Source organism: Cynocephalus volans, chromosome 15, assembly GCF_027409185.1.
Source record: "Cynocephalus volans isolate mCynVol1 chromosome 15, mCynVol1.pri, whole genome shotgun sequence".
In the NCBI taxonomy this organism is placed as follows: domain Eukaryota; kingdom Metazoa; phylum Chordata; class Mammalia; order Dermoptera; family Cynocephalidae; genus Cynocephalus; species Cynocephalus volans.
Window position 1 is genome coordinate 12,480,341 of NC_084474.1, and position 117,283 is coordinate 12,597,623.

General features: G+C 40.0%; 1 protein-coding gene and 1 non-coding gene across 3 annotated transcripts; one reads left to right on the forward strand and one right to left on the reverse strand.

The window, feature by feature from the left end:
* Nucleotides 1–1,816: 1,816 nt before the first annotated feature.
* Nucleotides 1,817–1,890, reverse strand: TRNAR-UCU (transfer RNA arginine (anticodon UCU)). The gene has a single exon. It is a non-coding gene; the product is annotated as a tRNA-Arg (tRNA).
* Nucleotides 1,891–6,132: 4,242 nt separating this feature from the next.
* RGS20 (regulator of G protein signaling 20) lies at nt 6,133–105,412 on the forward strand. Of its 2 annotated transcripts, XM_063079995.1 has the most exons (7): nt 6,133–6,297; nt 27,776–27,783; nt 28,610–28,946; nt 89,319–89,467; nt 94,582–94,668; nt 101,138–101,372; nt 105,224–105,412. In XM_063079995.1, the coding sequence occupies exons 1-7, from the start codon at nt 6,133–6,135 to the stop codon at nt 105,410–105,412; spliced, it is 1,170 nt and encodes a 389-aa protein (XP_062936065.1). The 2 variants fall into 2 exon arrangements, with proteins under 2 accessions (XP_062936065.1, XP_062936066.1); XM_063079996.1 differs by lacking the exons at nt 27,776–27,783; nt 28,610–28,946.
* The last annotated feature ends 11,871 nt before the right edge of the window (nt 105,413–117,283 follow it).

Sequence of the window (117,283 nt, forward strand, 5' to 3'; positions counted from 1 at the left end):
TGAACTTATAGGTCACAAAACTGTTCTCTTTAACGATATTTTAAACTTGATACATGTTTCAGAGATTCTGGGAGTGGGGAAGATACCCCTCAGTGGTCTTTGAAACTGTGTGGGACTTTTGGGGTTATTGCAATAACTAAGGAGAGAGTGATGCTGTGTTTGGTGCCCAGAGACCAGCACGATAAATGGTAGAGTTATCAACACAGTACCTCACATAAGGCATTTTCTGGCCTAAAATATCAGTAGTGCTCCTTTGGATAAAGCAGGTGAATGACTGTCTTCTCACTAATCTGCCATTCCAAATATGAAGGCTGTGTTGGGGACCTGACCTTACTATTAAAATGACCTCCTTATAAAGCATCTGAATGCAAAGCTCAGAATAACATAATTATCTACCCAAATGTTAAATGTGCACACTCCATAACCCAACAATCAAACTTCCAGGAACCTCTCCTATAGAACTATTAGCATGAATGTGCAAAGATTAATGCACAAGGGTTTTCAGTGCAATCTTTTTTATAACAGTAAAACAAAAAACGATCTTTTTTTGTCAGCTGGGTCTGTGTATTAGTCAGTTTCTGTTGCTTATAACAAAATAACTGGAACTGGGTAATTTATAAGAAAACAAAACTGCTTACAGTTTCAGAGGCTGGGAAGTCCAAAGTCCAGGGAACACATCTGGTGGTGGCAACAATGATCCAGGGGTCTCACATGGAAGAAATGGCAGAGCATAGAGAAAGATAGTTCCTCGTGCACTCCTTTTAAAAACCTCGAAACCACGCCCCTGATCACCATCCTTAATCCATTCACTACAGCATGGTCCTTTTTCCTACAATCTAATCACCTCTTCCAGGCCCCACCTTTCAATTACTATAATAGGACTTCCCACCCTCAACAGTTACAGTGGGGATTAAGTTTTGGGGGCACATACAACCCAAGGCAGCCTACCATAACAAAATATCATAAACTGGGTGGCTTAAACAACAGAAATTTATTTCTCACTGTTCTGGAGGCTGGCAAGTCCAAGATCAAGGTATCAGCTGATTTGATTCCTGGTGAGAGCCCTCTTCCTGGATTGCACATGGCCACCCTCTTGCTGTGTTCTATGTGCTAGAAGGCTGTGCTGTAACCAACTGAGCTAACTGGCCAGCTAAAGAACCAACTTTTTTTTTTTTTCTTTTTGGCAGCTGGCCAGTACAGGGATCTGAACCCTTGACCTTGGTGTTACAATGTTCAGAGAGAGAGCGCAATCGCCCTCCTGTCTTAATAGGACATTAATCCTATAGGATCAAGATCCAATCTTAAAACCTCACTTAACCTTAATTACCTCCACAGAGTCCCTATCTCCAAATACATTCACACTGGGGGTTGGGGCGAAAACATGAATTTGGGAAGGACACAAACATTTAGTTTATAGCACAATCCAAATTTAGTCCACCAATAGAGGAATGGAGAAACAATATAATATCATACATTGAAGTATTATGCAGCCATTAAAAAGAACTTAGATAAAGTGTTGAGTTCTGACGCAGAAAGACATTCACACTATGTTAAGTGAGAAAAACAAGCTCAGGTCATATGTAAAGAATAACACCATTTTTGTTGTTTAATTGAATGTTTAAATGTATGTTTGTATATGCATATTATAAAACTCTAATCACATGCATCAAAATATTTTTTAAAATGGGTACTCGGGAGTGAGATGTGATATATTGATTTTTGCTTTTTACTCTAAACAAATTTGTATAATTCCATGTGGGTTTTTTTTTTTTTTTTTTTCTTCTTCTTCTTCTTTTTTGTTTTGTTTTTAAGTGGCTGGCCAGTACAGGGATCAAACACTGGACCTTGGTGTTAGAAGCACCATGCTCTAACCAACTGAGCTAACTGGCCAGGCCCAAATTCTGTGTGTTTTAATTAGCAATGTATGACTTTTAATTGTTAGAAATTGAATTTACCAGCAAAGCTATCTGGGCCTTAAGCTTTCTTTAATAGATATAAGGCTATTTAGGTAACCTGTTTCTTCTTAAGTGAACTTTGGTAGTTTGCATCTTCCAAGGAATTTGTCTATTTCATCTAAGTTGTCTAATTTATTAGTATAAAGTTGTTCATAATATTCCCTGTTTTTCATTTGATATCTATAGAATTAGTACTGAAATTACTTCTCTCATTCCTGATATTAGAAATTGGTAGTTCCGGGCTGGCCCTGTGGCTCACTCTGGAGAGTGCGGCGCTGGTAGCGCCGAGGCCGCGGGTTTGGATCCTACATAGATAGCAATGGCTGGTGCGCTCACTGGCTGAGCACAGTGCAAACCGCACCGTGCCAAGGGTTGCAATCCCCTTACTGGTCAGAAAAAAAAATTGGTAGTTCTTTCCCTTTTTTTTCTGATCCATCTGACTAAATAAAGGTTTATCAATTTTATTGATCTCAAAGAACCAACTGTTGGTTTCTTTGATTTTTTTCACCCTTTGATTTCTGTTTTCTATTTTATTGATTTCTACTCTGATTTTCATTATTTCCTTTGTAACATATTTCAGAAACCCCAGAGTGCATTATTATTTTTGCTTGAAACAATCTTTTAATAAAAATTAAATAATTTTTTAAAGTCTTTATATCTACTAGTAATCCCATCAAGTGAATTTTTCATCTCTAGAAGTTTGATTTGAGTCATTTTTCTATCTTCCATGTTTCTACTTAATAGTTTTCAGAACTGTGAGGAAATAAATGTCTATTGATTAAGTCACCTGGTCTATGGTATTTTAAAAGCCAGAGCAAAAATAAACAAATAAATAAAATGTAAAAGCCAGAGCAGACTAATTACACAATACTAAAGGAAGCCTCTTAATCACACCACCAGAACAAAGTAGGAATAAACATCATTTAGAATAAAGACTAAATCTCCTTTTGCCTGTAAACAGGTACAAAATGCAGGAGCGAGTATGTTTAATCCCTCTCTTTTTCATTCAACTGGAGACATGTTTATTGTCTCCAGATCTGCTGGGCACTCCAATTTTCTTTGGGATTTCTTTGGAGTTGCTCAGAGTCAAGTTGAGAAGAACAGATATAGTCAGATAATTCCAATTGGTGCAGTAACAGAGGTGCATCTAAAACTAGTCTGTGAGCCTGAAAGAGAAAGCCAATGCTGCTGCCCAAAGAGAGAAGGAGAGCTCAGGGGGCTTCATTCAAGGACTAACAGGTGCACTAGTCCCAAACAAGACATACAGGTGGAGAAACAGGTGAAGGACATTCCAGGCAAAAGAGAGAAAGAAGGATTCTTAGATTATGCATGAGTCCCTTTCCTTCTTTCTACTCTTGACCCACATGCAAATATGGTCAGTTTTAAGATGAAATAGTTTACCTCATGGCAAGTAAAACCCAGAGCATGTTTCTCTGTGTAACTGAGCAAAGCTGGTGGTGAGGCCTGATCTGTGTGTCATGTTCCCTGTAACACCTCAGCCACAGACTGGCGGGATGCGGCAGGTTTCATCAGGTTTCATGAAGTACTCTTCAGAGACGCACAAAGGCACAGAGCAAAATCAGGAATGCTGTAGTGAGCAGACGGAGGGCTGCTTCACAGTTCCCCTGGATGGCACTCTCCAAGCGTCACAGCTTTACCAGATATTTACCAGGCACAGGGAGAAGAGAAGTAGCAGGTACCCCCTGGCAACATCTCCCTTATGTTATTTCTTCATCACATCTCTTGGTGATATTTTTAGTCTGTTGGAGCTGCTGTAACAAAGTACCATAGACTGAGTGGCTTATAAACAACAAACACTCATTTCCTCACAGTTTTGGAGGCTGAAAGTTCAACATCAGGGTGCCAGCATGGTTGGGTGCTGGTAAGGGCCCTCTTCTGGGCTGCAGACTGCTGACTTTTCCTCGTATCCTCACATGGTGAAAACGTTGTATCCTCATAGGGGATGCTGCTATGGAGTCTCCTTCATAGAAGAACTAATCCCATCATGAGGGCTCCACCCGTATGACCTAGTCACCTCCCAAAGGCCCTATACCTCCTCATACCATCACTTTGGAAGTCAGGGCTTCAACACAGGAATTGGAGGGGACACATTCAGTCCACAGCAGTGATCTCAACTGCCTAATTTCATATTATAGCACATGCGCGATATACTTTGAGATGCTTCTTAATTTCTTTATAACTGAGCTCCAGAGGTGTTATTTAGAAATGACATAAGGGAAATTAGATAAAACTGTATTGAAAAGAGAAAAACAATAGTAATTATTAATTACTATTCATGATGTACTTTGAAGCACAAAAGTATTTAATTTTGATGAAATCCAATGTAGAGGACCGGTACGAGGGGAGACGGTAAGGAATTAATGAGGAATCATGTTTATGAGGTTAGAGGGACTTCCCAGGCTGCTGACCTGTGAAGCACCTTAGTTTATTTTAGGTTCTTTTTATAAGCCAGTAAAAATAACATATTATACTGATTAAGCCAGTTATATCTGATACAAAGCTGTTTATAGAACACTTTCAGTTGCCATGGCGATTGAAGGTTCATGGCTAACTACTGATCAGCAAAATAAAGAGTATAAATTCCTCCTTTACAAAGTTCTCAGGGTCCTGGGTTCGTTCAAAGCTCAGACCTCAAGGGGAGGGAGAAAGGGGAAACAGGCAAATGGGAAGCCAGCCTTTGCTGGCATAATTCCCATAAGATAACAAGGACTCTGTCAGCTTGCTACTTATTGCCTCACAGTCAAATTTACCTGTTTTTCTTTAGTCACTTGTATTTTTGATATTGTATCTACGAAGGCTTTGCCTATTCCAAGTTTACAAAGATTTACCTTTATGTTTTCTTCTAAGAGTTTTATAGTTTTAGCTCTTACATTTATGTCTACAATCCATTTTGCATTAATTTTTGTGTCTCATGTGAGGTAGAGGTCCAACTTGATTTTTCTTCATACGGATAACCAGTTGTCCCAGCACCATTTATTGAAAAGACAATTCTTTCCCCCCATTGTATTGTCTTATTGTCTTGGCACCTTGTCAAAAATCAATTGACTGTAAATGTATGTATTTATTTCTGGAATCTCAATTCTGTTTCATTTAGCTACATGTCTACCCTTATGCCAGTACCACACAGTCTTTATTACGACCGTAAGCTTTATAGTAAGTTTTAAAATTGGAGAGTGTGAACCCTCCAACTTTGTTCTTTTTCAAAATTGTTTTGGATAATCTGGGTTCCTTACAATTCCACATGAATTTTAGGATCAACTGTCAACTTCTGCAAAAAAGAGAACTGGAATGTTGATAGGGATTACATTGAATCTGTAGATCAATTTGTAGGACCCAGACAATTTTACAAAAGGAAACTTCAGTTTGTAGTTCCCAGTAGTTAGTATCCATCTGGGGCTCTTACCTTTGTATACCCTCAAAATCAGCAGAAACTACTTGGACATTAGTTATCTCTTGAGAGAAAGGTAGTAATTTTATATTTATAAAGCAGCCTATAATTATGAAGTATTGTGTTAGAAACCAACTCGTGGCTTAATCATTAGGTGACTAGTTACCTCATAAGAAAATAAATTTAACTGATTCCACATGGTGTAAGTAAAAAGTATAATAATCTTTGAGTTTAAGTTTGGGTATGAATTTAGCATAAGTTTCTAACTACAAAGTTGACTGCTACTAAAATGACCTTTTAAGAAACCTAGAAAGATTAGGCCAGCCATCTGCCTATCCACTGCATAGCCCAAGATTTGTCAAGTACTATTGCTTCTCCCACAATACTAATGCAGAATTTTTGCCAAGCAGTCTATTTAATTTATCATTACATAGTAACCTGTATATCACTTGAATCATTTCTCTCAGTTTAAGATTACATTTGACCTAGGAATACATTCCTACCTTTAGAGGGCACTAACAGCATACCTAGACTTTCTAAATAAGAGGCTCTACCTGGAATGGGACGTTAAAGATCTGTGGATAAGCTACTGATCCACAAAACAGATAATCCGTTTGCTTCGATTAGTGTAACTTTCTGGGGGGGGGGGCTTCAGGCTTCAGCAAACTCAGAGACAGCGCAGCATTAGCCAAACAAGGAGAAATAGAGAGGATCCTGTGCTAGTACCAGTAAAACCAGGCACACATGTGAAGCCTTTATTGTAAAAATATGCCCAGGCTTTCCCAAGACAACCAAGAGAGCCTCCAGAAACACTTCTCCAGGCCGTCTATGTGGATGCAGTTTCTGCCCCTGTTTAGGGATCAGGAATATGATGCAAATATTTACCAAACCACAGAAAATGAAGTGGACCCCAAGGCTGTGCCTGATGTCCAGGTAAGACGATCACCACAATCCATGATCCTTCTTTGACAAGGGAAAGGGTTTATCCAGAAAGAATATATAACCATAAGTAAGCTTTAGTGCCATCGTTCACTTTATCTCAATGTTTTATCAAAAATGTTTTCAAACCAACCCCAAGAAAAATCTAGAACCTTGATGATGATTAACTGATCTATCCACTTTTCTCCAACCTAAATAGTTTCACTTTATTGAAACAATTTTCTTTTCATTTAGTTGCTTTTTTGTTTATTTCAGGAGATAATGTTTTTAAAAGCAGCAAACCTAGACAAATTTTGTGGCAATTAGTACTAGCCTTTGGGTGTTTTTCTGTGATATAAATATTACATCCCAAATAGTAAAGAAAGAAAAACAATAGACTGCCTTCTACAAAAATTCCTAGAGAACAAAGTTGATAAACTAATAGGAACATAAGAACATTAAGGAGCTAAGGGGTATTTTTTCTTTTCATTCAAAGTTTCCTAAGGTGAATTTCCTTAGAGAGTTTCTATCACTAGGTAACATTATTTATCCAAAGAGTGACAATGTTCCTGCTCAATGTTGTGTGTATCTTGGAAGAAAGTACAGTGTAAGTCTGTAATCCTCTTAGCTATTAATAGAACCATCTCTTAAAAGGTTATTTGGTGTGAGGGGAATGGGCACGTGTTAATGTCTAACAAACAAGGAACAGAGCTCAGAATTGAATGCTGCAAAAGCATACTACAGCAAACCTGTCCAAATACTTTCACACCAGAAAATCCACCAGTCCTTGAGCCATGGCTGATAATAATCATTATTTACTTGCAAACCCTCTATTTAATTCTCTAGATCTGCCCTTTCCTCTGATGTTATTTTCACCAATTGGCACAAGCAGAAGAAAAGTTTTTTTTTTTTTTTTTAAGTCATTAGCAAGCCTTTATTGTAGAAATGTACTGACCTTCGCTTTTGAGCTTTCAGACATTTGTGAACAAATAACACACGGATTTTCACACATCCCTATTATCATCTAAGGTCTTGGTCCTTAGGAAATGAGAATGAAATGATATGCAGTGGTCAGGAGTCCTTAATTAATGGGCGTGTAAATATAGGCAACACATGGAGAAGATATTTCTAAAAGGTAGAATTTGGAGGCTACTCTGAGGAAACAGCAAGAACAACAAGTATTGTTTATGTTGTTGTATATGTGGGTATACACACATACATATATAATTTCAAATGTCTAACTGCCTTGAGAGGTATACTTTAAGTGGAATCCTAGGCAACTGAATGGAAAAGTATTTCAGAACAGCACTATGCCTTCCCACGGCATCCCGGAATCCACCACACACACTGGTGCTGGCTGCCGTACAGGCTGCCGTCCTGACCTCATTAACCCGAGCAAACAGGTTGCAGCTTGTACAGCAGCAGGTGAGAGTAGAAGGGAGCAATCCAGTTAAGATGCCACTGGCCCCTTCACTCAGTTAGGCCTTTTAAAAAAATCTTTTTATATTGTACCTGAATATAGAAAGATGAGACATGTCTTTCTTCTAGCAAATACAAGAATGGTAGCATTCAAATCATTGAATCCTTATTGTCTGGAGACCATGGGCTAAGTGCTGCAGGGAATGAAGTGAAAGAGAAACATATGCTCCCTCCTCTCTGTAGACCTACAATAATATTGGGAAAGACAAACATGTCGACATATTATCGGCATGATTCATCTCAATAATATAGGATACCTACATAATTACATTCTTTCAGTCAGTAAGGCAGTAAGAAATCAGGGATGGAATAAATCAATATGGGGTCAAACAACTAAAAAAGGTCTAATGGAAGAGTAAAAGTGGTGAAATGTAAGGTAGATGCAAAATAATATCTAAAAATACAGAGCAATAGAAAGTGGAACAAGGGCTAAAATGTGTCCATGTGTCCAGGGGCCAGTGAGAAAAACCCTCAAACATCCTCAACCTAAGCCTCGCACCTCATATAAAACTAACCCAAAATGGATCATGGTCTTAGATGTACAACTCTGTGTAAAACCATAAACCTTTTAGAAAAAAAATGGGAGAGAATCTGTGACTTAAGGCTAGGCAAAGAGTAGACATCAAAAGCATGATCCATAAAAGGAAAAATCAGTACAATAGACCTCATCAGAATTTTAAGACTTTTGCTCTGCCAAGGATCCTGTTAAGAGGATGAAAGATGCATTACAGACTGTAAGAAAATATGTGCAAACCCCATATCTGTCAATGCTTTGAATCTAGGATATGTAAAGAATTCTCAAAACCCAAGGGTAAAAAAACAAACAATCTGACCAGAATATGGGCAAAAGACATGAACAGACATTTTGTTGAAGAGCATATACAGAAGCCAAATAAATACAAGAAAAGATATTCATCATCGTTAGCCGTTAGGGAAATACAAATTCAAACCACAAAGAGATATCACTACATACCTGTTAGCATGGCTAAATGGGAAACAGTGACAACATTAAATGCTGGCAGGCGTGTGGAGAAACTGAGTCACTCACACATTGCTGGTGGAAACGTAAAACGGACAGCCAGTCTGGAAAACAAGTTGGCAGTTTCTTAATAAAACTAAACATGCAACTACCATATGCAATTTCTCTATTGGGTATTTATCCCAGAGAAATGAAAACTTATGTTCACACAAACCCTGTATATTAACATTCACAGCAACTTTATTCATAACACCTGAAAAACTAGGAACAACCCAAAAGGCCTTCCAGAAATGAATGATTAAACAAACTGTAGTACATCCAGACCTTGGAAGACTGTGAAACACCCAAAAGGAGTGAACTATTGACACACAAAACAACTCAGATAGATCTCAAGGGAATGATGCAGAGTGAAAAAAAGAGCCAGTCCCAAAAGGTCACAGATTGTATGATTCCATTTGTATGCCATTCTTGAAATAAACTTATAAAGATGAGATTAGCATTTGCCAAAGATTAGGGAGGAAGGATGGGTGGTGGATGTAGCCTCAAGGGGGTAGCACCTTAGATGGAGCCTTGTGGTGACCAGACAGTGCTGTATCTTGATTTGCAGTGGTGGTAATGCAAATCTACACGTGATAAAATTGCATAAAGCAGTACACATGCACACACACAAATGAGTACATGCAATCCCTGTGAAATCTGAACAAGTGCTATGAATTGTATCAATGTTGATTTCCTGATTTTAATATTGTACTATAGTTACGCAGTCGGCATTGGGGGAAACTGGGTGAGGGGTGCATGGGACCACCCTTTACACTGTTTTTGCAACTTCCTATGAATCTATCATTATTTCTAAATTAAAAGTTAAACAAACAAACAAAAAATCTCCAAAGGCATGTTAGACTGACCATACCAACATGGATTGCCTACATTTATTATTGTGGTTCTTTCAGTTGCTCTTTTCATGTGGATGCTTAACAAGCTTCATTAGGCCAGTAGCATTGATGTCGTTAGACCTCAATGGTTACATATGTGAAGTCAGCTGAGCGGCGATATGAACCTGGATTTTCTGACACTGATCTCAATACTAATTTGATAGCTTCTGGCAGTGATTTAGAAAGTAGACTGTAATTTGCTAGGTTTGAAGCCAGCCTTCTTAATAGTACTTTCTCTATGCATTCTGCCCAAAGTACTCCAACATGAGCTGCTAATTTACTACAAAATAAACTAATACCTACTCCCACCCCCATGCACATGTACACACTCACACACTTTTCTTCATCAGAGTTTTTTTCGCCATCAGATTTTTGCTTCCTTTCAGGGCAGGGAGTACAAGCGGGAGGCAGGGTATGCCTGGGCCAGCCGAGCTCCTACTGACAGACATGAGAAAGAAAAAAAACATCACAGCCACCCTGGGGGAAAGTCGAATCTCTATCTATACATATCTACCTATCTATCAACAGAGATAGATGTGTGTATGTGTGTGCATTCTTTCTCAGTAATATACATGATGAGAGCTTAGACAAGAAAGTTGTTTCCATGAAATTATTTTTCAGCTCATTCCAATGTCAGTGCCCTTTTAAGAATGTGGGCTTCTAAGTGCTCTGCTATTCCAGACCTGTGATTACTTGAGCAGCTGAGCAAAGCACTTATTTTGAGACTTTATACACTGAAACAAGAAAAACAAATTTCAAGGCCCTAAAGGGCAGCCTCAAAGACAATGGAGCTTTGTGTGATGAAAGGAATAGAGGGAAGAAGAAAGGAAAGATATCTCAGTAAGAAAGCAATTACTCTTGTGGTATCCAATACCTTAACATTAATATACTCAGAAGACAAAATTAGTCCCTCCTGCCTCCATTTGTGAAAGAGTAAGTTCACTGATAAGAATAAAGTTGTTTCTTACCTCTCTGAAAGCCCTCTGAAAAGAATTCCACAGTAATTAGTCTAACACTTGAGATGTTCACAAACCTGTTTAAGACAAGGCTCATTTGGAAGCCCATCTTGATTGTGTCTGCACAGTTAGCATGCACATGTTCTTGGCAGTCCTCCAGTGCCTACTGTGGGGTCTTTCCAAATGACATGAAGGTCAAATGGCTCAAGAGGCTCCATGCAGGTCTTGAGCTCTGATGATAAGCTGTACTTACGTTATCTTCCTTTGATGGGGGTGGGGGGTGGCCATGAAGAAGATCTTAAGTATAGTCTTTGGGAAAGTGAAAAAGCTCGTCAATGACTCAGCCTCTAGTCCGCAGAATCCAGGACAATCTGTGCGACATTAAGAACAAAATGAGGAGAGGAATAGAGAAAGGGGAAACATTGGTCAAAGGGTACAAAGTTTCAGGTAGACAGACTGGAGAAGGAAGTTTTAGTGAGCTATTGTACATCACAGTGATCATAGTTAATAACAACGTATTGTAAATTTCAAAACTGCTTTAAAAAAAAGTACATTTTAAACTTCCTCACCACAAAAATAATAGGTAGGTGAGGTGATGATATGATAATTAGCTTGATTCAATCTTTCTACAATGTATGCAAATATCAAAACATCACATTGTACCCCATAGATATATATAATTATTTGTCAATTAAAATTTTTAAAAATAAAAAATAAAAAAGAACAAAACCAACAATTAAAATAAAGTCAAATAGTGTTTTAGCTTATCATAAAATGTACGTATTATCATCCCAAAGACTATTCTTGTATAGCTAATTTGGGCAATCCCTTAACTTAGTAAAGCATCTAAGATACCAGCTAATACCTTTCAAAGTAATAAATGCAGTGGTGACCAATTTAAAAGTGAATGGTGAAAGACAACCTTCAAAATTCCTCATATAATTTTCATAAAATTCAAAAATGAATGATGTATTTATGAATAACAAAGAAATATGTTTCACCTTGACTAACAAACACTAGACACCAAATACTAGAGCCTCAATGTAGTTAGTCCAACTCAGACAACCCGTGTACATCAATCGGGTAGTCTAGGTCATGCTTGAGTAATAATGAACCCCTGAGATTTCAGAGGGAGGTGAGTTCCATTGCTAACACTCACATTCAGGTCTTTGACCAGAACCAAACCCACAGCCACTCTAAGTGCAAAGCTGGCTGGGAAACACAGAGGACCCCAAGGTATGCGTAACACAGTCTCCACCATGCATCCCCTCAGCTCTAATCTCAGTTTTAATCTGTGCATTCAGTTGAAAATTCTGATTAGGACTCTGAACAGGAAAAATATACAGCCACTATATCAATGAATCAGAGTAGTATCTCATTATGAGAAGTCCTGCTGGTGGCAGGAGAGGTCATAAATAGAAACCTCAGATGACTACAAAAAAAAAGTAAAGCATCTTTTATACATCAGAAAAGAATATATATATACATACATGGATACATATCTTTTAAAGGATACGTATATATATATTAAAAGAATACATAATATATATCTGTGCTTTTCAGACATACATTGGCTTGAAAAAAGTCAATGGCATGGCAAAGTAATATGGCAAGGTGCCAGAGGTGGCAGTGTAAAGAAATAACTCAGAAGACTCCAGGTAAGGAAGGTGGAGGAAGGTCTGCAGTGATCAGCTAGGGCAAGCTCAAAAATTATTTGTTCCTGTAATGTGGCCCCCTTTTTTTAACCTGTAGGTGGAGGAGGCTTGAGAAGCAGTAGGATGCCTCCTTGACTGGCTAAAGAATATCGAGCTCTACTACCGGGGCTATGCTTATGCCTTAGGGGAAAAAAAGGGGGATCCAGAGGAAATGGGAAGTGAGGAAGTGTTTTCAGAAGTGACATGCAGGACCGAGCCAGTGGCGCACTCGGTAGAGTGCTGCGCTGGGAGCGCGGCGACGCTCCCGCCGTGGGTTCGGGGCGACGCTCCCGCCGTGGGTTCGGATCCTATATAGGACTGACCGGTGCACTCACTGGCTGAGTGCCGGTCACGAAAAAACGACAGAAGTGACATGCAATCTGGGACGTGCTTTAAAATAATCCAGGGGAGCAGGGGAGTAAGAGCTGAAGCAGAGGTGGCACTGTGTTAATTGTTGCAACTGGGTGATGGACAGGAGGTTCATGAGCCTAATCACTCCATTTTTAATTTTGAAAATTAACATAATAAAAAGCATTTTTAAAGAATTCCAAAGATGAAACCTTAGAGTTTAGGGGTTTTGGAATTTAGAATTTAACCCCTTTAACTCAGTAGTTCAGTTGGTTAGAGTATGGTGCTGATAACACCAAGGTCCAAGATTCGATCCCTGTACCAGCCAGCAGCCAAAAAAAAAAAAAAAAAAGAATTTACCCTTTAAGAATAAATGCAACTACTTTCCATATTCTATTTATATAGCACAATGGGAGCTGCTAGTGTATGCTTTCCAGCAAACATTCATGGATGGTTAGCACAATTCATCCTGACCTTTCAGAAGAATCTTTTAAAATAGCAAAAAATTCTATATGAAAATCTAAAAAGCACACTGTAAAAAACCTGGTTAGCTTTAGTATACTTGGGGTTTTTTTTCCATTAACTTTATAACTCCGATTTTAAACTAATGGTTAGGAAAAAATATATCTAAGGATCATTTTCACTGTTCAAAAGGTCATGCTGAAATCAAGCCAGCCTTCACAAAGCCTAAAATCCCTGCTACCATCTTAGAAAAATTTTGCCTTCTTTCAAAGATGTAGATGAACTTTATTGGAAACCATAGGGAGTAAAGTTGTCGTTACAGATTCTGTAGGAACCATTTTTTCCATTCTATGGGAAAAAGCAATTCAGATCAAGCTTGTGTTATTTAAGAGTTTATTTTAGAAACTTCTAAAGAATGGTTTTATAGATACTGCATTTAAAATTATTGAAAAAAGAAACTTTAAGATTAAGCAAATATATTGAAAGAATAATAACTTAAACCATGTAGTGATAATTGGAATATATTCAAATATTCAAGAATAAAAACCAAATCACAGACTACATAAGTAGCTCAATTTGACATCAATTATGTAAACAAATATGTTTTTCCATAAAAATATATTTTGTTTATATGATGTTGAATTCTCAACACTAAAAATTGTAAGGATTCATTTTCAAGTGATAGACCACTTCAAGGACTTTTATTCAAAATAGGACTGAAAATGAACTAAAATATTTTAAGCATAGTTTCAGCACATTTTTGTAACTGTTCAAATTGCATGTGACTAGAAAACACAGGAAACAGCGGGGAAGCAGGAGGCTGGCAGGTCAGGAACCTGAGCCCAGGAGTCTATGACAGATGCTAGAAAGACAGCTTAGCACCAACAAACATCCTCCAATTCCTTCGTCTCCATGTTCTTATTTCAAATTCCCAGGAGAGACAATCTGGCCCAGTGTGGGTGTGAACTCTACCCCTGCATCCATCAGCCCTGGCTGTTCTATAGGTCCTAAGATGATCTTAAGAAGTTTTCCAGCACATGTTCTGAGCGACTGCAACTTTGAACCAGCTTATGGGTCTCCCAAAGCAAACACGACACTCGAAGTAAACAGCCCTGATTTGGATGTTTGAGTTTTGGCGTTTTCATATTTATCACTCACAAGCTTTAAAATCATCACTAACAAGCTTTAAAATCACTACTCAGAGATAAATCCACACATCAACTGTTTATCTCCTATTTCCACCACCCCATCCAACAAAGTATCTGTGGGTGGGCCCCACCTCAACTAAAGTCCAGCATCACCAGACCTCCATCCCTTGGGGGACATGGATGGGCCACGACATTTTTGTGTGACTCTGTCTGCTTTCTTAAGTAAGGTCAGATTGACCCAGTGTGGGTCATCTGATACCCAACCACACTGGTACATGAATATTTTTACCCGTAAGTTATTAATAAAGTGTGTAGATTGTGTGAAGTTGTGTAAAAATAGTTGAGCAAAATAATACCAATTGAAATGAATAAAACATTATTTGGAAGCAATGATCAAAGCACTTGCTATTACCAATTTCTCAGCACATTTCTGAATTCTATAATACCACTGCAGGTTTGACTTAAGACTTCCATCTGTGGCCATTTGCCCAGAAGGTCACATGTTCTGAAGGACATACTTTTGAAGCTTTCAGTTAAAGGGAGCTTTGTTACCATCAGCACCATCCAGGAAGGACATGCACTTAATTATATAGATGCCTTTGTTGCAGAACAAGTTTGCTGGATTGAAAAATAAGCATATAGTCAGCAAATAAAAAACATACTGTTGCTTCCTTTTTTGTTTTTGTCTTTTCTTAAAAATAGCTGCAAACTGACTATGTTTAACAACTTACAAGTAAGGTTGAGACCTTATCATTAAGGTCTGTAGGCTTCCTCTTTCCAGAGCTGCCGTTTTAAGGAAAAAAGCCGGACATCTTCCTCATTTGTTGGCCCCTGGGGAGTCACATTGTCACATGTGCATTCTTGACAACATTGGAGATAGGCAGGGCAAAGATGAGGAGGGTGTGATGGGCAGGAGGCAAAGTTTGCCTCCCTCTCTGTCTCTCACCTACCCATCCCCTTGGTCCCGAACATCCCCAGGCACAAACTACACACCTCATTGTCTCATTCTTGGCCAGATTTCTCCCTTTAGGAAAAACAAGTTCAAATTCATATGCACTTAGATGCAAATGAATTAACATATCGCTCCTGCTCACCAAATCTACAGGGAGCACTCATGATAGTCCACAAAAACAAACCCCCAATAGTGTGGTTTGGGCCATATAAAATCTGAGCAGGGGAGAGATGGGGTTGGGGGCCATTTCAGCCCCTCCTCAGAAGCCACACTCCCGCCTGGTCCAAATCCCAGCCACGTCTGGCACCGGCTTCCACTTTGACTACAGAGAAGGCTTGGTATTCCCACGTACCCCTTCACCTCAAAACCTCTTTTTCTATGCAGTCTTGGCCAAAGGCCAGGTTATAATTTTGCTTGGCTCATCCATCAGAAATGGGCTGTTTTTTATATACACGAAATCACAAGGGGAGAAAAAAATTAATGTCTTTGGATTTTAGGAAATCAAGGGACCAGAGGGCTCACCACGTCTTCAAATTCCTTCTCCCTGAGTCCAAATCTAGAGCCCGGCTGCCTCCTGCCTGGCACACAGCTGCCTCATCAGGCCCAGGTGCAATAAACACAGAGGAACCTGCAGCCAGGTGGGCTCTTCCTTCCTAATACTTTCCAGCAGGGAATGAAAAACTGGTGAACAGTGACATCTGGTGGAAATTCAAGCACTGCAGGATTTCGAACTAGTAAAACGCAGCTCAGCTGTAATTAACTGAAGTTTGATTACTTGAAGACATCCTTTTTTACCAACTAAAAAAGTTCAGTAATATGCATCCTTTTGGTACAAACTGCCACTGGGCGGTATGTGACATAAAAAGCAATTCCTTTGGAATGGAAAGAACTAGCACTGGAGTTCAGGTCTAAGTTGGATTCATTCTCTGAGTCTTGGTTTCATCATCTATAAAATCAAAACTATACTGCTTCTCACATATAATTTCAGTGGGTTGTTTTGAAAAAATAAGTGAGATAATGTATGTGAAAATGGAGGTAGACTATAAAGATGTGAGTTGGTTTTGGTTTTTTAATCAAATACTTTGAATTTTTTTTTTTTTTTTTTTAATATCTGCATCCATGGGTCCAGGTTCCCATTAGTCCTGTGCTGCCTGGGAACCCCCTAGAGCCCCATGTGCTCGGTTTGCAGCCAGTTCTTCTCACACTAGTTGTTAAGCTAGTTATCTCCATCTGCAGATGGGCCTCACACTTACTGGGCACACCAGTAAGAGCCCAGTCAATATTGACTGACCAACTGATTAGTAGACAGAAATGAATTATTCTCCTACTTCATTCCCACCATGTGAATAAAACCTTAATCATAGCTATTGCATTATTTCTTGACCTCTTTAAACTAAAATTGTTAAATCTTTCTTCAAACAAATATTTCATGTGGCCTGAAAGAAATTAATGATCGTTATGAACCCTGAATGGTCTCCCAAATGCCTAATTTTAAGGCAGTGCCAAACTCCAACTTCCCCAAGAAAAACATCTCTTTTAAAATACCATGCAAAGCAGTCCCATTCAGTTGTATCCAACTCAAAGAAATCAATGACTGCTAACTAGTTTTCCTGGCAGCCAGACTAGCAGAGGGAGAAAGCGGCAGAGCGACAGGGCCCTGCACTGCCTGAGTGAGGCTCGCACAAAGCCCGGTTCATTAGGAACCACTGGAAAAGCAGGCAGTTTTCCTGAGCCCTGTCACAAATCGTCCACTTTGGAGAAAACAATGTCTTCCCTTGTTCTTGCCATCTTGTTTGTTGATTCTCAGGCTTTACCAGTGTGAAATTGGGAGATCCGGCCTGGGGCCGCGGGAACAAAGATTGTGTTCCCTTTTGCATCAGGCCTTTTCTGAACACCAATTTTAACAAACCTCATACCTGCGAGGCTTGTGCATGCAATGTGGCAGCTTCTATCCCACAGTCTCTCTATTTCAATTGAAAAAGAGATGAAATACATGGTTTAGAAATTTAATAAACCACAGGCTGGTCCAAAGGTGGTGAGTTATCTCAATTGGTAGCTCACAGTCAGTTATAAATCGAACTCCTTTTTCTATTCCTTCCCCTTCTACTGCACTTGACTAGTCTAAAAAAAGGAAAGAAAAAAAAAATTAAAACCCACATCTAATAAAAAATCTTTTTATTACCAAAAATGTCAGAAGTACATGAGTAGCAAAAAATAGCATAATAAAACCCTATGTGCACATTACTCGACCTCAACAATGATCAACTCCAGATCATGTCATTTCTAAGTTCGTTCCCTTAATACACGTTATGTCCCAGTACTGCTTAGGTCTGTGAGACACAGTTCTGAGTAAGGCAGTCCTGCCACTCACGGAGCTTAGAGTCTAACGGGGAAACAGACTATCATGATAGAAAGAGCAGTAAGCGCTGTGAGAAGAGAAAGCACAATACAGCGTTGGAGAGCTCAGGGAGGAAATGGCATCTAAACTTAGACTTGAAGGATAAGTAGGAGATCGCACTGCAAGAGAAGAGGGACAGATTGGGGAAAGGGAGTGATACAGGCAGAGGGGACAGTTGATACAGAGTTTCAGAAATGAAAAAATAAATTTTAGGAACATAAGGAACAATAATATGATGGGAGCCTTGAGCACAAAGAAATAGTGAGAGAAAGATGGGTAAACAGAGTACAGATCAACAAATCAGTTTTCTATGCCATATGAAGTCACTTGAACTTCATCCTGTAGAGAAATGAGGAGCCACCGAGTGGTTAGGAGGGAGGTAATATGATCACGTTTACCTTTTAGAAAAATCACTCATCTGCAGGGTGGGGAATGGGTTAGAGTGGACAGAGGTGCTGTGTAGACATGATGGCAGGAACCATTTAGGAGGCCACTGTAATTTAACTAACAGAGCTGGGAGGTCACACTGGGGATATTGATAAGCGTATGCCTGGGGAAGCAGGCTGGTTCTGGAGCTCTCTGGGGATTCTGCTCTGCTTCCTCTTTAAGGTAGGTCCAGGGTTTGGGCTTGGGGTATGGGGGTCTGTTTTAGTCCGTTTTGTGTTGCTATAACAGAATAGCTGAGACTGGGTGATTTATAAAGAACAGAGGTTTATTTGGCTTATGATTCTGGGACAGTTGCATCTGGCACGGGCCTCAGGCTGTTTCTACTCATGGTGGAAAGCGGCAGGCAGCTGGTGGGTACAAGCAGATCACATGGCGAGAGGAAGCAAGAGAGAGGAAGCAAGAGTGGAGGTGCCAGGGTCCTATAAACAACCAGCTCTAGCAGGAATTAATAGAGTGAGAACTCACTCACTATCCCTTCTCCCCCAGGGAGAGCATTAATCCATTCATGAGGGATCTGCCCCCATGACTCAATCAGTTTCCAACACTGCCACATTGGAGATCAAAGTTCCACATGAGTTTTGGAGGGGACAACACATCCAAACTCCATCAGAGTGTATGTGTCCCCAGAGAGGGCTTTGGAGACATTATGTATCAGAGAATGGGCGTCATACTAAACCCAGAAGTAAGCTCCATTAGAAGCCCTAGAGACCACCTTCACTAAATCCCTCATGGTACAGGAGAGGAAAGCACGACCCAGGAGAGCACAGAAACATATACAAAGTCACAAAGGAAACTGGTGCTAGGGTCTCCGTCTCCTAACTCTGCACCCCTTCCTCCACCTGCAGCGTTTCTGCTGGTCTGTGCTTTTGCCAACCTTCTCCCTTCGTTTCCCCAGCACCTCAGAAGAGCAGCAGCCTGGGGGAAATGTTAGCATTCAAATGACAATAGTGTCGGAACGTGTGTCTTATGTACACAGGACTCAAGAAAGAGAAGTCTCTTTTACTGTTCTGGGCAGCTCCATTCCCTGCATTTCTCATGCTCACATTTTTCATACTTGTGTTTGCTTCCATTAGCTCGTAGGAGTTTGAAGAGAAAGCTTTTCATTTCCCATAGTTACTGACATCAGTCTTTGAAAAGCCCTAGGATAAAATATTACAATATGAACCCTTATTGACCTGCTTTATATTTTCTTAAGAGAAACTGTACATAAAGTGAAAAATAAGTGTATGATTTACAGACATATTAGACTATTTGACTGTCAATTTTGGAAAGCTTTGCTGCAGTAAGATTATACATTTTCTTGCGAAAAAACTAATTAAATAGAAACAAGAAATTACACAAAGTTTCAACTATATTGCAATTCATTTCAGACTAGCAATATTCTGGCCTCCATGGATTTAATTTACCAAAGGTATCTGACATTCGTGTGAGGCAGATTTGCATAATGCCTTTGTTTTGGTGTGTATTCTTTACTCTCTAAAATGTCAGGGACTACTATGATCTGTTAGTATAAAAGAGTGTTCCCTAGTTTTAGGTAAATCAGGCCATTACAAGAGCTGTATTATTCTTTCAGAGAACTAATCAACTTACTAAGGAAAGTGGAAAATTAGCAGCCATGTCACTAACTGATCTAGGACCAATAGAATTAAAGTCAGTAATTCAATCTTCCACGTAGGTTTGGAAGCATAACTAGTCATGGAATTCCCACTACTAGCTGAGTATGAGAAGAATGAAAAATTGGAATATTGGTCTAACAGAATTCATGTGATCAAAGGTACTTAATTACACCTAGAAATGATCACAGAAATTGGGAAAATACGGATCAACAATATCACCATCATCAATTACTGTCATCAGCATCAGTAAATAACGACTATGTCTTCTTAATATGGTGTCAAGAGGCATCACAGTCAGAAGGCATAGTCTGAACAGAAATCATCTCACCTCACTGGTCTGCAGTGCGGGGGAGTGGATGGTAATTATTGACATAATGCATAAGAACATTTTACAAATGTTTATACCTAAGGGTAAAAAAAGTCAATTACTTTTATGAAGATAAGTATGCAAAATATAGTGGGGTTCTTATTAGGGTTCTGTATACTATTCTCTAGGAATAGCTTGTTTGGTTAAATATATATATTATAAATATACATACTAAATTTTTTTGAACGTAAACCTCCATGATAAAAAAAATAGTAGTTTGCACAAATGCAATTTTTATACAGCTGGAGATCCCAGAATAATATCATTAAAGCTTCAGAAAAGAGTTCTGAATTTTTCTTTTCAATTTTCTGATATTGTATGTAATATTATTGTTACTAATATGATTAATATCATATCAATATATTAATATGATTAATATATTAATATTATTATTAATATGATGTATGTGATAACAATAATTCCCTTCCTGCTCTCTGGAGATACAGAATGTTACAGAAGGAAAAGCACCGGCTTCATTTTATTCATTTTTGTTTTTCTTTTTAATGAGCCAACAAATAAGAAAAATGGGGGAGAAAGCCCAGGTAGATCTTGAAACTTTAGGACTGTGTCACAAGGACCCTTTGTATCCTTGCCATTAAATTTTTTTTTAGTTAATTCATATTTGGGGTTCAAATATTCAAAATTAGAATAACATAGACTTACAGTCATGAACTAACCTTATGTGTGGTTACACCACATAGGCAGGATGGACCTGCACACACCCAAAAATTTGGTTGGGATGTTAAGACTAATGAGGCTACGCACACACTGAGAGGGCACTTATTAGTCACATAATGAGGCCCTCTGAGGAGAGTCAGGCAAGAGCCCACGCAGGTCCTAAACTGGCTTGAGGAGGCAGAGAAAGGAGTGTGGCTTGGGGTTTTACAGTGTGGCTGGGCTGAGGGTTCTCCTCTGCAAGGGCCAGGACTTGCAAGGTTTGACTTCCTATAGATGCTACCAAAGGAGGTAGTGCCTGGGCTTTTATATCCGCTTGTCTAGAGGTGGGGCCAGAGGGGGAGTGGTGGGGACTAAAAACTGTCAATGATGGAACAAATAAACAAAAAAACCCAGACTCTGTATTACAGACCCTTTATTACAATAATATTAAAAGTAAAGTATATTACAATATAGTCTCTATTGTAATATACTTTATTACAATAAATTATTGTAATAAATAATTTATTACACCCATTGCCAACCACATTCTCACACCCAAGGCAACCACTCTTCAATTTTATCAGCAGCTACACACACACACACACACACACACCTCATTTCCTTTGCTAAAGATAAAAGTGTTAGAAACCAGATAAACCAGGGTTTGCTTAAATTTCGTCAAACATGCTCTTCTATTTTCTAGATATAACCCCTTGGTCAAGTTATTTCACCTTTGTGGGTCTCTGAAGTCTTTTCAGTCCTTTGTAAAAGGCAGATGAGATTAATACCTGCTTGCAGGATTATTATAAAGAATAAATGACATCATATAACAGTGTCTGGAATGTAAAGATAATGTCCCTTTTTTTTTTTTTTTTTTTTTTGCTCTTGGGATGGCCGGGTATGGGTCCCGAACCTTTGACCTTGGTGTTCTCAGCACCACAGTCTTCCAAGTGACCTTACCAGCCAGCCTCCCATTCCCCCTCCATAGTGTCCCCTTTATCTTGTTTTGTTTTTTTTTTCCCCCCATACTTTTTTGGCTGCTCTTTATCAGCCTCTATTGCAAATTCCTCTTCCTTTATTGACTCTGAAGTATTGGGAATTCCCTGGATTGTCATCCTTTTTCTCTTCTCCTTTGACATCCTCCCAGGCTAATTTTATCTCTGTTTCGATGGATTTGAGATGGGCTTGTGGGTTGATGACTCCACTCAGCTTTATCTCCTGCAGTCCACACATGAATATACAAATGTATACAAAACATCACATTTAAATGTCTAACAGGCACTTCAAAATTACAATATGTCTTTACCTTTCCCCAGACTCTATTTTTCCTGTTTTCTATCTCAGTGAATGGTACCATTATCCACCTAGTTTTGAACTAGAAACTTGGAGGCACAATCTTTGACCCTGCTCGTCCTCTTCTCACACCTCCAGTCAATCCTCAAGTTTTGTCCACACTACTCAAAATTACCTCTTGATCTGTTCATTTATCTCCATCCCATTTAATAGTTTTTTAGATCAAATCACAATCATTTCTCAAAAAATTAGTGCAACAGCCTCTTCCCTGTTCCCCTCTCCCATAATGCCTGCTTCTAAGTGACACCAGAGGACAAAGAGATCTTTCTAGAATACGAACATGATGGTGTTAATTTTCTGATTAAATTTTGTCAGTGGATCCCCATTTCTACCTGGATATGGTTCAAACTCCTCAAGTTGATTCAGTCTTCTCTCTCTTCCTCTCTTCCCCCCCCAACCCCCCAGGGGTCTTACCCTATTCCAAAAGCTTTAAATACCACTTTATGCTAATGGATCCCAGATTTACATCGGCTAGACTCCTACCCAGACCTCTACCCTGAACTCAAGGCTCTTTTACACCATTTACTTTACATCTCCATTTGAATGACTCACAGGCATCTCAAAAATCTGTCTTTACCAAGATTTTCGATTTCCCTCCCCCAGTACTCATTTCAGGAAGCTGCTCAACGGCTCTAGTTGGGAAAACTAGAAATTATCTTTGATTCCTTTTTTCTCAGCCTGTACATCCAATCTACCTTTAGTTCTATTAATTCTATCTCTAAAACTTATCAAATCTATCCATTCCCACTAGTTGTCCAAGTCATCATCTTCTCTCACCTGGACCAGTGCAAAGCCTCCTGTTTCAGTATTCCTATCCTTGCCCCCCACCCCGCACTCATTAACTCCAATACACAGCAGCCAAAGGTAAAAATATAAATCACATGATGTCACTTTCTTACTTAAAACCTTTCAGTGACAATGCTTTTAATGTAAAACCCAAAGTCCTTACCATGACTTTCTTGCCCTACTCAGCCTACATAGACTTACTACCTTCTCATTCACCACACCATGAGAGCAGACATTTACCTGCTCACTTTGAATTCCAAGCATCTAGGACAATGCCTGGTACAATAAGTGTTTGTTAAAATAATGAATAAGTGAGAGGCTTACAAGACCCTTCTCGGTCTGGTCTCTGCCTCAGCTAGTCTCTTTCTGGCTTCCCATGTCACAATACGTGTTCCAACAAATGCTAGGAGTAGAATGAGAATAGGCAATGTCTATTTTATAAACACTTTGAGTGATGGCAACAGAAATCAAAGTGAGAAAACCCCAAGAGACAGGTGCAAACTCAATGACAGAACCAGGAGTGATTAACTCAGCCATCCTTCTTCCTCAGATGGACTTCTTGGGGCACCACTCGGCTCGTAACTTAAAGGGTTTTGAGGGTTTTTTTTTTCTTTTTCAATTTTGGTCAAATATGTATAGCATAAAATTCACTTTTACCCATAGAATCCAGTGGCATTAAGTATATTCACATGTATTTCCAGAACTTTTTTGTCTTCCCAAATATCCATTAAACAATAACTCCCCTTTCCTTCCTCCCCCCAGCTCCTAGCACCTTCTATTCCACTTTCTATCTCTGTGAATTTGTCTATTCTTGGTACCTCATACAAATGGAATCATACAGTATTTGTCCTTTTATGTCTTACTTCACTTAGCATAATGTTTTCAAGGTTTGTCTGTGTTGTAGCACATATCGGAATTCTATTCCTTTTTATGGCTGAAGGATATAAGAGTTCATATTTAGTCCATTTGCCCACCAAATATCTATTAAACACTTTATTAAGGATCAAGTACTGTTCTAGGCACTAATGAGATAGGAATGAACAAAAGAGACAAAATTACTGCTTACTTCTTACAAATAAACAAGTGAACCTATATTATGTCAGATGGTGAAAAGTATTACGGAAAAAAACAGTATTTCAGGAGCAGCTGTACAGGAAGAGCGTCTAGAGGTGTAGGGTGAGACCATGCACGTGGTACCTGGAGGGTTAGCGTATTAGTGTAAAGATTTTGGATTTTACTTTGAGATAAGAAGCCAATAGAAAGTTTGGAACTGCAGAGTGACATAATCTGACCTACGTTTGAAGGGATAACTCTGGTTTCAGTATTGGGACTAGACTATGAGGGGGAACATGGCAAAGCAGAAGTGGGAAGAGTGTTAGGAGAGTCTATCAGTCAAAGTTCCCCAGAGAAAGAGTCAATAGTGTATGTGTGTTGGGGGGTGGGGAGAGAGACATGGAGAGAGATTTAAGAAATTGGCTCATGCAGCTGTGGAGGCTGGTGAATCTGAAATCTATAGGACAAGTCAGCAGTTGGGAAATTCAAATAAGAGTTGAAGTTGCAGTCTTGAGTCTTAAGTCTGAAGGACAGGACAGGCAGGCTGGCAACTCAGGCAGGGTTTCTATGTTGCAACCTTGAGGCCAACTTCCTTCTGAAGGAGAATCTGTTCCATGCTTCTTTTCAGCTTCTGGTAGTTTGCTAGCAATCTTTGGCATTCCTTGGCTTGTAGGTGCATCACCCCGATTTCTGACTCCATGTTAACATGGCATTCTCCCTGTGGGCATGTCTGTGTCCAAATTTCCCTTTTTTAATAAAGATTCCAGTCACACTGGAGTAGTGCCACCCACTCTAGTATGACTTCATTAATAATTACATCTGCAACAACTCTATTTCCAAATAAGGTCAAATTCTGAGGTACGGGAGATTAAGGTTTCAACGTACAAATTTTGGGGACACAAGTCAACCTATAACCCAGGATGATAGCTATGAATATGAGAAGCAGTTGGATTTGGCAAGAGAGTATAAAAAAGAGAGTCAGGGATACTACAAACAAAAATAATCAAGTCGACATTTACTAAGGTGGTGAAGATTGCAGGAGGAGAAGGTTTGGAGGGAAAATCAAGAGTTTTGGACATAATAACTATTCAGATAAAGCCCCATCTCCTACCCTAAGCCCCTCACTTGGTTACCAATACCGGAGGCAGAGAACCCAGTTATCTCTGCAACAGCAGGGCAGACAGAGACTTAGTGTTTCCTTCCCCCAGACATACATGACACCTAAGTAGCTCTCATTTCTGGTCCACTCCACTTCCCTTTCCAGTCCCTCCTTCCTCGTTATCATTGCCTCCATTATACAACATCTCCTTATGACATCTCCACATAAGCCTTAAGCATAAATACATCTTAAAAGTTATTAAAAGAATGGATAAAGTCAGAACTAATCATGAGCTGCAGAGATAGTCTTTTTAACGGTTGTATTTTCATTAGAAACATTGAGATTCTAAGTGAGCCTTAATAGAAACATGTTATTAATAGTTTAGTTGGCTTAAAATTAATATTAGCCTGTGATTCTAATAGTCATGGTTTGTTTAGCTTATTTATATTGCCACCTTCCAATGTGCAAAATTAACAATCCGTGCAGGCAAAGATTTGCCATTATAGTTTTCAGTCACTGTCAGCTGGATTCTTAGATCCAAGTGTAAGAACTACTTCTCCAAGCAACAGAAAATAAAAATGTATAATACAGCTAAACCACAGCAAAGTGGAATTTTAAAATTAAAGTTCAAGAGAAAATAGGTCATTTCATAAAATTAAATCTAACTTCGAATTCCATTCTGTGATTTAAACTCTAAAGGCTCTCAGAAATTTTTGGTAAAGGGGTAGTTTATCCTGCTTTGTGTATTTCCTTTATGAAATAGTCCTATTTAGGAATGAATGAAAATCTTCCATTTGGAAGGGCTGACATTATCGATGTTGACTTGGGGTGTGGTGATTTTCTAGTCTGCATAAAAAAGGCATTCTGGTCACTGGTGAACAGACAACATGATTAATTAGGGAAGCGGCTGTTCAATTCTAATAAAGTATTCCCTAAGTCTTCTGGATCCCTAAAGACCAGTGCTTTCAGAAGTACGGATTCCATGATGATTCCATTTTGTGGCTAACGTTACTGAAACCCTCAGACTTCCATCTAGAATCTGGCCTGAAAGGAAGCCAGGGCTCTCTGGAGCACAGCACCGGAAGGTCTTCCCTCAGATAACCTTTCTCAGATCGAATTACGTGGCCTATTGATACTCTGTAGCTCTGTCCTTGCCAGACGGGCGGAAGGAAGTGGGTGGACTCCAGCACCCCACACCTGTCAGGCTTCACACCCCGCTAGATAGAGAAGCCGCTGGGTTCCCAGGCCAGCCTCGCTGCGCCTGCAGAGGGGGAGGCCGCGAGCCAGAAGTCGCGGGGAAGACCAGTCGCGAATGTCTCCAGAGGAGCAAAGCAGCCGAGCTAGGCTTTTCTGGGATCGGTTTGGGGACTTCTGTTCTGCCTGGACATTTCCACCACTTCCCTCACAAGAGTCTCTGTCTTGAAACCCAGGACCCAAGCAAACTGCCTAACGAAGCGCGCCCGCGGAAGGGGTGTGCAAGCGACTTGGGAAGAAAGGCTGGGGGAGGGGAGAAAAGAGAAGGGTCAGATTTCAGGTTCACAAGTTCTCACAGAACGATCTGAAAACGTGAGCTAGAGACGCCAAATTGTGGCACCCTCGAAAGGCCCCCGAAGCTCCTCGGGCCCCTCGGAGTTGGGCGTGCGTCTCAGGGGCGTGCCGGGCGCTCCCTCTCGGCATTTTCGGCTTCACTCGGGCCGGTGCGTGACAGCGGGTCGGGAAGGTGGTGGGTGGGCCCGGCCGGTCCTCTCCCGACTTCTCAGCGTAGGGTCCCGCCGGCCCGGTGCCCGCGTCGCGTCGGCGTGGAGCAAACCCCGGCTGGGAGCTGGGAGCAGACTCGGCCACGGCCCGCCCGGGTCCTGCCGCCTCCAGACTGCAGAGACCACGTGGCGCCGCCTGAGCCCCCACCCCAAGCCCCAGCCCGAGGGGAGCGACCCCGGCTCTGAGCGTTTCCCACATCGCCCATCTCCCCGCTCCAGTGAGCTGTTGGCGTTTCCCCAAAAGCCTCCCGGGCTCCCAGCTCCAGCCCCTAAAATAAACAACACTCCTAGCCAAAAAGCGGAGGAGGGGAGCCTCAGAACCGGGAGAATGAAAATAGAGGGAGAAGGGCCCGATTCTCCAGGAAAAGGCGATGAGGGGAAGCGAAACAGCGAACTCACTCGGAAATGCAAACCGAGCGCCACTCCCCCGGCGCCCACAAGCCACCGAAAGACACAGCAGCCCGCGCGCTCGGCGGCTTCCCAGGAACGGCCTCATGAATGAGAACGGGTTGCTAGGTTTCCTCCCTCCCTCCCGACAATCGCTTCCCACAAGACTTCCACCGCCGAAGGAAAACATGCCGGGCCCGGTGACTGCACGGCGGGGGAACCGAGCCGGGCCCACGAGGCCGCCCGCGGCCGCTCCCGCCTTCAGAACCCTGGAGAGCGGCCGCCGCGCCCCCGGAACCCGCGCCCCCCTCCCGCGCCTCACCACCCTCACTTTCGTTCGCTGCTTCCCGCCTCCACCTTCACTTTTCTTGGCAACCACCACTCTTGTTTTTCACACACAGATGAAACTGGGGTTTTTTTGTTGTTTGTTTTGCTTGAGGGGGGTGTTTGGGCTGTCCGAGTTAGGTTCCGGTTTATAACTATTGCACTAAACGTCAGTGCTCCAAGAAGCCCTGAGAGCGCCTCAGAGATGAAGGCCTGAACCAGACAGGTGGCCTTAAAAAGCGATTGAATTCAATGCCTCTACTTTATAAATGAAGTAGATGAACTCAAAGAATAAAGAGACCTTCCCAAAGTTAGCCGCCACGTTACGGGCAAGGCCGGGTCTAGAACCCTGGGCTCCTGACTTCTAAACTAATACTTCCCTCCACTTTCCAAGAAAAAAAAAAAAAAACTTTTACTTCCACCCTCATCGCTTAGGTCTCCTAGTGGAAGTGGAGAGGCCTGTGTTCCCGAGAATAAGATGGACACATGCAGTGTGGAAAGGGGGCCTGCAGAGTGTGCACGTGAGGTCACAGTCCCAGCACTGAGTCTCGGTCTGCCCCATTTCATACCCTCCCCTTCCCCGCTCCACCCCGCCTGAGGTGAATCTGAGATCCTCAGCCACTTAGTCCAACTCTGTGCGTCTAGGGACTTCCGGAGGTGGGAAAGGACTTGGGGACGAGCGAGGATCCGAGGACGGAGGGGAGAGCAAGAGTTGCAAAAGTGGACTAAAAGGTTTTCTTCCAAACCAGGAGATATGAACGCAGGCCCTTCCATACACTGCATCTCACACTTAATGTACAATCCCCTGAGAATGTTAATACACAGATTCTGATGCAGTAGGTTGGGACAGGGCCACAGATTCTGTGTTTCTAACAAGCTCGTAGGTGTTAGTGAAGCTGCTGGTCCACAGACCACACTTGGAGAAGCACGGAGCTGGGGCGGAGGAGAGAAGGAAGGGGGAAGAATCTAACCACAGGCTTTTCCTTTTGCTTTCACCGACCTTTCTCTTGCACCCCCAGAGCAACGACTCAGTGCAGTAGTAAACGACCCCATCTGAGTAGCTGGACACAGCAGTAACGGTTTGCTGGTTTTGTTTCTCACCCTCCTCCTCCCCCTGCCCGCCCCACCGCCGGCCCTGCGCAGCGCCCGGACTCGCCCGCCGCCCCGAAGCTGCTCAGCCTCCTGTCTAGCCCGCTCTCCGGCCTCGCGCGGTTCTTCTCTCACCTTCTCCGGCGACCCCCTTCGGAGGCTCCCCGGCGGCGCCCGGACTTCTCCTCCCTGCTTCCCGCCCGGCCGGCCGCCAGGCTCTCGCGGGGTCACGAGGAGTTGCCGGGCCGCCTCTCGCTTCTGCTCGGGGCGGTGCTGGCACTGCCCGATCGACCCCCGGGGGGTCGCCCGCCGAGGCCGGCCGGTCGGGTCGCCGAGCCCAGGGAAGAGGACGCCGGCGCCGAGCAGAGTTCGCCCACGCCCGTGAGTACCGGGGTCTCCACCACGCCCCACCCGGCCTCACGCGGACGCCAGCCTCTCCCACCCTCCCTCGCCGCGACCGGCCCGCCCCACCCGGGGCCCGCAGGGGGGACGGCGGAGGGTCCGGGCAGGACAGAGCACGTTCAGAGGAAAGGGCGCCGGCTGCTCCCCGACACCCCACCCGCCCCCGGAAGACACTCTGAGCTACTTTTTCCTGGGCCATTTCCTTCCCAGGGCCCAAAGAAGCGGGAGGCAGCCCTCGCCCTTCCCCGAGGCTGCGTTTCAAACTCTCCGCCTGTGGCGCTCCTCCCCCCTCGGAGCCTCCCCCAGACGCGCCTCCACCCGCTCCTAGCGCTCGCGATCCCACTCCCCTGCCCTCTCGGCAGCAAGGGAGGAAATGACGTGATGTTATTTTTGTGTCAGGCCAGTTTCCAGCTTCAGTTTTCCTCCGAGCTCGGGGCGCACGGCCTCAGTGGCCCGGCCGAGTCCCACTCCCGAGGGTCCACCGCGAGCCACAGAGCTGGGGTCACGGTGCCTCCGTCAGCCGGTCTCCCCTCCCCCGACCTCTGCAGTCCCTGCCGACAGTCTCAGTGCGGAGTTGGAATTGGTTGTCCCCCGTCCACCCCCTACCGTTGCCAGGTGGGGCCTCCTGGCTTCCGCGGGCCGGGGGAGGGTGAAGAGCCCCTTTCCTGTGCGGGAGAACCCGAGGCGGGGACAGAGCTCAGAGCGGCGCCCCGGGGCAGTGGAGAAGGTAGTAGGCTGCCCTGCAGAGGCGGGCAGTCCCCAGGCGTGACTCCCGAGGAACCGAGCACCCCCTCTGCGCGGCGCCCCACACCCCCGCTCCCCCCTCCGGCCCTTTTCATTCATAAGGTGCAAACACGCCGTCCCTCACGCTGGAGTCTCTCGCTCGGCCCCCGCGCGCCGACGCGACAGAGAGGGGGCTCCGCAGATGCCCTCAGCGCTCGCCTGGCGTCGCACCCACACTCTTGGTATCTCCTAATCGCGAACTGGAGGAGGGGCGCTGCCGCCTGGGCGCGGGGGGTGCCCCCCCGTGGGGCCTCGGGGGTGCCCCCGGCACCCGTCACCGTGGCGCGAGTCGCCGCGGGAGGGAGGCGAGACCTGGGATTGCCCGGGAGGGGGAGGGGGAGTAAGGGGGCGGGAAGAGGCAGAGCAGGGAAAGGAAGAGGGACAGAGAAGACCGAGGGCTGGAGGAAGGGGAAAGCCGAGCAGAGCCATCGCGGGTGTAGAAAGCGCTGCACTCGGCATTGCAATAAAAATAAGACCCACGCGGGACGCATGCGCACGGCCAACGGAGGCAAGCCGGCCGGAGCTTCCCCAGCCGCTAGCGGGGTGGACAGTGGGACCGTGAGTACCCCGCTTCCTCAACACCCCCTTCTTCCTCTCGCACTCGCCCCGAGGCCTGGGGCTGGCAAGTGGCAGACGCGGGGAGGGGTGCGCACGCTCGGCGGGACCTCCGGCTCCCTTCCTCGCTGCCGTGGCGGGAGCGGGTTCGAGTCGGTCGCCCCTTCGGAAAGCCGCCTCTTAGCGCGTGTCGGGGAACGGGGGTCGGGTACTGAGGGTGTGTCCGTGTCTGAAGGACGTCCGCACGATTCCACCTGGGTCTGTGACTGGGTGAGGGACGCGGGAGTCTAGCCCTTAAAGCCTAAAATTCGTATCGACCACCCGCACCCGTATTCGGGTAACTCCAGGCGGGTGGAAGAGTCGGTGTTCTCACTGGATGGGACAAGGACGAAGACGTGGCCGGGTGCCCGAGGCGGGTCGTTGGAGCGCAGGTGGGAAGGACAGGGAGACACTCCCGGGAATCGCGGTACCTCCCTTTCGGAGAAGTGCCACCCAGGCGGAGGACCGCAGGAGCAGGGCGGGGAAGGGGACGCCCGCACGTGGGCCCGGGAGGATCGGCGCAGTGTCCGCGTTTGCCCAGAGCCTCTGTTCAGGCTCCTGAAACCGAGTGGACAGAGCTGTCCCCCACCCCTTGCCTGCGCCAAGGCGGTTAAGGTGCGGGCGCCGCGGGGGTTTTCCTTGAACAACACCCGGGTGCTCGATCTCCCACACTCGCAGAGCTGCGCTGGGGAAGTTGGAAGGAGTCGGGGCGCCCCGGCTGCGGAGGGTGGAGGGGCGGGGGTTGGGTGCAGAAGGAGGCTGCAACGCGGGACGGCGGTGGGCGTTGGGGGCCTGGGGCCTTAGGAGGGGCGGCGCGCCAAGACGGAGTGGGCTTTTGGGGGTCTGTGTGAGTGGCGGTTCCCACCACCCAACTCGGGCGGGGAGGGGCTTGGAAGAGGCACCGCGCAGGGACTGGGGTGGGCTTAGGAGGCGGGGGGTCTGTGTGCAGAGACCGTTCCCCCCCGACTGCGGGGGACAGAGTGCAGGACTGTGGGGGAGTGAGGGCGGGAGGGCCTAGCGCGCCGCGACCCTGGTGAAGAGTGCTGGCGGCCGGGCGAGGGGAGCCGGAGCCAGCAGCGGCTGCCCCCGCGCCCGCGGCGGCGGCAGGGTGGAGAGGTGAACGTACGGGATTTCCATCCGGGAGGAGGAAAGCGTTGGAGGGGAAATCTCTCCTCGCCTCCTTTCCTCCTCAGGATCTGGCAGAGGCCAATCACTCTTTGTCTGCTCCCACTCCCCACCCAGCCAGTGTCCTCGGTGCGGGCAGGACCCTCTGGCCCACTGGCTAGCAGAAGCAGTCACCCGCCCTCTGGGGCTCTACATCGTCCCCGGAGTGTGGAGAGCACGGAGCTCCTGCATCAGTCTCCAGTCACCGTCGTCGGGTCAGTGCCGTTCCTCCGGGGCACAGGTGGCAGGGCTTCTGCGTGGCTTGGCTTTATTTCATTTGTAGTGGTTCCAGGCCGTGGAATTGACTAAGTCCAAGTTCACTAAACGGTATGACTTCCTCCCCGGACTTGGCAAGGATATTTGTAGTGGAGTGACTATCTGTAAAGTCTTTGGCACAACCGTGATTTGCAATTTACTATTTTTATTAAGTATTTTTTCCTCGAAACCGGATTATCTACTGGGATCTCATCCTGTTTATCTTCTGTTCAAGTGTCATCTTTTCTATCACGTATCAGTGACGCATATGAGAAGCAATGAGCTCTGTAACTCTCTGGGTTCAAATCTCAACCTAGCTGTGGCAAGTTACTTAATCTCTCTGTGCCTTAGTATTATCATCTATAAAATGGAGCTAAGAGTACCTACCTCATGAGCTAGCTGCCAGCATTCAATAAACTAATATGGTAGAGTTCTTATAAATGGCTGGCACATACCAACCAAAAGCTATTGTTATATTATTATATTGATTCTAAATTAGCTAAGTAGACTTCACAATATAAAAAGTTCAGGAACAAAATGCATTTTTTGTGTGCCATATGTTGGGTTGGCAGGTTAGCTCGCTTGGTTAGAGCATGGTGCTGAGAACACCAAGGTCAAAGATTTGGATCCCCACACCAGCGAGCACCCCCCCCCCCAAAAGAGAAGTATGTATAATGAAATAGATGTACATCATCAAAATTTAAAACAGTAAGTGTTTCTGTCAATACCTAAATGTAAATATGATACATTTCTATGTCATCTGGACCCTTTTATTTCAAATAATTATGAGATATTTACATATAAGCTTTAAACATCATTTTAAGAAAATTATAACCTTCAAAAGAATTCATTTTATAAAACAAATATACATAAAAAATACATGTTATAGTATATACAGAACATCTAATATCTTTATCAAAATACTGCATTGAGTCAACTTTATTTAAGAGAATCTGGAAATTTACCTTAGGAGCCAGAAGTACTAACCTCTCTGAGATCACTGTAAACGTTTTAACTAAAATATCTTTTATATCAAACATATAGAATGATGAAAATCAGATTACTTATTCTACCTCCTTCATTTTACAGACAAGGAAACATTCAGAGAGATTGAGTCCAGGCCAGAGAACTCCAGCTAATTAGGGGCTGAAATATGATTAGAATTAGGTCTTCTGACTTGCTCTTCAGGGCTCTCATACCCCACACTGATGATTTCCTGTTTACTACAGATTTGTGAACCTTTAACAAACATGAAACTAGAAGGTATACACAAAGAAAAATATGCAAGCATGCATTATTTCCAACACCAAGAAAGACCAGGCAGTAATGTCATGGCTACTGTGGTCATTCACACAATAAGACATGACTGCAAGGCTTGCATCAGTTTGGTCAGGTCACAGATCAAGCAAGAGGCAGAGCCAGCTTTAGAATTTAAGGCCTCATTGGAGTAGACATTCAGTTGCATATTCTATTCATCTCTCGCAGCAGTTTTATACTAGAAATCCTTTTTGATCTTAATTCTTAAAATCTTCTTCCTGCTGTCTTTGAAGTTTTTTCCTATTAGAAAACCTTTTAGGAAAGGTCTTCATAATTACACAGAAGCGTATTTTATTATTCCAGATTTTGTGGACTAACAAGAGTAAAAGAGAAAAAAGCTTTTTTTATTTTAATGCAATAGCCTGTTACTGGTTTCATTCCAGGCACTTGAATATTAATTCCTTAAATTCTATTGTTCTTTCATTTTTCACATGTGGCAGTTGAACAACATTCACCTTCCATGAGCAGATGCAGATGGTGGCTTAAAGGTCCAGCCCTGAATGGTTTAGGAAGTATATTGCATAGCCTTTCCACTGAGCATCTGGTCTTGCAAAGTTATTTATAGGAATAGTGTGTCTTCCAGGGAAGATACTTCTAGGAATTAGGCCTGCATGCTTGACGAAGAAAACCATGGTTCTCTCCAGCACGTGAACTGTGTATCTTACTATTGACTTTGCATCTCAGGATATCTACCACATGTTCTTAGATAGAAATACAGGCATTAAGCAGGGAGTGGCTTTCTAACATGCTCCTAAGCCGGTTTGGCAGAACTGAATTTTGAAATCACATATGTCAAGTCCCAATAGGATTATGTTGTGAATCACTGTCCAATTGGGAATATTTCAGATTGGTTTTCAGTGCACCACCAGTTGACTCACAGTGTGAGCTTCTGTTCAGATAAGTGCAGTGCCAGTCAGTAGCTAATAGAGTTCATTCTGAGTCAGAACTTAGCATTTAGTACAATAAGTATGAGTCACTGACTACCCAGCACCATCTGAGATGGTCCCTGAATGTTACCTTGAGCAGATAGCTCAAGAGTTTAGACAACACTGCATGGGGTGAGTCAGTTAAAAGCACAATTGCATGGGCTCTTGTAGAGGCCATTCACAATAAAGCATGATGTAACTGAGTGCTCAAGGTAATATTACATGGTCATGAATTTATAGAACAGATTACCTTGATTCTAATTCAGCTGATTAGATTCTAGCTATTTGCATGGGGAATCATTTGTGAAAAATGAGTAATATGCTCTATTGTCCAGCAGTGATATTTTAGGAGTTATTTCAATAGTTATTAAAGCCACTTGACCTTTGTTATTGGGAGTGCTCAATTTCCAGTTATTAATTTTACTCTAAATTGTAAAATCCTTTTTTAGTCCATACTAGTATTTTGGATTTTAGTTGAAGACATCTCATGCAGAGTTACCCAAGGATAATCTTGGTTCCAAGGATAATAACTTCTTGCTACTAATTACCAGTTGGGTTGTTGCTATGGATTGATTGAATTGTGTCCCCAAAGTTCATATATTAGAAGCTTAATTACCACTGTAACTGTTGAGGGTGGGAAATCCTATTATGGTAATTGAAAAGTGGGGCCTTGAAGAGGTGATTAAATTGTAGGACCATGCAGTAGTGAATGGATTAAAAATGGCATGGTTCTGAGGGCTTTAAAAAAAAGAGCATATGAGAGGTTAGTCTCTCTTTGCTTCCACCATTTTGCAATGTGAGACCCCTGGGTCACTATCACTACGACTAAGACTCTCACCAGATGTGTTCCCTGGACTTTGGACTTCCTAGCCTTTGAAACTGTAAGCAATAAATTTTGATCCAGTTTCAAGTGTTTTGTTATAAGCAACAGAAACAGACTAATACAGTTGTACAGTGTGCACATCTGCCCAACAGTGGAGTAGTGGAAAACACCCTACTGTCTGGTTTGTTTCTATTTGTGCCCCTGTCACCTCTGAAGGGAACTGAACGGTAGTTGCTCAAGGCTAGACCACGAGTTTGTCTTGCTGCTGTAAGGCTAGCAACACCTGGCACTTGTTACACATCTGGGGCTGTATGGCTAGAATCAACACAGGCTTATATAAGCTGTTCCATTTATGCAAAGACAATAGAAAGAATTATGCAGCCTGTTCTTTACCCCACCCTTGTAAATGACTTTTATGACTCAGGATGGGGTGATAATGAAATTTAAGGGACTAATAGATTTCTTAATTTGTGTAAAAGTCTTATTGATAATTAGTGGTAAGAAGTTATTATCCTTGGAACCAAGATTGGACAACTGTTAAAAAATACATGTATATTTTTCTATATTCATCTTTTTATGGCTCCAAGAAAATCCCAGATGTATGGCTCTACCATATACCTTTATTATGTTTTTACTCATTCATACATCTTTTCTATCTAAAAATGTATAGATACTTCTTTACATTTAATGGGGACTTCACATAGTTTCATTCTTCCTGATATTGTAATTCCTGGCAAATTCAGGTTGTTAGGACTCTTTAATAAATTAGACTATTTACAATACGGAAACAAAGTTTGTATATAAGTTTGCTCAGTTTCAGTGAGGAGCTATGAAGTATCGTTGTGAGATTCCTGGTTGCTTTTAACTTTGTTTACTTGAGTTATAACTTGTAGTAAAGTGTACACATCATAAGAGTACAGCTTAATAAACTGTGCATACGTATATCCCCATGGAATCACCATCTAGATCGGGGTTTCTCAACCTTCACACTACTAACATTTTGAGTTGAATAACTCCTTATTGTAGGGGACTGTGCTTTGCATTGCAGGAAGTTCAGTAGCATCCCTAATCTCTACCCACTGGTTGCCAGTAGCACTCCTCTCTAGATGTGACAACCAAAAATCTCTCTAGACATTTCCAAATGTTCCCTGGGAGGCAGAATCACTCATCACTACTCTAGATCAAGATATAGGATATCTATATCTGATATAGATTCTGGTTGCTGTGTAGTGGTAGATCATTGTGTTTTTAATTTGTATTTCCCTAATTACTAATAATGTTGAGCACCTTTTAATATGTTTTTTGGCCATCTTCTATTGTATATCTTCTATTGTAAACTGCCTCTACAGGTCTTTTGGCCTATTTTTCTATTGTGCCATTGATTTTTTTAAAAATTATTATTATTGATTTGTAGAATTTCTTTATGTACTCTAGATACCAGTAGTCTGTCAAAAATATGTATGTGTGCCTGTGTGTGTGTGTTGCAAATCTCTTCCCCCCCGTCTGTGGCTTGCCTTTACACTCTCATTCCATTATCTTTTGACTTCCATAGTCTCTGTGGAAAAGTCATGCTTTTTTGAAGTTAACATGTCTTTTTTCCTCTGGCTGATTTAAACATTTTCTCATTGTTTTTGGCTTACCACACTGAATATAATGTATCTAGGTGTGATTTTCTTTATATTATGTTTTGGATTCATGGAGCTTCTTGAATCTGTAGATTGATGTCTTTCATCAGCTTTGGAAATTTTTCATTCAATATCCCTTCAAATATTGCTTTTGTCCCATTTTCTCTCTTTCTTCCTACTTCTAAGACTCATATCACACCTATGTTGGATGTTTTCCTTTTCCCCCTTATGTCTTTTATTCTCTGCTCTGTTTTGTCCATTTTTTTTTTATTTCTCTCTGCTTCAACTTGAATACTTTCTATTCACCTGTTTTAGTTTACTTCACCTGTCTCCTGCTGTGCCTAATCTTCTGTCAAACCATCTAGTGAATTATTAATTTCAGAAATTGTCTTGTTCTAAATGTAGTATGTCCATTTGATTCTTTGTAATAAATTTAAATTCTATGATTAAATTCCCCATCTTTCATCACTTTTGTTAATGTATTCTTTTACACTAAATTCAATATTGAGATCATGTACCTGTATCTTTTGTCTTTTTTTTATTATTGGCCACATTTCTGTCTATTCACATATGTAATAATTTTTATTGTATGTAGACATTGTATGTAAAGAAACTATGTAGGTTCAGATAATATCTTCCACCAGCAAGAAACTTCCCCTGGAGGAATTTCCTCTCTGAGAATGAGCGGCTGATTATTTTACTTTAGGCCTAACAGGTATTAAAATGGGTTGGAGCTAGTTGCAGTTTTAATAGGATTTAGCTTATCTCTGCTTCTTTTCTGTTCCTCAGGAATTTTCTTCTGAGCTTTGGATTGAGAGCCTGGTGGTTTCTATCTCCTCAGTCTTGAAAGAATGGGAGACTCAGTTTCACCTTCAGAGTTTTTCATCTTTACTCTTTGCCTCTACCTTCCCCATGTGGCTTTCACATTTGGTAAATATCTTAAATAGGCCAGCCATGTGTTTGAGGAAGGCCTTGTTACTGAAAGGGACTTTGTTCTTCCATGTGAGACTAGAGTCTCTTTATATTCTCAGCCCATGCTTGGAGTCAGCAAAGGCCCTCAGGGAAAAAAACAGCTGGTGACTGACTGCTCACCTGGGGAAAGCTCTCCCTCACAGAAATTTTTGTTAATTTAATCTACTTTGCTTCCACATCTCTCTGATATCTTTAGAAATATAATTTTAGCTATTTACCTGGATTTTTTTCTTGAATTAACTTCCTTTTCCTTCTGTCTTTGGATTACATTTTTATCCTTCTATTATCATTTGTTTCCAATACAATTTTGCCATATACGTGTGTAAAATGTAATATGTTTTATGAGTTTAAAAATGCTGAAAAAATATGTTATAATTTATGCATCTCTTTATGCTTCAAATTGTAGTTATGTAATGTAAGAAGCACAAACATTAGCAGGCTGACCAGTTAGCTCACTGGTCACTGGCACTGATAACACTAAGGTCAAGGGTTGGATCCCTCTTATGGCCAATCACCAAAAAAAAAAAAAGCATGAACATTGGAATGAAAAAGAACTAGACTCAAATTTTGACTTTGCTCATGCTCACTAGTTTTGTGACCCTCTGAATCTGAAAGTATATGACAGTGATAATGATACATATTTTATAGTAATAAATGCACAGTAGAGGGTTCAAGAGAGTATTCAGTAGGTGGTACCTGTTATCATTATTCCTATAATATTTATCCATCATCATTTTAAGCCCCGGACCATGGATCATTTGATTTTAAACATTTAGATTTTGATATACTTCTATTTGGTACAGATTCTAAAATTTTTACCATTTGAACAATGCTCTGAAAAAAGTTAATATAAAAGGCCTATACCCATGACTTAATATCTAGGAAAATATTACTGTACAAGATCATAAATTCATATTTGGCTAAATCTTTGTCATTTATATACCCCAAAAATGACATTGTGAAACTGAAGAATTTGAATAAAATTTAGTTGCAGAAAGATTTGCATTCAGAATAGTTGCTCTCAGTAAAATCCACATCTAATTACTTTTGTTATATCCAGTAGGGCTTATTATAAGATGCTGGCAATCAGAATACAATATTAAGAAATGTTAAGAAAAGATTAACAGTATTTTCTGGAAAGGACTGCTGGCTGACTTTTGCAGAGGAGAATCTATGAGGGGCTGTAATTTTAACATTATCTCCATGAATGATTTAAATATAATTAATTTTTGTATTAAATTTCCTCTTACTGAGTTGCTCTTTTGTTTTGACTTTGGCATTTGTTTCTTTAAAAAAAAACAAAACTTTGCTAATGTATGTAAACATTTAAGATTCTACTCTAAATCTGAGATGAAAATAGTAATCCTGGAGGCAGTTTAGTATGCAGGACTCTCCTGGCATGGATGAGAACAGGGCTTCACATTTGTGTCCCCGAGGCCACCGAGGGATGCGTCTTTAGTTCCTGAGTGTGCTGACAACCAACTTCACTGCTCCAACCTCCATATTCTGAGTAGGACTGCCCTCACCATTTGTGGGTAGATTTAAGTAAAGGCACAAGGGTTATGGGATCTTGTTATGCAACCACCTGGAATTTATCAAATTCCACTGGAGCTGAGCTTTTGCTAAAGCAAGTCAGTCAGTTCTGGCCCTTTAAATGACGTGTTAGGTTATGCTGTTCTTTTAACAAAATAAAGCACTGGTTAACAAAAACATCATAATGAGACATGCCCAGTAAATTTGGGTTAAAGGATGAGTACTGAGAAGTATGATAAAGGTAAAATTATGCAAAATCTAATAAAGCGAAAAACTCATCTTGGGCATGTTAAACAAATCTCATAAACTAAACAAAAGGCTTTATTTTTTTTTTCCTTATCTTCTAGTGATATGTTTTCAAAATCAGTTTGGTATGAAAACTATAAATACTGGTTTAGAGAATTTATTTGCTAAAATATATCAAATCTGTTCTGAGAATCAGGAGACTACATATAGATTATGTTTTCTTAATGAAAACTGGTCCACTATGAGCCTTTTTGCCTACACCTTAGTATGAGGCTTTTCTTCCTGTGTCTCTATATCTAAGTGCCTTAAATATATGAGGGTACTTCAAAAAGTCCATGAAAAAACAGAATTAAAAGATAATACAAATCTTTCTAATACAAATCTTTCTGTGAACTTCTTAAAGTACTCTTGTATATGTTGTCTCAAAAAAAGATTAGGAATTGCTATAGTTCCCTACAGAGTCCAAAATGCATAACCACTAAACATTTCAAGTCTTTGAAATTTCTTCAATTTTAGATGTTTGTTCATCACATCTAGTAGCTATTTGACACTTCAGGCCAAGGGAGATGGGGACCTAAAATTCAGTAGATATTTTGGTACAAATTGTAGAAAACCAAAACCGTGAGGAGCAGAGGTCTCTTGCCCACACCTAGGAAACGCGCACAAAAACATCCCGTTAGCTCCGCCCACAAGAACTGTCTCGGGAGCTAAGGCAGTGTGGGGCAAGGTAATGCACTGGAGTTTCTATTAGCCTGTGCTAATCAACAGCAGACCTGCTGGGAAAAGGGCTCCAGAGGCATTCGCTGATGAGCATCCAAAAATAACCCAAATCAAACTGTGGCGGGAGCACCGCTGTGGTGGGAGGAGCCAAGCTCTGTGGGGTGGCTGGATGGCCGGGCCTGGGGCCAGACGGCATGATTCAAGTCTGTCTGGGGCTGACTTTGAGACGTCAGGCACAACACACAACGATTGTCTTGGAGCCTGAGTTTCCTCGTTGATAAGATGGGATTTCGAAATCTACTCCACAGAATCATTTCAAAAATTCAGTGTGAGTAAGGTGTTACACATTTGCTCATGTAGACATAGGAGGAAAGTGTGCATTGGTTGGAAATTGTTAGTGGAGAAAGCAGGCTCTGATAAGAGTTTTGATTTATTCTAGTGTTGTGATTACCATTGAAAGCCATGGGAGGGAACTAACAAGATCTGGATCTTGTTTTAAAACAGTTAATATTTTAGGCTTTGTGGGCCATATGCTCTCTATTGTAACTACCTAACTCTGCCACTGTAGTGGGAAAGCTGTGGGGGGATAGAGAAAAGGGGGTGCATTAGGGGTATTTTATAGCTGTGCAGGCATGAGACGGCAAGCCTGGGCTGGATCAGGGCTGCGGAGAGGCCGCTCAGAGCAGACATGCCTTTCCGAGATAGTTGCTTGCTCATGCGTGAGATAGGAGACCAGCACAAGGGAGGAATCAAAGTGACTCCTTGGATGTGGGTGGATGATGATACCATGAATGGCATGGAGAAAACAGGAGAAGAAGTGGAGGGGCCAGAGGAGGAGACTCAGGAGTCTGTTTTAGACCCTGAAGTCTGAGATGTGCATGGGAGCTCCAACTGTGGTGTCAAGTAGGCGGTTGAAGATATGCATTTGGAAGTCAAGGGAATGGGCTGGGCTAGAGGCAGGAAAGTGAATTTGTTAGACTATTCGTGATACTGTGTAGCCTGCTGTGCCATGGTATGCTAAATTATCATGAGCTTTTGGTGGGAAATTCTTGAGCATAATCAATAAGATATTACTGCTTTAGAATCTGTACTTTTTTCTCAATTATCTGTGAACAATTTGCTGAGAGTTTCTGTTTATTTATAATGGGGCTCAGCAAACCTGTTTGTATATGGCCTGATCACTAAGAATTGCTTATATTTTCTCATTGTTGGGAGAATAAATCAAAAGATGAACAATATGTCCTGACACATGAGAATTTCATGAAATTCAAATTTCACCATTCATAAATAAAGTTTTATTGGAACACAGCCATGCTCTTTTGCTTGATGTCCATGTCTGCCTTTGCTCTGTAGAGGCAGAGTTGAGTAGTTGCATAGAGACCATGTGGCCTGCAAAGCCTACAATATTTACTCTCTGGTCCTTCACAGAAAATGTTTGCCTACCTCTGATCTATAACATGAATATATAAGTGTAAGGTATTACTAGGTTCTTGTAGGAAACAGTCCACGTGAAAGTAAACATGAAGTTCAACCAATACCAAAGTTATTTCTTACAAAAATAGTACACCCTAAAAAATTTTTTTCAGAAAGAAGAAAAATCCAATTAAAGGCAATCTCCTATAGAAAATAAAGTCAAAGGACCTGATTTAAGGTTTCTTTGGGTATTCACCATTTCAACATTCAGTATTTTCATATTAACAGGAAAACATAATGGCAATTAACAAGTCCCAAAAGTAATAATGAAGAAGGACCACAGGGAAATAATATGCACAAAGGTTTTTTGTATGAGAGCCCACATGGCTTTCAGAGATTCAAATCACTTACAGCTGAAAGCTTTAAATAGGCTGGGAGCTCATGATTTCATATTATTTATAATAGGATCGTCATCCCAGAATGAAAAATTCTAATAGTGGACACAGACAAAGTTTAAGGAGTTAGTGCTACTGTTCACAAGGGACCATGGAGAATTTTCTATGTGGAAAAGTAGACTTTGTGAAGAAAGAAATGTAGAGGAAGAATCTGCCCAGACCGACCTACAAGGAATAGAGAAAGCTAGTTACTTATGAACACACCTTTTTGGACATTTTTATTATCCTTAATTTGCATGAATGTTAACATATTTCATAACCCATCTGCTGTAATTGATGGAGAAGTTCTTCAACCAGAAGATATTCTTCCAGGGCTAATATCTGTAAGATTTGCCCAGACAGACCTACAAGGAGTAGAGAAAGCTAGTTACTTATGAACACACCTTTTTGGACATTTTTATTATCCTTAATTTGCGTGAATGTTAACATATTTCATAACCCATCTGCTGTAATTGATGGAGAAGTTCTTCAACCAGAAGATATTCCTCCAGGGCTAATATCTGTAAGATTTGTTCCCAGCACAAACAAAATGGGTAGGGGAGACCCAGCAGACTGGACTGGACTGGACTGGACTGGAGGGGGCTTACTGCAGCACTGGGTGAGTTTCTACTCTCACTTAGCTTCAGACTAAGTCCATAAGAGTCTCCTAAGTTCCAGCTAATAATTCAGGGACAGTGGTAGGAAGCATCACTAGAAATGTTACTCATTAAAGACAGTTAAAATAAAAATGACTGTTACTTTTAAGAAACATAATAACCTTATAATAAGCCACTTTAAAATGTCTACATAATAAGCACAATATCTTTGTAGTACCCAACAAAAGTAACTATAATTAGTATCATCTAATTCCTAACCATATCCCATTCTTTCTCATTAGTCTCTTTGCTAATCTTTCCCCATCCCCCACTTTCTTTTTCATGCACCAATTTGTGGAAGAAACTGGACCCACTGCCCCATGGATTGTCCCACATACTGAATTTGTTTGCTACTTCCTCATGGTGCTAACTTGTTCCTCCATTTCCTAACTTCCTGCAAACTAGATGTTAGATTCATAGGTTTGAATGAATTTAGGTTCAGCAATTTGGCAAGATGATTTCCTGGGTGGTGCTTTCCCTTTCTGCTACATCATGTCAGAGGGACACAGTGTGTGTGTGGTTGGCTCACTTTTAATTATGCAAAGCTTTTATTTCTAAAAGCTTGCTAGGTCAGCTCAACATTTAGAGTGGCTGACAGGTCCAAGGTGTGTCTGGGCACATGCTGCAAAGGTATCAGGTGCTACTCTTATGACAGGGCCTTCTGCTTGCTGGAAGATCTTGACAGTGGTCACTCCAGGCCGGCCCTTGTAGCCCTGTCCCTCAGCAGGGCTGGAATGTCTCCTTGATGCCTGCAGAGCTGGATCCTTCCCCCTCCCCTTGCACCACTAGGAGCTACTGCTTGGCCTCTCCTGGCTGTAACTTTCCTGGCTGGCCTGGGGAGCAATGATGACGGTGGTGATGATGATGATGACATTGCATTTCCCCTCTGCACTGTTAATTCAGAAAATGTTCTAGATGAGGAAACTACATCACCTTCAGAGGTGTGTCTGAGGATATCAGATGTTGCCTAGACTCTTGTCCTCATATTGAAGGTACTCTGAGTGTACCTAGAAATATGTGTGGCAATTAGGGAGCACGGAAGGGGCTTTATCCTTTTTTCCCTGGGAGGCTGTGTTCCTTGCATCACTCCAGAAGCAAAGAAGAAACCGGCTTCCTTCTTAGTGCTCCATTACTTCCATCGTTACTTCAGGCACTTTAATACAAGTGTCGGTTTGTACAGATTTGAGTTCACATCAAATTTCAGTTGACATTCTTAGGGTGATATTGAAGCGAGCATAATACATCATACCCTCTGGGCTCTAGATTTATTTAGGTTTCAAAACCAGGGATAGAAATGAAATATGTATGAGATTGAACACAGTAAGGGTTTATGTGGCATTAATTGCATATATTCATTGTCTTCTGTATTAAATAAAACCTGAAATGTAATTAGTTAAGCTTTATGCATTTCTATTTCTCCAGATGTATGGTGGGAACTCACTTCTCCACTGGCAAATGTAGGAAAGACTATTAATACAATAATTCTCTAGGCCAAAGAGCACTTCAAGTGCTTTTAACCAAAAAAAGAGCTTGCATTCCTGATCTTTGTACTGATTTATATCTATAAAGGAAAACGCTGAAATGCTACATAATATGACTGACACATTCATCTGCATTTTCCACTGTAATATGATGTTCAGGACAAGTAATTCCAGGGCACATTTTTTTTTTTCAAATCCATGCATTACATTTTTGGCTAAATGTTAGAACTATAAAACGTTCTGGGCTTGATGCAGCATTTCTTGCAAGAGTCAGGTGCTCATTCCCTATGCGACGTTACCACACATGCCAGAGCCTCTCATGTTTGTCATGGCTCACACCCCATCACACCACATCTGCTACCCCCGCTGTCTTTGTCTCTCCTTGTTCATCTTCCTTGGGTATTTCTTCCTTACTTTTCTGAGATGTTTCAGCTTTATGCCGCAGCATCATAACTTCATGGAACAGAAGGGGAAAGCCCTCAGCCAACAGCAGCCCTGAGCAGGCAGACAATTTCTGGGAGGCCACCAAGTTGGTGACGGAGCTGAACTCGCATCCTGCCTTCCTGTTGTTTCTGGTACTCCTTCCCGTCTGCTCTGCTGCTTTTAAAGTAAATTAAAATACCAGCTTCTGAAAACCGTTTTATTGATATGTAATTCACCCATTTAAAGTGTACAGTTCAACAGCTTTTAGTATATTCACAGAGTTGTGTAAAACATCACCATAATCCATTTAAGAACATTTCATCACCCGAAGAAGAAACCCCCCCTTAGCCATCGCTCACCAAGTCCCTACCGCAGCCCTGGCAGCCACTGAGCTTTCTGTTTCTACAGATTTGCCTGTTGCAGATATTGCATATAGATGGAATCATACAATATGTGGCCTTTTATAACTGGCTTCTCTCACTTAGCATGTTCGTACGGTTCAGCCATGTCGTAGCATGTAATGGTAGCATTTCAGAATGAGAAGAAAAACTTTGTGACCATGTTGCCCCTCCAATTTGCAGATGAGGAAACTAAGGCCCAGAGAGGCCTCACCACTGAGGTCACAAAGCCTGATGGTGGAAGAGTGAGGGCCACCAGCCACCTGGCTCTCAGCCACCCTGAGGGCCTCCTGGTGCTTCCCCAGCTGTAAAAGTGCTCTGCTTAGCAAACTGGTGCATTTACATCCCTCTTCTCTACCCGTTCCATTCTCAGCTTTGCTCGGCTATTTTTGTCACTGCTTGCATGTACTTGGAGGCATTTCAGGTTACTTCTAGTTTTGTGAACGGCTGAGATGCCAGATGTCTGAGCGTGGGGAAGTGGGCCCCTGCTACTCCACTCTGCTGAACATAGACACGAAGGCCCAGGATCTGCTTGTTTACAGTTTTAACGCACAGTACAAGGCTTTTCCATATTACTCATTCTGTCTTTTACATTAAATGCCAATGAGGACTAAGTTAAAATAACAATAATAATGGCACTGACGTAGCACCACTTAGTTTTCAGAGGCCTTTCATATACAGTCTCTCATTTAATACCTCCAACGAGTCTAGAGGTAGCTAGTATAATACAGACGAGGAGGTGAGGGCTCAGGGAGGTGAAGTGATTTGGTAGGACTGCAGGAGGGGCAGGTCAGGACCAAAGGGCGCCCTGACCTGGCGGCTGGCTTCCCTGCGGCACAGCTAGACTTTTTGATGTCTTGACCTGTCGCTCATTGTTTTGCAATGATTCTTCCTCAAGTAGCAGCTGTGGGCTGGAAGGCCAGCCTGAGACTTGCAGTACTCCTCCATATAAACCCATATTCCCACAGCCCCTCCAACCCCAGTCCCCACGGGGTGCTCATGCCCAGACCTGACTGCATGGGACACCCCTCCAGCCTGATCGCCACTCCCCGAGCTCTCTGGAATGGTCTGTCAGCAGCCACGCTGGCCCTCCACAGTCTCCTCTTGACGTCCCTTTCCATCCCATCTCTCACTGGAAGCTGGCTAGACTTTGAGAACACTGATTTCCCCATGGCCCTGGTAATTGGAGATATTTTCCCACCAAAATCCCACAGCTTAGCTTCAGGGCTTAGAAGCAAGGTAGGTGTCTTTTTGCTGTCTGTTGCTACTTCAAAACATTTCTTCTCTGAAAACCCTACCCCTTAAATTCTGCTACATGCTATGATAGGGATGAGCCTTGAGGACACTACGCTGAGCACAGTGAGCCAGACACAAGAAACAAATACTGTCTGATTCCACTTACAAGAGGTCTCTAGAGTAGTCAAGCTTGCAGAGACAGAAAGTAGAATGGTGGCTGTGAAGGGCTGGGGGGAGGAAGGAGTGGGGTTGTTGTTCGATGGGTACAGAGTTTCAGTTTTCCAAGATGAAGAGTTTCTGGAAATGGATAGTGGTGATGGTTGCAGAACATCGTGATTGTACTTAATGCCACTGAACTGAATGCTTAAACATGATTAAATGGTAAATTTCATGTTATATATATTTTACCACAATTTAAAAAAAAGGCTCAATTGAATGCATGTCCTTAGATCAAATGCCGTTACTGCTCCTTTCAATCATTCAGTCATGGGCTTGCCCTTCAGGTCCCTGGCCCTCATGTAGGGGACTCCAGCTCATGGGCCACCATTGCCTCTCCTGCATTGTTCCTGATTCCTTGAACATCCTTGTAAAGGGCCCAACAATACCTTGGCCTCTCAGCTTCATAAATCTATTCCTCTACCACATCTCAGCCCTCATTGACATTGTCATCACCTTGAGGTCACCACCTTGAGTCGGCCATTACCACCTGCACCTGCTCAGAAACTTTATCCACAGCCCCCACCTGTAGCCCACGCTTCCTTCCCTCTTGTTTGCTCATCTAGCCCTGAAGTTTCTGGTGCCTGAGCCCTCGAGCCCATTCATCTCCGTCATTCTCACATGTCCTCAGAGCCCTCCGTCTCTTTCTCCTTCACCATACTTCCAAAATGTTCTGGAACATGCCAATTGCATGTGTATTTTCATTGCCTTCTTCTTAGAAGCCTCCTCCCCATGTTTGTGTACTCCTGTCTCCACATCATCATTGTCTGCTTGGACGTCACTTCCTCAAAGACCCTCCCCTCACTGTGCTCTAGCATCACCCATTTTACCATCTTCACAGCACTTCTCAGACCCCAAGCTCTCTTTTTTTCTCACTGAAACAAACCATTTGTTTTCACACGTTTCTGTTTGTTTTTCTCACTAAGACATAAGTCCTTGGCAGAGACTGCCCAGCTCATCCCTGTAGGCCCGTCACCTGTAACACCGAATAGCTTAAGAGGCGCTCAATAAATGTTTGTGACCAGTGCAGCAGGAAGACCCTGTGACAAACAAGAGTCATATTTTTAGCCTCTTTATCCTGGATTTACAATCATATCATGTTTTACCTGATCCTCCTAAGTCATTGAAGACGTGGCATATTTTCAACATTTGAAAAACTGAAACAAAGCGGCCAGGATGGATATTAAAGATTGATCCCTCTACTGTTTCTCATAATGTGCTGGTGACAATATCCCAGCACCCTGGAGAATATAAAATTCTTTTGCAAGGCCACGATTTTGCTTATTTGGACCAAGATGTATGCAAAGACCTGTGCAGGGTCTGCATGGAGCAGATGCCATCTCAGCCACAGCTACAGGTTATGTAAAGTTCTTCCTCCGTCATCTTGCCAGTCTCTCACACAAGGTCAGAACAACATTGAAAAACAAGGTAAACAACAAAATCAGCTGCCCCCTGACTTCTGGACTGATTCCTTGGTCAAAAATATAAAAACTCACACACACACAATACAAAAACTCACACACACACACACACACACACACACACACACACACACACACACACAGAACAGCTAAAATAATGAAAAAAAAAATGCTGGGACAAGGAAGAGTAAAGTCATGGAGGAACATAAGTAGGAAAAAAGAGGCACGCAATATCGGAGTCTGCTGTGCATGCTGTTGGAGCTGGACGCACTTCCCAGGCCAGCTGGTTCCACCACCTGATCCCATGAGGCTCACAGAAGTCACATGAGCTGGCGGTTCACAGACATCCTGATAATTGCTCAACCTCTGTTCTACTTTCTTCCATTACTGTGTCTCCTCCTAACTCTCCTTTCATTCTAGCTTTCTTTAAAATTATACAGATAAAGAAGTGCACATAGGGTTTGATACATTTTTACAAACTGAACACATCTGTGTAACCAGCACCCAAATCATTCAATAGCACATTACAAACACTAGTAGCTCTCCACCCAGGTAAGCACTGACTCCTAACAGCATAGGACAGTTTTTACCAGGCTTTGTGTTTTCTTTAAATAGAATCATACAGTGTATACTCTTTTGCATCTGGCTTCTTTTGCTCAACATTGTTGGTGAGATTCATCCACATGTTGGTCTAGCAGCAGATTGTTCATTCTCATTGTTGAATAACATTCCATTGTATGGATAACATTCCATTGTATGGATACACTATTTATTTATTCATTCTCCTATCGGTGAATATTTGAGTCATTTTATGCTATTATGTGTAGTAATTCCAGGAGTATCCTAATGCATTGTTTTGGTGCAACCTTTCTAGGAGTATATATGAAAGACTGGAAAGGCTAGGTCAGAGGGTGTGTATATGGTTAGCTGTAGTAGATTTTGTGAATGTTCCAAACTGGCTGTACCAATTTACACTCCCATCAGCAATGTAAGAGAGTTCTGGTTGTGCCAGATCCTTGCCATCACTTGGCATTTTCATTATTTTAACTGTGTGTGTGTGTGCCATTCCCTGAGTATTAATAGTTGTAATATCTGCACTGGACCATTACACTATTAGGTTATGCATACTGCTATGTATAAAGAAAAAAAGGGGGGTTTCTTTTGGGGGGGGCAGGGGTGTGTGGTGGGGAGAGGACTGGCCAGTGTCGGGATCCTAACCCTTGACCTTGATGTTGTCAGCACCATGCTCTACCAACTGAGCTAACTGGCCAGCCCAAAAAGAATAAGCTTTTTTTTTTTTTTTTTTTAAATATGACCAGTAAGGGGATCTTAACCCTTGACTTGGTATTGTCAGCACCACGCTCACCCAGTGAGCTAACCAGCCATGCCTATATAGGGATCCGAACCCGTGGCCTTGGTGTTATTAGCAACACACTCTCCCAAGTGAGCCACGGTCCAGCCTAAGAATAAGCTTTTATATGTAAAAGCTTATTATAAGCTTTTACATATAAAATAAGCTTAGAAATAAGCTTTTATATTTTTGACCAGTGAATTAGGTAGATCAGTTCATATACTGGCAGTTAATTTTATTTCTTCTAAATCAAAATGGGCAGGTTAATTTATTAAGCAGATGTTTTATCAATATTGTGCATGTGTGTATGCATGTTTGCTTATATAGACATGTACATATATACTTGTATGTGCTTGTACATATATAAACATATATTTCACTTGACATATATATTTCAAGTGTCTGTTGTATGCTAGGCACTGTTCTACCATCATGAAAAGAAGCACTGCACCAATGTTTAATGTAGTTTTCTTTTTAAAATATTCTGAATATGATGAACAAATAATGAGACTTCCAACAATTGCTACAGGAAAAGAAGTTTCAGTATAGAAAGATGGATCAAATTTGACTCCTCTGGAATGCAAGTTACTTAATCCCAGGATTCATTCTAATCTTATGGCAAACTGTACAAGTATTCCTGACTGGTTTCTGCCCATGATCTTCCACCCTCTGACCCTGGTGACCTCAGACAACCCAGCAGTCTCGACGCTTCTTTTCCCAGTTCAGAGCTGAGCAACGCAGCAGCAGGCAGCCTGGTCCCTGCCTCTTGGCCTTGCTGTCTCAGCTCTCCACAGTGAAAGAATTTCCCAGGCAAAACACACCTCACCACAAAACCACCCCCCTCCAAGTCTCACTACTAAATGGTGCTTCAGAAGGAGGGGCAAAAAAGAAAGACCACAGAGGAAGGAAGGGCATTATAATACTCTTATAGCTTCGACCAGAAAAAGAGTAAAATTCTGGTAATCTGAGGCAAGAATGAAGGCAGAGTAATTGACAGGCAGACTTCCATCATAATCCAGGCCTGAGATGTCAACTAGGGCAGTGGCACGTGAAGAAAAAATGGGAAGACATGGAAGACATTCTGGGAGATCGACTTCCTTTGGTTTTGCCATAAGTTAGAAGTAGGAGTTGAGAATAACTTAAGTTTTTTGAACAACTGTACAGATGGTAATTCTGCTTACCAAGAGAGAATGGGTAGGTTTGTCCAGGGAGATGGTAAGTTCTATTTTATTATTTTATTTTATTTTATTTTATTTTTTTAAAGATGACCGGTAAGGGGATCTTAACCCTTGACTTGGTGTTGTCAGCACCGCGCTCACCCAGTGAGCTAACCGGCCATCCCTATATGGGATCCGAACCCGTGGCCTTGGTGTTATCAGCACCACACTCTCCCGAGTGAGCCACAGGCTGGCCCGTAAGTTCTATTTTAGACATTAATTTTTCCATGTTGTATTTTGTCCTGTTTTTTTATAATTTGCAATAATTGCTCAGAAATTCTCATTAGAGAGCCTATTACTTGCTGGAAAACACTAAAAAGCTGGCAGAAGTTCTCATGCAAACTGTTAATGACTGCCTGACGCATTCTTTACTGATCTGAAGGGTCCTAAAAGCAGCCCCACAGACAAAGATTTTCATCAGTGGTTAATTCTTTCAGAGGTACACTAGGGAACCCCATCTGCAGTCTCCTTGAGAAATTCCCATGGTTTCCTGAGATGAGGAATGCCCATGATAAAGATTTCAGTCAATACTTACAAAATACCACTTAACTGTTGGTTGGTATTAAGAAAAGAGCAAGTAAAAACATGCATTAATTTCCTTCAGGTCATACTCTTATTATTTTTAATATTTCCCAAAAGGCAATTACAAAGTGTAGTTCTATGTTATGTTCATTTAGTAACAGCAGAAGAGAAAGATGCTACTATTACAGTCATTAAAACCTTCAGTGGCTCAAAACCTCCAGTGGTTTACAAATTTGGCAGCAGCTATGTAAACAAAAGTAAAGATTTCCACTGTAAGTTACTGAAAAACAGATGGTAACATGCATAAGTGGTTTTTTAAAAGTGTGTAAGCATCCATCTGGAAGCAATTATAATTTGAAAAAGTCTTTGTTACTATTAAGCTTTCAGTTGACTTCCCCTACTAGAACAATAAACCAGCTTTTTCTTATAATAGACAATAAAACCTAAATATTCAGACAATAAAACCAAAAGACAGAAATTTTTAAAGACTCAATTTTGCACAGAGGCAGAGTTTACATCTCCCACAGAAACCCACCAGCTACTAAACGTTAGCTTTCTGTATCATATGTAGTGGAAGATAACAGTTTTAATTCAATTTTTGGTCAATTTGTGCTGAAGGCAGTGTGAGTAATTCCAGTTCTCCATTAATATTCCATAATCTAGAGTGAGATGGACTTTTTTCTGGTGATGATACCACAGGATGACGTGCCAGCATTCTCCCAAACTTAAAATCTGCTCATTTCAGCGTCCTACCAAACAAAATAGAACTATCACTGTTGACCAAGATTCAGCTTATTTCCCAGCAGCTAATCATAACAGGTGGAAGCCTTGGGCAGGCAAAGGGCCTGTTTGTGACTTAATTAGCATCAGGTGATCTGATGTTATGCTTGGAGTATGTAATCCAGAGAAAGCTGCATTCACCTGCTGCTATTTTCAGAGTAGGCAGCTAAATCCAGGGAGAGTTTAGCATGCATCAGCCCTGCTGGTTTCAGTGGGTCTGTTTCTAACCCCATTGTGTAGATTCTTGAATAAGAAAGAATGAGCAACCAAAAGATGACTTCTTTTGGATTAATCAGCTGTGAAGCCAAACATCCTCAAAACTGTTCCCTTCAGGTTCTAGAAGCTGAGTGCTTTTCACACCAGATTTGTACCTCTCTCCAATATACTTTAGGTCTCCTGTCCCCACCAGTTGGCTTTTCCTCCTCCCATTCATTTGATTTCTGCCAGTTCTGACAGAAGTGACAGGCATGGGCTGAGAGGGACCTAGATGATAGGTTTCTCCTCCTCCACCCATGGGTGAGCATTCAGTTTTAAGACCAAGTGTTTGCAGAGGAACCTGCAAGAGGCTCACACACAACTCTCTGCCACTTTGCCATTGAGTGTACCCTGTATGTGCTAGCAAATGTGGTGTCTGAAAAATAATCCTGCATCGGGGCAAAATAATATTAGAAAAAGCTTTGTAAAGTAAGGAAAATCATAACCAAAGCCAAAATGTTTCATTATTTTAGTTACACTAAGTTTCCATTTATATTGTCAGAGCTAGGGCTCAGACCCTTCAAACCCATTGTACAGACTGGGTCCCCAGACTCCTCACACGCAGGTCCATGCTAGGTAATTGGGAAAGATTCCAGGAGCTGTTGGTAGAAGACACGAGCTCAGTCCTCATCAGCAGCAGCTTACCGGTCTGGCGGTGGCCTTGCAGAGGGTCCGGGGGCACTAGCAGCAGCAGCGGTGGCTGCCCCACCCCCGCCAGTCCGGAGTATCCTGGGGGTGTGGATCAGAGCCACTCATCCTTTATACTTAAGTCCATAACCCAGGACGCCTCGGTGCATGTGTGCAGTTACATTAGACGATAACCAAGGAACACCTGGGCACACATGCATATTTACATCAAATGCTCGGGAAGATCTGAACATCTGAGGGGCCCTGACCATTTCCCTATATTCTGCCAACAAGCTTTCCCAGGGAGGGGAAACCTAGAAGGCAGGAAGACAAAGAGGAAGGTAAAATTAGGAGCAAATGGAAACACATTGTACTGTAAACACGCAGAAATGTTACTGCAGAGGAGGAGGAAATGAGAGTGTCTCTTGAGGCTGCAGTACAGAGAATATTCCTGGAATATCATTGTGATTTTCATGCACCTCGGTACCACAGTCAGTGGGAGTTGGAAAGCAGCAGAATTAAAATGAATGGAGCTCATGAGGAAAGGAGCTTTGTTGCTATATGAGCAGCAACAAAGAGCTGATCATTTGAAAAAGCTCAAAAAAATATTGGGAGAGAGATTTATAGGGCACAACTAAGGAAATAAGGTAAAGTTATCGTGTCCTAGTGTAATGCAAGGTGAAGTCTTACTCCTTTGAGTTAGGAAGGAGACTGTTCTTGTTTGTAGTCAATTTAGTTGGTATATAGGGAATTACTAAAGATGTAAAATGCCCAGAAATAACTCTGTCTTTACCTCCCACCACATTATAAGGTCATTAGGAACTTCTTCAATGTGAAAATAGAAAAGGGACCAAATCTCACCTCGCTTAATTTTGCAACATACTGTAACAAAAATCTGGTAGGAAAGATGGAGTTGATTGGCAGAATGCATGGATAAGGCGAGCTGTCTTGCCAGCATCCCATTGGTCATTATCTCAGATACGTGAGCTACGTAACATTTAGCTAATTATATTTAATAATATAAATTAATCACATTTCTTGTGAAACATTTGATATTTTCTGTGTCTTGACCACCTTCTTGTATCTATTAAGATTTAAAGACTCTTTCCAAAATATTTATAGAATAAGAGAGACACCTTTGGGGAGGGCAGGAGGGTGCAGGGAGGCCAGGCAAATAAGCTCTTGCATCTAAGGACTTCTTAGGATCTCAGAAAATGAATGGCAAATTGATGGTTTGCATTCTAAAGGTGGAGAAAAAAAGGAGGCAAAGATTTATCCAGGATACAGACTGAGTTTAAAAGTAATTATCTAGCAATAGCATAATGTTCTAGTCCTCCATACTCCCGGAGAAATGACCAAATCAGGGGTTATTTCAGGCATTAAAATTAGGATTAGGTGAACCTTAAGCCATTTTTAGTTTTTCTCACCCAGAGGAGTCCAAATGCTAATGCTAATATTAATACTAATATTCAGAGGATATTTGAAAATTATCACGGAATAGTTGAAATCCCTGGGACTACCTAAAACTCCCAGCAAAATCTCAGGTGCCCTAAAGTGAAGGAGAAACCTCATCCTGGCCAGTCCAGCCAGGTTCCCTGTGGACTCCCCAGAGCAGTGTAGGAGCACAGGACACAGAGGGTGGGCCCTGCACCCACCTCGGGCTTTCTCTGGGGACCTTTCTTCCTAGATTTCAGCATAGGGATTTTTTATTTATATGTTAAATTTTAGTTATAATGAGAAATTGTCTAATCCTCGGATTTTAAATAGCACTTTTTAAATAGCACTGTTTGTAGTTAAAGAATGGAAGATTAGCACAGCAATAATAAAAAATAAAGGTAGGAAAAGTTCTCGTGGGGGAAAGAAAAGTAAATGGTCTTAGGCCAAACCTCACTAGCATTTCCTCTACCACACCTTGCCATCATTTCTGTTTGGGATTCTTGCCCTTGGGTCTTGGCAGAGCCATCAGAGTTAGCAGGTCCTGTCACACCAACCCTGCAATCTTTTTTTTTTTTTTTTTTTTTTTTGTCATTTTCGTGACCGGCACTCAGCCAGTGAGTGCACCGGTCATTCCTATATAGGATCCGAACCCGCGGCGGGAGCGTCGCCGCGCTCCCAGCGCAGCACTCTACCAAGTGCGCCACGGGCTCGGCCCCCAACCCTGCAATCTTGAAACATCAGCCCAAAGAAATCCCATATAAAAGCACATTCTACAGCACAGAACCTCGGGTTCCATGAAGCTGTAGAGGCAGGTGATGACCAGTCGTAGCTGCATGTCACCATTCATGATTCTTCACAGAGAGCAGTCAACCTAGAGTTCATTGATATCTGCACACTGGAACTACCAAAAATGGTGCATACGTATAGAAAGGACAGAAAGGAAACATGTCAGGATATGTAATAATGAGTGATTTTGTGTCTTTTTAGAAATTTTCTTTATAGAGCATTGAAAGCCACAGACAAAAAAGGAGGGCATTCACAGACATGGCAGATATGGAAAGGAATTCATGAAAGTTAAAAGCAATAGCTGGAATAAAGTATTAGATAAGGGACATACAGAAAAGTAAAACAAATGGGCTTACAGAGCTACAAAAATTGCACTTATAAAGACTACATATCAGCATAGAAAGTTATTTAGTTGTAATGCTTAATGAAAGAAGAGCAGCATTCAAAATTATGTATACAAGCGGTCTTCGAAAAGTTCATGGAAAGATTTGCATTATCTTTCTATTCCATTTTTCCACAAACTTTTTGTTACCCTCATACATTCTCTTGTAATCACATAAATAATCAACTTTTATGAAGAAAGGGAAGGAAATGCCTAAAGTAAAAAAACAAGATTGGGTGGTGGGATTATTGCATATTTTTCTTTTTAAAAGTATAATTAACAATTATTGAGCACTTAGTAATTCCAGACACTATGCTGGGTTTTACGTGTATTATCATATTTATTCCCTCCAACAATCCCACAAGCTAAGTACCATCGTTTTCCTGATTTGACACTCAGAAAAGTTAGGGTAAATTTCCTGTGGTCATACAGGTAGTAGTAAAAAGTTCATTTGATTCCAAATACTCTGTTATCCATTACACTACCTTAAGAACAATAATAACAACAAAACTCTGTTATTATAATGGTATTTTTACAATGCAGGTAAATCTTTTTTTTTTTGATTGCTGGCTGGTATGGGAATCCAAACCCTTGACCTTGGTGTTATAACACCACACTCTAACCAACTGAGCTGACCAACCAGCCTCACAATGTAGGTAAATCTTTAAATGCATGTTTATACTAAAATTTTGGAGATACATTGATGTTCTTATGGCAGAATGGTATCACAGTACTGTTACTTGATCTTAGAGGTTTCTCACTTCTGGTAGAGAAGTAACATATTGTTGGGAAAACAGAATAGTTTGGTCAGGGCCCTCCCCTTGGTCTGTTGGGTGTGCCTTAGCACATCCATTGTAAGCAAATTGTGTGTGGGGGGCGGTTAGTGTGCATGCGCCCCAATATATCTTTTTAGTTTTGTTGCTATACTTGTGTTTTTCTAAAGTGAGAGAGAGGACCAGAGAGAGAAAGAGAGAGAAGCAGGCGGGCGGGCGTTGGCCTCAGGCCCATGCAGCCATGCTTTCCAACCTATGGCTTCAGAGAGCTTTTGGCTGGTTACCTAGCTCATAGACCTGTGTGAAGGGGTCTGGTGATCCAGCCTGGAGTGTGTGGGGTCTGGGGACCCAGCCTGGCATATGAAGGGTTTGTGACCCGGTCTGTGAATGGGCTTGAGGGGTCTGTGGGCTCCAGACCCAACCCTAGCTCAACAATCGGCCCAGTCGGTGCAGGATTACCAGCAGGTAAAAGAGCCCGACAACTATCTTAGTCATGGTCGAGTAGCTTTACAATTGGTGTCACGAACAGGATTAAGAGCTAGACAATTGGCGCTGCGAGGATTCCAGGCCTTAGCCTAGCCAGACACATATCACCATAAATAGAGATAGAAAAAGAAAGAATTGTTGTAGGTGTGTGATATATATTGTTATATATATGTATCTTTGATATATATTCACTCATATATGTATAATGTTAAGAGTGATGAACCATTTCTGAAAGTGGATTAAGAGTATGGAATAGCACTTGTCTTTGATGACTTTTGACTGGTGTGGAAAGACAGAGGTGATAAGAAACTTGGTAATTAGAGGAAGGAAAGTGTCTGGTGTGTATTTTCTGTCTTACCTTCTAGAGCCCTTTGTATCTAGCATGTATGAGATTGGGGAAATGAAGGAGACCAATGGATAGTCGAATAGAGCAGGAAGAAATGCCTTCTTGGCATGGGTTGATATATTTCAATAAGTTCCCACGTGTGTTATCAAACAGAGAGGAGTAGGATACACTGAGTCATGACAAGAAACACTGAGGGATACATTATCAGTTCTCCAATGATTCATCAAATATTTGCTGAACACTTCTATGTAAAACAGAATCAAGCAAAGCACTGTAAAGAACATGATGGAAACCAAGTAGCCAGCAAAAGTTTGTGTGCACTGCTACCAGCCAGAGCAGGAAGCTAATATATGAAGGTGCTCTTGTTTCAGACTATGGGCCAAAAAATTTTACCAAGACGCTTTACTAAAGAAGATGTATGCATTGCAGATAAACATATGAAATGATGCTCAATATCGTTAGTCAATAGGGAAAGGCAAATTAAACGCACTAAGAGCTACCACTTACACGTATTAGAACAGGTGTGGGGGGGGAATACCTGACAACATTAACCACTGACAAGGATGTGGAGAAACTGAAACTCTCATTCGATGTTAGTGGGAATGGAAAAAGATACAGCCACTTTCAAAGACAGTTTGGCATTTTCTTATAAAGCTACTAAGCATGCACTTACTATATGACCCAATAAGTATTTACCCAAGAGAAATGAAAACATACTGTGATATTGTGACATATATATTTGATCTTCATACCCTTCTCCTGGCATTCAATTCTAAAATCCTTGGAATCTCCAGAGTAATTTAAGTGTCTTTTTGTATGCCAATGAATTGACTAGTGACTGACAGACCCTAGATAGCGTCAGGATGGGGTCTGGTCAACAGAAAGAGGCAGGATTAGAGGGTGGGGACTTTTAGCATCAGCCCCCAATCTCTGGAGAGGGGAGAGGAGCTGAAGGTTAGGTTCATCACCAGTGGCCAATGATTTAGTCCATCATTCCTGTGTAATGAAGCCTCTATAAAAATCCAAAAGGACCGGGTTCAGGGAGCTTCCGGATAGCTCAACACATGGAGGTTCCTGGATGGTGGCCAGCGAGGGAACCTGGAAGCTCCGCGCCATTCCCCCATACCTCACTCTATGCATCGCTTCATCTGTATCCTTTGTAATATCCTTTAAAATAAATGAGTAAACGTACATGTTTCCCTGAGTTCTGTGAGCCGCTCTAGCAAATTAATCTAATTGAACCCAAAGAGGCAGTCGTGGAAGCCCCAACTTAAAACCAGTTGGTCAGAAGTTCCAGAGGCCTGCACTTGCGACTGGCCTCTGAAGTGGGGGGCAATCTTGTAGGACTGAGCCCCTCAACCTGTGGGATCTGATGCTATCTCCAGGCCGATAGTGCACCCAGCTGGCGCCCACTGAAGAAATGATTTCTTGCTTGCTGGTGGGGAGAAACCTACAGACATGTGGTCACAGAAGTGTTGATTGTTGCTGAGTAAGAGTATAGGAAAAACACTTTGGTTTGCTTATTCATATATTCCCACATACACCCACACAAAAATCTCTGCACAAATGTTTCTAGAAGCTTTGTTCATAATCACCAAAAACAGGAAGTAACCCAAATGTCCATCCACAGGTACCTAGATAAAAAAATTGATATAACCACACAATTGGGCACTACTGGGCAATAAAAAGTGAACTACTGATACATGCAACAACAATGCTGGGTGAATCTCAAAAGCATTATGCTAAATGAAAGAAGCCAAATTAAAAAGTCTACTTACTGTATGCTTTCATCTATATGACACTCTGGAAAAGGCAAAACTATCAAATAAAGCTACAAAGAAATCTCAATATACTCAAAAATTTTTAAATTGTACAGGACACATTTTCTAATCACAATGTAAAAAAATTATAAACCAATGAGGCTAGTCAAGAAATTAAAAACAAACTTCTAAAAAACCTTGGATAAAAAAGAAATCAGAGCTGAAATTAGGTCTGAGGTATTTGCAGGTAAGGTATTAGATCTGAGCTACTTGGACAGGAAAATAGCTACATGTCAAAACTCATAGGATGTGATCAAAGCAATTATTGGATAAAAAATATATAGTCCTAAAATGCATTTATTAGAAAACAGTGATGACTGAAAATAAATGAACTAAGAATTTAGTGTGAGGGGTTAGTTGAAAACTAACAAAGACGTTTTAAAGAAAGTAAATAAATAAAGAATAATAGAAATAAAAACAAAAGTTAATGCAATTCACAGTTAAAAAATAAAATTGAGCCATAAAACCTCAAGCCAGTTCTCTGGAAACCAGAACTACAGACTAATCTTTGACAAATCTGATTAAAATAAGAGGATAGAAAACCCAAACCATCAGAAATGAGTTGTGGCACATAATCAGAAACAGGAATTTTTTAAAATCAAAAGTAAATATTATGTACAAATTTATGCCAATATATTTGAAAATCTCAGATAAAACAGATACTTTTCTGAGAAACTGTAAATTTAAAATATTGAGTCACAAGGAAGTAGAAAATCCCTAATCACAGAAAAAATATGGTAGAAATTGAAGAACTATTAAGAAATTTGTCCTTTCAAGAGTTTGGATCCCCTTACTGGACAGCTGCCAGTAAAAAAAAAAAGAAGTTTGTCCTTAAGAAAGGCATCAGGCCCAGATGATTTCACTGGTTCTACTACATCTTTAAAGAACAGGTGCTTGTGATGTTCCAGTGCATGAAAACAGATGAAAATCTTTCCAGCTTAAACAGACAGGAGAATAAGAAGATTTGAACTGGACAAGGATGACGCAAAAAAGAAAATTCATGTGGGCAACATGTCCTATTCATAATAGGAACACAAATCACAAGACTACAAATTCCTATGCATAAGAATAACCATCTAGCAAACATTTATTGAATATGTTACAAGCACATTGAATTGAAGTGCTTCACTGATATTTCTGCGTTTGATATTTACCTTCAGGTTACTTATTATCCGAGTTCTATGGATGAGGGAACCAAGGATCAGAGTTGGAATAGCTTCCCCAAGGTCACACAGCTAATCAATGCCAGAGTTGGGATTTAAAAAAATTTATCCAAATCCCCACTTACAATGTATATAACTGATGATCCTGATAATACTGACAATCTGCTAGGTGAAAAGTGATAACTGGTCTTCATTTGCATCACAGTTCCTTGCATGATTTTCTGCTATGTAAATTTTAATCTTTATTCTTGAATCTCACTTAGTTTCAATATTGCATCTTCAATACTTATGGAATCCTTTACTCACATAGTTCCATTCTTCTCCCAGATGAATTCATCTTACTGGCTTTCAACTACTGTTCATATAATTGTTCTGATAACTCCATTGAGAATGCCAGCAGTTTTCTAAATTTATTTTTGGTAAAACTGAACATTCTTTCATAGGTGATTTGAATTTATATATATATATATGTAGTGTGTGTGTGATTTCTTTATTTATTATTCCTTCATTTATTAGCTGGCAAACTTTTTAAAAGAGAAACTTCCCCTTATCAACTATTAGGTAACCCTGAAGTACTGTTTGTATAAGAAAGGTAGAATAAGAACTTAATTTTTTTCTCCTTATCAGTTTCAAAATCAGTTGCTTCCCTAACATCTTCTAAAACTGATCAGAGTTTTTTTTTTTTTTAAGCGTCGTTATGAATTCATGGATTTACACATATTTGTTGTGTTTCAATTCATCGCAGTTGATATTCTTATTGTACTTAAATTTTCCCATAATTGGTCAGGGGCAGCCTTATTTACATTATCTGTTGTGGTTCAGAAGTTTGGCGTTTTTACATAATCAAATCTGCGAATCTATTATGGTCTCTGGGGAATAGTAAATATATTATGATATTTAAAAGCATATAAACTATAAGATACTATCCAACCATTAAAATGAAGAGACAGAGCTATACATACTGTCACAGAGATTTCTGAGTCATTTTTAAAGTAAAAAATATAACCATACATATAGTGTAATGACATTTATATAAACATAGTACACCTATGTTTTAAACTAAAGTTGCTTGTGTGTTTTAAATTCTTAGGAATGGTTCTGGAAATATTCACATCAAAATCTTAATGTTGGTTACTTCTGGGGATGGAGGAAGCACTGGAAAGTCAGGGGAGCTGTCATTTTCCTCTTGCACCTCTATGTTCTGGATAAAAGCAGAGTCAAATGTTCACCAGCATGTGTTCCTGTTTTATTTGGGATATTATCCCATTAGTTTCACTATTTTCAAGCTCGGGTTTAAATTAGTGTTCTGCTTTTGATGAGATTTTACATCTATTCATTTCATTTGCAAATAATTTCTGCTTTGGGGCAAAAAGAAATGTGAAAAGTTGGTTTGAGTGTCTGTAGATCTAAATGCATGTTAGTGTTTATAAAAATATGTTCAGTTCCAAGAGAAACAGCTCGATGTTGTGGAAAGAAAGAGTGACAATGTGTGTGTTTTGGCAGGAGTGGGGAGAAGTTTGTAGGATTCTGGTACTGCATATGCTATCAACTAGTCATGCGACTGTGAACAAATCACTTAAACTCCCTTGTATTAAAAAATAAGAACTGTATTAGATCCTGTTAAAGCAAAAGTAAACATCATAACAGAAAATATCACATTGTGTATTTTTAAATCCACATGTCTACATTGAACTGTCAAATTTCTGAAGGGCTACTTGAAGTTTGGGTGGTTATGAAGACAAAGCATTGGATTGACACCTTGGTGACTTGGGTTACAGGCCATCTGTGTCACCTCACAGAAATGATTTGAGCCTCTTTAAGCCTCGGTTTCTTCCCCTGCAAAGTGGAAGTATCCACAGTCTTAAGTGGTTCACAGAGTTGTGAGAAGGATGAAATGAGGTAATACACTTAATAACGGGAATAAGTTCTGAGAAGTGCATCATTAGCTGACTTCGTCGTCGTGCGAACAGCATAGAGTGTACTTGCACAAACCTAGCTGGTACAGTCTACCACACACCTAGGCTATATGGTATAGCCATTGCATGGTCGTACCTGTGGTCTGTCATTAATTGAAACGTAGTTATTATGTAGCACCTGACTAAATACAAGTATAAACCCTATGCAAATATAAAGCCTTATTTATCTTAATAGGCCTTGAAGGTTGCTCATCAAGTTGGATATGATATTAATGGAACTATCTTTTTGTACATGTGGTACAGTAAAAGGACTAGAAAAACCTCTGTAGCATAACAAAAGTATAATCGTTACTTATATGTGATATGATGTTCAAACAAAATGTCCCTTTTTGTTTTAAATGTTCTCACCCCCTACTCTGCTAGAACTTCTTTCTGCCCCCTAGCTATGCTTAGCTTTGGAGTGATAGCTTATACTACCTGTAGAAGGAAGAAGAAAACTTCTTAAGATGTTATTAGACTCTTCATAGGTTGTCTACTTTTCTACATCTGCTCTCATATACTGAATAAATAAATGAATGTTCGTGATATTCTCGAACACTAGATAAGCAAATCATTACTATATAAACAAAGTATTTTAGTTGTGCCTTTGTCATGCCTGAGATACTAAGCTGTTGGGACTGTTTTAAGTTGGAGAAAACCTATTCGTATCTGCATAAGCGGTAGATCCCCAAGCACTAGTGTGAAAAGTGTATAGAGATAAAAACACACAGGCACAGAACTATGGTATACCATGCTCTCATTTCTTAAAAATGTATACATTGTACAGTTATCTGGAAGGATGTACAAAAAAACAAAATTGTTTTTGCTATTCAGGATTCTAGTCATTTCCATATGAATTTTAGGATTACCTTTGTTAATTTTTGCAAATAAGGCCACTGGGATTTTGATAGGGATTGCATTGAGTCTGTAGATCAACTTGGAGAATATTGCCATCTTAACAGCATTAAGTCTTCTGATTTATGAATATGGGATAGCTTTCCATTTATTTAGATATTCTTTAATTTCAACAATGTTTTATAGTTTTCAGTGTACAAATCTTGCACTTCTTTTGTTAAATTTAGTTCTAATTATTTTGTTCTTTTTGATACTATTGTAATTGGAGTTATTTTCTTAATTTTATTTCCAGAATGTTCATTGCTAGTGTATAGAAATACAATTTAGTTTTGCATGTTGACTTTGTATCCTGAAACTTTGCTGAACTCACTTATTAGGTCCAAACAATTTTTAGTGGAATCCTTGGGATTTTTTGTTCATAAGATCATGTCATTAGCAAATAGAAATAGCTTTACTTCCTTTCTAATTTGAATGCTTTTTATTTATTTCTCTTTCCTAATTGTCCTGACTGGGGCCTCCAATAAAATGTTCAATAGAAGTGGGGAGGGTAGACATTCTTTTCTTACTGCTGACCTTAGAGGTAAAGCCGTCAGTCTTTCAGTATTTAGTATAATGTTATCTACAGGTGTGTTGTGGATGCCCTTGATCAGGCTGAGAAAGCTTCCTGTGTTAGTACATTTCTGTTGCTTGTAACAAAATACTTGGAACTGGATAATTTATAAAGAAAATAAAATTTATTGCTTACAGTTTCAGAGGCTGGGAAGTCCAAAGTCCAGGGAACACTTACAGTGAAGGCTGTCTTTGGTGATGACTTTGGTGACCCAGGGGTCTCACATGGCAGAAAATGGTGGAGCAGAGAGAGACTTACTTCTCATATGCTCTTCTTTTAAGGCCCTCAGAACCATGCCCATGACCACCATTTTTAATCCATTCACTATGGCATGGTCCTACAATCTAATCACTTTTTCAAGGCCCCAACTTTCAATTACCATAATAGGATTTCCCACCCTCAACAGCTTCAGTGGAAATTAAACTTCTAGTCTATGAACTTGGGCACACAATTCAATCAATCCACAGCATTCCATCCCTGGCCCCTAAAATTCATGCCCATCTTACAAGTGAACACATTCATTCCATCCCCAAAGTCTTAACTTGTTTCCATTCAAAAGTCCAAAGTTCAAAGTCCCATCTGTGAATTCAAACCAGTTATTTACTTCCAAGATACAATGGTGGGACAAACATAGGATACATATTCTCATTCCAATAGGAGACAGTCAGCAGAGCAGAAAAGCAGCCTACAGAATGGGAGAAAATATTTGCAGGCTGTGCATCTGACAAGGGATTAATGTCCAGAATATACAAAGAATCCAAACAACTATACAGTAAAAAAACAAATAATCCAATTAAAGAATGAGAAAGAAAGATGAAAGGGCACTTTTCAAGGGAGGACATACAGGTGGCCAATGGGTGCATGAAAAAATGCTCAGCATCACCCATCATCAGAGAGGTGCAAGTCAAGGCCACATTGAGATATCATCTCACCTCAGTTGGACTGGCCATTGTTAAAAAGACCGAGAACAGCAAATGCTAACAAAGATGCAGGGAGAGGGGAACTCTTCTACACTGTTGGTGGGACTATAAATTGGTGCAGCCACTATGAAAAACAGTATGGAGTTTCCTCAAACAGCTACAGATAGAACTGCTGTGTGGTCCAGTGATCCCACTGGCTGGATATGTATCCAAAGGAATGAAATCATCATGTCAAAAGGATACCTGCACTCCCATGTTCATCTCAGCTCTATTTACTGTAGCAAACATACAGAACCAACCTAGGTGTCCATCAACAGATGGCTGGATGGGGAAGGTGAAATGTATGTACACAATGGAATACTACTCAGCCATAGAAAGGAATGGAATTCTGCCATTTGCAGAAACATGGATGGGTTTGGAAAAGATTATGTTAAGTGAAATAAGCCAGACAAAGAAAGAGAAATACCACATGTTCTTAATCATAACTGGCTGCTAGGAAGGAAGGGAGGGAGGTAGGAATGAAGGAAAGAAGGAAAGAAAGACCACAACAATACATTGAAATTTCAGAAGGCAAGAACAAACTTGAAGATACTTGAGACAGGGGAAAGAGAGGGAGGGGGTTTGGCAAGTGATAGGTCAGGTAAAAGGCATGAAGAAATATGATTTGTAAGAATGAACATGCTAATAATAAATAATAAAAAATTTTTTTTTAAATCACAAAGGGAGAAATAGACCAAAAGAAAGGTGTAAGAGGTCCTAAACAAGTCCAAAACGCAGCATGGCAGGCATTAAATCTCAAAGCTAGTGAATCATGTACCTTGACCCCATGTTCGACATCCTCTGCATGCTGGTGTGGGGGTTGGGTCCCCAGGTTCACAGGCTTACCTGGTCTCAGGTGATACTTTAGCTCTTGCAGGCTGGTGTTGCATGCGGGTAGCTTCACAAATCTAGGGTTTCCATGGTGGTCCTGCTCTCACGGCTCCACTAGGCCTGGTGCTGATTGAGTTTCTCTGCTGCAACTGCAACCCCACATTTCTGCTCTGCATTGCTGTAGTGAAGGCTCTGTGTAGTGACTCCGCTCCTGCAACAAATCTCCTACTCTGTCCCCAGACTCTTCCACACATCCTTTGAAATCGGGGTGGAGGCTTCCAAGCCTTCATAGCTCTAGCATTCTGCAAGCCTGCATATAAAACACCATGTGGATGTCACCAAGGTTTCTGGCTTGTATTTTCCAAAGCTGTGAGTCCAGCCACACCTGGGGCCAATTTAGCCATGGTTGGAGCAGCCACAGCAGCTGGGGTACTGGTGCTGGAAGCAGCTTCCTGGGTTGGCCCTGGGCAGTGAGCCCGTGGAGAGTGCCTCAGTCCTGTTACCCAAGACCATTCTGTCTCCCTAGGCCTTTGGGCCTGAAATGGAAGGGTTGGCCCCAGAGACTTCTGCAGTGCCTTCAGGGCTTTTCCCCCTTCTCTTGATAATACATTTCTTCTGTACTAATCTTCTAAGCACCATTGCATTTTTCTTCTGAAAATGCTCTCTTCTTCTATACCACATGGCCAGGCTGCAAATTTTCCAATCTTTATGCTCTGCTTCCCTTTTAAATATACATTCTGGTTTTATGTCATGCCTTTTCTGCCATAATTCAGTATAGACTGTTGCAAGTAGCCATGCAGCTTCCTTAATGCTTTGCTGCTTAGCAATTTCTTCTGGCAAATACCCTGGCTCAGTATCTTTAAGTTCCACATTCCATAAAATTTTGGGACATGAACAAAAGCCAAGCTCCTTGCCAGTTCTTAGCAATGGTGATCTTTGTCCCAGTTTCCAATAAACTCCTTCATATTTCTATCTGAGATCTTCCTAGAATGGTCTTTACAGTCCATATTTCCATAAGCATTCCAGTCATCACCATTTAACTAGTGTCTAAAACATTCCAAACTTTCCCTGGTTTTCTTGTCTTCTAAACCCCCACCAGCATCTAGACTTTTTCTAGCCTGTTCCTCCAGATTCCTCCAGCGTCTCCTCAAGACCCAGTTGCAAAGCCGTTTACACATTTTCAGGTAGTTGTTATAAGCAACACCCCACTTCTCTGGTACCAGTTTTCTGTATTAGTTCGTTTCTGTTGCTTATAACAAAATACACTGAAGTGGGTGATTTATAAAAAAATGAAATTTATTCCTTACAGTTTCAGAGGCTGGGAAGTCCAAAATCCAGGAAACACTTATGATGAAGGCCTTCTTTGATGATGACTTCAGTGACCCAGGGGTCTTACATAGCAGAAAATGGTGGAGCAGAGAGAGACTCACTTCTCATGTGCTCTTCTTTTAAAGCCCTCAGAACCACGCCCATGGCCACCATTTTTAATCCATTCACTATGGCATGGTCCTACAATTTAATAACCTCTTCAAGGCTCCACCTTTCAATTACCACAATAGGATTTCCCACCCTCAACAGTTACAGTGGGGATTAAGCTTCTAATAAATGAACTTGGGGACACAGTTCAATCAATCCATAGCACTTCCTTCTCTTCCTATTATACTGAGTGTTTTATCATGAAATATGTTGAATTTTGAAATGCTTTTTCTGTGTCTGTTGAATTCTATGTCTATTTTTGTTTCTTATTCTATGAATATTACGTTAGTTGATTTTTGATGTTAAACTGACCTTGCATTCTTGGGATAAATCTCACTTGATCATGGTATATAATCCTTTTTACATGTTGCTGAATTCAGTTTGCTCGTATTTTAAGATTTTTGTAGCTGTATTCAAAAGATATGATTATGATGTCTTTATCCAGTTTGGGTATCAGGGTAATACTAGCTTCCTAGAATGAATTTGGAAGTATTCGTTCTTCCATTTTTGGAAGAGTTTGTGAATAATTGGTATTAATACTCTGCTAAATGTTTGGTAGAATTCATCAGTGATGCCATCTCAATCTGGGCTTTTCTTTGTGAGTTTTTATTATTATTATTCTTACAAACTCAATCTCTTTACTTGTTAAAGTTCTATTAAGATTTCCTTTTCCTCTTGAGTAAATTTTAGTAACTTGTGACTTCCTAGGAATTTTTCCACTTCATCTAAGTTTTCTAATTTATTGGCACACACAGTCCATAGTATTCCCTTTTTTTATTTCTGTAAAATCAGTAGTAATGTTTCATCTTTGATTCCTGACTTTAGGAATTTAAGTCTTCTTTTTTTCTTGGTCAATCTAGCTAAGTAATTTGTCAATTTTGTTGATCTTTTCAAATATCCAGTTTTTCTCTATTCTATTCTCTTTCATTAACTTCTACTCGATCCTTATTATTGCCTTCTTTCTTTGTTCTTTAACTTTAGATCACTCTTTTTTCTATTTTTTAAGGTGTAAAGTTAGGCTATTCATTTGAAATCTTTCACTTTTTTATTTTTTATTTTTTTGCAGCTGGCCATACCTTTTTTAATGTAGGCATTTACAACTTCAAATGTCCTCCAAGCACTGCTTTAGCTGCATCACTTAAGTTTTGATATGTTGTGTTTTTATTTTCATTCAGGTCAAAGTATTTTCTAATTTGTGTGTGTGTGTGTGTGTGTGTGTGTGTGTGTGTGACTTCTTCTTTGACTCCTTGGTTCTTTAGGAGTGTGTTTAGTTTTCACATATTTTGAATTTCTCAAGTATCTATCTATTGTTAATTCTCAAATAATTCCATTGTGGTTAGAGAACATGCTTTGTATTATGTTAATCATTTTAAATCTATTGAGGCTATTTTATGGCCTAGCATATGGTCTATCCTGGAGAATTTACTTATGTACTAGAGAAGAATATGTGTTCCTCTAATGTAGGTGGAGTGCTCAATAGATGTCTGTGAGGTGTAGTTACTTTATGGTGTCCTTCTGTCCTCTGTATCCTTTTTGATCTTCTATCTAGTTCTATTGAAAGTGGGGTATTGAATTTCATTATTATTGTTGTTGAATCATTCATTATTTTTCCTTCCATTCTGTCAGTTCTTGCTTTATGTATTTTGGGGTTCTGTTGTTAGATGCATATATATTTATAATCGTTTTATCTTCCTGAAGGATTGGCCCTTTTATCATTATAAAGTATCCCTCTTACTCTCTAGTAACACTTTGTTTTTAAGTGTATTTTGTTTGTTATTAGTATAGCCACTCCAGCTCTCTTATGTTTGCTATTTACCAGATATATATTTTTCTATCTTTTTACTTTTAATCTATTTGTATTTTTTAATCTAAAGTGTGTGTCTTGTAGATAGCATATGGTTGGATCATGTTTTTATCCATTCTGACAAACTCTACCTTTGAATAAGCCAGTCACTTTTAATGTCATCATCAATATGATTAGATTTATCTCTGCATTTTCCTTTTTATTTTCTATATATTTCATAGCTACTCTGTTCCTCTTTTCCTCCTTTACTTACTCCCTTTGTCTTAAGTTGATATTTTCTAGCATACCATTTTAATTTCTTAATGATTTTTTCACTATATTTTTTGAGTAAATTTCTTAGTGTCTTCTGTAGGTCTTACAATATGCTTCTTCATGTATCAGAACCAGCTTCAGATGTATACTAACTTAATTCCAGTAAGTTAGTATAACTTTATTCCTACATAACTTCCTTCCCTCCCCATTTTTTGTGCTACTATTGCTATACATATTAAGTGTATATATGTTACAAATCTAGTAATACATTTTTATAATTATTGCTTTATGTAAACCCATGTCTTTTAAAGAAGCTAAGAAAAGAAATAAGAGCAGAAATGTAGGTATAGTTTCCTTTTTTTTTTTTTTTTTTTTTATTATTTATTTATTTATTTTTAATTTTTATTTTTTAATTTTATTTTGTCGATATACATTGTAGCTGATTAATGCTCCCCATCACCAAAACCTCCCTCCCTTCTCCCTCCCCCCCTCCCCCCCAACCATGTCCTTTCTGTTTGTTTGTTGTATCAACTTCAAATAATTGTGGTTGTTATATCTTCTTCCCCCCCCCCCCCCCCGGTTTGTGTGTGTATGTGTGTATGTGTGTGTGTGAATTTATATATTAATTTTTAGCTCCCACCAATAAGTGAGAACATGTGGTATTTCTCTTTCTGTGCCTGACTTGTTTCACTTAATATAATTCTCTCGAGGTCCATCCATGTTGTTGCAAATGGCAGTATTTCATTCGTTTTTATAGCTGAGTAGTATTCCATTGTGTAGATGTACCACATTTTCCGTATCCACTCATCTGATGATGGGCATTTGGGCTGGTTCCAACTCTTGGCTATTGTAAAGAGTGCTGCGATAAACATTGGGGAACAGGTATACCTTCGACTTGATGATTTCCATTCCTCTGGGTATATTCCCAACAGTGGGATGGCTGGGTCGTATGGTAGATCTATCCGCAATTGTTTAAGGAACCTCCATACCATTTTCCATAGAGGCTGCACCATTTTGCAGTCCCACCAACAATGTATGAGAGTTCCTTTTTCTCCGCAGCCTCGCCAGCATTTATCGTTCATAGTCTTTTGGATTTTAGCCATCCTAACTGGGGTTAGATGGTATCTCAATGTGGTTTTGATTTGCATTTCCCGGATGCTGAGTGATGTTGAGCATTTTTTCATATGTCTGCTGGCCATTTGGATATCTTCCTTAGAGAAATGCCTACTTAGCTCTTTTGCCCATTTTTTAATTGGGTTGCTTGTTTTCTTCTTGTAAAGTTGTTTGAGTTCCTTATATATTCTGGATATTAATCCTTTGTCAGATGTATATTTTGCAAATATTTTCTCCCACTCTGTTGGTTGTCTTTTAACTCTTTTAATTGTTTCTTTTGCTGTGCAGAAGCTTTTTAGTTTGATATAATCCCATTTGTTTATTTTTCCTTTGGTTGCCCGTGCTTTTGGGGTCGTATTCATGAAGTCTGTGCCCAGTCCTATTTCCTGAAGTGTTTCCCCTATGTTTTCTTTAAGAAGTTTTATTGTCTCAGGGTGTATATTTAAATCCTTAATCCATTTTGAGTTGATTTTAGTATACGGTGAGAGGTATGGATCTAGTTTCATTCTCCTGCATATCGATATCCAGTTATCCCAGCACCACTTGCTGAAGAGGCAGTCCCTTCCCCAGTGAATAGGCTTGGTGCCTTTGTCAAAGATCAGATGGCAGTAAGTGTGTGGGTTGATTTCTGGATTCTCTATTCTATTCCATTGGTCAGTGTGTCTGTTTTTATGCCAGTACCATACTGTTTTGGTTATTATAGCTTTGTAGTATAGCTTAAAGTCAGGTAGTGTTATGCCTCCAGCTTTATTTTTTTTGCTGAGCATTGCTTTGGCTATTCGTGGTCTTTTATTGTTCCATATAAATGTCTGAATAGTTTTTTCCATTTCTGAGAAAAATGTCTTTGGAATTTTGATGGGGATTGCATTGAATTTGTATATCACTTTGGGTAGTATGGACATTTTCACTATGTTGATTCTTCCAATCCAAGAGCATGGAATATCTTTCCATCTTCTTGTATCCTCTGTAATTTCTCTCAGCAGTGGTTTGTAGTTCTCATTATAGAGATTTTTCACCTCCTTGGTTAACTCAATTCCTAAGTATTTTATTTTTTTGGTGGCTATTGTAAATGGGCAGGCTTTCTTGATTTCGCCTTCTGCATGTTCACTATTGGAGAAAAGAAATGCTACTGATTTTTGTGTGTTGATTTTGTATCCTGCTACTGTGCTGAAATCATTTATCAATTCCAAGAGTTTTTTTGTAGAGGTTTTAGGCTGTTCGATATATAGGATCATGTCATCTGCAAACAGGGACAGTTTGACTTCATCTTTTCCAATCTGGATGCCCTTTATTTCCTTCTCTTCTCTGATTGCTCTGGCTAGTACTTCCAACACTATGTTGAATAGGAGTGGTGAGAGTGGGCATCCTTGTCTAGTTCCTGTTCTTAAAGGAAAAGCTTTCAGCTTTTCCCCATTCAGGATGATATTGGCAGTGGGTTTGGCATATATGGCTTTAATTATGTTGAGATACTTTCCCTCTATACCTAACTTATAGAGGGTCTTTGTCATGAATGAGTGCTGAACTTTATCAAATGCTTTTTCAGCATCTATAGAGATGATCATATGGTCCTTGTGTTTGAGTTTATTAATATGGTGTATCACATTTATTGATTTGCGTATGTTGAACCAACCTTGCATCCCTGGGATGAATCCCACTTGATCGTGATGAATAATTTTTCGTATGTGTTGCTGTATTCTGTTTGCTAGTATTTTAGTGAGGATTTTTGCATCTATATTCATCAAGGATATCGGCCTGTAGTTTTCTTTTTTGGTTATATCTTTACCTGGTTTTGGTATCAGGATGATGTTTGCTTCATAGAATGAGTTTGGGAGATTTGCGTCCGTTTCAATCTTTTGGAATAGTTTGTAAAGAATCGGTGTCAATTCCTCTTTGAATGTTTGGTAAAATTCTGCTGTGAATCCATCTGGTCCTGGGCTTTTCTTTGTTGGGAGCCTTCTAATAACAGCTTCAATCTCCTTTATTGTTATTGGTCTGTTCAAATTTTCTACGTCTTCACGGTTCAGTTTTGGGAGCTTGTGTGTGTCCAGAAATTTATCCATTTCCTCCAGATTTTCAAATTTGTTGGCGTATAGTTGTTTATAGTAGTCTCGAATGATTCCTTGTATTTCAGATGAATCAGTTGTAATATCGCCTTTTTCATTTCTAATTTTTGTTATTTGAGTCTTCTCTCTTCTTTTTTTTGTTAGCCATGCTAATGGTTTGTCAATTTTATTTATCTTTTCAAAAAACCAACTTTTTGATTCGTTGATCTTTTGAATTGTTTTTTGGTTTTCAATTTCATTCAGTTCTGCTCTGATCTTAATGATTTCTCTCCGTCTGCTAACTTTAGGATTGGATTGTTCTTGTTTTTCTAGTTCTTTAAGGTGAAGTGTTAGGTTGTTCACTTGCCATCTTTCCATTCTTCTGAAGTGAGCATTTAATGCAATAAATTTTCCCCTCAATACTGCTTTTGCAGTATCCCACAGGTTTTGGTATGATGTATCATTGTTTTCATTAGTTTCAATAAACTTTTTGATTTCCTGCTTGATTTCTTCTTGGACCCATATGTCATTAAGTAGAATGCTGTTTAATTTCCATGTGTTTGTATAGTTTCCAGAGTTTCGCTTGTTATTAATTTCTAGTTTTAATCCATTGTGGTCTGAGAAGATACATGGGATAATTCCAATTTTTTTGAATTTATTGAGACTTGATTTGTGACCTAATATGTGATCTATCTTGGAGAATGATCCATGTGCTGATGAGAAGAATGAATATTCTGAGGTTGTTGGGTGGAATGTTCTGTAGATATCTGCCAATTCCAATTGGTCTAGAGTCTTGTTTAGATCTTGTGTTTCTCTACTGATTCTTTGCCTAGATGATCTGTCTAATATTGACAGTGGAGTGTTCAGGTCCCCTGCTATTATGGTATTAGTGTCTATTTCCTTCTTTAGGTCTAATAGAGTTTGTTTTATAAATCTGGCTGCTCCAACATTGGGTGCGTACATATTTATGATTGTTATGTCTTCTTGATGGATCAGTCCTTTTATCATTAAGTAGTGTCCCTCATTGTCTCTTTTTATGGTTTTTAGTTTAAAGTCTATTTTGTCAGATATAAGAATAGCCACTCCAGCTCGTTTTTCTTTTCTGTTTGCATGGTAAATCTTTTTCCATCCTTTCACTCTTAGTCTGTGTGAATCTTTTTTTTTTTTTTTTTTAATTTTATTTTGTCGATATACATTGTAGCTGATTAATGCTCCCCATCACCAAAACCTCCCTCCCTTCTCCCTCCCCCCCCTCCCCCCCAACAATGTCCTTTCTGTTTGCTTGTTGTATCAACTTCAAGTAATTGTGGTTGTTATATCTTCTTCCCTCCCCCCCCCGATTTGTGTGTGTGTGAGTGTATGTGTGTGTGTGAATTTATATATTAATGTTTAGCTCCCTCCAATAAGTGAGAACATGTGGTATTTCTCTTTCTGTGCCTGACTTGTTTCACTTAATATAATTCTCTCAAGGTCCATCCATGTTGTTGCAAATGGCAGTATTTCATTCGTTTTTATAGCTGAGTAGTATTCCATTGTGTAGATGTACCACATTTTCCGTATCCACTCATCTGATGATGGGCATTTGGGCTGGTTCCAACTCTTGGCTATTGTAAAGAGTGCTGCGATGAACATTGGGGAACAGGTATACCTTCGACTTGATGATTTCCATTCCTCTGGGTATATTCCCAACAGTGGGATGGCTGGGTCGTATGGTAGATCTATCCGCAATTGTTTAAGGAACCTCCATACCATTTTCCATAGAGGCTGCACCATTTTGCAGTCCCACCAACAATGTATGAGAGTTCCTTTTTCTCCGCAGCCTCGCCAGCATTTATCGTTCATAGTCTTTTGGATTTTAGCCATCCTAACTGGGGTTAGATGGTATCTCAATGTGGTTTTGATTTGCATTTCCCGGATGCTGAGTGATGTTGAGCATTTTTTCATATGTCTGTTGGCCATTTGGATATCTTCCTTAGAGAAATGCCTACTTAGCTCTTTTGCCCATTTTTTAATTGGGTTGCTTGTTTTCTTCTTGTAAAGTTGTTTGAGTTCCTTATATATTCTGGATATTAATCCTTTGTCAGATGTATATTTTGCAAATATTTTCTCCCACTCTGTTGGTTGTCTTTTAACTCTTTTAATTGTTTCTTTTGCTGTGCAGAAGCTTTTTAGTTTGATATAATCCCATTTGTTTATTTTTCCTTTGGTTGCCCGTGCTTTTGGGGTCGTATTCATGAAGTCTGTGCCCAGTCCTATTTCCTGAAGTGTTTCCCCTATGTTTTCTTTAAGAAGTTTTATTGTCTCAGGGTGTATATTTAAATCCTTAATCCATTTTGAGTTGATTTTAGTATACGGTGAGAGGTATGGATCTAGTTTCATTCTCCTGCATATCGATATCCAGTTATCCCAACACCACTTGCTGAAGAGGCAGTCCCTTCCCCAGTGAATAGGCTTGGTGCCTTTGTCAAAGATCAGATGGCAGTAAGTGTGTGGGTTGATTTCTGGATTCTCTATTCTATTCCATTGGTCAGTGTGTCTGTTTTTATGCCAGTACCATACTGTTTTGGTTATTATAGCTTTGTAGTATAGCTTAAAGTCAGGTAGTGTTATGCCTCCAGCTTTATTTTTTTTGCTGAGCATTGCTTTGGCTATTCGTGGTCTTTTATTGTTCCATATAAATGTCTGAATAGTTTTTTCCATTTCTGAGAAAAATGTCTTTGGAATTTTGATGGGGATTGCATTGAATTTGTATATCACTTTGGGTAGTATGGACATTTTCACTATGTTGATTCTTCCAATCCAAGAGCATGGAATATCTTTCCATCTTCTTGTATCCTCTCTAATTTCTCTCAGCAGTGGTTTGTAGTTCTCATTATAGAGATTTTTCACCTCCTTGGTTAACTCAATTCCTAAGTATTTTATTTTTTTGGTGGCTATTGTAAATGGGCAGGCTTTCTTGATTTCGCCTTCTGCATGTTCACTATTGGAGAAAAGAAATGCTACTGATTTTTGTGTGTTGATTTTGTATCCTGCTACTGTGCTGAAATCATTTATCAATTCCAACAGTTTTTTTGTAGAGGTTTTAGGCTGTTCGATATCTAGGATCATGTCATCTGCAAACAGGGACAGTTTGACTTCATCTTTTCCAATCTGGATGCCCTTTATTTCCTTCTCTTCTCTGATTGCTCTGGCTAGTACTTCCAACACTATGTTGAATAGGAGTGGTGAGAGTGGGCATCCTTGTCTAGTGCCTGTTCTTAAAGGAAAAGCTTTCAGCTTTTCCCCATTCAGGATGATATTGGCTGTGGGTTTGTCATATATGGCTTTAATTATGTTGAGATACTTTCCCTCTATACCTAACTTATAGAGGGTCTTTGTCATGAATGAGTGCTGAACTTTATCAAATGCTTTTTCAGCATCTATAGAGATGATCATATGGTCCTGGTGTTTGAGTTTATTAATATGGTGTATCACATTTATTGATTTGCGTATGTTGAACCAACCTTGCATCCCTGGGATGAATCCCACTTGATCATGATGAATAATTTTTCGTATGTGTTGCTGTATTCTGTTTGCTAGTATTTTAGTGAGGATTTTTGCATCTATATTCATCAAGGATATCGGCCTGTAGTTTTCTTTTTTGGTTATATCTTTACCTGGTTTTTGTATCAGGATGATGTTTGCTTCATAGAATGAGTTTGGGAGATTTGCGTCCGTTTCAATCTTTTGGAATAGTTTGTAAAGAATCGGTGTCAATTCCTCTTTGAATGTTTGGTAAAATTCTGCTGTGAATCCATCTGGTCCTGGGCTTTTCTTTGTTGGGAGCCTTCTGATAACAGCTTCAATCTCCTTTATTGTTATTGGTCTGTTCAAATTTTCTACGTCTTCACGGTTCAGTTTTGGGAGCTTGTGTGTGTCCAGAAATTTATCCATTTCCTCCAGATTTTCAAATTTGTTGGCGTATAGTTGTTTATAGTAGTCTCGAATGATTCCTTGTATTTCAGATGAATCAGTTGTAATATCGCCTTTTTCATTTCTAATTTTTGTTATTTGAGTCTTCTCTCTTCTTTTTTTTGTTAGCCATGCTAATGGTTTGTCAATTTTATTTATCTTTTCAAAAAACCAACTTTTTGATTCGTTGATCTTTTGAATTGTTTTTTGGTTTTCAATTTCATTCAGTTCTGCTCTGATCTTAATGATTTCTCTCCGTCTGCTAACTTTAGGATTGGATTGTTCTTGTTTTTCTAGTTCTTTAAGGTGAAGTGTTAGGTTGTTCACTTGCCATCTTTCCATTCTTCTGAAGTGAGCATTTAATGCAATAAATTTTCCCCTCAATACTGCTTTTGCAGTATCCCACAGGTTTTGGTATGATGTATCATTGTTTTCATTAGTTTCAATAAACTTTTTGATTTCCTGCTTGATTTCTTCTTGGACCCATATGTCATTAAGTAGAATGCTGTTTAATTTCCATGTGTTTGTATAGTTTCCAGAGTTTCGCTTGTTATTAATTTCTAGTTTTAATCCATTGTGGTCTGAGAAGATACATGGGATAATTCCAATTTTTTTGAATTTATTGAGACTTGATTTGTGACCTAATATGTGATCTATCTTGGAGAATGATCCATGTGCTGATGAGAAGAATGAATATTCTGAGGTTGTTGGGTGGAATGTTCTGTAGATATCTGCCAATTCCAATTGGTCTAGAGTCTTGTTTAGATCTTGTGTTTCTCTACTGATTCTTTGCCTAGATGATCTGTCTAATATTGACAGTGGAGTGTTCAGGTCCCCTGCTATTATGGTATTAGTGTCTATTTCCTTCTTTAGGTCTAATAGAGTTTGTTTTATAAATCTGGCTGCTCCAACATTGGGTGCGTACATATTTATGATTGTTATGTCTTCTTGATGGATCAGTCCTTTTATCATTAAGTAGTGTCCCTCATTGTCTCTTTTTATGGTTTTTAGTTTAAAGTCTATTTTGTCAGATATAAGAATAGCCACTCCAGCTCGTTTTTCTTTTCTGTTTGCATGGTAAATCTTTTTCCATCCTTTCACTCTTAGTCTGTGTGAATCTTTATGGGTGAGGTGGGTCTCTTGTAGGCAGCATATAGTTGGGTCCTGCTTTTTGATCCAGTCAGCCAGTCTGTGTCTTTTAATTGGGGAATTTAAGCCTTTAACATTAAGAGTTGTTATTGAAAGGTGTTGATTTATTCTTAGCATTTTATTGGTTGTTTGGTTGTCTTAGGTGTCTTTTGTTCCTTGCTTTCTGATTTACTGTTTGGTTTCTTTGTTTGTTGGTTCCTTAGGTTGTAGATAGTGTTTTTGTTAGCTTGTTTTCTCTTCATGAATGCCATTTTTATTGTACTAGCGGGTTTAGATTTTTCTTAGGTTTTTATGGCAGTGGTAGTTATTTTTCAGGAACCAAACCCAGTACTCCCTTGAGGATTTCTTGTAAGGGTGGTCTTGTGGTAGTGAACTCCCGCAGTTTTTGTTTGTCTGAGAAATATACTATTTGCCCCTCATTTCGGAAGGATAGCCTTGCAGGGTAGAGTATTCTTGGCTGGCAATCTTTGTCTTTTAGTATTTTGAAAATATCATCCCATTCCTTTCTAGCTTTTAGGGTTTGTGATGAAAAGTCTGATGTTAACCTGATTGGGGCTCCCTTATAGGTGATTTGACGCTTCTCTCTTGCAGCTTTTAAGATTCTCTCTTTGTCTCTGAGTTTTGCCAATTTGACTATGACATGTCTTGGAGAAGGCCTTTTTGGGTTGAATACGTTTGGAGATCGTTGAGCTTCCTGGATCTGAAGATCTGTGATTTTTCCTATACCTGGGAAGTTTTCTGCCACTATTTTGTTGAATATGTTTTCAATGGAATCTCCATTTTCCTCCCCTTCTGGAATACCCATGACTCGGATATTTGAGCGCTTGAGGTTGTCTGATATCTCTCTCAGATTTTCTTCCATGTTCTTGATTCTTTTTTCTTTCTTTTTGTCTGCTTGTGTTATTTCAAACAGCCCATCTTCAAGTTCAGAGGTTCTCTCTTCAACTTCGACAAGCCTGCTGGTTAAACTCTCCGTTGTGTTTTTTATTTCGCTGAATAACTTCTTCAGTTCAGCAAGTTCTGCTACATTTTTTTTCAGGACATTGATTTCCTTGTATATTTCCTCTTTCAGATCCTGTATACTTTTCCTCATTTCATCATGATGTCTAGCTGAGTTTTCTTGTATCTCATTCAGTTTCTTTAGAATTATCACTCGAAATTCCTTGTCAGTTATTTCAAGGGCTTCTTGTTCTATAGGATCTAGAGTATGAGATTTATTAACTTTTGGTGGTGTACTTTCTTGATTTTTTGTATTTCTGGTGTCTTTTTTTTGGTGTTTATTCATTGTGGCAGGGGGTTTCACAGTCCACCGGTTTAAGAGTAATGACTAACTAGGATGTTGCTGTTGTTGCCAATTTGGTATGGCTCCCGCCGTGACTGCTCAGTTGGCCTCTAGTGTCTTGTGTGTGTGGTTGCCTCGGGTCTTGGGCTTCTCCGGGGATCCACCTTTCTGGTCAGCTTGTACTCTGCTGGGCTGGTGGATCACGTACCACAGGGTGTGTGATCTCTGTTGAGCTTTCACTTTCTGTACAGGACTTCTCCCCGTTCCGTGTGCTCTGGCCCAGGCTGTTAGATCGTGCAGTGGTGACCCCACCGGGTGTGTGGTTTCTGTCGAGTCTCCGCCTCCCTGGCCGCACGTCTCCCCCCTCTGTGCACACTGTGCTGGGTTGGGGCGTGTCTTCTGCACCCCTGTCTATCAGCTGGGCCTTCAAGACCCTGCTCAGCACCGCCTCGCCCAGGAAGTCTACCAGGTTTCTGCTAGGCACAGACGACCGGTCTCTCTGGGTGCCTTTGTAACACTGTGTAGATCTTTCTCGGGTCTTGTTCACCTTTGTATCCCCCCGGTATAAACCGAGTCTAGTGCCCGCCTGCAGCCTGCTCTCCGGCAGGTTCAAGCGGACCTGGGAACTCTCCTACCACACTATTCCCAACCAGAAATTCGTTAGGCTTTTTTCCAAACTGGTGGTCGCAGAGATGGTATCTGCCTCCCAGTAACAGGAAGTTTACCGGGGCCGGAGTCCAGGGTGTGGTGGAGTGACAGTCGGCCCGCCCGTACTTCCTAGCCCTCCCAAAACTGGTCGGGACGCCCCACACCCCCAGCCCTGCCAGAGAACCGTGGAGGGAGTGGGAGAGGAAGCCGGCCCGCAGGGTCCGGAAAGCCCCGTGCCAGGCCAAGCAAATGGGCTCAGTGATGGCCGAGCAGGGCGGAGCTGCCCGCACCTGGGAAAATGGAGGCAGCACCGGGGCAGTGAGTGGCCTGGTGGTGCAGTCGGGGAGCCGCGTGGGCAACCACCCCCCCCCCCGAACAGAGCTGTGCCAGGGATCACTCACAGTGCTGTGCCAGGTCGGGCGCTCGCTCTGTCTCTGGTTTGTTGCCTTCCGTGTTCTCGGCGCTGCCGCCTCGGGCTGTTCAGTCGCGGCGCCGCTCGGGCGCTCCCAGGAGTCTTCTTTAATGCCGGCCTGAAACCTCGAATCCTGGATAGGGCAGCTGGCCGCCTTCAGTGCGGCCCCAGCCTCCGGGATCCTGGCTGCATCCACAGCAGCCCTGGCGCCGTGTTCCCTGTTTCAAGACTCACTTTTGCAGCTAAGAATCAGTTCTTTTCCTGCTCCACACTTCAAAGCTGTTGCCTGTAAATGAGGCAGCCTCTCCTGCCGGGGGCAAAGTGGCGTTGAGCCCCCACGACCGGCCAGCAGCAGCAGTCCTCCCTTAAGAGATGGCCAGAGGAAGGTCCACAAGTTTCCCGGCTGCCTGAGGCCCAGTGGCCACCTTTTCCACCTCAGCTACTCCGCGCCAGCCGCCGCAGCCGCCGCCATCTTGAAACCACCATAGTTTCCTTTATAAAATAAATATTAACCTTCTTATTCACCATTTCTGGTTATCTCCATCTTTTCCTGTGGATTTGAGTAACCCTTCTGCTGCTATTCTCTTATACCAATATAACTTTATTCCTACTTCCCTGCTTTCCATTATTATTACCAAATAAATTTTTATCTGTTATCAGTTCAACAGTAAAATTTTATAGATATTGTTTTATGCAATTGATTTTTAAATCAAGAAAGAGAAGAAAGAAAAACATGTAATCATACTTTTATTTTTACCTAGATTATTACCTTTACTGAAGCATGTGGGGGTTGGGTGTATGTAGGTGTGTGTGTGGTGGGGGAGGTGGGGAGTGTTTGATTTACTGCCTGGCATCACTTACTTTGAATCTAAGGAACTTTCTTTAGTGTTTCTTATAAGGCAGGTCTGCTTGCAACAAATTATCTCAGTTTTTGCTTATCTGGGAATATCTTTATTTTGCCTTCATTTTTTAAAGATAAACTTGCAGGATATAGGATTCTAGGTTGACAGTTTTTATCTTTTACCACTTTGAATATGTTGTCCCACTGCTTCCTGGTCTCTTATTTGTGACAAGATGTCAGCTGTTAATCTTGTGATTTACTTGTTTGTGATGAGTCATTTTTGTCTTGCTACTTTAAGATTTTTCTCTTTATCTTTGCCTTTCAACAATGTTTCTGAGCATGTATCTCTTTGTGTTTGTCCTACTTGGAGTCTATTGCACTTTTTGGTTATGTAGGTGAGTAGTTTTCATCAAATTTGGAAAGTTAAAAGCCACTATTACTTGAAATATTTTTTCTGTTCCTGTGTAGAAAAGAATTAACATAGCAAGCTTGAGATTGCTATCCTTAGAACCTTTCCAAACCTGTTTGCAATGTTGTCCCTTGGTTGGCATCTAGGAACTTGGCTGCCAGAGTGTTTTCAATCAACATTTAACTGATAGCAGTAACTCATTGTGCCTAGAGAGTTTGTGCAAACCATACGATGTTTACTTAACACCTGTTTTTTTGTTTTGTTTTGTTTTTGTTTTTTGTTTTTTTCTGGGAGTCTGGAATTTTGGCATTTGCTAGCCAGAAGATGCCGGTGGGGCCAACCCACAGCAAAAATCTTGGGCACTGAGTCTCTGATGGGCTTCATGGGCAGAAACAGCACACATGTTGCTGCATTTTTCTTGCTGAGGAAATGTGTGCTCTATATGATTCCTCAGAAGAGAGAGGGAGCCTAGGGAAGCCTGCACATAGATTCCTCCAGACTCCACCTGTGTCTTTTTCCCTTGCTGATTCTGTCGTTTATGGGCTGGACTACCTTTTAACTTGTTGCTTCTAGTATCGTGGAGCTACCAGTCCCTCTTAATTGCTTGTCACAAAAATCCCCAATGTTTTTGTCAATGACCTTAGGCATGTTATCCCATACTCCACTCCAAATAAAGTTAGTTCCTTCAGGCAGAGCTAGAGAGTTCTTTGTCTTCAAGGCCTGGAAAAACCTCAGCACCACAGCAGCCTACTTCCCCTGCAGTTACACCAGACTCTAGGAGCAGGCACTGGGTTAGGGTGGGGATAGCAAGCAGGTCTAATTATCTAGCTCCTCCAACTGTAGAATATTTGCCTGCAAGGGAGGAGGAAGCCTCAGTATTCTTGGATAACTTATCTGAAGTAGAGCTTCTGTAACACTGAGCTGGGGAGGGATGAGAGACATTGGTGGCCCAACCCTCCTGGGGTAAAACCAGAGCCCTGCATTGGAAGCTGGAAGGAGTTGTCACCTCAGTCTTCTCGGCTGCAGCAGCCTGGAACACATCTTCTAGCACACACAGCTGGATGTGTGGAGGACAGGAGCAGGTCATTGCTCAAGTGCAACAGACTCTCACTGTTCTTACTACATTTAGTACATTTTCTTGAATTAATGTTTCTCCATTTGCTCTATGTAAATTTACCTATAATATAGGTCGATTTCTAGAGACTTTAAATGATTTTTCTTCTAATAAGTCAGCATTAAAATGATTGTTTTGCTGGGGAGAGGGTCTGAGTCTCTCACATGGCCATTCTGGAGGTCCCATCCCCTCACCCATCTTTTTATCTCTATCTTTCTGCACAAGTTTCTAAATTAGTCCTTCAATATTATTTTCTAACGTCCTTGAAACTTTCTACTTGGTTCTTTCTCCTGTCTACCTGTTCTTATTACATTTCTATTGGGTTTTGTTTCGTAATTTTTTGACATTTTAAATAAAAAATGATTTTTTTTTTTTTGAGCATAATAATCTTTATTTTTCATTTTCTTCCATAATATTAAGTTCATATTCCAATGGGTGGGTTCAGTGGCTATCTTTCTTAGCCTTATATTTCTTCATGTGTTTTTGAATTTTGGTTTGCAAGTTTTAAAGGAATTCCTTCTTTCTTTTTTCCTTTTACTTTCTTTTTTTTTTTTTCCTTTCTCTCTATATTTTTTGTTGATTTTTTTTCTGTATTCCTCAGTTTTTACTTATCTTTGTTGTATTAGTCCGTTTTCTGTTGCTTGTTGCTTGTTGCTAATAACAGAATACCTGAAACTGGGTAATTTATAAAGAAAATGAAATTTATTTCTTACAGTTTTGAAGGCCGGGAAGTCCACAGTCCAGGCGGCATATCTGGTGAGGGACTTCTTGATGGAAGCTCTCTACAGAGTCTCATGGTGACACGGGCAATCATGTGGTGAGGATGGCATGAGCGAGAGAGCTAACCTGTTCACTTGCTCTCCTTACAAAGCCATCAGAACCACTCCCTGATAACCCACTAAACTATTAACCCATTAATGGATTAGGCCATTCATGAGGTCAGGGCCCTCACCATCCAATCACCTCCTAAAGGCCCCACCTATCAAATACCATAATTGGATTTCCCACTTTCCTAACTGTTACAGTGGGGATCAAGTTTCCAATATATGAACTTTTGGGTCACATTCAACCCATGGCACCTGTCTAGACACATTAAGATTTCCTCCACTGGACATCTGGGCATCCTACTGAAAGAAGATGTTATGATGATAATTCAGAATTTCTGCCCCAAGTAATACTGACAATATGGCAAATTTGATTTCAGCACCAGAAGTTCTGGCTCCTTCCTGACCATGAATCCTTCTACATCCCACATGTAGGCCCATAGCAAAGGACAGCCACAGTTGTTTTTTATAAGCTTCCTTCGTAAGGAAGAGAAGATTCCTCTCAGCTTTGAAAGCAGTGAATGCAGCTCCAGTTCAGCATTTAACCTGGGTCAATTTTAGTCCCTTTTACCTTCTGGACTAACGTTACCTCTGCCTGTTTCTTGTATCTAGAGCCAAGCAGGCCCACTGCTTCCACTCTCACCACTGACATTCCCATCGCCTTTCTAGTATTTGGATAGACTTATCTGGTTTTGAGGTCTGCCATATGTGTTTAGATTTTCCTCACCTGTCATTGCTTTTGCTCCAAACAGAACGGGAGATCAAAGTGGGAGCTCACTGCCCAGCTTGACCAGAGCCCCAAGCCCACCTTGAATTTGAATTCAAACACTTCAGTACCCTAGTGTTTAGTGTCCCTGTAATGTTCACAATAGCTTTCTGGATAGAAAGTGATGGGTGGAATGGATCAACAAGACACAGGAGCCAGGAAGAGAAAAAATATGAACCAGAATTTGGATAGGGCAATGATGAAGCCCGTGGCAGGATTTACAGTGGGCAGGAAAATGGACCATAGATGGATGCTGTACAGGACAACAAAGTTAGCAAGTAAAACTAGATAAGATGTTTAAGGTCAGTGTCTACAGCAGGTAACAGAGATAGTACCGAGGAGTTCTGTGGTAGTACTTTGTTCTGACAAAGAATTAACTGAGGCCCTGTTATTTAGGAGGATCTACCTAGCAGTATTGCCCAAAGGGAAAACACTTCCAGAGCCAAGGTTTGTTAAGGCAAAAGTAACTCAAAGGCTGTATAAATGGATTTGGGATTTGAGTCTTTTCCAGGAGAATTTGTCCTCTCAAAGTTCCTTGTATTCTGGTCTAGGTCTTCCAGGGCCCTCGACTGTCTCCTGAGGTCGGATCCTGTTTCTAAGGAGGAGGGTTTCGAATTTATGTCTTTTAGGTTCTTGGTTCTACTTAATCAGAATCTCGTCTATGATTCTATATTCTTATGGAACAGGAACTTGGGGCTTAGGCCTTAAGAGATAAGAGATTTTTTTCTTTCCACACAATTCTGATGTTTCATCATATTCCCAATGTGTAATTCAATAAAGGCTATTTTTAGAATTTGGAAACTATAATGAAAATAATAGCTATTAGTGGAATCCAGCCAACTCTTTACCAGAAAATATCATAGAACTTTTCTGAGCTAATTACAATTAGTTTAAATTTTTTTCAAGTAGTTACTGCTTTTAATTCCAAATTTTTTGATTCTAAAGATTGTGATAATGATTAAAAGTTGGCCTTGGCTTTCAGTTGAACTTTGAAAGTCCTTTTAAGTGTTGGGTTCCTAGGAATTTGGAAAAGACGTGTTTGATTAGGATTATCTCTTAGTCAAGATCGGAAATATTTAATACACTACCAACCTGTATTATTCCCATTTCCTCAGGCTGCTTTCAAAATGCCATAAGTTACAGACTAAAGCATCTGAGATTGCTAATGCTGATTTTACTTCATCTAACTTCTGAGCCTCTAGTGAAGGCAGCCAGTCCCTGGGTGATGCATGTGCCCTGTTTGGGTCATCCCTGCAGATGGGAAACAATGCCCAGCACTGTCTGCCAGAGATGCATTTGAAAGAGGAATGGGATAGCAGCGACAAAGAAGCACTGATTGTGTGTTATTTAGAAAAAGTGAGTGGAAATGAAATGTACAAAGTTCCCCCTCAGATATGGTGAAGGCAAAGGAAAAGACGTGTGAAGCTGGTTTGACTGATCACATCATACACTGGTGTCTGAAGGGACTAGCTGAATTAATACATACACCAGTAGCATATTTTTAAAATCTTGCAAATAGGTAACAATCATTTAATATATGTTATTAGGCTTCATATTAATACCTATTGTATTAAAAAGATTTATTTGCTAAAACTATTAGTGACACTAAATATGCAACTCTTCCATAAGCAACTACATATTTGTCTTTTAAATAAGCTTGCAGTAACTGAAAGCATGTTGTTCTCTCAATTATAAGATGACTAATAACAAGTTCCAGTAAATTTGAAAACTGGATGAAATGGATGGGTTGTTTTGTTTTGTTTTGTTCAGGAAAAAAAAAGATACCATATTGATTCAAAAATAGGAAGAAACTATGAAAAGAATAAAAGTCAAAGAAGAGATTGAATAGTCAACAAGCCACTCCTAAAAGATCCCAGTAATTTTATAGGCAAATTCTATCAAATGTTTAGGGCAAAATATAATTCCCCTGTTAAGATGGTAGATAGGTAGGTAGGTAGATAGATTGAAAAAAAAAATTTATAAAATATTACCAAATTAACTTCAGCAGTATAATAAAAGAATAATTATATTTTAGACCTAAGAAGAGTTTGCTTATTAAGAGTGACTCAACGTTAAGAAATGCATTGATGTAATTCATTTTGTTAACTATTCAAAGAAGGAAATTTGTATGTTCATATGAATAGATTTTTTAAATCTAATAAAATTCAACATTTTAAAAACTTTATTAAGAAAATTTTCAAACATACGTAAATGTAGAGAAGATAGTATAACACACCCTATGCATTAATCACACAACTTCAACAATTACTGTCAACATTTGCTTCTTTTTAATATTCATGTTTTATTAACACTTTTACTTCCCCTCAGGCTGTCATATTTCGCCACAGCTCAGCATGGTATGGTATAAATGACCACTCGCCACTAAACAATCTATCATTTATTAATTGAGTGAAAGCCATGGCTATTCATTTTAAATCTGGGGAACAGAGAGGTAGGTAATAGGTTGTTAGTACATTTTTGCAAGAATAGCATGTATTTCTGTACACTTACTTATTGAATCTTTAAATGATTTAACATGTCAAAATTGCTAAACCATTTGTAAGAATTCTGAGAAACTATATAAGTAGTGCTAATGATGCAGAGGAAAAATTAAAGAGATTAAACAGATTATGAGACCAAATCAAAACTCCACGAAGATGAATTGAGACACAGAACACTGAAAAAAAGTCATGAGAAATTATAAATTAGAAAAATGGTCAACAATCCAGAACTGATCCAGTAGACCTGCCAATGAATGTAACCATCAAGCGTTATTCAATATGGAAGAACCAACTGCAGAGATGTGTCACACATGTGTATTGTATGGTAAAGCTGAACACAGTCTCAGCAACACATCCCTCTCTTTCTCTCATTTCAAAATGTTCAGAAGAAGACCATGTCTTATATATTTAATCTTCAGCAGCCATCAGAAAGGTGTAAGTCCATAAGTAGGTGAATGGATAAGCAAACTGGTGCATACATGCAAAGGAACACTGCACAGGAATAAAAACGAACCAACTATTGATACATGCACCAATCTCAGAATAATTATGCTAAGTAAAGGAAGCCAGACAAAAAGAGTAGATAGTGTAGGTTTCCATTTATATTAAATTCAAGGAAATGCAAATTAATGGATAGTGAGAGAAAACAGGTCGGCAATTGCCAGGACAAGGAGGAACAAGAGAGGGAGGACAAGAGAGGGGGATTCTAAGGGCATGAGGAGACTTGAGGGTGATGATGTGTTCACCATCTTGATTGTGGTGATGGTTTCACAGGTGTATACATGTCAAGACTTATCAAATTATACACTTTAAACATATCCAGTTTATTGTATGTCTGCTAGATCTCAATAAGGCTGTTTTTTAAAATGTATAAGAATAGACGTTGATAGAATTCACTTTTGAGTTCTGAAGGCTGTATTTAGTCATGAGCGACCTTATTATGTTCTCCAAGAGTTTGCTCACTAAAATCATTAAGATTCTTCCAGGCATCTACAAAGAAATTTGTGTGTATAAACAAATAAAATATGTTAACTAATAAGACAGGCTAGCACAACTTATTTTATACTACATAAATAGTAGAAAAAAGCTGGCTTGACTTGTAAAGTTATCTTCTTCCAGAAAACTCCAACACATCATACATCTCGTCAAAGCATTACTAATCTTTTATTAAGGAAAGTCATGAACAAGAAAACGGTGCCTAGTAATATTGCTACTTTTCAATATTTACTGAACTTTCTGGCCAATGAGAAAAGACTAGGGTGAGGACAGATGTTATACCTTAGAAAGGTACAGGAAGCAAAAAGACAGGTGTGATTATTTACAGACAGTATGACTGTCTAACCAGAAAATCCAAGAGAATCAACAGAAAGACTATTAGAACTATCAGAAAATTCAGTATAGTATTCTTAGCCTTCCTATACTCCAAAGTAACTATTATGCTACAGCTGGGGGTGAAGGGGAGATATCATTTACGATAGCAAAAATCTGCAAAATATTCAGGAATAAACCTATCAAAAATGCACAATACCTGTTTGAAGAAAACTCTTAAACTATACATAAGAGAGGATTCAAATGAATAGATAGTTCATCTACTGATTGGGAAGACCCAGTGTTGCAAAGATGTTGAAGTAGGAGTCCCTTAAACCCTTGGACTGTACCATGTCCCAATCCTTCTTACTTCTGGGAAGCAATTGGGTTTTTTTTTTTTTTTAATGAAGCAAGTTGCATCAATATCTCTTATAAAATATTACTTGGAGCATGTTTTGTTCAGAGCATCCTTGTTTGGAGATTGTGCTGTCTTGTCCTTGTGACTCAGTGTCCTGAATGAAGTAAACCCATGGTCAAGTCTGTGTCTCCATTGAATGTCACAGATGAGGGCTGGCCAGTTAACTCACTTGGGGGAGAATCGTGCTGATAACACCAAGGTCAAGGGTTCAATCCCCATAACTGCCAGCCGCCAAAAAAAAAAAAAAAAAAAAAAAGGAGAGGAAAAAGAAAGAAAAGAAATGCCACAAATGGGTGAGAATATGATGCCTGGAGTCTCTTGAGCCAAGAGTTTCTGCCCTAGGAGCATTAAAGGGGGTTAGAACTCCTGCCTTCAAAGCCAGCTGCCTCCCAGTGGGGCCCATGACATGTGGCTGTGAGCTTGGCAAATGTCTCTGCCTCCACTTTTGACCAGGCCTGACTCACCATCTCAGGAACCCTGGACTCTCAGTCCAGGGTGGGGCACTGTGGACAGTATTGGGTGTTGTGAGCATTGTTTTCACTGTGGATGAAAGGATAGTAAAACCCTTTTAAAAAAATAAGTAATATTCTTTTATTTGTATAGCAGTTTTAGGTTTACAGAAAAATTGAGCAGAAAGTGCAGACAGTTCACATACTACCCCCCAACACATACGCACACACATTTCTCCTGTTATTAACGTCTTATGTTAGTTTGGTACCTTTGTTACAATCATGAGCCAATATTGAAGCACTATTACTAACTAAAGCTGACATTAGGGTTCTGTTTGTGTTGTACACTTCTGTCTGTTTTGCCAAATGCATAACATCATGTATTCACCTTGACAGTATCGTACAGAATAGTTTTGCTGCCCTAAAAATCCTCTGTGCTCCACCTGTTTGTCCTTCCTCCCTTCCTCTTCCCCTGGAACTCTGGCAACTGGCAGTAAAACGCTTCGATGGCTCTCTCTTGCCATCCTGAAACTTACATACCAGAGAAGTTAAAAGAAACTCCAATGTCACTTCTCGTAAATCTGTAAATTCAATGCAGTCCTAATCAAAATCCCAACATGATATTTTTGGAACTTGATATGCTGGTTCCAAAATTCAACTGGGAAAAATACAGACAAGGACAGCTCCCCACTTCCAAAAACAGAATGAAAAAACAAACTCTTAAGTAAATAAAGTGAACTTGACTTACCCAATATAAAAAACATAAGATAAAATTAGAATAATTAAAACAAGTGCAATGGCATATAGCATTATGTAATAGTCGATAGGATTAGACAAATCTAATGTTGGAATAAAATAATAAATCTAGAATTTAATTCCAAAGCCCTGTTTAACGTTTTTTAAATGTATCTTTGATATTAGCTTGCAATTAGCTGCATCAAGAATTAAGTTATAGTATCAAAAGTAGAAATGGGCTTAGCAGTTTTCTCTTTGGCTGCTTTTATGCCTCCCTCCTTCATATGTTTTTGTAATCCTCACAAAAGGACAGAGGTTGAAGGGCATATAGATCATTTGTGTCCCATGGCCTGACCTCCATGAAGTCGGCAAGAGCCAACGTCCCTAAGATTGCAGGGCAGGTCTGGGCGGGCCCACAGTCCAGCCCTCCTGCCTTGCTTCCTGGGAATAATTGAGCAACTACTATGTTCCAGGCAGTGCTCTAAGCGGTCTGCACGTAGTAAGGTTGGGTAACTTCTGCCAGGTGATACAGCTGGTAGAGATTTGAATGTCCTCAGTCTGTCCTCAGACATTTCTGGCATTTCCTCTGATGGCTGTGTTAGTGTGGCTCACCTTGTGGGCGTGGCTTCCTCCCATATCTGTGCGCTGGTCTCTTGGGCAGCTGTAATGAAGCTGTCACCTATAACTGCTCCCTTTGGTTCAGCCCAGAGCGAACGCTGGGTCCGGGACGCCTCCTGCAGCAGCACCTATTGCAGGGTTTTCAGTGCATGTGCTTCTCTGCCTGCTTTACTGAACTGTGAGCGCCTCAGGGCAGGGATCCTCCACTTGCTATTTTATTCCTAGAATTTATCACAACTCTTGGCAGATGCTAGACATTAAATAAGTGCTTAATAAATTAAGGGATTCTAAGATTTTAAGCACCAAACTTTACCAGAATTAGCAAAAATGACCTGGATATAGTCACATTACACCTTCTCAATGAGCCAAACACCTGAATCCCTGGGCTTATGTCTTCATAACTCTGCCCCTCATCCCCCCAACCCCCTTTTCTCTTGCCCTGCTGCAGCCCATGGGATCTGAACGGCTAGAGATGCGGAAGCGGCAGATGCCTGCTGCCCAGGAGACCCCAGGCTCTGCCCTGGGCCAGCATGGAGTGGGGAGTCGAGGGTCCAATGCCTGCTGCTTCTGCTGGTGCTGCTGTTGCAGCTGTTCTTGGTAAGGTTTGGGGCTTTTTTACTAATGCGTTCCTGGGAAATGGCACCCTGAATAGTGCCAGCTTATGATTAATTCAGAAAGTGTTTTAAGCAAGCACTGTATGCCTAAAACTGAAGGAGACCCAGAAAAATAACTACAATTGGCTACGTCTGTCTAGCTCTCAAGGGGAAAACAGCAAGTTGCTCCAGAAAAACCTTTAAAGAAGCAAAAGACTGGAGAAACTTCGAGAGCTCTGTTACCTTCCAAACAGAGCAGCAAAAGCAGAGATGAAAACATGTTTCAGAACAGGAAAATGAGGCATGTTAGTGTTCAGGATTCAAAGGGAAAGTTCTAATTGATATTAGAGAATATTGGATGGATCCAGAAGGTGAAGTGAAACCAGGAAGAGAAGGTATTTCCTTAAATCTGGAGCAATGGAGCCAGCTGAAGGAACAAATTTCTGGTACTGATGATGCAGTAAGAAAACTGTAAAATCTGAGCCATATAAAAGCTGTACTGTTCTTGCTGTTTTAGTCTGTCTTTTTACATTGGCTTTTGTTTTCCAAACGTTGATTTCTGAGCTATTGTGTATTTGGATTGTGGAACAATATGTAAGATTAATCCTTTTTTAAAAATGTGCATTACTAAAATATTCTGTGGGAAGCTAATTGTGAACTTTATTAAGGAGGATTGATTTGTGCCCACCACCTAGTATAAAATAAAATCAAATAATACAATCTTAAAATAAAATAAAAAGCTTCTAGGAAAATCGGATATCCCTATGCAGAAGAATGAAAGTAGACCCCTATCTCTCACATATACCAAAATCAGCTCTAAATGTATTAGAGACTTAAATGTAAGACCTGAAACTGTAAAACTAATAGAAGAAAACAGAGGGGAGACACTTAAGGACATTGGTCTGGGCAAATATTTTATGGAGAAGACCTCAAAAGCACAGGCAGCAAAAGCACAAATAGACAGATGGGATTATATCAAACTAAAAAGCATCTGCACTGGGGCCGGCCTGTGGCTCACTCTGGAGAGTGTGGTGCTGATAACACCAAGGCCACGGGTTCGGATCTGACATAGGGATGGCCAGTTAGCTCACTGGGTGAGCGTGGTGCTGACAACACCAAGTCAAGGGTTAAGATCCCCTTACCGATTGTCTTTTAAAAAATAAATAAGTAAATAAATAAAAAGCTTCTGCACAGTAAAGGAAATAATCAACTGAGTGAAGACACAGCCCGCTGAATAGTGAAATTATTTGCAAACTATGCATCTGACAAGGGATTAATACCCAGAATATATAAGAAACTGAAACAACTCAACAGCAAAAAAAAAAAAAAGAGAGAGAGAGAGAAACGAGCAAGAAAAATCTGATTTGAAAATGGGCAAATGAGTTGAATAGACATTTCTCAAAGGAAGACATACAAATGACCAACAGGTATATGACAAAATGCTCAATATCACATATCTTCAGGGAAATGCAAATCAAAACCACAGTGAGACATCATTTCACTCATTAGAATGACTATTACAAAAAGACAGAATAACAAATGCTGGCAAAGATGTGGAGAAAGAGGAACTCCTCTACACTGTTGGTGGGACTGTAAATTAGTATGGCCATTATGGAAAAGAGTGTGGAGGTTCCTCAAAAAACTGCAAATAGAACTGCCATATGATCCAGCAATCCCACTACTGGGTATATATTCAAAGGAAAGGAAATCAGTACGTCAAAAAGACATTTGCATTCCCATGTTCATTGCAGCATGTTCACAATAGCCAAGATACGGAATCAACTAAGTGTCCGTCAACAGATAAATGGATAAAGAAAATGTGGTATATATACACGATGTAATACTATTCAGCCAAAAAAGAATGAAATCTTGTCATTTGCATCAACATAGATGAGCTTGAAGGACATTATGTTAAGTAGAATAAGTCGAAAGAGAAATACCGCAAGTTCTTACTCTTATGTGGAAGCTGAGAAAGTTTATCTCACAGAAGGAGAGAGTAGATGGTGGTTACCAGTGAGCAGGAAGAGTAGCAGGCAGGGATATCATGAGAGGCTGGTTAACTGATACAAAAAAACAGCTAAATGGGAGGAGTAAGATCTATTGTTCCATAGCACTGCAGTGACTGTAATTAACAATTTATTGTGTACTTTCAGTTACCTAGTGTAGTGGATTGAATTATGTCCCCCCAAAACTCACTGAGGCTTGAATTGTCTCCCAAGTTTTATGGTAATTGAAAGGTAGATCCTTGAAGAAGTGATTGGATTGTAGGACCGTGCAGTAGTGAATGGATTAAAAATGGTGGTCAGAGGCATGGTTCCGAGGCCTTTAAAAGAAGAGAGTCTGTCTTGCTCTCTCTCTGCTCTCTCTGCTTCCACCATCTTGCAATGTGGGGCCCCTGGGTCACTGTCACCACCACCAGATGGACTTCAGACTTCCAGCTTCAGAAACTGTAAGCAATAAACTCCATTTTCTTTATAAATCAACCAGTCTCAGGTATTTTGTTTTAAGGAACATAAACAGATTAATACACCTAGGAAAGAGGATTTTGAAATGATACAGAAATGATAAAGGTTTGAGGTGGGGAAAAATGCAAACTAAACTACAGTGACAGAAAGCAAAGCAGTGGTTGAGGAAGGTGGTCATAAGGGATCACAAAAGGACACTTTGGGAGTACTGAACGTGCTCATTATCTTGATTGTGGTGACATTTTCATGTATGTAGACAGATGTCAAAACTTAATAAATTGTATACTTTAAAAATATGCGTTTACTGTATATCAATTATCCCTTAATAAAACTATTGAGGAAAAAAATAAGACAAAAATGTCAAGTCTTACATTCTGCATTATTCAGTTCACAGTATAGCTTCCAGTTCTCTTAGGAATCTTGCATCAAAACTCATCATTTCTTTCCTCTTCACTTTTTCATACCCACTGTGCAGGAATGTGTTCTGCTTACAAAAGAAACCTAGGAAGTCAGGCAGTACTAATGCTAAGAAAATGCAACCCAGATGCCACACAAGGTTTTGTTTTTTGTTTTTTGGTTTTTTTTAAGAAACCTTCAGTTACCAAAACTTTTTAGCCCTGGCATCATGAAAGAAACAAGTCAAAAGGATTCTTCCATTAATAATGATTCTGCCTTTAAAGAAAATAGAGCTACTCATACTTACTGAAAATTCATGAAGTGGATGTGCTGAAAATAGGCTGAAAAACTTTTGTAAAATGGAGTAAGGGGTGTTAAGGAAAGATATAATAAAAGAAATAGAAAAGATAATACAGTATCAATAATAAGGTAAAGAAAACTCAAATCATCAATGGCAAAAATTCATTTTTAAATTAATAGGATACTGAAAGCATTCCTGCTAAAATTAAGAACAAGGCAAGGATGTCCACCATCTCTACTCCTATTTAATGTTGTATTTTAGATATCAGCCAATGCAGTCAGACAGGAGAGAACAATTAGAGACCTAAGAATTAGAAAAGAAGAGGTAAAATTCTCCCTATTTGCAGATGATGAGAGTATGCCTAGAAACTGCAAGCAAATTATTGCTAGAACTGATGCAGACGCTAAAGGACACAAAATTAACATTAAAAACAAGTCTTTAAAACTTTTATCTAAAATATATAAGGAACCCTTACAATTCAATAATAAAAGACAAACCAATTTTAAAATGGTCAAAGGATATGAATAGACAACTCTCCAAAGAAGATGCACATATGACTAATATATACATTAAAATATGCTCAACATAGTTTTTGCAAAATGCAAACCAAAACCACAATGAGATAGCACTTCACACCCACTTAGGAGGCTAGAATAAAAAATACAACAGTAACAACTGTTGGCCAGGATATGGAGAAATTTGATCCTTCAAATACTGCTGGTGGGAATTTAAAATGGTGCAGCTACTTTGGAAAACAGTTTGGGGGTTCCTCAAAGTTTTAAAAATAGAGTTACCATATGACTCAGCAATTCCACTCCTGGGTATCTCCCCAAGAGAAATGGAAATATATGTTCACAGCAGCATGAATCATACAGCCAAAAAGTGGAAACAACCCAAATGTCCATCCACTGACGAACAGATAAACAAAATGTGGTATATACATACAACAGAATATTATTCAGCCAGAAAAACGAATGAAGTACTGATATATGCTACAACGTGGGTAGAATGCAAAAACATTATGCCAAGTGAAAGAAGTCAGCCACAAAGGCTGTATGTATTGTATGATTCAGAATAGGCAAATCTACAGAGACAGGAAGTAGATTAGAGCTTGCCCAGGGCTGGTAGAGTGGGGAGACATGGGTAACAAGGAGTGACTGCTAACAGATGTGGGGTTTCTTTTTGGGGTGATGAAAATGTTCTGGAATTAGATAGTGGTGATGGTTGCACAACTTTGTCAATATGCTAAAAACCACTGAATTGTCCATTTCAAACAGGTCAACTTTATGGTACATAAATGATATCTCAGTAAAGCTATAAAGAAATTAGTAGCCTTCTTATGAACAAACAATAACAAGTTAGAAGATGATATGGAAGTGAAAATTCCATTTACAATAACAACAAAAATACTAGGAATAAGTAAGAGAATAAGTATAATAAGAGAAACGAACAAAATGAGTATAAGAAAATTTAAATTGTTTTGAAAGATGTAACAGTAGATTTTGATTGTGCACTTTCCTGGTTTTCTCTAATACTTTTGTATATGTGCCTAAAAATATCTAAAATCTCCATTTTGACTGGAAACAAACCCCGGAGGGTATATACTTCTTTTGAGGTGCAGACAATGAATAAAAACCCAAAACATTCCTGACAATCTCACTTTTTTACTCTTTTCTAATGAATCTGTTTTATGAAAAGAATTATTCTTCTAAATATAATTGAGCATAATAATTCCTCAATTAGTATGGACCACAATGTTATAAATAAACAATTTTTTAAAATGTTTTTCTAATACCTTATTGTCACAGTTTTGGTTGTCTTAAGAAAACTAATCAGGATCATTTTTCTCAAGAGTAAGAAGTTCTACTTGGGGATCTGAAGTTCTCTTTAAAATATTTGTAAAAAATCTTTCTTGACACAGACTAATCTCAGTCAACCCATGAATGTCTCTTGCAGTCTCACTGTTAGGAACCAAGAAGATCAGAGACCCTCAAGGGCTTCCTACGAACTCAGAACAGAAGACCTTCCAACCTGTGAAGAAAGGTGAAATCTCATGTTTTTTATCTCACTAAACTAACAGAAATACCAACCTTTCTTTTTTCTTTTCTTTGTTTTTCCTTTTTTTTCCTTTTTGCATTATATGTTTGTACAGAACACACAATTTCTCCAATTGCAGTTCAGTAACATCAAATCACAATGTGGCATCACATTTTCCCCTGCCGAAATCCTTTTAATTCCTTATGTGACAGGGAGAGAAATCAGGTCCATGATTAATCTAATCCCTTTGGTAATCACAAATATATATATATATAAATCAATGCTTCTTGACAAAACATATGATGTTATTTTATTTTTATATAATATACTTTTTAAAGTAAAAGACCATAATAAAACATACGTGTTTAACTTTCAGGAAAGTTTAACATGTCCATCTTTTTCTTAACTGTAAATTTATACTAAATGGCTAAAGTATTATTTTTAAAATCTAAGTATTTGGGGGGAAAAAAACCACACACATAAATTACATAATGCCAAATTTAAAAATCGTCTTTTTTCTTTCCTATATTATCAATTGATTAGCTTTCACTTAACTATTCTTATACCTGTTTTTGGTATTATGCCTTTATGACTGCAGACATTAGACAAATATCCTAAAAGCATTGCTCAAATAGTTTAATATTAAATTGCTTATTTTTGAGGGAGAAAAAACTGGTAGTCCAAAAGACTACTTAAATATTTTCTTCATTTCTTTATCCTTGCCCAGACTTGTTAAAGTGTGGGAAGCACGTTAAAATCTTGCTCAGTACATGGGGTTGTTAGAAATGGTTGTGTCTTACAGAGTCCAGTGCAGTGTGGTCTGTGCCAAGGTTTTGAGAGCTGTACGTCTGCAACCAGAATGTCTGCATCTCATCCTGGCTCTAACTGTCCTGCTGGTGTGACCTTGGGCTCTTTACTTAGTAGCCTCATTCTGCCTCGTTTTCCTTATGTGTAAAATGGGGCTAATAATAGTGTGTTGTGGCCAAGCCACTGAATGGTTGTGAAAGGTGAATAAGACAAGTAGAAGAGGTGCACACTCTGTACACGTTGGGCTTTCTTTGTTCTCAGTCATATCCAACTGATAATATAAAATAATTCTGTTCCATTTAATGCCTTTTACTTCCAGTTCTGCTTAGATGTTAATACTGTACTTCTTTGCATTTGCCCCATATATCTTGCCTATCTACTTGGTTTTAGCTTTTTGGTAAAAATAGCATGATGTTAAATTTTGCTTTTTTGGCCTAGTTTCAGTCTCTGTCTATAAATGGGGCATTAGAATCCAATGATATTGAGTCCATCGTTTTGATTATTACTAACATGTTTAACCTTTCAGCACGTACTTTGGTTGTCTTGTAATGTCTCCTAATTATTTCCTTATTTTTTTCTTTTGCTATATGAACTGTGCTTTCTTAGCTTTTAAGTTCTTCGCAAGTATGAAATGTATATATGATCTTTCTTTTTAAAAAAATTCTACTACTGGTTACCTTTTAGTTTTTCAAAATCATTCCTTAATATATATATATTTATTTTTTGATGAAGAATTTATATGTCCATGATAAAAACAAAAATCAAACAATACAAAAGATTTATAATAAAAACTTGGTCTCCCTCTTCTTCCAGACCTCATCCCACTATTCAGACAGAACTGCCATCAACAGTTTTTGTATGTCCTCAAAGAGCTTTTCTGTGTATTTACACACAGTTGTACTGAAACCAGATCCATCGATACACATTGACTCTAATTTTGAAGCTATTACTTAAACATCTGTGTTTACTCATTTCCTTGCTGACTACTCTCTTTTCATAACCTACTTTTCTGGTCTTGAGCTTTTCATTTATGTTTCACTGCTGGGTCGGTTGTAATCCATTTTCAAGACATGATTTCAAAGAAAGGACATGGAATTTATATTTTGAACCTTTGTAAATGTAAGAGTGTTTTTCTATAACCTTCACCTAATTAAGGCAAAGTATCTGCCTATCAAATTCTTGGATATACAACTTTTACCCCTCCAGACTATTTAAATAGAGAATTTTCTTATTATGATGGCAAATTAGATGATCTGAGGGCCTTCCCAGTGCAGAATAGCAGATTTTGCATAAATCTAAAATGTTTTATGAAAGTAAAGACAATGATAAAGTACCTGAAAAACTAAACCTAATAAGAAGGTAAGCTAGGGCTGGCTGGTTAACTCAGTTGGTTAGAGCATGGTGTTATAAGACCAAAGTCAAGGGTTCAGATCCCTGTACAAGCCAGCAACCAAAATAAATAAATAAATAAATAAATAAAAATAAAGAAAGTAAGCAAAACCCTGATACATGACTGCTAAATACAGAAAAGGAGGTTTTTTTCTGAGGCAAGTACTGATAGCATCATTGCTAGAGGCCATGGGAGCAGATTGTTAAAACTAAGATTTTCAGATTATGACCAGATCCCTGAAAGGAGCTCACAGTGGAGCAGGGCCAGGAACGCCTCCTAGACCTCTGAAGCAGCAAACACCCCTCCTGTCTGGAGGACAGAAAACACCTTCAATTTTTTTTTTTTTTTTTAAAAGATGACCAGTAAGGGGATCTCAACCCTTGGCTTGGTGTTGTCAGCACCACGCTCAGCCAGTGAGCAAACCGGCCATCCCTATATAGGATCCAAACCCGTGGCCTTGGTGTTATCAGCACCGCACTCTACCGAGTGAGCCACGGGCCGGCCCCAAACACCTTCAATTTTGACCCCAGATTTCCCATAGATTAAGACCAACCAAATATGGGCTCCTGGTCAAAGATTACCAAACTAAAAGGAAGTAATCTAATGCTGGAGGAGAAAGGGTCTGGGGAGACCTGATAGTCGGCCTCAAACCACCCCGTCCTTTTATCAGGTTCTTGACTCCCCACAGGAAAGAATTCAAGAGCAGAGTCACAATAGAAAGTGAGAACTGGTTTTCTATTTCACAGAGAGAGTGCAGCCTAGCTCCCGTGAATGATCAGGGCACACACCTAGTTTAATACAAAAATAAGAAATACTTAAAGTTTAGGACAGAGTGCAGGCTGGCTCAAGAGAGTGAGCAGCTGCTTGCTGAAAGTAAGTTTGACACGAAAAGAAAGAAATACACACCTCAGTCAGGAAAGTAAGCAACAAATCCCACCTTCTGCCAGGATTCTACTTTTATAGTCTTGCTATCTAATACATATCCATGCCATCTAATGAATATAAACTCCACTTTACTGAGTGTGCTTGGCTATTATGGTTATATAATCCCTTTCTATTGAGCATGTCCAGCCACTGGATTTGCATAAGTCAGTCCCCTGAAATCTGCCTTGGTGCTGACAATAGGTCCAACTAGCAACAGTAGCTTTCCTGTAGGGAAGGGCCTAGAGGAGGGGCCTGAGACCTTGGGGAATGGCTTGACACAGAGGTGTGTCCTGTAGCCTAAGCCCATGGAAACCAAGTACCTCCTATCTCAAGCCCATCACAAATGAGAGTCAGTAGGAAACAACACGCAGACTCAGAGCCCAAAGGACTTCAGATGTTAGAATTACCTGTCTTAAAATACAGGATAATGATCTCTGAAGTGTTTAAAGAAATGAAAGATGTAATCACAAAAATGAGTAAGAAGAATTATTCAATTATCAAAAATGACCAGGAGGACTGTGATATACTATAGTTTGACAAGATGTTACCACTGGGGAAACAGTGTATTATTTTTTCCCCCTTAATTTTCTTAAACTATTTCATTGAGAAAAAATTCACGTAACACAAAATAAGCCATTTTAACTATTTTAAAGTTTACAATTTAGGAGTTTTTAGTATATTCACAATATTATGCCACCATTGTCTGATTTCAGGAAATTTTTTACCATGAAAAGAAAGACCATATCTGTTAGTCTCAGTATTATCTTACAATGATATGTAAACCTCCCATAATCTCAAAAACAGAAAAGGTTAATTCAAGAATAAGTTATACATGCTTGTCAAAAATTAAACAATGTATAAGTAAAGAAAGTAATCCAACCTCTAAGAGATTAAGCACTATTAACACCTTTTTTAATGTCTGGGAAGATTTTAAAAAGAATAAAATAGAAGTTTTAAAAATTAGAAATGATTATTCAACTAAAAAATGGATGATTGAAATAGACGATTAGAGCGAGCTAAGGAAATAATTAGTGATCCTGAAGGTATCTGAAAAGACCAGGTGACAAGGAGATTGAAATATTTTTTAAAAGTTAAAATAAATGGAGGATAGAATGATAAGATCTGTCATACATGTAATCAGAATCCCAGATTAAAGGAGAAGAGGCAGGAAATAGTAATTAAGATTTTCCAGGGGCCGCGCCTGTGGCACACTCGGGAGAGTGCGGCGCTGGGAGCGCGGCGACGCTCCCGCCGCTGCGGGTTCGGATCCTATATAGGACTGGCCGGTGCACTCACTGGCTGAGTGCCGGTCACGAAAAAGACAAAAAAAAAAAAAGATTTTCCAGGCATAATGAAAAACTTGAATACGTGTGTGTGTGTGTGTGTGTGTGTGTGTGTGTGTGTGTGTGTGTGTGTGTGTGTGTGTGTGTGTGTGTGTGTGTGTGTGTGTGTGTGTGTGTGTGTGTGTGTGTGTGTGTGTGTGTGTGTGAATCCTACAATACATATCAGGCAAGATGAATGAAGTCTACATCTAGACATAATTATAGTGAAACTCAGAATACCAAAGACAAAGATGAAAACTTAAAAGCAGCCAGAAAGAGAAGGCGGGTTACCTACAAATAATAGTTGATTACACTGTCAGCAGACATCTTAACAGCAATTCTGGGCATCAGAAGACAAAAAGTATCAAAATGCTATGCAAAAATAATGTCCACCTAGAATGTATCTAGCAAAACTATTTTTCAGGAGTAAAGGGGAAATAAAGATATTTTCAGGTAATCAAAACCAAAGAGAGTTTACCACCAATAGGTGTACAAAGAACTTGTTAAAGGATAATTTCCAGGAATAAAGAAAATGATCCAAAATGTTAGATCTGGATTACAAGAAGAAATGGTGAGCAAAGGAGCTAATATAAATATAAGTAGATGTAAACAAATAATGTTGGCATAAAATAATAATAGCTTTTATAAATAAATTTATAAATATAAGTAAATTTATAAGTTTTTTAGAAATACAGAACTAAATTATATAATAATATTAGGCAAAAAAGATGGTAGAGACAAGCCCAAATAATGTCAAAGAATGGAAAATGAAAGGGTTAAAAGTAAAGAGAAAATATACCAGACAAATAGTTGGGGTGGCTAAAATAATTTAAGTTAACACAGGGTACTTACTGTGTGCCAAGTACAGTCTAAGTGCTTTACAAATGTTAATTCATTTAATCTTTACAACTCTGTGAGGTAGATACTGTTATTATCCCAGAGAAATTAAGTAATTTGTCCACGGTCTCAAAATTGGTGAAGACTAGCACCCACAGTCGTACACACTCCTCTCTGCACAAGGGCACCTGGCCACAGCAGCAAATGCAAGCTCAGATGCAGCCAGCATTCCCCCAGCAAGCTGTGTTCTCTGGAGCAGGGCTATCCCATCTGGAAAAGGGACACCTTTTCCCGATTCACAAGAATGGAGAGTTAGAGGTGAATTCTACTCAGGAATTCTGGCCACATACAACAACGTGGGTGTATCTTAGAAACTTAATGTTGGCTGAGAAAAGCAAGTTGCAGAAGACAGCATATAGTAAGCCATTTCTATAAAGTTAAGAAAACTAAAGAATACATTCTTCAGGGATACATACATGCATAAAAACTGGGGGGAAAAGTAAGGGAAAATAGATTCTAAGGATCATTATTAAACAGATTGTGTTTTCTGATGTCAGTAGAGTTAAAATAGAAGTAAAAAATAACGCAAAACAGGTCAAACCCAAAATCAAGTTCCCTGGGGACGAGGCTGGGAAGGGAAAGCACATCCACTATGACCAAGGATCATAGTGGTGGTCTTCTGGTTCTGAAGGTAAATGGTGAATTCATAAGTGTTCCTTTTGTTGTTATATTACATATGTCCTTTTCTCTTTCTCAAATAGCACATAATTTAAAAAATATGAAGTAGACACCGCTCCATTGTTCTAGAGGTTAGTGTTGTCAGGTCTGACTTAGTTCTGTCATAGGTGATTAGGGAGTTTTGGGTCAGATGCTTGTAGGACTTTTTCTTTACTTTTATAATTTAAAAATATTTCCAGATGTAAGCAAGTATATTCTTAGCAATTATTCCAGCAACTTGCTTTGAAGCATTTTCGCATTAGCCATCCTATCCTGCTAAACAATTTCGAAGTACCGTACTTGTGTGTTTCTGCTGAAGGCTTAAGGAAATGAGAAGAGCTCTTTCCCTCCTAAAAGGGCTTAAAAGGGCATACATTTTTCATTCTCAGAGGGGAAAGGATATGTTTCTGCTGATGTGATTCAAATGAACTACCAATAACAGTTGCCTTTTGTCCCCTTTGTTCTGGTCTCCACTAAGCCCCACCCCTACTCTGGAAGAAGTCAACGCCTGGGCTCAGTCATTTGACAAGTTAATGACCACTCCAGCAGGAAGAAATGCCTTCCGTGAATTCCTTCGAACAGAATTCAGTGAAGAAAACATGCTTTTCTGGATGGCCTGTGAGGAACTGAAGAAAGAAGCTAATAAAAATATTATTGAAGAGAAAGCAAGGATAATATATGAAAACTACATTTCCATTCTTTCTCCTAAAGAGGTGTGTGCCCAAGAAAAGGCTTTCTCCCAGGAGGCCATTGGTAAAAAGTAGCCCCTTCTGTGTTTGGTCCCATTCATCTTGCACAGTCACGGGTACTCCAAAATATAGAATTTTCATATCTCTTTGTGGTCTTACAGATGGGGTCCAGCTGCCCCCTGAAATCTGTGAAAAATTTTATGCATTTTTCTGGAAAAAAATATCCGTAACTGTCATCAGATTCTCCAGAAGGGGAGTCTGTGCATTTTGCTCTTAACACTGCTTAAAAATATTACACCCTATAGACATTCCTTTGAATAAATTATCCTGTTATACTGAACAAAATCTTTTTTACAAATATCTTTATATTATATGCTAATAGTATCACTGATGCTACAAAAGTTTTCCCAGGGTGTCCTTTTCTATATCAGAGAAATTATCAGATGAGTGAAATTGCGCAAGTTTTCACCTCTCAAGAGCTTGAGTTTCTTCAAATTTAAAATCTAGAAGATTAGGTTGTTCTCAAAAAGAAGTGCCTTGTAACTCATGTTATAAAATCATTTATTCCTAACACATGCCGCTAAGGACATAGGGTTGGTAAAGCAGGATCTCTACTGTCAAGGAGCTCGCCCAGAAGTGGACAGGCAGGTGCAGATCCTGGTGAGATGGCTCCAGGTCCCCACAAGGGCTACAGGAGTGAGCCCTCCACAGTGGGGCGGGGTGGGGATGAGGAAGAGGTGGCTCGGGGAAGCTGTAGATGGACTGAGGAGAATGGAAATTACCAGAAACACAGCGGGATGGGAAATCCCAGGGAATAGGACTAGATTAGCCATGGATAAAAGTGCGACACTGTAGGAACAGTGAAAGTGTAAATGGTTTGGTTTGCCTGAAGTGTAGGGTGTTTACCAAACTACTGGGGTTGGTGGCAGGCAGCGGGGAGAGATTTAGAAAAGGGACAGTCTGAGAGCATGGAGAGGTTTGGGTGCCGTGCTGAGGTTTTCTGATTTTATCCTGGGAAGCCCTTGGATTTTAGCCTGGTAATATCATCAAATGTGGATTTTTGAAGGACCAACTTGGCTGTAGAATGGATTAGAAGACTAGAGATAGAGAATGGCTAGAGAACTAATTCAGTAGTTAAAAAAACCGGACCTGGTGAGGGCCTACCTAGACCAGCTGAAGAGAAACTAGACTGGAAGGTGTGATTTGTGGTAAATCCCAGAGTCTCACATGACTGCTGCATGGTTTAGGCAGACCAGATGGTGGGTAGTTGGCTGAAATTGGGCAGACAGGAAAGGGAGCTTGCTTGGGAGAAAGACAGTCGGGCTCTCTTCTGCTCTCTGAAGTCTGCAAGTTGTTACAGCTACAGTCGTAACATGTTTAGTACATGTCTGAATATTGAGTTCAGAGTTATTTCCACTTTAGATTAATAAAAGCAAGAGAATTTTAGTCTTTTATGGCTTGTAAAAATATTTTTATTTTTATTTTGTCATAATTTTCCTTTTTTTAAGGCAAAAATTTTCATCAGTGTCTTTTAAAGCATTATACAACCAAAAGACATCTTAGCAAATTTATGAAGCAAAAATGATATAAAAATATGACCCTTCCCCCCCAAATGTAAGCATCTATTACTTGAAGTGTAAAAGCTTGAAAATTTTAAGAGCATAGACTGATGGGTCAGATTAGCTTAGGTTTGAACCCTGGTTCTCACTTATTAACTGCACAACCGTGAGTGTATTTCTTAACTTCTGTGCCTGTTTCCTCCTATGCACAAAGGGGCTATCACCTGGGAGGAGCCCTGACTGGGCCCCGTCCACACTCTCAATGATATTCTCCACTGGGAACTTGTTAAGAATGAGGTTCCATTTGCACCTTGTCTGCTTGTAAAATAGAGTATTTTTTAAATGTTTTCTGCAGTAACTCACTCTCTAACAAGAGCAGGAACTTTCGTCCTTTTGGCTAGCGATGGGTATTGAGCATTTCTTTGTCCAGGAGCTGTACTTATAAGCACTGGGCCCTCAAACTCACGAAGCTGCCGGAGGGGGCGCAGGAGGGGAAGGTCACGAGAAGAGGGACCTTTACTTCCCTCTGGGTGGTTGGTGAAGGGTTCCTGTTTGGGGGGAGTGACGTCTAAACCAAGACCTGAAGGATAAGTAGACCACCAGGCAGAGTAGAGGGAAAGTCATTCTACACAGAGATGAAACAAAGACAAGATAGTTCTAGCTCCTTCCTTCTTTAAATTCCAAGTGATTCAGAATAGCTGTTGTGTGGAACAGTGAGGTGGAGCTGGGGAATTAGTGCAAGCAGATCGTAAAGGGCCTCAGAAGCTTAACCTTGGAACTGGAGAGCTTAGGACTTGGTCCTGAGAACACCTACAGGCCAGTGCAAGGTATGAAGCTGGAGTATCAGTACCTATGAGCCAGATTTGCATTCTAGAAAGAGCTTTCTGGCCAAACTGCGGAGCATGGTGTGGAGCGGCCCTTAGACTCACTGGCACCGAAAGACCTGTTAAGAGGCTGCTGCACAAACCAGCAGCTAATGGTGAGTGACCTCCACAGGGTCATGGCAGAGAGGCGGCAAGAGGGGGGCAGATTCGAGAGTATTAAAGAGGAAGCATAGCAGACTTTGTGACTGAATGTAGACCCAGAGGGAAAATGAAGGATAAACAGGACTCTGAATTGGGTGGGAATAGTGTCATTCTTTCATAAGCTATACAAGGAAGAGGTCTGTGAGTCTGTTTTGAATGTACTGGGTTTGAGGTACCACCTGTGGGTAGGCAAGAGGAGCTTTCCAGGAGGAAGGTAGATATGCATCAGGAAAGATAGATCACTGAGAACAATGTTTAAATGAATTTAGCTAATCGTATTTTGAGTTTTATATTAATAGCATATGCACTGCATAGCATTATAACTATCATGGCCACTAGTGCAGAGGTGATCCAGCTCAGGCTCTTTACATAGAAGAGAAGATGTATGAGTCCATCTTTGCAGTGGCAGCCTGGACTCGCCTTTATCTGGTGTCCTATAGGAAAAGTCTGAGCCCACTAGTTTGCTCTGGCCCGTGAGACAGTCTTACCCAGAATGAACAAAACATCAAAGCAATAATAGCTGGCATCCCCCGGGGGCTTAGTGGATTCCAAGCACTTTAAGTAAATTCTGATTAAATCCTCACCAAAAACCTAGAAACTACCATCATCATCATCCCCACTTTACGGGAGGAGTTCTTTAGGACACAGAGCTTACCCTGCCTTAGGCCCCACCACTAAGCAGGGAGGAGCTGGGATGTAAACAGGATGGGAGTAGTCTGCCCTCAGACCCCGTGATTGTAACCCTGTGATTTTAACCCACCCGCGGTGCTTCTGACACAGCTGCCGCTTCATAGACGCACCCAACCCTCCCTGTGAGCCTGGCACTCATCCCCAGAAGCCTGCGGCTGTGTTCCAGCTGGGCGGAAGCCTGGGGCCTCCAGGTTTTAGCCCTCCTGTTATTAGATTAGCAAGGGGTAAGCCTGTGCATGCTACCTTTCTTCTTCAAAAGACATATCACTTTTAAAGAAGCAAAACCATGTTGTGGTTTTCTAAAGCAGTACGATCCCTGCCAGCCTTTCTTAGGACTTGTGAGAAAGACAAATTCTCAGGCACCTCCCCACACTGACTGAGTCAGAAGCTGGGGGTGGGGGCCAGCAGTCTGCTCAACAAGCCCTGCAGAGGCTGCTGATGCCGTGGAAGCTTGAGGCCTGTTCGTTATGCTCTTAGGTTCTCGTTCAGCATGTTGGATTTTTGGTTGGGGATTTTTAGAAAGCAAAATAAGGTATGGACATTTTGGATGGATTTACAAAGGGAAGTATCTAATACAACTCTTATTTGTTTCTACCAACAGGTCAGCTTAGACTCCAGAGTAAGAGAAGTCATCAACAGAAACATGGTGGAGCCCTCCCAACACATATTTGATGACGCTCAACTTCAGATTTACACCCTGATGCACAGAGACTCATATCCCCGGTTCATGAACTCGGCCCTCTATAAGGATTTGCTTCGGTCCTTATCTGAGAAATCCATGGAAGCATAGGATTTTCAAATATATTTATTATTAATAAAATAATCAAAGGACTCATGGACTATGTCTAGCGCAGGGAATTTAGAGGTAGTTATATCTTCTGCTGGAGTAATATTCGGGCTATTTTAATAACATGCTTCCTTGACTGATGGTTATATATTCACAATGTAAACTGCAGCCACCTTTAGTGATACTTTGAGAAAAAATGGGATATGGCTGTTTTAGAAAGATAGTATATCTACATTTACAATAAAAGTAGCATGTTCTCAATGGCAGAGGATACACTGGAAGACTCCATGCTTCCTGGAACATGAACATCCGCAGGAGCAAACAGGTCCACTTTTGTTCTGCATGAATTAAGTAACCAATTACTCTCCCCCCGAAAGAAAAGACATTCAAGTGTTTCTCAGCTATCCCTTCCTTCCATCAAGCTCGGTCTGAATACTTCCTTCTCAATGCCATTACAGGATCCAAATTCACATTTTATAAAGATGTGACCACTACTTGTAATAATGGTATCCCACGTTGTCTTAGAGTATGTACGTATGTAGATACATGTATGTGCATGTGTATCTACACATGGTTAATGTAAAGCACCATGCTCTTAAGTGGATTAGTCTCCAAGTTTTTGTTTGGTAAGAGAATCAGTGATTAGAAAATTCTTTTGTTAATAAGAGTTACCGTTATTTTATTATCAGAATTTGCCAACCTAAAGAATGAATTTTTAATTTCGCAACTTGGTCATGTTCACAACAAAACTTTCAAATAAGCATACTTTCATTTTTATTATTGAAAGAAATATGGGCATTTTCACTCTGAAAAACAATAAAGCACAAGAGTTTTATCTCAATCTTTTTTTTCATATGTAAATATTTGGGATATATAAGATTAAATAGGGATACATGCAATGTAACTTTTAGCTCCCAGAGTAGTTTTCCATCTTTAGATCCCGCTATTTTTATCATAGGTAAGTAGAATAACTTCATAGCTTACAGGTAAAAAGACTGGTTTGTAGACCTAAACCATCCTGAAGAAACGGATCTCAATAAACGGGAAGATGGCCAAAATCTGGAATGACTTGTGTGGGCTAGAAACTCATTTGCGGGAGGCCCCTCCATGCTTCAGCAGCATATGCAGCAGCTCTCTCTCTCTCTCGTGCCCTTCACCTGGACCTTCAGCAGCCTGACGGTGCCCTCATTACTCAGCTCAAGCCCCACACTAATGCCCCCTCCCTCATTCTCGGTAAACAATCTCACCTGCCACTTTACTATAAGATTGTGTCCCTAACCCTCTCAACCTCCTGTGTAACCTGTAAGTATGTATACAGATCAGCATCTATTCTCTCCTCTTTCAATCCAGTCCTAGAGAATAATGTGTTCTTTCCTCTTTTTCAAGGTCTCAGTCCCTTAACATGCTTTTGATTCCTTGTCTTCCAATCTCATTTTTCACAAAATGAAGAGGATATAATTGTAAGACACAAACCCTGCCCTGCAGTAGTTTACATTCAAGTAAGGAAGATAGACATGTCAAAGGCACCTACAATATAGTGTAATAAGTACAATAACAGGGGAAGAGTCTTGAAGGGTTATGGAAAGATTTTGGCGATGGTGGGCCCCAAAACTAAAACCCATAGGACAAGAAGAGTGAGTATGTGTTGGGGTGGGATGGTGTGGAAAAGAATCTATATATAATTGCAGCAATCCCAAATGAGTCCATTTATGGACATGCTGAGTGTAAGACACATAAAAGGAGATGTCAAGAAACCAGTTGGACGGAGGGACCTGGGTGGTTGAGATTCTAGGCAGAGTATTGATTTGGGAGTCTTCAGCATACAGATGCATGAGATTGCCCAAAAAGTTATAGCATGAAAAGAAAGCTGAGGGTAAATCCTTGCAAGGATGGACAGAGAAACAAGAGTCCCAGAGGAGATTTAGAAGGATTCACCTCCTCAGTACAGGTAAGAAGGAAGTCGGGGGCATGTGGGGATATGGCAGCAAATGGACAGGAGTGTTTTGAGGGAACGGTGGTCAGCGTGGTAAATTAAATCCTCTTACTTTAGAGCTGTACGCCCCATTGATTTTCCCCACTTTCCTGCATCATCAACTTCACCTTGGCTTTTTCCCACACCGTGAGCATGCTTGGATTTCCCATATAAAAACGAACCTGTGTTCCATTGTCACTGCTCTTTCTTTGTCACCACTTTTCACAGCAGTCCATACCCGCTGTCTCCATTTCCTCATCTCCCCATTCACACCTTGAACCACTAGGTGCACGGAACTGCTCTCAGCAGGCCTCCAGCTGCCCAGACTAAAAGATTCCATCTTCCCAGCCTTCTCTCAGGGGACACCCAGCCTGCTGACGTCAGACAGCTCCTTACTTGAGCCGCTACTTCCCTGCCTCCTGGAGCTCTCTCCTCGTCCTCCACGTTCCCTATCATCTCTGTCCGTCCCCGTCCCCAGCAGCAGAGCACAGCAGTTAAGCGTTTGGGCTCTGGGGCAAGCCGTTCTGACAATTCCACTGATGGTGTGGTGGGGACTGACTTAGCCTTCCTGGGCCTGTTTTCTCATCCCCCAAAATGGGGATAATAAAGATCCCTTTCCCTAGCATTGCTGTGAGAATCAAAACTAAGCCGTGTGAAATACTCATACAGTATGCATTCACTACATGTTAGTTGTTGCTTTTATTACTTGCCCATTAATGTGATGGCCCAAAGGTTTGGGCTTCAGCTTACTTTTCTCACTAATCTATACGCTCTCCCTTGGTTCTCATATCCCCTTCTCATTGTCTAAAATACCTACCTACGGAGGGCCAGTTGGCTTGGTTGGTTAGAGCGTGGCCTTGTAACACTGAGGTCAAGGGTTCGGGTCCCCTTACTGGCCAGCCACAAAAAAAAACATACCAATATACTGATGGCCACCAAATTAGGATCTGGTTTAAACTTTCTCAACTTGTGATCAGCTGCCAGCTGGACATCTCCACTGGTATATCCCACAGATGAGTGAAATTCACCCGTTTTGATTCTGACATCACCCCACTGCCTTCCCACCCTCCAAGATGGCCCATGCCTGTATCCCAGTCACCCCGCCAGCTGTCAAGCTCTTATGTGGGTGTTAACTTTGTTTTGTTTGGTTTGGCGACTGACTGGTATGGGGATCTGAACCCATGACCTTAGTGTTACAACATCACACTCTAACCAACTGAACTAAAACTTTTTTTCCTTCTCCTCTTCCCAAACATGACCACCAAGCCTTGCCAGTTTTACCTCCTAAATGCTTCTCATGTGTCTCTTCTCCTCCCTCTTCCTTCTGACCCCATCATTTCTCACTCTCCTGCATCATGGCCACAAGAGCCTCCTCACTGGTCTCCACACCAAGTCTCAGCCCATTCAAACCCATCTTCAACTTGCTGTCAGGGGACCTTTCTCACATACAAATCTGCTTGTCACCGTCCCTCCACTCCTTAAAACCTTTCAGTTGCCTGGAGTACAAATACCAAGTTCATGGCCTTGGTTGGGCTACTGGCTCCCTAGCCAGCCCCACTTAAGACATTTCAGATTCCAGAACATATTATATGTAGAAAAGGCACATATGCCACTCAGACCTTCATGACTGCTCATGAGGACTTGAGTCATAGTTTCTGTTACCCCTTACCTGCACTCTCTAAAGTGCCACCCTCCACTCGGCTAACTCCTGCCATTCCTTTAACATTTACCTCACACATTACACCTCCAAGAAGCCTTACCTGACCTCCCAAGTCATAGCCAACATGCTGTGTAGTTGGGGCTATTCTTTAGTGTCCCAGGAACATGCTGCAATAATACTTATCATCTGAGTTATTATGAATTATGTTCACATACCTGTCGTTCCCTTAGACTGTGAACTCAAATAGCATTGAAAATACATTTTATCCATCATTTCATATATACTATCCAGCTTACAGCAGTATTCAAAAAATGTTTATAAACTATATAGAAATTTCCTATGAAGTAAAAATTCCATTTCAAAATTGTTTCACAATGTGTCATTTGTCATCACTGCCTGCATGACTGCAGAACTCAGCATAGCTACTATGGACTAATGCAGTGGGTAAATCCCAATCCAGTGTGTCTTTGTATATGAATGAATTCCAAAGCCATCTCCAAAGTATCCCATAAATTCAATGCAATTCAAAGGTTTTTGCTTTTAATTAAAATTTTACAAACTGATTTTGTTGGGGTGGTTGGTTTTCCATTTGTAAAAATGTACACATAAAGACAAATTTCAAATGATTTAAAGATATAAAAGTTTTTTTAATAAGAACACTTATAAGAATATTGGAAGAAAATATGTGATATTTTTATAACTTCAGATGAAAAAGGTTTTCCTAAGCAAGACATAAAATTCAGAAACCATAAAAGAAGATACTGATAGATTTGATTATATCCAAAAATTTTAAAATTCTATACAATGAAAAGAATTAAAATGTAAACTTCAGGCTATAAAAAAGACTAAAGATTACTATGCAAAATGTATTAGGAGTGCCTACAAATTAATGACAAATGACAAAAGGCACAATAAAAGATAATGAACAAAACAAATCAACTGATTAATAACAAGAAAAGATGAATAAATTTTTTTAAAAAATAATCTTTATGAACACAAATTAAAACAATGAGATGATAGTGATTAATATTTCCCCTTAGATTTGCAAAACTCAAAAGGGTTGAGAGTATCCACTATTAGCAACGTTGTCAGAAAATGGGCCCTTATACCATGTTGTCAAGTGGGTAAACTAGTAGTATGACTTTTTGGAATGTAATCTGGCAATATCTGTCATTTTTAATGTATCTATCCACTAGCTGAACAATTACACATCTAAGAATCTATCCTACAGTTTAAAAAAAAAAAAAATTCAATTTTAAAAAGGAACTTATCCTACCAAAACATCAACTGTAAACAGATATATGCATAAGAGTACTCATTACAAAGCACTGTTTATGGTAACTAAAGCTACCCATTGAGGAATAGTTAAAAATGGAATGGTATATACCTATAGACAACTCTATAGTTAAAATGAATGTGATATATCTATATGGGCTGGCAGGTAAAGAGTTCTAAGACAAACTGTTAAATGAAAAAAGCAAGTTGTACAGACACATGAAAAAATGCTCAACATCACTCGGCATTCAGGAAATGCAAATCAAGACCACTTTGAGATACCACCTCACTCCAGTCAGGATGGCTAATATCCAAAAGACTGAGAATGATAAATGCTGACAAAGACATGGAGAAAAAGGAATCCTCCTTCACTGTTGGTGGGACTGCAAAATGGTGCAGCCTTTATGGGTAATGCTATGAAGGTTCCTACAACAATTACAGATAGATCTACCATATGACCCAGCTATTCCACTGCTGAGTGTACACCCAGAGGAATGGAAATCATCATGTCGAAGGGATACCTGCACTCCCATGTTTATTGCACCACTATTTACAATAGCCAAGAGTTGGAACCAGCCTCAATGCCCATCACTGGATGAATGGATAAGGAAAATGTGGTATATCTACACAATGTAATACTACTCTGCTGTAAAAAAGAATGAAATACTACCATTTGCAGCAACATGGATGGACTTAGAGAAAATTATATTAAGTGACATAAGCCAGGCACAGAAAGAGAAATACCACATATTCTCTCTTATACGTGTGAGCTAATAAAAATAAATATACAAACAAATAGAGGGAAAAAAAGACACAACAATCACAATAATTCCTTGAATTTGTTAAGATAAGTGAACAGATATGACATTAAGAGGGGGAGATGGAGAGAGGGAAAGAAAGAATCGGTAAAGGGACACGAAAATCAACTACATTGTATATTGATAAATTAAAAAATATAAATAAAAAATAAAATAAAAAAAGAAAAAAGCACGTTGTAGAATATTGTATTAATCTGTTTCTGTTGCATGTAACTGAATACCTGAAACTGGGGAATGTATAAAGAAATGAAATTTATTTCTTACAGTTTTGAAGGGGGGAGGTCCTAAGTCCAGGGAACACCTATGGTGAGGGCCTTCTATAGCAATGCAGGACGGCACTTGGTGAGAGAATGAGTTGAGCTACAGAGAGCTAAGCTTTTCACTAGCTCTCTTTATAAAGCCATCATACCACACCCATGACCACCCATTAAACCATCAGTGGATTGATCCATTCACGAGGGTACAATCCTCACAATCGAATCACCTCTTAAAGGCCCACATTTTTCAATTACCATAATAGGACTTCCCACCCTTTTAACACTGTTACAATGGAGATTTAATTTCCAATACATGAAGTTTTGGGAGCACATTTATTAGTTTATTGAAATATAATTGATTATGTATTTCTGGAGTATACAGTGGAATATCAATACCTATGTACAATATGTGATGATCAAGTCAGGATAATTAGCATATTTATCATTATAAAACAAAATATTTTTGTGTTGAGAATATTCAATCTCCTCCTTTTAGTCATTTGATAACAGGTAGTACATTAATGTTAATTATAGATGCCTAGCTCAAATGTACATCAATAGAACTCATTTTTCCTGTTTTGTGCCTATTAACCTATTTCTTATTTCCCCTCCCCTCCTCTTTCCTGCCTGTAGTAACCACAGTTCTGTTCCTTCCTTCTGAAAGTTCAATGTACTATTATGATTGTTTTTTTTTTTTTAATTGCAAAAAGAACTCTTAAAAATGAATTAGAAAAAAATCTAAGCAGAAATTTGGTGAAGGACATGAGCAGGTGAGTCACATAACCCAAAGAAACACATGTGGCTAATAATTATATTCTAAAATCTGGTTGCAGGTAGGGGTGTGTCCGGCCCTCGGTTCCCATCACAGGACTCCTAGGCATCTTGGCTGGTTCTGTTGCTTGCCTAGATTTGGGCAGGGGTGTGGTCTGGGCTCTTGGCCCCTGTCTCAGAATCCCCAGGTGTCTCGCTGGCTCTGTTGATTGCCTGGATGTGGGGCAGGGATGTGGCTAAGGCCCTTGGCCCCTGTCTCAGGACCCCTGGGCATCTCAGCTGGCTCCATTGCTTGCCTGGATGTCTGGGGGACACATTTAACCCATAGCAAATATGTATAATGTGTTTCCATTTATAGTATTGATAATGGCCATTCCAAAAAACTTCCCCTCATTGACTGTGCTAGGCATTATTCTAAGTGCTTCACACATTACTGTTTAGTCCTAACCCACAACCCTATAGGGTAGGACAGTATTCCAACTTACAGATAAGGCCTAATACCTAGCTCAAAGTCTCGTAGCTAGGAAGTGGTAGAATTAGATTTGAATCTGAGAAGATCATAAGCCCACTATGCAATGCCAGATTCCTAGCCCTGCATGTATATACACTAACACACAAATGTAAAAGAGAGAAAATCACACAGCCAGGAAGAACATTTCTTCTAGGTCATGATTCTAACATAAAAGAGGAAGGTAATAAAAACCAATTTGGGGAGGAGGTAGTAAGAATAGCCTTGAATAAATCCACTCTGCAGGAATGTGAAGGCCCAGGCAGCCACATTGTTTTCCTTTTTGAACTTAATGCAACAAAATAAACATTTATAAAAAATCAGCCTGCATATATAAAGATGATGCCACTACCTTGTGCAAATTAAACAGAGGGGTTTTTCTATTAGAGAACATGGAGCCAAACCACCTAAGCATTTTTTCCTGACGTGTGTAATCAAAAACTTCAATGCTGAATTGTCTAATCTAGATAAAGTACAGCAGTCACCAAATAGGGTTTTTCCTGAGTAATGCTACCTTAACCATGGGGGATGAAATTGTGTTTTTTTTTTTTTTTTTTTTTTTTTAAAGATGACTGGTAAGGGGATCTTAACCCTTGGCTTGGTGTTGTCAGCACCACACTCAGCCAGTGAGCTAACCGGCCATCCCTATATAGGATCCGAACCCGTGGCCTTGGTGTTATCAGCACCGCATTCTCCCGAGTGAGCCACGGGCCGGCCCGAAATTGTGGTCTTGACATTATGGTGTATCCATTTAAATTAACTGTCCCAGAGGAATATACTAGAAAGACAAATACTCAAAATATTAACTATGACAAAACCTAGGAGCTAAACTTGATTAGCCTAAGAATGGAACATGTGAATTTTAAAAATAATTATCTACTTAAATATAAAATTTTTGATGTGAACAGAATTAGCTGGTATATGGTCTCATGGACATGTTTTGACCCCAAAAATTAAAAAAGAGGGTTAGGACCACCATTTTAAGGCTGGGGGCGGACGGGACATTTATGTAAGGCCCATGGTAACCACAAAAAAATTACCTACAGAAGATACACAAAAGAATAAGAAAGGAATCAAAGCATGTTGCCATAAAAAAAGAAAAAAAATCAATGAAACACAAAGACAGCAAGATAAGAAAAGAGAAATAAAACTATAAGACAGAAAACAATGAAAAAATGGCAATAGTAAGTCCTATACTATTAATAATCACTTTAAGTGTAAATGAATTAAACTCCTCACTCAAAAGATGGAGTGTCTGAATTGACTAAAAAAAAAAAAAAAAGGAAAAGATCCAACTATATGCTGTCTACAAGAGACTCACTTTAGATTTAAGGACACACACAGGCTGAAAGTGAAAGGATCGAAAAAGATTCTATGCAAATGATGGCCATACTTATATCAGACTTTAAGTCAAACAATGTCAGAAGAGACGAAGGACATTATATAATGATTAAAGAGCCAATTTATGAGGAAGACATAACAATTATAAATATGTATATACCCAACATCAGAGCACCTAAATATATACAGTAAACACTGACAGAGCTGAAGGGAAAAACAGACAGCAATCCGATAATAGGAGACTTTAATACTGTACTTTCAATAACGTATCGATCATCTAGACAGAAAATTAAAAATGAAACACAGGCCTTGAACAACACTCTAGACCAAATAGACATAACAGACATATACAGAACATTCCACCCAACAGCAGCAGAATATGTATTCTTCTCAAGCATATGGAACATTCTCCAGGACAGATCACATGTGAGGCCACAAAACAAATCTTAAAAAATTTAAGAAGGTTGAAAGCATACTATTAAATAAAAATTATAGGAGGTCATTGTTCTGGACTAAGCTCCTGCACTAGGCTCCAATGGACCAGAATAAATATCAAAATGGAGTCACCCCTGCTAAAGTTCCAAGTCTTCAAACTGAAACTACACTGTTAAGTGACCTTCCCAGAAATCAGGAGAGACAGAGAACAGCCAATTCCCCAAACAGGATAGTTTCAATCTTCAATCAGCATAACAAAGTTCCATGTTTTAATCTTTACAACTAAAAAAGTAACCTGAAGTAAACTGATGTTAACCAATTAGTTATTTACCTATTGTTCTATTTCCCTATTATAAGGAAAGTAACTTTAAAACAACCAACCCTCTGTCTCTGCTTTCTTCAACCCTTCTCTCCATAAAACCAATGTCTTCTGCTCAGATCATTGGAAACTTATTCTACTTTACAGAATGAATTGTTGCCCAATTCTAGAGTTGCAAATAAAGTCAATTAAGATCTTTAAACTAACTTTGTTGTAATTTTGTCTTTTGACAATACCAAGCATCTTTTCCAACCAAAATGAACTGAAACTAGAAATCAATAAAAGAAGGAAAACTGAAAAAGTCACAAATATGTGGAAATTAAATAACACATTCTTAAAACAACCAATGGGTCAAAGAAGAAATCAAAAGGGAAACTAGAAAATGTCTTGACACAAATGAAAACATAACATCCAAAACTTACGGAATGCAGCAAAAGCAGAACAGGGAAGTTTACAGCAATTAAATGCCTATGTTAAAAAAAAGAAGAAAAATCTCAACCTAACTCTACACCTTAAGAAACTAGAAGAACAAACCAAGCCAAAAGTTATCAAAAAGAAGGAAATAATAAAGATTAAAGCAGCAATAAAATAGAAAATAGAAAAATCAATGAAACTAAGAGGTTTTTTTTAAAGATCAACAAAATTAATAAATCCTAGATTAAGAAAAAAAAAGAAAAGAAAAAAGAAATTCCAACTTCCACAGTAGTTTTCAGTTCCAGCTGAAAAGACCAATAGTAAAGAGATTGAATCAGTAATAATGTCTCCCATCAGAAAAAAAAAAAAAAAAAAGCCCAGGTCCAGATGGCTTCACTGGTGAATTCCACCAAACACTTGAAGAAGAATTAACACCTATCTTTCTTAAACTTTTCCAAGAAAATTGAAGAGAAGAAAGTATTTCCAAACTTATTTCATAAGACCAGAATTACCCTCATACCAAAGTCAGCAAAAGACACTACAAGAAAAGAAAACTATAGGCTAATATCTCTGATGAAATGTAGATGCAGAAAACCTCAACAAAATACTAGCAAGCCTAATTCAACAGCACATTAAAAGAATCACATACCATGATCAAGTGGGATTCATCCCTGGGGTGCAAGGATGGTTCAATATAAGAAAATCAATGTGATACAGCACATTAATAGAATGAAGAATAAAAATCACGTGATCTCAACAGATGCAGAAAAAAAAGAATTTGACAAAATTCAACATCCTTTCACGATTAAAAAAAACAGCAAACTAGAAATAAAAGAAAAAAAATGATCTCAACATAATAAAGACCATATATGAAAAGCACACAGCTAACATCATATTCAACAGCGAAAAACCAAAAGCTTTTCCTCTAAGATCAGGAAAACGGCAAGGATGCCCATTCTTGCCACTTCTATTCCACATAGTTCTGAAAGAACTGAAATCAGGATCTCAAAGAGAAATACACATTCCGGTTTACTGCTGCAAAATCACAATCGCCAAGATGTTGAAACAATCTAAATGTCCACCAGTGGACAAATAAAGAAAATGTGGTGTGTGTGTGTGTGTGTGTGTGTGTGTGTGTGTGTGTGTGTGTGTGTATATATATAGTGTAATATTATTCAGCCATAAAAAGAGAAAGAAATCCTGCCATATGTGACAAGATTGATGGATGAGGATGATGGATGAACCTGGAGGACATTATGCTAAGTGAAATAAGCCAGTCACAGAAGGACAAATACTGCATGATTCCATTATAGAAGGTATCTAATGTAGTCAAACTCATAGATGCAGAGTACAAATGGTGGTTGCCAGGAGCTGGATGGAGGGGAAATGAGTTGCTGTTGTTCAATGGGTATAAAGTTTCAGTCATGCAAGATAAATAAGTTCTGGAGATCTGCTATACAACACTATGCTTATAGTTAACAGTACCATACTGTACACTTGGAAATTTAAGTGGGTAGATTTCATGTTATTTATTCTTTCTACAATTAAATTTCTTTTAATGGACAGATAAACAAAACAATCCTGAAATAAATCAGCCTGATATTGACCCGTAACTTTAATAGAATCTTTAATGTTTCTCCAGATCTCTTTTGCTTCTCCAGATTAATTAGATATCTTAGAAGTGCTCTCATAGCTTTTGATGGTGGGATATAAGTTCTTTTATTTAACTCAAATACTCATCAAAAACAATTTAAGATTTTTTTTTCAGTTGCTTGTGACAGAAACCTACCTCAAACTAGCTTGCACAAAGGTAATTGATTTGCTTTCATAAGTGGGAAGTTCACAGTAGTTCCAGCTTCCCCATGACTGGATCCAGATGTCCAATATTATCAGGGCTCTCCATTTCAATTCCCCTCAGCTTCATCACATGAAAGGTCTCTGCATGTAGCAGGCAAAATAAGGCAGGGAGCCCCAGAAGCAGCTCATGGTGGCTTAGCTATCATTGTTCATATAGTAATCTCAAGGAAGAGTGGGGGTGGGTGGGACACTGTGAATGAGACTCACCCATGTCAAATGGAAGGGAGAAGGTATCCTCTAAATAAAT

Coding starts and splice junctions, on each gene's coding strand:
- RGS20 (XM_063079995.1), top strand. CDS start 6,133: ATGCCCAGGCTTTCCCAAGACAACCAAGAGAGCCTCCAGAAACACTTC. Junction 28,947..89,318: donor AGCAGAGTTCGCCCACGCCC/GTGAGTACCGGG, acceptor GCCCTGCTGCAG/CCCATGGGATCTGAACGGCT. Junction 101,373..105,223: donor CCATTCTTTCTCCTAAAGAG/GTGTGTGCCCAA, acceptor TTCTACCAACAG/GTCAGCTTAGACTCCAGAGT.